The 144,179-nt window shown below is 38.9% G+C and overlaps 1 protein-coding gene across 2 annotated transcripts; it reads right to left on the reverse strand.

Moving 5' to 3' along the window:
* Positions 1–1,913: 1,913 nt before the first annotated feature.
* Positions 1,914–61,477, reverse strand: LOC138094355 (cadherin-6). Of its 2 annotated transcripts, XM_068990396.1 has the most exons (11): positions 61,250–61,477; positions 32,062–32,356; positions 28,491–28,610; positions 25,383–25,550; positions 22,156–22,343; positions 19,630–19,883; positions 12,942–13,078; positions 9,501–9,622; positions 8,327–8,444; positions 7,944–8,195; positions 1,914–2,404 (listed from the first exon to the last, which is right to left on the reverse strand). In XM_068990396.1, exons 1-11 carry the CDS (start codon positions 61,475–61,477, stop codon positions 1,914–1,916), a joined length of 2,373 nt encoding a protein of 790 aa, XP_068846497.1. The 2 variants fall into 2 exon arrangements, with proteins under 2 accessions (XP_068846497.1, XP_068846498.1); XM_068990397.1 differs by lacking the exon at positions 28,491–28,610 and having other exon boundaries at positions 61,250–61,383.
* Between the last annotated feature and the right edge of the window lie 82,702 nt (positions 61,478–144,179).

Genomic DNA, 144,179 nt, shown 5'->3' on the forward strand with positions numbered 1-144,179 from the left:
TCATTCTAATTGGGTAGCCCCAAATACTATATTTCTCTTATTTTAAAGGTGCTGTCTTTACTTCCTGGGTAATACATCTATTTAAAACGTAACAAAACAACAGTGTGTTTCCAAACAGAAAATATGTGTTGATATGACATTATCCCCAAATGGAAATGACACTAAGATTACCTGCAGAAAATTAACATTAATTGAAAATAAATCCCTAAGACTACTAATTGAAGTCAGCATATTCTTAAGTACATATTATATACATACAGAACCTGTTTTTGTTTTTTTTTTAAGTTTTCAAAATGATGTTTTCATTACAGTACTTTGGAAATTTCTGATGACTGCACAATGTAAGATTCTAATGACAAAAATCATTAGAACAGCGTATGAAATAAATGATTTGAACCTGCCAAAAGGATTAGTTCAGTTCAGTTGGGTCCTCTGGATAATAACTATGACACTAATTGCATAATTAGAGAAATAATGGATTCGATGGATTGTACATTACTTTTCTGTTTGTAGTTTGAGACCATTACTTTATCATTAGTTCAAAGACAACGATGGCAGTGTTGCCATGGAAACAAAGCTAAAAACAATGAAAAAATCTTAATGCTTTTGAAAGTCAACTATCATTTTAATTACAATCTTAAACACCCTTGTTGTAGGGAATCCAAGTTTTCCCTTTGAGAGCGTCTTCCAAACATATAATATGTAGGTTTTCACCATGATTTCAGTATTCATCTATATCACATTATATAAATATACGGATATTTTTGAATGTGACAGACAGGGTGTCAAGTTCAAGTGTGACTGGCTCTTACCTCCCCATTTAACTCTGAGAGAGGGATCTGAGTTTTATTTAATCTAATTTTACTAATGCAACTTAATTGTGTAAGAAGTATCTGAAGCATATGAGTTCTTGTACTTCGCACTGCTACTTTCAAGTACATTAGAATAATACTGACAACTACAGACAAGGAGTTAAACTTTGTCTCAGAAAAGTTCCTTCAAGAAATTTTTAAATGATTAGACTTATTTGTAATTAGCCTACTGATGGCTGAAATAATTCCAAGTGATCCATGATACATTTGGTAAACCAAACTTTAAAATATGCTAAATATTTCCTTTGTTAACATCTATTAGCTATTTTTCCTTTCCCTTTATATGATGCGACAGCAAACTTTTGCATGTCTTACGAACCAGTGGCAAGGAAATAAGGTCGTATTAAGATTTTTTCTTTTTTGGTTGTTCTTTTTGAACATTACCATTTAATTGGCATCATTTCCTAAAGAGGAAGGAGACCCTCAAAACACTGGTGGATCTGAAGTTTTGAGTAGTCATTGGTGCCGGAAAAAGATCATGAAGGACAAACAGGATGGGCAAATATCATTTTAAATTCTTTGTGACAGAAATACACACCCATATATAGTTCATCATCTCCTTGTGAGCTGATACACCAGGAACAGTGGTTCCTCCCTCTTTTCTTCTACTAAAACTGTATTTTTATCATTAAAGCACAATCCCTCATCCCATTAGCATGTGAAATGTACAGAGCAGTCAGCTGACCTTGAGTCAGTGCAATGTAGTAAGAGACCAGGCCAGGGAAATTGAGCTGTGTTTCAGACTTGCCCTAAGAGTACAGGGGAAAAGATGACGGCCCATCCTCTCCTGCAGCCCAGCGCCTGTTGGGCAGACATGGTTAACAGGATGCACTAAAAAATAAACATTTGCCTCTCAGAAGCTCATAAAAGTGTACTAGAAAAAAGTCTCTAACGTTGGATCCACACGGACTGCAGCCATTTACTTTTGGAACGGATAGAACAGAGGACCCTTCACGAAGCAGGGGATAAATAGAAAGAAATAGCCACTTCACATCTTTCAGTGTCGTATTGAAAAATGAAAAAAAAAGGCAACATATCATATTAGGAGTCCTTGTCACTGTCCACCCCTCCATACATATCCGCGAGCTTTTTGAACCGAGGCCCCCAGTCACTAAGGTAGTCGTAGTCTTGGTCTCCATCCGTGGTCACCGACTCGAGCGAGCTGAGCGAATCGGCCACCGAGCCGGCGCCCTCGTAGGCGTAGGTGGCCAGGGAGTCGTAGGGCGGGGCGGTGGGGTCCGTGTCATTCTCCTTTAACCTTTGGTTAATGAAATCTCGGACGTCGGTGTTATCACGGGCTGCTGGAGTCCGTCGGGGTAGGAAAAGGGCTTCGGGCACAATGTCCCTGCGCGATTTGCTGTCCTCTATGGCTTCGGGATTTCTCAGGGTGCCGATATCAAAGGCCTGGGTGTCCTCCTCTCCGCCTCCTTCGTCGTTGTAACTGACAATGTTGTCTCTGATGTCCTCTTTAGAAATGATCAAAGGTTCTTTTTTCCGCTGCCGCCTGAGAGCTGCGAACAACACCACTGTCACTGGAAGCAGGAACAAAACAGCAAGGGAAGGGAAAGTTAATTTGCCGCCCAATTAACATCAGGAAGAAACACAAAGTGAAGTTTTCAAACTTCTCCACGAAACTACTCTCTCGTTTAAGGTTGTACTTGCCTCAGCACCTGATCAAATCAGGGCTCTCCCCCACCCCCGCAATGGAGTAACTATATATTTGAAAGAAAGTTTTTAAGAATTTAACTAGAAGATAAAACACCTTCATGTTTTGTCAGTAGTTCCTTTTTGCTTTGAAATGGCGGACTAGTTTCAAGATAAGGGGGGAAAATAATAAAAGAGCTCAACCACAGTGATATTACTGCAAAAAGAGTGGAAATTATGCTGAACACCTGAAATGCTCTGAAACTGCTTGTAAGCACAAGGCTGGCACCTTCGGGGATGTGTTGAAGGGTTTGCATAACTCCACTTCTAAAATAACTTTTGCGCACTGATGCCTTCTTTTTTTTACCCCCTCCAAGAAAAGTGTAAAGTTAGTTTAAAGCCCAAAGTAGAGATGTGAATGTTTGCATACCTTTCTTACATATAAGTACAGATAACACCTGGAGAGACCCAGATACAATTCAGAAAGCCATTTTGGACTTCAAGATCAGTCAGTTTGAAGGGAACAGGTAATAGTACACGTGCCAGATTATTTGTGCTTAGGCTAAACAAAACAAACATATTTCTGTGGGAACTTAAAACAGAGAATCTTTCAGAGTTTCATATTCTGTAAGTCTGTTGACCGGAATGTTTGTTCTTTTGATTTTTCCTAATTCAAATTAGAGGCAAAGCAAGAACTGTATTTAAATAGCTCCTGATGTTTCTTCACAGCTGGCTACCTGTAAAGAGACACATCTACAAATGAGCATATGGATGAGAAAGTGAAAACATAGTGACAGCTTAGAGAGAAAACAGTCATCTGGGGCAGAAAATGCATTGTTAACCTGGGTTTGTCCAGGGGAGATTAGTACCAGTAATATCTCTTTACTCTTTCATCCGTAACATGGTCCAGTTTTTATGAGCCATGAAAATTGAATTATCACAATAACAATTATAGAATAATGGCCTTTGGTAGAGGTGCATATCTACCTATATAAGAATGGATATATGCACACCCAGGTGTCTATATATTTAACATTTCAGATGTTAATGGTATTAATAATTGGTTACCTGTTGAGACGGTTCTTTGTGCCAAGCACTGTGCTAAGTGCTTTACATACAGAATCTAGTTGAATTATCATAATAGGCTTGACAAAGTAGGTACCACCATTATAACTCCATTTTACATAAGGAAATTGTGGTTTAGAGATGTGATGTGTGCAAATAATTGAAATCCAGGTCAGGCAGACTAAAAAGCTTGTACACTTAATTACCATGCTTTGAAGCATGTTTGGATTATAGACTATTTCACAAGGATATGCAGTTCTGCTGTTTTCAAGCATGTGGTTGTATAAATATAAACATTCTCTTTTGCTGCCGGAGAGTATCTGGGTGCCTCATGTATCCCTTTCATATTTTTTGTTTATTCAACAAGTATTTATTTATTGCCAACTCTGTGCCAGGTAGAGTTCTAGGCAGTATTAATGAAAAAAATAGATCAAGAGTCTTGTCTGAATAAGGTAGGCAGAGGTGGTGGTGGTGGTGGTGGTGGTGGTGGATGGATGGATGGAAAGAGAAAAAAACAATGTGTATAATAAATAAAGAAATTATTAGAAGATGTTAAGTGCAATATAAATAAGAAAAAGTAAGGCAGAGTAAGGAGGATGGGAAGGACTTCTGTATATGTTTGAGGGGCTGCATATATTTTTGTGTGTGTATGGGGGTTGAGTGCATCATTAAGGAACTAACATTTGAACAGATAGATGAAGAGTTATCCAGGGTGCTATCTGGAGGAGAGGACAGAGCTAGGAGCAAGGCCATGGAGTGAGGTGTGTTTGGAGTGTGTGAGGTGTGGGGTCGGTGGGGAGAAAGGAGTAGAAAGGGCCATGTCAAGTGGGGCTGTGGATGCTCCATATGACTTCGCTTTGCCCTGGGGGTCCAAGTGGTTGGAAAATTGCAGGGTTTTGGGTGGAAAGATGCTCTTAATCTTTAGTGGCGGTGTCTTTACTTGTGGCTTGCAAACTCTTAGTTGCGGCATGTGGGGTCTAGTTCCCTGACCAGGGATTGAACCTGGGTCCCCTGTATTGGGAGCGTGGAGTCTTAGCCACTGGACCACCAAAGAAGTCCCTTGTGTCAAAGGAGGTCTGTAAAAGTCGCTCAGTCGTGTCCAACTCTTTGCAACCCCATGGACGATACAGTCCATGGAATTCTCCAGGCCAGAATACTGGAGTGGGTAGCCTTTTCCTTCTCCAGAGGATCTTCCCAACCCAGGGACTGAACCCAGGTCTCCTGCATTGCAGGTGGATTCTTTACCAGCTGAGCTACAAGGGAAGCCCAAGAATACTGGAGTGAGTAGCCTATCCCTTCTCCAGCGATCTTCCCAACGCAGGAATTGAATCAGGATTTCCTGCATTGCAGGTGGATTCTTTACCAACTGAGCTAAGGGGAAGTCCCTTAATCTACCTTTTATGCTAGTTTTCAGTGTGACACAGATTTGCAAAACAGAGGGCTGTAAGTAAGGCCAGTCTTTAGAACAGAGAATAGAATCAAGCTAACTGTCTCTCAGAGAAATACATTCTGACAGACAGAGGTTCATTCCACCATTTAAGGCAAGATAGCAGGCATTTATCACTTCCTAATTCTTCCCTAGCTTAAGTTGCCTGTATCTTGTCTTTTAGTCTTATGCACACCTGAAAGTGCAGTTATCTAGAAGACAGAGGGCATGTTCAGTAATTTAAAGGCATTTGTGCACTGCCTAATTCTCCTACTGCTACAATTGCCTGTCTTTTCTTACTGGCCCGATGCACATCTAACAAATTCTTGAGAGCATAATCATCTAAAAGGAAGGTCTTTTTTTCAAAGCTAACTTTTATAAAGTGAAGGTATGACTTCTAAGCACTTGGCATAAAAACACTCTGAGAAAGTAATATGCTGTCTTCCCAGTAACTGACTCTTTCCTTTTCTCTACCCCCTTGAGGCCAGAGGACCGCAGTGAAATTTTGGGGCTGGAGTACTTGGACCAATTTGTGTTCAAATCCCGTCATAAAACTAGAAGGTAGCAAGGTATCTGAGATGAGCAGATCTAGATTCAATTAAACAATCTGACCTTTCTAAGTCAGGTTCCTTCTCTGTAAAAGAGAGGCAATAACATGGTGCCCAATGCGAAAGTTATGCCAACTCGAAAGCACCAAAGAGGCACAAGATGTAGCTGTTTTTACTGTTGCTTTATTGACAAAAACAACAGATGCCACATGATCCACTTTCTTGACAGCAGATTTCCTCCTATGTCAACGCTGCTTTCTTCCTGTTATAGGCGCCCAGATTTGTTCAATCATCTCATTTTTAGTTCAAGCTCTCTTTCAGTGTGGAAGTTGCACTGTATTCTATAAGCTTGTAAAGAAAGTAGGGTACAATGTGGAAGCACCAGGGCCTGGGGGGCAAAAACCTGGGTTTGGAACTTGGTTCTATCACCTGTTAGCTGTGTGACTTAGCTTCACATCCTGGAACCTCAGCTTTCATATGTAAGATGCAGATAAATATAGACCAGATGGTTCTGAGGATTAAGTGAGAAAAAACATTTGTAAAGCCTCCTGTCCAGTGTCTAGCCCATGATGTGAGTCTAATAAAGGTTAGATCCCATTTTCTCCTTTTTAATTAGGTACAGAATTACAAAGAGACTAGACAAGATGTGGGAAACACGGAGGCAAATTAGGAGTAATGAGGAGATGGCAAATTCATAGGAGGAAAGAGATGAAAAAAGAGGTCATAGGGAGCTGGTTAGAAGGAAAATAAGAGGGTGGAGAAAGTGGGTAGATGATGAGAGAAGGGAAGTATGACCTCTATGAGATGAAGACCAGCTCTTTCTCCATAGACCAGGGATCCATGGAATTCTATTTGATGCAGCCTCCAGACTTAGCCCTTCTAAAAATACCCTCTTTTACCAGGGGGCATAGTAGGGGGAAGGGATAGTTAGGGAGTTTGAGATCAACATGGACACACTGGTACATTTAAAATGGATAACCAGCAAGGACCTGTATAACACAGGGAACTGTGCTCAAGTTATGTGGCAGCCTGAACGGGAGGGGATTTTGAGGGAGAATGGGTATGTGTATAGCTGAGTGCCTTTGCTATTCCCCTGAAACTGTCACAACATTGTTAATCAGTTATACCCCAATACAAAATAAAAAGTTAAAATAAATTTTAAAAACCTCTTTTTTTTAAACCAAAAAAGAATATTCGTATCTTTCTCTCGGAAAACAACATTTACAGACTCACACCACTGGAACACTGTTTTGTCTTTGCAAACTGTCAGTTTTTATTTATCCTCATATCTTAAAATACTTCCTCCAACTCTTAGTTGACAAAGAGAATCACAGTTCTGTAGCCAGGTTTCAAGGCTCTGTGATAATTAGCGGAGTCAACCTGGGATATGAAACTCTTGAGCAGGGATCCCTAGGCTTTCTCCTCTTGGAAAAATGGAAGTCTTCCTTCCCTCTTCTCAAAGTCACTACATTGCCTTTAAAAAAAAAATGACTTCCTGGTCTGCCTCTATCAAATCCAGGTTAACTCTGACTTTCTTTCCCCCAATGGCATAGTCAAGTTTTACAAATTTTAACTTTTATTTTTTGAAGGGGTGTGTTAGCTAATATTTGATCTCTTTTTTCATAACAATCAAGGGACTTTTGAGCATTCTGAGCTCAACTTGTGTGCTTAATTAGTTGGTTGGGGATAAAAATTTTTCCTTCAAATCACTGTTAGACGTTTGATTACATTCATTTCTTTTAGATCCCAGATTTATTTCCTTAGTCACAGAAGTTATTTATTGAGAGTCTGAGAAATAATAGACATCGTGTATGTGGTAATCAGAGACCAATGCTAAGAAGGTAGTTATTTAAGTGGGTGGATCCAAGCAAGTTTGCTGAGTTCAAGAAAATTCACCACTATTTATTTTCCTGTATGAGAGAAAAAAAGTCATTGCATTTCTCCTTCCAGTTTCTCATTGATCTTTAAACTTTACCTTGATGGAAATGGCCTTCATCATATATACTCCACACCCAACAACTTTTGTTCTTTGAAACTGAATGTTCTCCAGGTTAAATATTAAACAACAAATGAAATGGAAAGGGTGTATTTATATTGCCCTCAAATCCCCCTGCAACTCATTCCCAGCCTGATAGACAAGAGATTCTTTTGATGGAACGACTCCCTCAGTGGGGAAAGACATGGGCAAGTTTCACAACTGTTCATTCTCCAAACCCACTTTTCAAGCAAAAACTAGTTCACGGGTGAACACGCATAAGATTCCCAGCACATTACTCACCTAGATCAGGCTGTATGCCTTAATGGGGGAGGCGGATAAATCTAGAGAGCCACAGTAACAGTGTGTGCCCCTCAGCATGGGGAGATAGGATGCAGGGAGAAGCAGTTTACCTAGTAGGGTCACGATGCACAGAAGGATGGCAATCAGAGCCCCCGTGCTCAGTCCCGTGGGGTGGACGAGGGCCTCCGCATGGCAGGACTGCATGTTCCCTTGGTGGTCACATGCACAGACCCGGACAGTCACTGTCCCAGTGCTGCTTTGGACTGGGTAGTCGTTGTCTGATATGACCACAGGCAGGAGATAGGTGCTCATCTCGTGTCTGTTATAGCCATTTTTCCGAGTAAAGATTCCCGCTGTGTTGTCTGGAACCGGAAAGCAAAGTGGTGAATGGAAGTGGAAATCATGTTATGTATGGGATCAGTTCTGATGAGACTAGATAGATATAGATACAGACATAAGTATATAGACAGACAGGCAGCTTGGGCTCATTTACCTTTGTTGTCTTGAATGGTAAAGTTTGAGCCGCTGGCTGCTTCGGGGGCCAAAGAGAACGAGAATTGGTGCCCGCTGTAAGGGTCATCCTTGTCAATGGCGCGTAGGGTCTGAATCAACTAAAATCAAAACCAGAAAGCTGTCATCAAGTTTTACTAACTCAGAAGAGTTTCTTACAGCTTTGCAGTAAATTGCTTAACTCAATGATATCTAATTTTAATTTTACAATGATGGCCTCTAGAAAACTTACAATGAATCTACCCTAGGCAGAGAACTGATTGGCTGGAAATAGAGCAAAGGACAGCCCTACAACAATATTTATTGCAGCGAATCTAAATTCATCTGTTGAAACCGGTAGTACCCTCTTCCTTGTGATAACCAGAATTGTCCCCAGATATTACCAAATGTCCCTCGCGGGGGTGGGAGGGAGGAGGGGTGCGGGGCAAAATCACCTGGGTTGAGAAACATAGTCTTGGAGTGATAACAAGCTTAAAATATCTCAAGGATTTATGACAACATTGCAACTTAAGTAAAATGAGGCACTCTTTGGAGAGCTTGCTTAGAAATGCAAGCTTGGCATATACATAAGCAATTGACTTGCTAAAGAGCTAGTTTGAATATAAAACCTACAACTTCAGAGTCCCATTTTAACATGTATTTTAACAGTACACTTCTATTTTGACAAACTAACATAATTTTTATATCACTGGCAGAAAAGACTGATTTCAGGTGGGGACAAATGTGTAAAACAGTAAAACATTCATGAATTTGTATTAGTTGTACAGATGGGCAATGTAAATAAATGAAACTATGAATTATAGGCAATTGTAAAATATGTTCTAGCTAGTACTTTTCAGTATATATGTTAATTAAAAGTATCTGCTCACCAATAAAGATTTTTCCAATAAAGCAGTGACTGATATATTTTCATGGAAACTTAAGACTAATTTGGGATCAGCATCAGTCTGTGAGACTAACGAACTTTCTCTTTTTAAAAACTGTTTGTTCTCTTATGCAAGTTAAACATTCATCATGGTTCTTATTTATAGTATTAATTTTGTTGGCATTTATTTCATAGATAATTCAAGACTTGCCCTCAGCTCTGTGTATCATCTGAATTATTAGAAGATCTAAGTTTGTCTGAGTTAATTAATTTGCTTTCTTATGAAACTCACCTGATCTGCTTTTGCTTTTTCACAGACAAAGGTTTCATAGAATTCAGCAAATTCTGGGGGGTTGTCATTGACATCTAGGACTTTAATATATAGAGGTACTCGGCTGCTCTGCTTTGGATTATCTGCAAAATGCCCAAAAGAAAGGAACAGGCATTTATATGTTGATGGGTGATCCCATTTAGATGATGGTTACTCACTCCTTTCTCATTCATACATAGTTTCGCCAAGGCTCTTGTGAGTACCACAGGGCATTATGTATCATCATAGTCACAAAAAAGTAGAATTCGATTCTTTGGTACTTCTGGACGAGGATACACCTGAAGGAAATATATAGGGGACAAAGCTACCTTTATGTACAGTCAGTGCTGTGCTGTGCTTAGTCACTTAGTTGTATATGACTCTCTGTGACCCCATGGACTGGAGCCCACCAGGCTTCTCTGTCCATTGGGATTCTCCAGGCAAGAGTATTGGAGCAGGTTACCATGCCTTCCTCCAGGGGATCTTCCCAAGCCAGGGACTGAACCCAGATCTCCCACATTGCAGGTGGATTCTTTATCATCTGAGCCCTCAGGGAAGCCCCAAAATACTGGAGTGGGTAGCCTATCCCTTCTTCAGGGCATCTTCCTGACCCAGGAATCAAACCGGATTCTCCTACATTGCAGGCAGATTCTTTATCATTTGGGCTATCAGGGAAGCCCATACAGTGCAACCATATAATAAATCCCAGATTAACACAAAATAAAGAAGAGCTATCCAGAAAAGGAATTTTAGAGGCAGATTTTTTTTTTTTTTAGAGGCAGATTTTAAAGGAAGCCAGGGAAGTAGGCTTTTCTGTAGACAGAAGGAAAAAAGAATGGGACAATAATGATTGTGAATGGTCTTAGTTTTTCAGTTTGAGAGCTAGATATCGTGTCAAGCACTTTGTTATATTATTTTATTTAATCCTTATAAACTTCTGAGATAGGTATAATTATTGCTCCCATATTATAGATGAGGAAACTCATTATATTATAGATGAGGCATGGAGGAGTTAGGTAATTTGTCCACATTCACAGAGAAATTAATAATAAAGAGTGGATCCTAGATTCAAACTTGGATCTGTCTGACCACAAAACTGAGGCTGTTCATCTCATATAATGAAAGAGCCCAATCAGTGTTTGCAGACCTGCAGTAAATGGAGTGTTTTTGCTGTCATCTCTGATAATCTCCTGCGAAGTATGGAAGAGAGATTCCTGTTCTAAGAATCAGGGGCTGGAGTCTCTCACCTCAGCTCTTTTCATTCACTCACTCATACATCTGTTTGTTTGTTCTCATCATAAATATTTTGTGAGCACCTAGTACTAACTTGTGCCAGCCACTATTTGGGGTGCTGGGACACATTGGGACTATAACAAAGATCCTGCTTCCTGGAGCTTTGTTCTAAAGGAGGAAGGCAAACTGTAAACACATAAATATATAATGTGCCAGATGGCAAATGCTATGGAGAAATTAAACAGGTAAAAGGGACCGGAGAGAGACGGAGACGCAGCTTTCTATGATGAGATGCCATTTGTATAGAGACATGAATGAAGAGATGGATTAAGCCATGTGAGTGTTTCTGGCTCTTGAGGTCAAGGAAATGGCAAGTACAGTGGCCTGGAGTGAGAGAGAGCTGGTTTAATACAAGCTCTTGGCTCTTGGCATAAAAGGTACTGAAAAAGTTTGGACAATAAGATTCTTAGGTTCCTTTGCATCTAGAATACTGCTCACATTATTCTTCCAAAGTCAGAGCTTCAAAGGCGAGTTTTAAAAGGTCTTTATCGCTAGTATTTTCAAATAGATCATAGAAACAGTAAACATTAAAAACAAATTTTTAGGTGCAAAGCTTAAAACACACTTAAGGTGACTACCTCAGTAAAAAATAAAATTTCATGATGTTATAAAAATGATCCTTTTCAAGTGGGAAATAGTTTTGTAATTTTAACGCTCTAAGTATGCTCTGTCCTTGGTATGCACAGTAGTCCCTCCACATAAATTCTGAAGATAAATTCTCACCTAACAAATGTATAATGAACAATTCTTACCCTACACAAAAGCAGTGTTTCATTTTGTCCACATTGGTTACTTATCATTCTACTCAATATCTTTCAGCCACTTCAAATCTCATGAGTTATACTGACAAAGAATATTACTGTATTAAACCATTTGATATGGACCATTTTACACTAGATACCTGAGCTAAAATAATTTGAACTTCTAAAAACAAAAGCTAAAACATGAGCTATAACTTAGATGTCCATTTTTAAACATTTCAATGCTATTTTAAAAATCCTCTTTCTTTCATTTACTTAAGTCTACACATTGTGTATATATTACACAGGTTTCACTGTGTATAATTATTTGAAGTTTCCCTTTGGCAGTATTTTTCTTTGCCTTACATTTAATGGAGACTGTGATAAAATTCATTCTAAATACTCTATAGATTACTTGGTGGTTAGGATTGCTCACTTTGGTGTTCCATGGAAAAGTCAAAATTTATATCTCTTAATTCTGTAACAGGGCTTCCCTGATAGCTCAGCTGGTAAAGAATCCACCTGCTATTCAGGAGATCCTGGTTCGATTCCTGGGTTGGGAAGATCCCCTGGAGAAGGGAAAGGTTACCCACTCCAGTATTCTGGCCTGGAGAATGCCATGGACTATATAGTCCATGGGGTCACGAAGAGTCGGACGTGACTGAGCGACTCAAAAAAAAAATTCTGTAACAATTTTGAAACAGACATTCTACAGAAAGCTAAAAGGTGCATAGCCAAAAGATTTCTGTACTAAATCCTCCTTGATAAACAAATATTAATAAATAAATATTGTATTGGATATATATTAATTGATAAAGTGCAATGAAAGCTTATATATAGCAATTCTTTTTAAAAACGCACATAGTGAGAGCTAACTGACAGAAGGTTGACAAATATTTGTTGTCTAAATTCATCATTTTCTTTCTTCTCATATAATTATGTTGCTAAAACAATACTGGTTATGTTGCTGAAATTAAAAGAACTATTTCTAAGCAATGCCTACATTTTAGGTTATACTTGATCCCCACTCCCCCACTACAGACACACATATACAAAGTCTAACTGGGAGCCCATTTTTTTCAGCAGCTTGTGTGACACTCTGATTTACAAGCATTTTGGAATCAAATCCAACATGTACCTAGACTGAGAGATGCATTCCCATTTTATTGTTCCCAAACTACAGAACTTCCACAGTTGCTTCTGCTTGTATGATTGAACCAACACGTGTTTAGAAGAAACATTTAGTACCAATCATTACAGAGCTCTCTCCTTCAGTATGTTTTGAGCAGGATCATCAATACACAGTGACGAGTTTCAGCCATGCTTCACTAGCCCTTGCTGAGATGCTCTCTGTCAACTGGGGATGGTAGTGGGAAAAGGGTGGACTTACTGATCTCTGTTGCTATCACTGTTATGTTGTGCCACAGCAGTGTTTCTCGATCAAGAAGTTTCGATGTAAAGATTGAACCATTTCCAGAATCGATGTTGAATATTCTGTCCATATCTGTGTGTCGATCGACAGAATACCTGAAAATGCAGAGTACAATTTAGGAAGGTTTTCTTTGTATTTGTTATTTTTACATCCTAAAACGATTCCAGAATATCGGTTACATGAAATTTTTTCTACCTTTAGCGCATATTTGTAAATCTGTAACTTAACACTGATGCTTGAACTATGGTGTTGGAGAAGGCTCTTGAGAGTCCCTTGGAATGCAAAGACATCAAACCAGTCCATCCTAAAGGAAATCAATCCTGAATATTCACTGGAAGGACTGATGCTGAAGCTGAAACTCCAATACTTTGGCCACCTGATGCGAAGAACTGACTGATTGGAAAAGACCCTGATGCTGGGAAAGATTGAAGGTAGGAGGAGAAGGGGATGACAGAGGATGAGATGCTTGGATAGCATCACCAACTCAATGGACATGAATTTAAGCAAGCTCCGGGAGTTGGTGATGGACAGGGAAGCCTGGTGTGCTGCAGTCCATGGGATCGCAAGGAGTCGGACACAACTGAGTGACTGAACTGAAGTGAACTGAACATTAAGGAAGATATTCTGAGAAATTATTGCTTTACAGTTGAGGTCTTAATAGAACCACTAGACAAGTTGTATGATTTTTGAGTATCATCACCAAATTTTTTTTAATGTAATTTGGATCAAGTTTATAAACTAATTGTTATGTTTTACTTTTTTAGATCTTTAGAACTTTAACATGTGTGTGTGCATAAGTAGGATTATTGGCTATTTTTCTATTACTCATTTTTATTTTAAAAATCATTTTGTTGAAAAAGCAAAAGATGGTAAATGTGGCTGAGGTTAGTGAGGCTGGAGAGGGATTTAGGAGATAGGCTTGGAAAAAGATTCACAGTTGGGACTGTAGAGGGATGGGCTGGCCATGGGGGGGAGTTGGAGTTTATTTGAACTTGATGTAGATCTTCCAATGGGTTTTATGCAGAGGAGTGTCACTATCCAGCTCATGTTTACTAAAGATCACTGGCTGAATTAGGAGAACGGTTGGATGGTGATATTACAAATGATAAGTGTGAAGAACAGGATTTGGGGAAGATCAGTTTTGATATGTTGAGGCTGAGGTGCCTTAGGAAAGTCCAGGAAGCTCAAGATGAACATTTGGACTGACAGTCTGGATTTTCTAGTCAATTGTCTAAGAAGAGAAGAGGGAAAAATGCGAGGAACTGAGTTGCTTAAAGGACGAACAGGAACAGAGACCCACAGGGACTAGAACAGAGCCTAGAGCAGAGTAAGAATTTGATACATATTTTAAAAGGAGGGTTTGGAGAATTCAAGGGAAACCAAGAGGTGTTTTAGAAACCAAGAAAGGACAAAGTCTTCAACACTGAAATTCATGGAAGATGAGTAGACTTTGAGAAATGCTATCTTCTTTATAAACGTATCTCTAGTTTCTGGAATAGCCATAAGTAAGAGGGAAATATGTAATACACCCTGTCTTACAGAGGATTCCGAAAGAGAAAATTCAGAAGAAAGTTGATATGTGAAGGCTATTAGGAACAAAAAGGTTGTCCATTTCAGCTGCATTCTCAAAATGTACATCATGATAGGAGATTTTAAGATGTCAGCTCAGTAGAAATATATTTTAGGTAAATACTAGGTAAATGTCTTACCTAGTCATACATGTGTGGAATTATTATGCATTAAAAAAAAATTTGTTCAGTTCAGTTCAGTTCAGTCGCTCAGTCGTGTCCGACTCTTTGCGACCCCATGAATTGCAGCATGCCAGGCCTCCCTGTCCATCACCAACTCCCGGAGTTCACTCAGACTCACGTCCATTGAGTCCGTGATGCCATCCAGCCATCTCATCCTCTGTCGTCCCCTTCTCCTCGTGCCCCCAATCCCTCCCAGCATCAGAGTCTTTTCCAATGAGTCATCTCTTCCCATGAGGTGGCCAAAGTTGTTACTAACTTGCAAATAGTGTACTATATTCTAAGATTCTATTTCAATTATTTTGTGTTAAAGTACTACTAGTGAATTATAATAAACAATATATGTTATCCTAATAAAATCTCTTTTCATCATCTAGCAGATGTCTAAAAAATAGATATTCAATTATTGTAGGGTATTTAAACCTGATTTTAAAGAGAATTAATGAAGTTCATAATGGATGCATATATATCAAGCTGGAATTTTAGTTTCAGTTTATAAAAATCTAGATTTATAAGATTATATAAACCATTATCAAAAGTATTGAAACAGATGAAAGAGCTATTGTTTTGTCATTTATGTCATGAATCAACGTTTATTAAGAATTTAACCAATTGCAATGAACTTGTTTGATCACCTTTCATCATTTTTAATTTGAGGATGATAAATATTTATAGGACATGATTACCAAAAAGGAAATCTCAGTATTCATAGCCTTTGTAAGGAATTTAATAATTTTCTACAAATATATATTTTTCTTTCATGAAAAATGTCAAGCTTAAGACATGCTGCTTATTGCTTTTATAAGCTATAATAATTATACATAGCAGAAATCTTTTCTTGTTTTCTCTTTCCTTCCTGCTATGGTTTTAAGTTTTACAAGTAATCATATTTTCCAATCAAGCTTTGAAATAAAGGGTGAGGAAGTTTTAGTTGAAGGTGGCTTTTCATTTTATTTATTTACTTGTTTAATTTTTTTGGCCATGCATGTGGCATGTAAGATCTTAGTTCCCCAACCAGGGATCCAACCCATGACCCCTGCAGTAGAAGTATAGAGTCTTAACCATTGAACTGCCAGGGAAGTCCTAAAGGTGGCTTTTGATTTTAAAGAGAGAGGACTATTTAGGAAATATAGTAATTCTGTATTATTTTCTTTCCTTAATTGGGGGATTTAAAAATCATTAGAAGACCTAAAATGTCTACATTGTTTAGGAAAGCTGTCTCACTTGAGTCACACAAAGCCTCATTTGTTTGTTGTTTTTCTTTTCAAAGTAATTTCCACTTATATTTAGAAATTTACTGTCAATCATATTAATTATAATAATAACTGATAAGGAAAAAGGTAATCAATTCATAATGATTAAAGTGGATCATTGTGCTAGGTACCTCCTTTTTTCCCCTCGAACTTTATTGTATTCTGTGATTTAGTGATTTGTCTTATGTATCCTGAAGGGAGCTTTGTGGGTCAGGAAAAGATGATGTATTTGCGTGTAAAATTTTCATAATAAGTATTCAGAGTGACATTTTATAAGACTTCCGTGTAAGTCAAAAGACACGTGATATAAAGTTGTTGAAAGAAAATTATTTTATGTGACTAAAAAAGTAAAGATTTGTGCTAAAATAATGATAAATTAACATTTGGGGAAGAATTCTCTAGTGTTAATTATACACTTAAGATGGAATCTAACACTTAATTGTTCCATATTTATGTCTTGAATAACCAAAAACTATATATGGTTGTACTTTCTGAATATAAGAATTGGTTATAATTCTCCTATAAAAGAAACCACTGGAACATACATCTATGTACCAATGTATCTATATATATTTTTATCTTTAAATCTATGTCCATACATGAAATCCATATGTACCAAAGAAAGACTGGCAGAAAGAATTTTAAAATTAGTTGACAGCCAACGTAGCTTCTGGCAAGCTAACTACTTCCTATAATGAAACAAAATAAAAACAATGGGTAAAAGTGGTATGTGGTATAAAAGTAAAACAGATATAAAAATGCAGCCTAAATTCCCAGAAGACATTATCTCTTTCATTAAAAACATTTTGACTGATCAAAGAGGTAATCAAAGTTTGTATTTATAAACTTCCAGCATTAGCACATTTAAATTGGTCTTGATACTGACTTGCTGAGATTGTTTTCTTATGCAGTATACAAACTTTGAGTAAAAGCACGTTGTGAAAGTACTTAAGGTTATTCATGTTGTATAAGCAAAAGCCATCGTTTAAATTCCTTGTTGCGTGTGTGCTACGTGCTGCATACTAGGCTGCTTCACTTGTGTCCCATTCTTTGAGGCCCCATGGACTGTAGCCCTCCAGGCTCCTCTGTTCATGGGATTCTCAAGGCAAAAATACTGGAGTGGATTGCCATGCCCTCCTCCAGGAGATCTTCTGGACCCAGAGATCGAACCCATGGCTGGTATGTCTCCTGCGTTGGCAGATGGGTTCTTTACCACTAGCACCCCCCAAGAAGCCCATTTTCCTTATTAATAATTTTAAATGTATATGGAGGAGCCCTTGACCCTTGGAGCTCTCATGTGACTACTCTGGGTTGCCAATCATGCAATTCAAGGAGATATTCCAGTAGAATGATAAAACAACAAAGTCTCTTTTCCCAAAGATTTAAAATTATTCTCTGAAAATAAGCCAGGCATTTCTGTGTTTTAGTTGTGGGACTTGCCATGAGATTTCATTTGAACAAAGGGCTCAGTGGCTGAAAAGTTAGGAAACAAGTGCCTTAGAATCTCAAAGTCTTTCATCTGAAAAAAAAAAAAATTCTTCATGCAACAACCAATGTGATCCTTTTAGAGAGTAGTTTTGGATTAGTTAAGTCTAACTTTCTTCACGGGGAATAATTGACACAATAATATTCTGGTTTAGCTCTTTTCTCAGCGAGTCAACTAAGCTATGGGTAAAGGCTTGAAGCTGTGGACTCCAGTGCTCTCGTGATAAGATTCTAGCATACTTAAGCAATGATGGTCTCAAAGAGCCATGAGGCTTTCTTACAATGTAATTTACAGTGAAGGTATACAGGGAAAATAGAGCTTGCTTACTTGGTATATATTTGGACTCAACTCAAAGCTTGCCAGTGGCTTCTTACCTCAATCAGAATAAAATACAGTGGTTACTAGGGCCCACAAATCCCAGTAGGACCTGCCTCACTCACCACCTACCGAACCTCTGTTGCCTGATACCTGATACCGTAATTTCTCTTCATCTGCAACTGCTCTCAGCTTGGCCGGCCTCTCCTCCCATATGCCAGGCAAACTCTGATATCAGATCCTCTCCTTGTTTTTCCCTCTTCTTGGCACCTTCTTCCCCCAGATATTAGTGTGGCTCATCCCTTCATTTCATTCAAAGCTTTACTCAAATGATTTCCAACAAGGCCAGGCCTGACTGCACTATCTAAGATAGTAGCCAGATACCCTTTATGTCCTTTCTTTCTTTTGGCCATTTCACACAGCATGGGGGATCTTAGTTCCCTGAGCAAGGACTGAACCCAAGCCCACTGCACTGGAAGCGTGGAGTCTTAACCAGTGGACTGCCAGGGAAGTCCCACCCTTTGCTTTCTCTGTCTTATCTTGCTGCTTACACTTTAGTGTCACCTGACATATCACAGGGCTTACCTGTCGGCTCAAACAGTAAAAAAATCTGCCTGCAATTCAGGAGACTCAGGTTCAGTCCCTGGGTTGGGAACATACCCTGGAGAAGGGGATGGCAACCCACTCCAGTATTCTTGCCTGGAGAGTTCCATAGACAGAGGAGCCTGACGGGCTACAGTCAGACATGACTGAGCAACTAACACTCCCACGTATTTGTTGTTTGCTTGTTTCTGTCATCCCCAGTTAGAATGCAAGCTCCCTGCAATCAGGACTCGGCACTATTCTCGCTCATATCCCTAGTGTCTGGAACAGGCCTGGCACAGGCCTGGCACATGGCAAGTGCCCTGAGCAGAAATTTTTGGACTCACTGGCACAACTTCTCAGTCTGCTTACTTTCTTCACAGGGAATAATTGACACAATAATATTCTGGTTTAGCTCTTTTCTCAGCGAGTCAGCTAAGCTACGGGTAAAGGCTTGAAGCTGTGGACTCCAGTGCTTTCCTGATAAGATTCTAGCATACTTAAGCAATGATGGTCTCAAAGAGCCATGAGGCTTTCTTACAATGTAATTTACAGTGAAGGTGTACAGGGAAAATAGAGCTTGCTTACTTGGTATATATTTGGACTCAACTCTATTAATTTCCCCATGATTTCCCAGACATATATCATGAAACTGTGCTTGTTTTTATCCATGTCTGCAAAAGAAAAAAAATTACGCATCCAAATGGAGCATAATTCTGCCTGTAAGTGTTATATGGTAGGTTCTTCCATACTTGAAAAACAGAGTTTCAAGCCTAGTGCCTTGTTTGGTAAAAGTGCTTCCTCCACCAACTTCGACAAATCTAAGACCTGAGAAGAAATCCCAGCCCATTCAACTGCATTACCTTGTACCACTGCCATATAAGCAATAAACTCCTTATAGCTCATTTTATGCCTTCCTCCCAAATTAAAAATATAATTTTGGGGGCTGACTGAAGGCATACGGGATCTTAGTTCCCCAATCAGAGATCGAACCCACTCCCTCTGCAGTGGGAGGGCAGAATCTTAGCCACTGGACCACCAGGGCAATCCCCAAATGTTGAGTTTTTAAGGTTTATTTAGTTGCTAAGATAATATTTTATATTATGCAAGAAGTGTAAAGGTAATAAAAGTACTTTAAAGTATTTTTTTAAGGAAGATACAGCTAATTGGAAAAAAAGATTCATCTTTTCCAATTTGCAAGTGAATATTTGAATTTAAATCAACAAACTTATGGAAGAGACATGTCACAGAAGTGTGCTTACTTGACAGGGTTCCTGGCAGCGTCTGGGTCTTGGGCTGTGACCGAGCCTATTGTCGTATTTATCTGAGCGTCTTCTCTTATTTGCAGGATGTAGGCCAGTTTGCTGAAGACAGGGGGCTCATCTACATCTTCCACCAGAATTCTCACTGTGGCTGAATCTTTGAATGGACCCAGGTAGAGAAAGCGAGGTTCAACGTGAGGATTGGAGGCTTCCACTTTGAGGGTGTACACTTTCTTCTTTTCAAAGTCCAAGAGCTTGTGGGAAGCGAGGGGAGGAAGAAACGACATATTTAAAGCAGTCAAGACACAGAAAGTCAAGACATGAGCCATTTTTAATGCAAACCACTGATAAATGAATGTGATCATATTGCTTTGAGACATTACTACACAGCATAATGTTGGGAAAAGACATGGGAGTTCAGATGCCACCAATCCTGATGAAATTGTGGGCAGAAATCACGCACCAGGACTGAAAGTTTATGATGGGCAGGAGAGGGCACCTAGAAGCAGAGAGAACCTAAAGAGGCCCCTTTTATAAAAGTCCTTATATCTGACTATCAGAAGCCACACCAGGGGCAGGTTGGCAAATATGTAGAAGAGCATTCTGTGTCAGATGTTGTCACATTTGGCTTTAATTGAACAGTCACTGAGTGTTTAAAATTTGTCAAAGAACTTCGCTGGTGGTCCAGTGGTTAAGACTGTGCTTCCAATGTAAGGGGCATGTGTTCGATCCCTGGTGAAGGAACTAAGATCGTAGCTAGGATGGAGAGCTGCTGGTCTGCAGCCTAATTTCCTAGTCCTTGTTCAGATAAAATAGATTAAAATTTGTTTTTCTTTTTTTTTGTTTTGGACATGAGGTGTTAAAATATTCCAAGTGATATCCAGATAAGGGCATCTGGCTAATTACTTGCCAAAGAAAGCAATGATCACTGTTGTCAGAGGTCTGTAGGAGAAGTATCTCTGCTTCTGGAGACAGAGTGAACCCAAATGCTTATTGCTGACTTTTATTTTTAGATGATAATATGACAAGGCTCACTAGAAACACAATTAATCAAGATGTTAGTGAATGTGATTTAGTCGGCTAGGCAAAATTTCAGCATGAATCTGATAAGGTACCAAGAAAATTAAAAAGGTTAATGCACACTAATGGGCTTCCTAATTATATTATAGCTTAAAACATTGATCTGAATGTCACTGAAACATGTTTTATTGTCTTTCCAGATATTAAGACATACAATCCGAAGCTTAAGAGGAAATTTTTTCTTCTTGTTTACATCCACCTATGCTTATATTTACCAGCAAATAACACATTACACCAAAGGAGAGAGAAAATATGACACAACACAGGCAAACGTGAACTCATTAAACACAGTAACCAAAATTAATATTATTTGTAGCTTTGAAGCACACAGTTTATTTGATTTTTAATTTTTGCCACATTTTAGTATTCTGCTCCACGACAATTTTGGGGGTAAATAAGTACATAGGGGACAAATAAGAATTCAGAACATAAAGTTTTCGTGTGCATGTTCCAAAGTAGTGATTACATAGGAGAAAAATAGGAATTCAGAATATGAAATCTTAATTATTGCATTTCAAAAAGTAGCTAAAGAGTTTGCAGGAAATTTTGTTACTTTATTTTTGTGGTCTTTATATATCTTCTCTCTTTAATTCAAACCATCTTTGTCACTGCTTGTATTACTTCTTTCCTTCAAAGCATGTAGTGGAATTTGTAGTTATATATGTTTCTTTGTTCATTTGCTTTCTTCCCCATAAAAGCGGTTCCATGAGAGCAGAGACCATCTTGTTGAATGTACTATTGCATCTCCAACATTCAAATGGTGTCTGGCACTGTTTTAAAATTTATTCTTCAGTTATACTATTTATTCATGTATTTTTATGAGTTTCATTTGTTTATGCTATTTACTTAGGAACTTTTTAATATAAATTTATTAAAAAGTATAGAATTAATGAATGCATAAGATTATTGAGAACCCCTGAAAGCCAACCAAAGAACTCTCACTGTAAATAGACTACTGAGATGTTATGGGGAGGGAGGTGGGAGGGGGGTTCATGTTTGGGAACATATGTAAAAATTAAAGATTTTAAAATTAAAAAAAAATAAAATAAAAAAAAAAATAAAATAAAAAAATAAAAAAATTGGGCAGCCCAGTGATGCTAGTGGTAAAGAACCCGTCAGTCAATGCAGGTGATGTAAGAGACACGGGTTCAGTCACTGGGTTGGGAGGATTCCTTGGAGATGGGAATGGCAACCTACTCCAGTATTCTTGCCTGGAAAATCCCATGGACAGAGGAGCCTGGTGGGCTACGTCCATGGGGTCACAGAGTAGGACATGACTGAAGCATCTTAGCATGTGTGCAATGCATGAAACACTCTTACTCTTGAAAGAATTAATAGACAAGACTTGAGAGGAATATTCATGTGAGATGTAATTGCCCCCAGTTACTTGGTGACCAGAAAAAGAGAAATGCTTTCATTTGCATAGTATTTTAAAAAATGCTTTACCTTTTTGACAGTTATAATCCCTTCCTGAGTTTCCTGATCGGTGATGACATCAAACATGTCCAGCCCCTCTCCTTCTGTAATGCTGTACTCGATTTCAGCATTTTCTCCCATGTCGGCATCGCTGGCTTTGATCCTGCCAATTGGTGTGCCCGGTGGAGAAGACTCAGGGGTTTTAAACTGATATGTACCTATTAATTATCAGACAGATATAAGTCAAACACGGACTAATTACACCCCATCATAATAAAAACAAAACCCATTTTCTAGCAGTTTGTTCAGATAGTACCATGGATGCAGGCAGATTTGGGCTTTCCTTAAAATAATTAATGGTGCCCTTGTCTCTTTAAAGTTTTCACTTTCATGGTTGTTAAGAATATTTCTTCTATTTCATGACTTGTCTCTTGGCAAAGGGAAAACACATTTCTTGTCCTGTAAGTAGGCTTCCAAGTTTACATGTGATTGTGAGAAAGCCTGAACTGTTAGAGGAGGGTGCTGTAATCTAGCAGAAAGAATAGAAAAGAATTTAACCTGAGCTGTGACTTTAAGCCAGTTGCTAGGAACTCTTTAAGAGTTCTTTCTGTCATTGCTAATAGTAACTGAAGGTGAAAACAAATTACAGCACTTCAGAGAATGTATCCAAATAGAGATGAGATGCCTTCACTCATATGTGGAGCTGGTTTAGTTGCAGTTAAGGATATAGATAAATACATTGAGGAATAAAGCTCTGAAATTTTTCTAGGTTTGACTGATTTTTTTTCCTTTAAATATTAGCGTCTTTTTTATACATGGATCTCTCCCATTCTTATATTTATACTACTAATTAAAAACTCTGTTATATAGATATACATTTTTCTTACATCTTCACATTGGAAAATTAGTCAAAGGAGACTACTTGTGAGTTTCAATTTAGGTATGCCAGGCTAGCCTGTCCTTGAGCACCCCTTCTCCGCCCCAAAATAGCAAAAACAAAAGTTATTCTACTCTCACACATTACATTTTACCCACGATTTACACAAATTGCCTTGGAAAGAAAATTTACACTCTGATACTACTGAAGTGTGAAAGTCGCTCAGTCGTTTCGACTCTCTGTGACCCCATGGACTATGCAGACCATGGAATTCTCCAGGCCAGAATACTGGAGTGGGTAGCCTTTCCCTTCTCCAGAGGATCTTCCCAAGCCAGGGATCAAACCCAGGTCTCCCACATTGCAAGCAAATTCTTTACCAACTGAGCTATCAGGGAAGCCCACAAAAGTATAATACTTTAATAATATTTAATTCACTAAGTATTGAGCTCATTCTTGATAAGATGATAAAAGAGGCCAGTTTTATCATGAGGGAAGTGGAAGTATACTTGGGTGCCTCCAATCCCTTCCTGTATTCTCCTATCCCTCGCCTTGGGACATTATACAGAAACGAGCACAGTTTATTCTCGGAGAGAGTGGAGAGGGGCAAGTCCCCTGGTAACAAGGTATGGGTAAATCTTCCTGCTAGCCTTCCACAAGCCATCCCCACATAGAAAAGAGGTTTTGGGAGAAAGTGTTGGTGATCCTGATTTTTCATGTCAGCTCCTGAATGGATGTTTTAGGGTTCATAAAAACTTTCTTCTGCCCGTTAAATCAGAAATCAGTTAGCTATTCTGTTTTTACATTTAGTAACTACGATTAAATACTTGAAAAAAGTAGATGGTATGGAGATTCCTTAAAAAACTAGGAATAAAACCACCATATGACCTAGCAATCCCATTTGTAGGCATATACCCTGGGGAAACCAAAATTGAAAAAGACACATGTATCCCATTGTTCATTGAAGCACTATTTACAATAGCTAGAACATGGAAGCAACCTAGATGTCCATCCACAGCTGAATGGATAAAGAAGCTGTGATACATAACACAATGGAATATTACTCAGCCATAAAAAGGAACACATTTGAGTCAGTTCTAATGAAGTGGATACATGGAAACTTACATTACCATATGTAAAATAGATAGCCAATAGGAATTTGCTGTATGACTCAGGAAACTCAAACAGGGGTTCTGTATCAACCTAGAGGGGTGGGATGGGGAGGAAGATGGGAGGGAGGTTCAAAAGGGAGGGGATATATGTATATCTATGACTGGTTCATGTTGAGGTTTGATAGAAAACAAAATTCTGTAAAGCAATTATCCTTCAATAAAAAATAAATTAATTTGTTTTTAATGTAAAGAAAATACAAGTATTTCTTGCTGATCCGTGTGTATCACCATTATAAAAGAAGCTCTTAATCAGTTGACTGGCTTTAAAAAAACAGCCACATTTGAGTAAGTGGGTTTTGTACTTAATGATGGGCAATCATTTTCTCCTAGAAGAAGGGATTCAGGTATTAAATAGTTTTCTCCAGTGGCTCAGACAGTAAAGAATCTGCCTGCAATGCAGGAGACCTGGATTCAATCCCTGGGTTGGGAAGATCCCCTGGAGAAGAGGAAAGTACCCACTCCAGTGTTCTGGCCTGGAGAATTCCATGGACTGTGTAGTCCATGGGGTTGCAAAGAGTTGGACACGACTGAGTGACTTTCACTTATGGTCAGAAAGGAATTTTGATGTTGGAGGAAAAATGACATGAAAACCAGTATCTACTGAGGTCTATAAGTGAAAAGGTCAAGTGATTGCTTTAAGAGTGGGCACTTATCGTCCTTCATCTTCCTTCTTATCTAATCATGATTGTTAAAGATTTTAGAGATGACTTTTGGTATCTCAGTTAACCATAATGTGGAAAACTATTTATGAGTACAAATGGTTTAAGTACATAGTTATTTCTACAGTTTTATTTTTAGAAACAGTAAAATGATAAATCCTCCCCTTGCAAAGACTTAAAGGAGATTATATGCCTGATTAAATTCACAAAATATACAGTTGATTTTTTCCTAACAAATAGCAGCATGCTTGTAAACATATGTTCTGCACAAGCATATTTATGCCTGTGGTAGTCTTATTAATAAAGAAAAATAAAACAATGATATTGCTTTTATAATAGCAGACATATCAGACAACTCTTTAGCTAATTACTGATAAACATTTACATCTACTGAGCATCAGTACTGTCAGCTCATTTTTAATAAATGTGCCAGTTCTTACTAAGTTCACTAACTCTGGCAATTAATAACAATAAGAAAAAATAAATATCATTCTTAAAGTCACAGTTGTACAAAAGGTCCCTGGAGAAAGTCATTCAATCAAATGTTCCTACTCTGGGGAAACCGAGGAGGGTTGTCATTGACGTCAGTCAGCGTGATGTTCACTGTGGTAGTTCCAGATAATCCTCCCATCTGGCCGCCCATATCCTTGGCTTGAATCACCACTTGGTACTGCTCCCTGTTTTCTCGATCCATGTTGAGCAAGGCTGTCTTGATGATACCTGTGGGTATGAAATTCAGAAATGGAAAAGGATGTAGTAAAAATACTTTCCAAAATTATTTATTTATGCAAACAAACACAGATTGCCACCCACAATGTGCCTAACACAGTGCAGATGTCATGGGTGACCATAAAGATGACTGATTATAGATGACCTTTGTACTGAAGGAAACTAAAACCACATAGGGGAGGCAGATACATTAAAACATACGCACACACGCACACTCATTCACCTGTAATGCAAGAAGAATGAAAACGAATGTAAATTACATCCGTCAGTAATGCAGACGGTAAGTTGTATAACTGTTAAGTGTGATAAGATGACACAGCAAAACGTAACTTGGCATGTGGCACAGTAGTATACTACTATGCCACAGTAGAATAAAAGACAATTAGGTGTATTATGAGGAAATTGTTAAGAAAGTCAGGTATACTTGAAAAGACTTCCCTAATGGGCTAGCGGGGTAAAGAATCTGCCTGCTGATGCATAAGACGTGGGTTCGATCCCTGGATGGGTAGACCCACTGGAGGAGGAAGCAGCAACTCACTCTAGTATTCTTGCCTGGGAAATTCCAAGGATGGGGAGTCTGACGGGCTGCAGTCCATGGGGTCAAGAAGAGCTGGACATGACTGAGCATACATATGTATGTGCGTATACTTGCACTGACTCTTGAGTTTCACTTTACTGAATTGGCTGATTCCTCATTAAATATACCCACCATAATAAATGTTCTGAGGATCTTCTAAACCACAGAACTATAGTCTTGTGAAAACAGTATTGGTTCTGTCATAATAATCATCTTGTATGATCCTAGAGAATCTTTTCCCTAAAGCTGAGGTAAGCTTTAGTTCAACAGGTCCTAGCAGTGACCAACACTCTTCAGCTAGATAAAAATTATCTCTATTGTTAGGTAGTTATAAAATAATTAGCTTAAAGAACTTCTAAAATTTCGTTTACTTTCTGCGTAAGGCTTAGGCTTAAATTAACCACATTCTTTCAAAAATCACTGATGAAGTCTTTATAACCTTTTCTGGTGGCACATCCCAGTGCTTAATGACTAATGAAACTGAAAATATCTTTCTTTATTTTTAACAGAATGCCTCGGACAACAGGTCAATTTTATTCCTATAGTGCTGGCTCCGGTAAAAGTGAAACTGCTTTCTATTCTCCAAATAATAGTACTTCTCTATTTAAATACAGGAGATCACCTTAGCCTTTTGTCCTTTAAGTTGAATAATTCTAATTTGTCATCCTCATTGTCTCTAAACTCAACATTTTCCTTCTCCTTGGGATTCTTTCCAAGTTCATTGTACCTCTTACATTGATTTCAAACTAGATTTAGTAACTTAGAAAGGTTTTGACATCCAAACAATAATGGAAGCTTGAAAACTGTGTAAAAGGAACTTGACTCAACACGATAGCAAAAATACTTGTGGAATTTACTATACAGTACAAGTTCAGTTCAGTTCAGTTGCTTGGTCGTGACTGACTCTTTGTGACCCCATGGACTGCAGCACGCCAGGCCACCTGTGTCCATCACCAACTCCTGGAGCTTACTCAAACTCATGTCCATTGAGTCAGTGATGCCATCCAACCATCTCATCCTCTGTCATCCCCTTCTCCTCCCACCTTCAATCTTCCCCAGCATCAGGGTCTTTTCCAATGAGTCAGTTCTTCACATCAAGTGGCCAAAGTATTGGAGTTTCAGCTTCAGCATCAGTCTTTCCAATGAATATTCAGGGCTGATTTCCTTTAGGATTGACTGGTTGGATCTCCTTGCAGACCAAGAGACTCTCAAGAGTCTTCTCCAACACCACAGTTCAAAAGCATCAATTCTTCAGCACTCAGCTTTTGTTATAGTCCAGCTCTCACATCCATATATGACTACTGGAAAAACCATAGCTTTGAATATATGGACCTTTGTTGGTAAAGTAATGTCTCTGCTTTTTAATATGCTGTCTAAGCTGGTCATAGCTTTTCTTCCAAGGAGCAAGCATCTTTTAATTTCATGGCTGCAGTCACCATCTGCAGTGATTCTGGAGCCCAAGAAAATAAAGTCTGTCACTGTTTCTATTATTTTCCCATCTATTTGCCATGAAGTGACAGGACTGGATGCCATGATCTTAGTTTTCTGAATGTTGAGTTCTAAGCCAATGTTACCATACAGTACAAGTGGTATATATTAAAACACAATTCATCATAGATAGTATGCTACTTTGTGGAGAAAGTGCAGAAAACTGAGATGTGGAAAAAAAAGTTAAGGCAATCCATTTTTTTAAAGGGTAGTATCAGTTAAGATAAGCTAGACAATGTGTCAACCAACAAAGTAAAATCTCAGTGGCTTAACAAAACTAAAGTGCTCTGGGTAGGCCAGAAAGAAAATCTGCTCATGATAACCTTTAGACATTCAGGCTGAAGACTCACTTGATACTGGTTTCCATCTATGATCACTGTGGCAAGTGGGAGGGAAAATGGTGGTTTATGTACCAGGTCTAAAAGTTTTGCTTGGAAATGACTCATGACTACCACATTTTATTGCCCCAAATAAATCACATGGCTACATCTAGCTTTCCAGTAAGGTAGAGAGATGCAATCCTACTAAGTAACTAGAAAAAGAAGAATCAGAATATGTGCAAACAACCATCTTGGCTATCAAAAGGGGTTGGCCTTTTAGTTTTATCTCAAACTGGAGGAAATAATAAGGTAATGTGTAATTTTTCCAAATCTCCCTTGTATAAACACAGTATATGAAAGATCCATTGTCAGATTTCTTGACTAAAATGATCTGGATGTCATGTTTACAAATATGTCACTGGTGCTTGGAGATGAATCTAAGAAAATTCAATCACACTGATTATTTTTATTAAAAATTGCTAGCTCAGCTGAGCATGTCGATTAAAATTACATATCTTAAAAAGAAGATGTAAGAGGAATTCTAACCTGTTTCTGATTCAACTGAAAAATAAGGCTGCCCCTGTAGGATGCTATAGACAACTTTAGCACTGTTCCCGTAGGTTGGATCATCAGCATCAGTTGCAGTGACTTGGACAACAAATGTGCCTGTAATGAAAGAAACATGAATTGAAAATAAATTAAGGGTTCATTATGGATCCTCGATACCCACACATTAGGAAAAAGCACAATCGTATGTCTATACAAAACTATCATGGCAAGGGAGTGGAGAACCACAGTAGGATGCTAGGCTAAAAAACCTTGGATTTCTTATTCTGAAGGAATGAGAGCAACATTCATAAATATTGAAAGGATTAAATTGGGCTTCCCAGGTGACTCAGTGGTAAAGAATCCGCCTGCAATTCAGGGGACATAGGTTCGATATCTGGGTTGGGATCATTCCTCAGAGAAGGAAATGGCAACCCGCTCCAGTATTCTTGCCTAGGAAATCCCATGGACAGAGAAGACTGGCAGGCTACTGTTCATGGGGCTGCAAAAGAATTGGATATGATCGCTCAGCTGGTAAAGAATCTGCTTGCAATGCAGGAGACCTGGGTTTGATCCCTGGGTTGAGACGATCCCCTGGAGAAGGGAACGGCTACCCATCTGCTGTATTCTTGCCTGGAGAATTCCTATGAACAGAAGAGCCTGGTGGGCTACAGTCCATGAGGTCGCAAAGAGTCAGAAATGACTGAGCGACATTCACTTCCCATTAGTGACTAAAAACAACAAGGATTAAATTAAAGGGGAGCATGAGAATGATCATGACTTTGGGTAGAACTGATTCCAATCCATCTCCAAGGGTGAAATTTGATTGGGTTTTTGCTACAGTGATTCCTTCAAGTTGTCTAGGCCTAAATCTATTGGCATCTTGTACTACTTTCTCTACAAGGATTAATTTAGGTATTTGTTCAGTTGGAGGGCCATTTGTGATTTTGCTGAAAATTTGTTGCATCGTAGGTGCTTTTGCTCCCTGAATGTAACGTGCTGATGTGGAGCCTGAAAATGCAGCAGCTATTTTGTGATCTTGGCAATGCCAGTCCGAGGACAAAGCTGAATAGGACAAAATTACAGAGAAAAAGCTAGAATCCAAATCAAACTATGTTCAAAGTCCACTTTGCTTTTAGACTTAATGTGACCAATAAATACTTTCATTGTTTAAAGTAATTTGAACTAAGTTTTCTGTTACTTATAAATAAAAGCATCCTAGGTGATAAATCTATCTGATAGAATCTAAGAGGTTGAAAGACCTTCTCTTGAACATTAAGAGAAGTATTTTTGGATTAAGTAAAGAATTAATTGGAATAGTGGAGAATACACATCTGGAATTTATAATCCCCAAAGATGATTATAATTAAATGTATAAAGAAAGCTATGTTGTTTCAGATTGGCATTCTTATTTTAGAGACCAACCTTCAAAATACCCCTGCTGCTGCTGCTAAGTCGCTTCAGTCATGTCCGACTCTGTGAGACCCCATAGACAGCAGCCCTAATCCCCATGAAATTCCATGCAAATTTTTATGTGTATGCCTAAATGGATATAACACAGTGGAGAAATGCCATAGATTTTATCTGATTCTGAAAGGGGTCTGTGACTTCCTAAAAAAGTAAGACCCTCTGAGTAACATCATTTTGTGGATGATTTTTGGTATTCATATTAGACAGAGTAAACATACTGATAGAATTCTCCTGTCCATGAACAGGGTAGGGAAGTCACAGTTAGGGAATACTGGAATTTTCACCCTACTTTTATAATATCTAACCAATTCTATTTATTGAACTAATACACTATACTGTCTTAGGGTGGCATACTCTTGGATGTTGATGCATGAGATAGAGCATCCATCCTTATAATTTAGCAAGGAAAGAGGGGAGAATGAAAGCATAAGATTTTAGAGTGAGAATTAATAGTAGAAGTCAATAAACACCTATGTTCTTACTTGACATCAATGCACAAATTGATTGCTTTTAGAATATGATTATCTGGATATTTTGACTGCCTATTAGTTGCTGATGTGGTACTTGGGGCTGTGCACTTGTTTTTCCCTTTCATTCTTATGGTAAGGATTTAGGAGTTGATGTTTATTATTTCTTTTTTATAAATATGAAACTGGAGGGTCAGAGACATCAAGTCGTTTATTTACCTAAGGCTACATGGTTGCTTATTAGTAGTGATAGTTTCAAACTCCGGTCCGTTTGATACCAAAGTCCATTTATACCACCTTGTTGCTGTCCCACTACCTTTATGTGATTCCTTTAGGATGCCTTTATTATCATAATAATGCCATGTTAATTTATGATAATGATGAATATCAACATAACTGTGCCTCTGTGCAAATTGGAAAAAGCCTTCTTTTCCTCAAGACCTGTTATTGCCAGCTACCACCCAAATATTTATAAAACATATTTAACTCTATAATGGCTTCAGAAGCAAACGGTGCCCCTTATATTGTACAGCCACACTTTTCACATCTGGCTATAGCTGCTCTGCATGGTGCTGATGACCGGACAGTCTTTCATTAATTCTTTTTGCCTTTTACCACCCGGAGGAAAAACATTTTTTTCCTAACAAATCTTCTGTTTAAAAGAATTCTAATCCTCCACTTTGGTGATGATTTGTGATTTTTCTAACAAAACAAAGTGACTTCAAGTATTGAGATGAGCCACTTCTTCATGAGAAACATTTGGATGTTTTATAATCATTTCTGTAGATTAGCTATTGTTCAAGTCTTAGAACTGTGAACTGAAATATCCTTGATATCTGACTCACAGAATGATGGAAATGTTTTTATTATGTAATCTAGCCCTTTTGAACTTGACACCGAGTGAAACTTAAAATAACCCTTTACACAAGTAATTGAAAATTTGTCACTGTCTCTCCTGAAGTGTTTTAATGTGGTTAACAATGATGTCAGTAGGATTTTTTTCTTAATTTAAGAAAAATTCACATTTTTCCCAATCTAAGCAAACTAAATGCACACATTAAAATTGATAGTAGAATTTTGCACAGAGTATTAACTTACCATATTATTGTCATGAAAGTCTCAATTTTCACCACTTAATAAAGAATATATCCCATAGACACCATCTGTGTATTATTGATGGATTTTTTAAAAAAGTTTTCTTTGAGTCTCTTTCTCAAATATAATTACTCTTCAGTCTGAACTGTAAACTCAGGGCTTTTGTTTTCCACTGGGGAGATCCTTACCTAATGCCCAATTCTACTATGGGCTAAGAGAAATAGAGAGGATATCAAGCAATAAAGTGGGCATTTAGAGTGAGAGAGGAAACAGATGAAATGATCTCTCCTTCTCCCTGCCCTTCTCACTCTGCCACTTTTCGTTCCCTAATCACTAGAGGAAATGTTGTTTTCTTAAAAATAATAAGACTAATCTTAGGAGACACTAGTCCACTTATAAAAAGGACCTAAATGGATTGTTTGAAACACAGTGCATCTAGAATGTAGCATCCAAGTTCATTCAGTTCAGCAAATTTCACTCATAGGATTCCTGATTCAGTTGATGTACTAGAGGAAACAATTGAATCACATCTCACTTACCGACATCAGACATTTCGGGAACAGTGGCCGTGTAAACCTCCTTGGTGAATATTGGTTCATTGTCATTGATGTCATGGATCTTGATGATGAATTCAGACTCGGGCTCCACGGGTCTCCCTGTTTTTCTGTTTATAGCCTGAGCTCGAAGTATGTAAACAGGTTTTTCTTCCCTGTCCAGCCTCTTTGTGGCCTGTATGTCCCCTGTGTTTTCATTGATAATGAAGAGATCTCCTGCTCCATCTCCTGAAAGGATATATTTAAGTGATCCATCTCCTCTATCCTGGTCTGAATGTAACTAGTGTAGAAAAAAAAAATTAAAGAAAGTAAAAGTCAAGCATGTGATCCTAAACCGTTTGTCTTTATGATGCAATGCTATGTTAATTTTCATTCAAGTCTTTCTACGGGTTGCAGATTTTTTTTCTTTTGCTGTTTACTGAAATCCTCAATAGTAAATGCCATTTGTTAATGAGCATGTTTCCTTATAATCACAGAAATTTCCAGAACTGGAACTCATGTAAAACTTAGTAATGTTCATTTTGAAGAATCAAAAACTATAGGCCAGAACAATAGAAAAATGCCCAAGGACACATCGTAGCCTGGCTGGAACAGAACAATTTTCACTATTTCTCTATTTTCACTACAGCTTTCAGATTCTATTAATACAGCCACCCCCTCACTTTTATGTACACATACTCACTATAGAAGCAATACACTGTTAAGAAAAAGATTTTGGATTTTTTAATCAGAGAGTACATTCTGCATCTACACTTTGCTATCTTGGTGAATTTAGGGAAGCTAGTCAATTTTTTCTATTTTAATATGATGGAGATTATAGTCAATTTTCTAGGAATTGTGAAATTTATTTATTTATGAAATTCAACTCAGAGTGTTTGGGAAAAAAAAAAAAAATCTTAAGTGCTGCCAGGGACAATGCCTTGAATCCCCACCAGCTAGGTAATTTATACGGTCACTTGGAATAATAATATTTAACACATATTTTAATTTAATATGGGAAAGGACCTTCTAAAACTTAGCCTAAAATTGAATAATCTGCCTTATGAAGTAGTTGGTTCTCTGCCCGTGAAGGCAATCAAGCAGAGGCTCTGATAAGATAAACAGACAGTGAAATGGGTCTGGGTAAAGGGTTGAGCTAATGAACATAAAGACACAACTGAAGTGAAGAGGATGATCTTAACTTGAAAATGTAGCCCATGTTACTTATTCTGAATTTCATTTCCACTGTGTTGACTTCCCTGCTGTTTCTTTAGTTCCCTTTTTCCACCTCAGCAAGACTTTGGGTACTGTCTCACAGGTCTTCTGATAATCTAAGGCTCTTCACAAATTTTTTCAAAAAGTGCTTTTCAGACTTCAGTTGTAAGTATACATACAGAAAGGTTAGCGTTCATAGGAAGGCTGCTAATCTTGAAACCTGTGAGGACCCTGTGAGGTCCTCTTGGGTATAAAAGCCCTTCTGTGTTTCTTCTTTCTTGTTTGTAGAAAAAGGCTTTAGTCTCCTGGGCCTTGCCTGAGTTCCAAAGAGCAGACTCAAGCAGTTACTAATTAGGGAAGTGAGGGAATGCACAAACAAAGGAAAAGCAAATCATTCAGTGATAAGACATAGTCCTAGTTATACACAGTCCTAAGAGATATACATAACAATTTGACAAATATTTTGAGTTCTGCAGGAACTAAGCCCCCCACACAAGGTGGAGGATGGTGATTTACATGCTACCACAAGCATGTAGACCCCAGATTGTTTGAAACCAGAAGGTAGATAATTATGATTCTTGAAACATTACCCTGTTACCTTACCATCAACCAGTCAGAAGAAGGTCTGTAAGCAGCAATTTTCATGCCAAATGTTGCCTTTAAAAACCCTTTCCTGAAAGCTCTCAGGGAATCTGGGTCTTCTGAGCATGAGCTGCCCATTCTCCTTGCTTGGTGCCTACAATATATGCTGTTCTTTCCTTTGTTACAGCCTGGCGTCAGTAGATTGGCTTTGCTGTTTAGCAGTTGAGCAGACCCAAATTCTGTTTGGTAACTATCTCTACCTTATTTCAACTCTGTGTAAGTGGAGCATCAGCTATGTTACAATAGTAATGGCAACACCAGCAACAGGCAAACCAACTCTGTGTTCTCTTTAACACTGCATGGAATATTCAGAGCAACTTCTACAAACATATTTGAAAATAGAATCTTTGGGCCAAAGGGGGACTTAAAAACATGTAATCCAGACTTTATATAACTATGTCCCATGGAATATAATTTATACAAAATGCTGAGAAAAAAATGTTCCGTGGCCCAATAATTTTGGGAAATACTTCATATTCTGCCTCTTTCTTGGAGTCTCCCACTGCCCATTAACTTAAGAAAGGCTATGAGTACCTACAGTTTTTGACCTGGTTTTCCTGAACTTTCTTTGCTTATGAATCCTTTTTGGGTGTGATCCATGCTGATGTTCCCCAAAACAGTTTTCCAAGAAACTCATTTTGGGAAATATGAGCTAACTGAATGCATCATTGCAGAGTCAAGAAACTGAGGCTCTAGAGTACATGCTGCTGCTGCTGCTGCTAAGTTGCTTCAGTCGTGTCCAACTCCGTGTGACCCCATAGATGGCAGCCCACCAGGCTCCCCCGTCCCTGGGATTCTCCAGGCAAGAACACTAGAGTGGGTTGCCATTTCCTTCTCCAATGCATGAAAGTGAAAAATGAAAGTGAAGTCGCTCAGTTGTGTCCAACTCTTAGCGACCCCATGGACTGTAGCCCACCAGGCTCCTCTGTGCATGGGATTTTTCAGGCAAGAGTACTGGAGTGGGGTGCCATTGCCTTCTCCATCTAGAGTACATAGAGTTTCCCAAATCACACAGATCGCGTGAGAGTCAGATTAGACTTTGAGTGCAAGAAGAGACTTATAGATTATTCTGTGCAACCACCTCATTTTGAGAGATAAACTGTGCCCAACACCACACAGCTACTGCTAGTTAACAGCAGAGTTTGAGGAAGAGAATATTATTCATGCAATTAGTAGCCTTGAAAGCAATTTGACAGAAATAATGCAAGATAAATGGGAACGGGGAGGAAATTGCTTAGAAGTGAGACAAACGCAATAAGAAATGTAAAACAAGTGCATACCATGATTTGAGTAATGTGATATGCTAAGAAAATGTTGAAACCCTGATTACACAGAAAGAGCCACTGGGGAAAGTTTTAACTCTCCATTGTCAAATTCTAATGACTGAAGAGAGCTCTTAAAAAGCTATTTCATTAACTCACGAGTAACGAAAGCAATGTCACTGCCCGTTGGATCTGGCTCCGGGGCAGCCATGGTCAGCAGCCTGGCACAGTGCAGGGAGCACATCAGGAGAACCACGTGTGGCTCTTGCTCATCCTCTCACTCACCAAGTGTGAGATCATAGGAGAGTCAATTTACCTCCCAGCACCAGGATCCTTACCAGAAAATGAAGATAATGGGGCTACAGGACAAGGCTGTCATGAAACACTCTTTAGAGACTATATACAAAGACTATGTTTATTCCTACATAAACATGGGCTAAAAGCATGTGTTTTATAAAGTGTCTTCCAAATTTAAGACACTGTTACTATGATTAGCTCTTAGTTCATAATAAACAGGTTTTTGCTTTTATTTTGACTTTGAGAACTTTTTTTGAGGACTTTGAAAACCCCATTTAACAAACACACAGTATCGCTGAGGTAAAATCTGTTATCAAAAGCCAGTATTCTTCTACCAGGTGGCAACTGTTATCTTTCCATGTGATTTATTATATTCTGCATTCCGCTAGATTTTAGACTCCCCTCGACTGGTTCTTTCATCACTTTCAATATGTAATCGTTGCACACTTAGTAGGTGAATACCATATCTGGTCACAAGATTTATTCAGGTAAAAGTAACCAGAAACTTATTTTTAGCTGTCAGGAGACACCATGTTGATGACTTATAGAACAAACACCGGACAATATGAAAGGGCAGTGGAGATGCCAACTAAGAGTGTGAACAGGGATTGCTCAGCAGATTGCACTTCTGATTTATCAATATTTGAAAACTAGTCGGAAAATGCATCTCTTCACAAAGACATTCTATGATAATAAAACAATTTAACCTCACCCCCCTTCCAGCACAGTGTCTGCATCGAATGAAGTGCACAGAATAGAAACTTCTGGAAGCCTTAGTGTGCTCTTTCTCTACTCAGGTCCCCCTCTGCTGAACCCCTCCTGGGGCCAGTTCTTTTTTTCTCTTCTTGGGGAGAAGAGAAAACATAAGACATCAGTGCAAGTGAAAGTGGTGGTGACAAGCAGACATTAGGGGTTTATTGAGCTCTTAGAATTTAATTGGATTTTTTTCTTTTGTGATGTCATTCATCATGGCCACTGTAAAACGCAGAAGTTAAACAACAACAAATAAAAGGTTGTAGGCTGCCTGAGGCATGTTTTTTACTAATTTCAGTTTAATGTGGCTGTTCCATTAAGTTTAATCATCTGGTTCACTTTTAACGATTCACCATCAAGTAAAAATTATCCACTTTCCTCAGAAAGTCACATTTCGTCTGGGGCTCTCTGGACTTTTCACTATTGTACCTGGAGGATTTTGTTTCAGGAGGAGCTCTTGGTCTTTGCTTGTTTTTCTGTTGACTTATCATCATCATTATTTTTAAAATAATAAAGTTAAAAAATTATTTATTTATTTAACTTTCTGTTTGCCCTGGGTCTTCACTGCTAGTTTTCTAGTTGCAGTGAGTGGGGGCTACCTTCGAGTTGCGGTGCACAGGCTTCTCATTGCAGAGGCTGCTCTTGTGGAGCACGGGCCCTGGGTGTTCAGACTTCAGTAGTTGTGGCAACAGGGCTTCGTTGCCTCGCAACATGCCCCCAACATTGGCAGGTGGATTCTTAACCACCAGACCACCAGGGAAGCTCTGTCACTATTTTTTTAAGTGTAGTACCTTAACAAGTAAATGCAGGAATTTGGTGTTACAGATATGACCCCATGACAGGCATCACCAAAGCAGTGCCAATATCTTTTCACCTGTTATATGCACCACCTCCCAGCTTGATTTTGACTCCAATTCAAAGGGTGACACTAATTGTACAGATTTTTAGTGGTTTATGGAGCTAGTTAATGCTGCTCCCTTCCCCTCATTACCTATGTGTCTCTGAGTCACTTGTCTAAGTCAATAACTAAACTGAATTTTCTAAGCATCATTGAGACAAGAAAGCAGAGTTTAAACAGAAGCATACCTACATGACACATCTGAAAGTACCTTAACAGGGGAAGGAATTATGTGATTTTTTTTTTCTAAAATAAAAAACTGGGTTACGACTAATACACTCATAGAAAGTAATGCGGCCCTTTAAGAGATGGAATGAGTGCTAAGCTGAGATGTACAAGAATCAGAGAACAGCCATGGTTAAAAGATGTTTGATTGGGACTGAAGTGTAGAAACTGGGTTTGCAGCAGAGAGACCACCTTTGTGCCAAACAGACTGAATAATATTTTAAATTGGGCGAATAAATTTACAAAATCAAGTTAGGACAAATTGAAGCTTAACTGAATTCAATATATATATGTATACACATACATATCTTGACATAATGCACATATACATAATGCTAATAATTACACTTAATGTTGTAAAAAGCTTGTGTGAAGAGCTTGTTAGACAGAGTTTACATCTGGAAGTAATTTCTCAAAGTCCATGATAGGGATTAGAAGTGGATTCTGTTTTAGAGATCATAGGATTAGATAGGTAAAAAATCTTTTAATAAAATTTTATATTATCAACATATTTTAATAATGCTATATTTGGATGTTAGTGGTTAGTATGAGTTAACTAATTTATATCTGATGATTTTTTTTACAAGTTAAAATGCTGATGGCAGAATATTGGGTGGCCAAAATTTCATTTGTGTTTTTCTATAAGATGTTAAGAATGAACTTTTTGGCCACCCAATATTATTGTGGTGGGCTGTTGGAACTAGTTAGCCATGCGAAATCTCAGACCTCATCTACCACCAGAATCAGAAACTCAAAGGGTGTTGCTCAGCAGTCTGTGTTTCAAGAAGCCCTCCAGTAATTCTGATGAGTGCTCAAGTTTGAGCACTAGTACTAATGTTCAAAGCACGCATGATCTTGGGCAAAGGAAAGCAATGGGTATATGTCATGCTATGTGGTAGTTGTATAACTTTGGGGAACTTAGTTAATTTCTCCAGGTCTTTTTCTCATCTACATAAGAATAATACTGATACTTAGTTTACAGGTAGGTTGCTCTGAAAATTAATAAAACAATATATGTAAAATGGTTAACAGAAGACCTAGCTCAGGGATAAGCTTCAATAAATTATTCTTACATCATTTAGTTGTTCAGGCTAAGTCATGTCCGACCCTTTTGTGACCCCATGAACTGCAGCATGCCAGGTTTCCCTGTCCTTCACTATTTCCCGGAGTTTGCTCAGATTCATGTCCATTGAGTCACTGATGCTATTCGACCATCTTATCCTCTGTTGTCCCCTTTTCCTTCTGTCCTCTTACATCATAAACATGAAGTATTCAACAGGTGGATTTTGAAGGTGGAAAGGCTTGTGTCTGAATTCTGACTTTCCTACTGATGAACTAAATTAATTAGATTACTGTAGTAGTCATGCTGTTCATCTTTAAGACAAAACTCAAAAATAAATAAATAAAAGAAGAATGGTTTGGAGAGGTGATTAAGTCAGTTGGGAAGTACTGAGTGTAAGTTGTCCAAGATACTTGCCTGGGAATTAGCTGTATCCATAACTCTGGATCTCAAGAAAATGTCTGCTCTGGGGTTTTACAGAGATTTGGACATTAATGGCATATAGATAATAGTTGAATCTATGAAAATAGATGGATAATCTCATTTAGAGGGCTTCCCTGGTGGCTCAGACGGTAAAATGTCTGCAATGCAAGAGACCCAGGTTTGATCCCTGGGTTGGGAAGATCCCCTGGAGAAAGAAATGGCAGCCCACTCCAGTATTCTTGCCTGGAAAATCCCATGGATGGTGGAGCCTGGTAGGGCTGCAGTCCATGGGACTGCAAAGAGTCAGACACGACTGAGCGACTTCACTTCACTTCATGTGAAATGACGGAAGACAAGGACCTAAGGAATATCCACATTTAAGGGACAAGGAGAGGAGGACTACCTGGCAAAGTTAATTATTTTGAGTTTTGTCTTAAAGATGAACTGTATGACTACTACAATAATCTAATTAATTTAGTTGATCAGTAGGAAAGTCAGAATTCAGACACAAGCCTTTTCACCTTCAAAATCCGCCTGTTGAATACTTCACGTTTACATCAAAACCATAAGGACCACCAGAGAGTCTCCCTAAATCCCCCTTCTGTCTCTGTCTCCACATTCATTAGACCCCTAACTCCTGCCAATGCTACCTCTTACCTATATCTTGACTCACCACCTTGTGGTGGTGGTGGTTTAGTAGCTAAGTTGTCTGACTTTTGTGACCTGTCGGAGAAGGCAATGGCACTCCACTCCAGTACTCTTGCCTGGAAAATCCCGTGGACGGAGGAGCCTGGTAGGCTGCAGTCCATGGGGTCGCTAAGAGTCAGACACGACTGAGCGACTTCACTTTCACTTTTCACTTTCACGCATTGGAGAAGGAAATGGCAACCCACTCTAGTGTTCTTGCCTGGAGAATCCCAGGGACGGGGGAGCCTGGTGGGCTGCCGTCTATGGGGTCGCACGGAGTCGGACACGGCTGAAGCGACTTAGCAGCAGCGGCAGCAGCAGCATGGACCGTAACTTGCCAGGCTCCTCTGTCCATGGGATTTCCCAGGCAGGAATACTGGAGTGGGAGCCATTTCCTCCTCCGGGGCACTCACCACCTACTTTGTCTCCATTCCTCCTTGCGCTACCCTGGTCCAAGTCACCAGCACAGCTCCTTGGTCTATTGCAATGAGGCTCTCCCACATAGCTTGTCTTGTTTCCTTTCCATCTGTTTTCCTTTCTGCAATTAGATGAACTTAAACAATTCATACATCAGGTCTTTGTAATCTTGATCTCCACAGGGAAGTCTTCCCTAAGTGGCTAGTCTAAGTTGTATTCTTCTGCTAGAGTCTCCCAATTTCTTCCCTAGTTAGCCGTCAGCACATTCTTGATTTCTTTTTCTTTTTTTTTTTTTTGAGAATTTCACAGCTATTTTCATGTTTCAGTCAGCAAACAACTAGATTGCAAACTTCATGAAAAAGACACCAAACCTGTCTGGTTCACTTCTGTATTCTCAGCACTTGACATATTGGCACATTATAGATCTTCAACAATGAATGATTACAAAGAAAGAAAGAATGAAATTTATAAAGATAAAATTGGATGAAATATCAATAATCAATGACAGTTTCTGAAACATAGAAGATAATCAATAAATCTTAGTGTCTTCCACCTGCTTTCTCACTTGATTTTAGGATAATTCTACGTATCGGGAATATATGTTCCTGAAGTTGCCAGATAAATTAGCAACTAGTGTTTCCCAGATGGCTCAGTGGTAAAGAATCTGCCCGCCAATGCAGGAGATCCCTGGGTCAGGATGACCCCTTAGAGAAGGAAATGGCAAGCTACTTCAGGATTCTTGCCTAGAGAATCCCATGGACAGAGGAGCCTGGTGGGCTATAGTCCATGGGGTCACAAGAAGAGTTGAACATAATTAGTGATAAACAACAACAACAACCAAACAGTAAACACATTATCTAATCTGAGCAATCTGAGAGAGGATTCAAGTTATCACCTTAGATATAAAATATTTTATTTAATAACCAATTAAACTTCAATAATAAAATAAATCTGTACTGGATTTGTTGAAAAGAGAGTCCCTTGAGTACCTCAAACATTCTAAGGGCTGAGACAGAAGTCATCTGTTAAAGGTGAAGAAGCTTCAAGATTTTATGCAGTCATATTTCGAGTATTATCCTGCTGCTGAAGCTGATGGAAAATGAATGGAAAATGCTCCATTTCACGGAAACACTGTTCTACTAAAATATAATTTAACTGTCAGCCACGACCATTTTAAAACACTTACGGGCCTGAAGAGCTACATAAGGCAATGGATAAAAAAGCATCTATTATCTACCTTTGATATATACATTTTCAAATTAGGCTTGGAAATACTGACTGCTATATAAAAGAAAGGGAATAAAAGCAGAAATTAGACACTTTAGTACTGTTAATAAGTATTAGTTAGAAATAATCACTGCCTCAGTGGATATGAGTTTGAGCAAACTCCGGGACATAGTGAAGGACAGAGAAGCCTGGCATGCTGCAGTCTATTCGGCGGCAAAGAGTCGAACATGACTTAGCAACTGAACAACAACTACAAGGTAAGGGAAACATACAGAGCAACACAGAGGGAACTTGTGAGCTGAACAGGGTGATGTCAGGGCATATGTTAACTCTTTGATGGTTTAGGAAGACTTCTTAGAGAAGGCTGAATCACCGAGGGGAGAAAAATGACTTGGCAACCAGCGTGAGCACGTGGCATGGTTTCAAGCCTCCATGCGGGAGAAAATCAGAGGAGGCCTTGAGTATGTGCCTGGAGTAATAAAAACAGTAGAGTCAACTGAAATAGAAGTGCCCTTGCCTTGAGGTGCAGGGTCACATATTTTCTCACATGGCCCTCAGATGTGCATGGAAGATGTAACTTTCTTATTCTTTCGTTTTTTAAATAGCTTATTCCTCGAGCTCTAATCCCATTGAGTACTAGGAACTCGATATTGGATTGAATATTCAGTCAATAATTTAGTGCAATCCAATAAAGTCTCCTGATTCAATAATACAGTTTCTTTAGATAACTCTTTTAAATAAATCCTAGTCTTTCTGGCTTCTGCTTTCTCCCTTTGCTCCTGATTCAGTTCAAGAGGCTGTCTGAGTGTATGAAGGGGAGAGATCCACATGGCCCAAATCAGTGGGAAATTTGGGGGTTTTGGAGCCAAGGGCAGTCCTGTACTGCCTCTGATCCATTGGTTTCTAGACAATAGCTCCCATCCATCATTTTCCTCAGGGGCATCTATGGTTCTCCCCAGTGAAATCACAGATCTGCTCTCCAGGGTCTGAGGTGATTACACCCACCCTGCCTGCCTCATTGGCATCACATACCTCCTAATGTCTGACAGTCACTTCTCCATTGCCTTTGGCAAATGTGACCTTAGGTATAGGATTGCTTTGTCCTTGGTTCAGTTCAGTTCAGTTCAGTTCAGTTGCTCAGTCGTGTCCGACTCTTTGCGACCCCATGAATCACAGCACGCCAGGCCTCCCTGTCCATCACCAACGCTCGGAGTTCACTCAGACTCGCATCCATCGAGTCAATGATGCCATCCAGCCATCTCATCTTCGGTCATCCCCTTCTTCTCCTGCCCACAATCCCTCCCAGCATCAAAGTCTTTTCCAATGAGTCAACTCTTCGCATGAGGTGGCCAAAGTACTGGAGTTTCAGCTTTAGCATCATTCCTTCCAAAGAAATCCCAGGGTTGATCTCCTTCAGAATGGACTGGTTGGATCTCCTTGCAGTCCAAGGGACTCTCAACAGTCTTCTCCAACACCACAGTTCAAAAGCATCAATTCTTCGTCGCTCAGCCTTCTTCACAGTCCAACTCTCACATCCATACATGACTACTAGGTACCATCAATGAGATCATCTACTTCCTGCCCTGGAGAAGCCCAGGAGCTAAAAGGAGCTTCTCCCCCACCATGATTGCCTCAAAGGGAAAAAGGCAAAAACCTGCTCTGTTTCCACCTCTCCCCACAAACTTGCCACTCCTCCCCACTGCCTCCTTTTCTGGACTTGAGCTACACTGTCTCAGCGAAGCAGAAATGGCCTTTGATACACACAGGGGTGAGTTTTCATGTGTTTAGTAGCCAGGAATATGAAATCCCTCCCTCAGTTTCAAGAATTTATTGTTCAGTTGCTAAGTTTTGTCCAACTCTTTGTGACCCCATGGACTGCAGCACACCAGCCTCCCCTGTCTTTCACTTTCTCCTGGAGTTTGCTCAAACTATTGTTCATTAAGTGGGTTATGCTATCCAACCATCTCATCCTCTGTCACCCCCTTCTCCTCCTGCCCTCAATCTTTCCCATATTCAGGGTCTTTTCCAATGAGTCAGCTCTTTATATCAGGTGGTCAAAGTATTGAAGCTTCGACTTCAGCATCAGTCCTTTCAATGAATATTCAGGATTGAGGTCCTTTAGGATTGACTGTTTGGATTTCAAGAATACCCCACAACTCAAGTTTTGGTGGGAGGAAGTGTCAATTTCCACAATAAAAACTGAGATGATAACCGAGGAGGAAGAATGACAAATGGCCATTAGCTCAGAGCCTGGCACTGACAATTTTTGGTAATTATGTTTATTAATGGGATTCACAAGTTCTATTAAATTGGCCTGGCTACTCTCACTTTTTCAAACAATATTTATTTATTTGGCTGTATCAGGTCTTAGTTGCATCACATGGGATCTTTCTTTGCAGTGCAGGGACACTCTATGGGCTTAGTTGCTTGGAGGCATGTGGGATCTTAGTTCTTCAACCAGGGGTTGAACCCATGTCCCCTGCATTGCAAGGCAGATTCTTAATCACTGGACCACCAAGGAAGTCCCCAGGCTTATCTCTTGATCTGTTAAGTGGGTTCTAAAAGAATCTAGAAAATCTCTCTTCCTCTGACAAAACCTAGGATCAGGTTGCCTCCACGTCCCATATTCTTTTTCTATTATACCATGTTACCTCTTTTCATGACCAGAAAAAATCTTATTCTTCTATATAAGTAATTTGATTGACTTTTATAACAGTGGAAAATATTTAATCTTTAAGTTTTCTCTTATCTGATTAATCATTTGGCAAGGGTCTATCTAGGATTTGGGAAAAAAATAATAGCAAACATTTATGAAGCCCATACTATGGGCCAAGTAATGTGCTGTAACTCGTTACATAGATTACATAATTTATTACTCATTATGACCATCTTCCTATCACTTCAACTGATGAGGAAACTGAGGCAAGGTAAGAGTTCAGTGACTCCTCAGCATCATACAACCAACAGGAGAAGGATTTGAGTCCAGGCAGTCTGATACCATAATCTAGTCTGTTAACTACAACATATATATTTTCTCTGGATATTTGCATTCAATTCTATGAATGGAATTCCAGTTGAGCTATTTAAAATACTAAAAGATGATGCTGTGGAAGTGCTGAACTCAGTATGCCAGGAAACTTGGAGAACTCAGCAGTGGCCACAGGACTGGAAAAGGTCAGTTTTCATTCCAATCTCAAAGAAAGGCAATGCCAAAGAATGCTCAAACTACTGCACAATTACACTCATCTCACACGCTAGTAAAGTAATGCTCAAAAATCTCCAAACCAGGCTTCAACAGTACATGAACCATGAACTTTCAGATGTTCAACCTGGATTTAGACAAGGCAGAGGAACCAGAGATGAAATTTCCAACATCCACTGGATCATCAAAAAAGCAAGAGAGTTCTAGAAAAACATCTATTTCTGCTTTATTGACTATGCCAAACCTTTGACTGTGTAGATCACAACAAACTGTGGAAAATTCTCAAAGAGATGGGAATACCAGACCACCTGACCTGCCTCTTGAGAAACCTATATGGAGGTCAGGAAGCAACAGTTAGAACTGGACATGGAACAACAGACTGGTTCCAAATCAGGTAAGGAGTATGTCAAGGCTGTATATTGTCACCCTGCTTATTTAACTTACATGCAGAGTACATCATGAGAAATGCTGGGCTGGATGAAACACAAACTGGAATCAAGATTGCCAGGAAAAATATCAATAACTTCAGATATTCAGATGACACCACAGTTATGGCAGAAAGTGAAGAAGAACTAAAGAGCCTCTTGATGAAAGTGAAAGAGGAGAGTGAAAAAGTTGGCTTAAAGCTCAACATTCAGAAAACTAAGATCATGGCATCTGGTCCCATCACTTCATGGCAAATAGATGGGGAAACAATGGAAACAGTGACAGACTTTACTTTTTTGGGCTCCAAAATCACTGCAGATGGTGAGTGCAGCCATGAAATTAAAAGATGCTTGGTCCTTGGAAGAAAAAAAGTTATGACCAACCTAGACAGCATATTAAAATGCAGAGATATTACTTTGCTAACAAAGGTCTGTCTAGTAAAAGCTATGGTTTTTCCAGTAGTCATGTATGGATGTGAAAGTTGGACTATACAGAAAGCTGAACACTGAAGAATTGATGCTCTTGAACTGTGGCTTTGGAGAAGACTCTTGAGAGTCCCTTGGACTGCAAGGAGATCCAACCAGTCAGTCCTAAAGGAAATCAGCCCTGAGTATTCACTGGAAGGCCTGATGCTGAAGCTGAAACTCCAATACTTTGGCCACCTGATGCGAAGAACTGACTCACTGGAAAAGACCCTGATGGTGGGAAAGATTGAAGGCGGGAGGAGGAGGGGACGACAGAGGATGAGATGGTTGGATTGCATCACCAACTCAATGGACATGAGTTTGGGTAAACTCCAGGAGTTGGTGATGGACAGGGTGGCCTGGCACGCCGCAGTCCTTAGGGTCTCAAAGAGTCGGACATGACTGAGCAACTGAACTGAACTATGACATTCATTAAAGATTTATTCTGTACCAAACAATATTTTAAGTGCTGAGTAACAAAGATCTATCTAATTCAGGATTTTTGACCTCTGTACTATTCACATTTGGGGCTGGGTAACTCCATTCTGGGCATTATAAGATTTTAGCAGCATCCTTGGCCCCTCCCCATTGGATACCTGTGGCACCTTTCAAGTTGTGACTATCAAAAATGTCTTCAGACATTGCCAAATGTCCCCTAGGGACAAAATTACTTCCTTTGAGAACCACTGATTGAATCCTATATCTATCTATGTATCTGTCTATCTATGCGTCTATCTATCTATTTATCCTTCCATATTTTTTCTCGTTTTGTATGCTGTAACTTTAAAAATATGTTCATATAATACCACAAAGTGTTCTGCATTTGCAGAGTTTCCATATGACCCCATTCAATTCAATCTTTTATCTTTTGTAAGATTTAATAACCACGGAAACAGACCTTGTGTTATGTGAAGGAGAATTTTTGACAAAAGTGCTAAAAGCAAAAGAATTTTAAATCTAAACTCAGGAGAAATGTATTAACTCCCTTGACATTTATCTTTTACACTCAATATCTTGAATTTAATGTCAAAAGTACCAGAGTAACTATTAAATGAACAAAACTTTAGTGCTATAATAGTTGAGGTAAGCAGAATAATAGCTCTCCCAAAGATGTTCATGTCCCAATTCCCAGTGACTGTCACGTCACCTTACATGGCAAAAAATATTTTACAGGGGTGATCAAGAGGATTTTCAAGTAGGAAGATTAGGCTGGATTATCCAGGTGAGCTCAATGTAATTGCCAGGGCCCTTATAAGGGTAAGAAGCAGGGGAGAGTTGGGATCAGAGAAGGAACTGTGATGATGAAGAGGAGGAGAGAGAGAGAGAGAGATGAAGATGCTATGCTGCTGTCTTTGAAGATGGAGGAAAGGAGGTCTCCATGAACCAAGTAGACCAGACAGCGTCTAGAAGCTCTAAAAGGCAAGGAGATAACAGATCTCCCCTCCAGCCTCCAGAAAGACATCTTGCAGGCATCTTGATTGTGGCCTAGTAAAACCTGTTTCAGACTTTTGACCTCCAAAGCTATAAGATAGTAAACTTGTACTGTTTTAAGCTATTAAGTTTGTGATCATTCATTACAGTGGTGATAGCAAACTAAGGTAGTTCTTTATCTTTGAAATTCGAGGTGAGCTGGAACTGCAGGTGGTCCTTCAAGAATTTTAGTAAAGAAGGAAGAAAACTAACCCTGGGTGAACACTTACTATGTGTTAGGTATTGCAGGAGAATTGATGCTTTTGAACTATGGTGTTGGAGAAGACTCTTGAAAATCCCTTGAATGCAAGGAGATACAACCAGTCCATCCTAAAGGAAATCAGTCCTAGGTGTTCATTGGAAGGAGTGATGTTGAAGCTGAAACTCCAATACTTTGACCACCTGAGGCGAAGAGGTGACTCATTGGAAAAGACCCTGATGCTGGGAAAGATTGAGGGCAGGAGTAGAAGGGGACAACAGAGGATGAGATGGTTGGATGGCATCACTGACTCAATGGACATGGGTTTGGGTGGACTCCAGGAGTTGGTGATGGATAGGGAGGCCTGGCTGCTGTGATTCATGGGGTCACAAAGAGTCGGACACAACTGAGTGACTGAACTGAAACTGAACTGCAGGAGTGCTTCATTTGTTAATCAATTAATACTCTTAATCACTCCAGGAGATAAGCTTTATTTTCTCTATGTTTTACAGAGAAACTTCGTTCAGGGAGGTTAAGTAATTTATTCAAAGTTAACAGCAGACCCAGGGAGTTTATCAAGATCTGCCTGTTCATTCACATCAGAGCACTCCAGTCAACACTCCCTACCATAATTATAAACACTATTGGATTCATTATATTTACTATAAGAGATCCCAGGCTAAGTTATTTGTAAATTCTATTGGCACAAATGATATAAACTGTGATAGATGTTGTTGTTCATTTGGGATTTATCAATTAAACAAATGCAGTTTGGTTTCTTCATCGCATGCAGTTATTTACCCAAAAAGGCATTGTTTACTGCCTTTTGCTTGGCTCTGGACGTCCAAGGTCTTTGTCAGACTGAGACATTAGTCTCAGCTCCTGTTTAGTCTAACATTTTCATTTTCAAAAAGCCAGTGGTAAATCAAGCTGGGAGCCAGATACCCAGTCGAAAATTGATTTAGTAAGGCATTGTAACTCACTAGTTACAATCCAACTTTTTGCCTTTCAGTGTATTCTCTTCATTAATTGTCAAATCTAAGGACACACATACACACACACACTCCACTTTCCCCCTCTCACCTTCTCTCCCTGACAAATAGACTTTGGAAGAAAATATTAATAGATAAATGTAGACATTTGAGACATGATGATTCAAGCAGCAGAAATTAAAAAAAAAATTATATTCCTCACTAACGGATTTTTCCCTAAATGTGTTTTTCCTCTAAGGTAAAAAAACATATTGGATATAATATAGTTATGTTGACTCTTACTTAGGATCTAAAAAGTTAAAGCCATCTCTTTATAAAACAAGTAGTTTGCTTTAGGGAGAGATTATTTCTCATTCAAATTCATAACTCCTAAGCATCCTGTACATGTCCAATAAATGATGATTAAATTGAATTCTGTAACCCACTCATAAAGTCAAGAAATAATAGTGAGCAATTCTAGGAGAAAAAATTATGAGTTCATTTATTAGCTTTGGTTTTTCTTGCAGGGGAACAGCTTACAAATTCTTAAATAATTTGAATAGCTTTGTTTTCTGTTTCTGTTTTTTGCTTTAAGGGAATAACTGGGAAACAATCAGTGAAAAAGAAATGTGTCCAATCTGGATGGCCATATCAGGATCATCCAGAAGTAAGGAGGGCTAGAGGCCAAGGAACATTTGCAGGGGAAATAGACAGAGACCTCCAACTGCTTCCTTAAGACCTAAATTCTAAAATGGGTTCCAATTTCACTCCTTTCCTTAATAGCTTTGCATGAATCCAGTGTGCATTTACTGAATTTGGAGATTAACTTATGATATACTAAATAGAAATTCTGTACTGGTATAACTCACAAACAGATGCATAAATGTAGGCCAGTCAGTTCAGAAAGATAATTCCCACAATCTAACAAAACAAACTATCATAGGAACTGTGTTGTCCTTTTCTAGAAACAGTGTTCTCACAGTGATGTTTGTGCCCTAAACTCAGTACAGCGACATGACTTTGCCGACAAAGGTCTGTATAGTCAAAGCTATGGGTTTTCCAGTAGTCAAGTAGGGATGTGAGAGTTAGACCATAAAGAAGGCTGAAGGCCAAAGGATTGATGCTTTTGAATTGTGGTGCTGGAGAAGACTCTTTAAGTTCCTTGGACTGCAAGGAGATCAAACCAGTCAATCCTAAAGGAAATCAATCCTGAATATTCATTGTAAGGACTGATGCTGAAGCCGAAGCTCCAATACTTTGGCTACCTGATGTGAAGAGCTGACTTATTGCAAAAGACCATGATCCTAAGAAAGACTGAGGGCAGGAGATGAAGGAGGCGACAGAGAATGAGATGGTTGGATAGCATCACTGACTCAATGGACATAAATTTGAGCAAACTCTGGGAGATAGTGAAAGACGGGGAGCCTGAAGTGCTGCAGTCCACGGGGTCCCAAAGAGTTGGACATGACTTAGTAACAGAATAACAAAACGCAGTGCTCTAACTCCTAAGCCCTTATACTACTGTTCTATTTGCCCACCATGCCTGAAATACCGTTTGCTACTTTAACAAGGTAATAATATCTTTTAAGGGAAGAGTATTAGACTAAATCACATCAAAGATCTGAACTCCATCCCCACCTTTGGCACTCTGCTGGCAGTGGCGCTGTGTTGGTCTCTTAACCGCTCTGGGACTTTGTGTCCTCACACCCAAAAGGATTAAATCATGCTCAACTGGAACAGTGCTCAGATCACGAGGAATGCTGTATATATGAGAGCAGTTCGTAAACAGTAGTGCTTGACAAAATGTGGAAAAGTATTATCATTGCTCTTGTCTCATTACAAATTTCCTGCAATAAAATTCTGCTGAAAAACCATCTAAGATGCCTCTTCACCTGCCAGGGGATGACCTTGTGTTTCGTTTTCTGTTATGTCCCTCCCTATCCAGCACCCTCCCTGCCTTTTTGGCAGTTACTTGATGGTTTGAATTGTGGTAAAGATTGTGCCTACCTCATTGTCTCTTTAAAACTTAAGTAACATGATGTCCAGTCTGTTGAAAAGGAGATAAAATTAAAGTACTGCCACTCAAGTCTGCCCAAGTCATCTAATTTTCTTGATTCGATTTTGAAATCTTATTTCCTTCTAAGAGGCAGGTAGACTGGTAATTGTCATAGCTTTTGTACAAGGTAAACGGTTCCTCTCTTTTCTTCTTTTTACAGAATATATAGAGTTGGGAGAGTAGATAGAACACTCAAGATACAAATGGATGATAAAGTAACTTCTTATAATCTACTCTACTTTATTGATTTCTTAAAAAAATTTTAAAACACTTTTATTTGGCAGTAATCTCAAACTTAGAGAATAAGCAGGTATAAAAACGGCTTAATTTGATTTCTGAAGGGAAACTTTGTTTCCTGGAGGTATTTATCTTCACTTGGAACACAAAAAAGAAACAATGCTAGGATGTAGATTAAGTAAATGAGCCAGATTCTTAAGCTTCACAACTTATGAAAAGAAAACAATAAAGCATGCTAAAGCTTTATATAACTGTTTTAAAGTAGAACTTTCTTGGCATCTTCTCTTTCATGTTTTGCTTCTGAATTGTACTCATAAATAGTAGAAAGAGTTAAGATGAGATTATGTTTCAGAAATGATTATTTTTCCTGTGAGAACTCAAAATATGTTGATTAGAAGAATATATAGTTGGTAAAAAAAAAAGAATTAGTCATTATACAGAATTTTTCTCTCCCTCTGTTATTCCATTTTTCTCTATAGCTGATTTTTTTTGTGAATCACTGTAATCAACATTCTTAGGTCTTAAATGATTTTTCTTTCACTGAGCACTTGAGTCATCTGTACAGTGTAGCTTCTTAGGAGTTTCAGGAAAAAATTTGTTTTCTATTGGTGAGCTCCAGCTTTTTCTCAATTTGTTCCAAACTTTCTTCTGTGAGGTCTTAATGTCTGACTTTTCATTTGCAAAAGTCTTAAAGAAACCAACTTTTATGATACAGTATTATTTGCTATGTATTTTCATTTCTATCTTTCTTTTTAGATGTACATACACTGTGTTATCTTTAATGTCTCTGGTTTCTACTAAGGAAGCTCGAGTTTTCTCCTCCTATAAATACCTGTGTCATTTTGATGTGAAATTTTTAGAAATAGTTTCTATGGAAAGACTTTCATAATGAATTTAGTTTAAATATTTCAATTCAGTTCAGTTCAGTCGCTCAGTCGTGTCCAACTCTTTGCAACGCCATGAATTGCAGCACGCCAGGCCTCCCTGTCCATCACCAACTCTCAGAGTTCACTCAGACTCACATCTATCGAGTCAGTGATGCCATCCAGCCATCTCATCCTCTGTCGTCCCCTTCTCCTCCGGCCCTCAATCCCTCCCAGCATCAGAGTCTTTTCCAGTGAGTCAACTCTTCTCATGAGGTGGCCAAAGTACTGGAGTTTCAGCTTTAGCATCATTCCTTCCAGAGAAATCCCAGGGCTGATCTCCTTCAGAATGGACTAGTTGGTCCATTAAATATTTACTATCTAACATATCCTTGAACTTTAAAGACTAGATTTTCAGTTGTCAACAACACAAAACACTATCAATGATATCTATATCAAATCATCCACACCAATAAGTTGGTAGGTAGTTTTTAGAAAATATGGCAGGTTTTTATCTTTTATGGTCATTGCTACTTAATTGAAGTAATATTTGTTTCCAATGTGCAAAATCTGTGCTAGGTATCTTTAAGGGTATAAAGATGGGTGAGATGTATAGTCTAGGGCCTTGCAGAGTTTATAAAGATATAGATATTCAAAGATTTAAATACAATATCTAAAGTACTAACTGAAAGACCAGACCTAGAACCCAATATAAATCAGTATTCAATATACTAAAGGTCAAAGTTTAAAAAGTTTTGTTGATCTTAAAAAGGGTAATTAAATAATTAAATCAAAAGTAATTTTCCCACAATAATAAATTCTCTAAGCCAAAGCGGGTAGCTGGAGTGGCTAGCTGTTCCCTTCTCCAGGAATTGATCTTCCCAACCCAGGAATTGAGCCAGGGTCTCCTGCATCGCAGGCAGATTCTTTATCAGCTGAGCTACTCAGGGAAGCCAATGAAAATGAGAAAAATCAGTGGTTTAAGAATCCATTGACTGTTGACTACCAATATGTCAGGGATTTTTATCTGATTTTTCAATGAGTCAGTCAAAATGATAATTAGCAATTCCGACTCTAAAAGACATGTAAACTGAGATGTTGACATTCTCTATATTTATGTTACCATTCTGCTATGTGTCTGGAGTGGACCCATAACATGACAAAAAATGAAGAACTCTGGTGCAAATCAAATATTTACATGGTTCCATAATAGTACAAACAAGTTAAGGTGATGCATAAAGAAATACTTAACAATGTCTATAGGCTAGATTCAGGGGGATTTGTTATAATGAGCATGCAGAATCTCTGTAACCTTCTGACAACCTCTAGTTCTGTTTGGTTTGTAAAGCATATAGGGGAAAATAGCTCAGTGGGAACAAAAAGGATTTGAACCTTTAACTCTCTTTTATTCAGCTTGATCCCTCCATTTTCTTTAACAAATTGAATTATAAGCAGAAGGATATAGGATTCCACAGGCATAATAGCATGAAGTTGCAGGATTAGGGATTGGGCCCTTGTTTGGCTTTCCATACTTCCCTCTGCTGGTGTGACCCAGACAGCCAAACACTGCCTTTAGCTTTATGACCAAGGTCAGACATTCTAACTGTTCTGTTCTCCATGTGAGTGACTGCAGACAGGGAAGGTCAGGACTCAGTGAATTGCTGTTACTCAGGACAGTTTCATAAGTATAAAATAAGAAATTAAGGCTTTTGTCATAAAGAAAGTGAAATCAGCTCAATGAGAGTGGAAACAAAATGAGGATTACTGCCAGTTATGGGCAGTGGGGTAGTTACTTTTTGAAATATTTTTTAAAAAGTATGTCCAAGGAGCAAGTGAAGGCAAGTTTTCTGAAACACACTAACCAGCTGAAACGTGAAAATGTTAAAATTTCTGAACATTAAATTTAAATGATGAAGAATAAAGATGTGCCCAAGGCACTTGTTCTGACATGGGGAGAAAAGATTATTGCAGGTGACTGAACCAGAACAGAAGTTTAGAGAAGGTTATCAAGGGAAATAAAAAGAAAAGTCACGTTTTCATCATGATGACTAGAAACACCACTAATAGCATATCTAATTTTAAAATGCTCACATATAACTATTTGGAATAACACTGATATGTTCTGGAAATTAAAATCAAGAAAAGTTTAAAAAATGTAAGTAATAATAATGCAAACACATCTGTGTAACACTTTAAAAGTAGTCTTTAATTTTTTTTTCCCTTTTCTCTCTACCCTTGGGTTTCACCCCTCAGGTCCTCAGTATGTATTCGTGGTATTGAATTGAAAGCAATCATTGAATGCTAAAGCACGTTCTAGCATGTTCTAGGACTGTTTCTTCATTTGAGCCTCAAAACGGCTCTCTGATGTAGTGGATGTACAAGGTAGGGGATATAACACGAAACTGTGAGGTCAGACAGAGGCCAACTGCTAAGTTCTAGCAGTAGGAGACCTCGGGCTAAAGCAGCAGACCTATCTGAGCCTTAGTTTATTCCTTGGTAAAACAGAGATATAAATATTATCTAGGTATTAAGTTGAACCTCATTGGTGAGGAGTATACTTGAGACGTTAGCAGTGTGTCTGAGATGAAGCAAAACTCAGTAATTGTTAGCTATGATGATGATTTAATCTGATGCTGATGTTCAAGCAACAGTGGTTAAATGAGTCTCCAAGTTCAGTTCAGTTCAGTTCAGTCGCTCAGTTGCGTCTGACTCTTTGCGACCCCATGAACTGCAGCACGCCAGGCCTCCCTGTCCATCACCAACTCCCAGAGTTCACTCAAACTCACGTTCATCGAGTTGGTGATGCCATCGAGCCATCTCATCCTCTGTCGTCTCCTTCTCCTCCTGCCCCCAATCCCTCCCAGCATCAGAGTCTTTTCCAATGAGTCAACTCTTCGCATGAGGTGGCCAAAGTACTGGAGTTTCAGCTTTAGCATCAGTCCTTCCAATGAACACCCAGGACTGATCTCCTTCAGAATGGACTGGTTGGATCTCCTTGCAGTCCAAGGGACTCTCAAGAGTCTTCTCCAACACCACAGTTCAAAAGCATCAATTCAACCATCCATCAAATTAGTACCAGGAGGTCTCTACTCCTAAGCTTATGATCTTTTAAAAAAAATAATATAAGAAAGCAATCTCTTAATAATGGCATCTTTTAAATAGTCTTCCTGAATGACTAAAATGTTGCTTCATGTTTATTGAATTTGGACAATGTAATTATAGGAACAAATGATGATTCATTCCTAATTGTAAAGGTGTATATGTCTGACAACTTTTATTTCTATGGGCTGTTAAAACATTACTGTCTAATTATCTTAAGACTAGTGGCTTTGTTGAATTGGGTAGACATTAACTTTAAAGACTCAAGAAAAAGGCATATTAGGAGGACCTGTACATCAGAGCCTCAAAGAGAACTCACATTTTCATGGTATTTAAAAAAGCACAGCATATCAATTTTTGGATAAACTCCCCAAAGGAAACCATTATCAACTTCCAAAAAGCTAACATCAGAAAATATCAATGAAATATACAGTTTATCAAATTCCACAGAAATGCATCTGATATGCTGCTAAAAATAGAAGCACCTTGAGAGCTTTTAATGGAAACTAGTTTTACCAATACATTGTGTGGAAGGAGAGGATTAAGAACATTGTGAAGGGTAAAATGGAGGAGACAAGGGAGTTAATCATTGCTGTGTGTTGTTTAATGATAATATGTGAATTTTTTGCCTATAAATGTGGATAGTTCTGAGATTTTAAATATAGTCATCTTTGTATTAATGAATAACAATGTCTTCAAAGTCTATATCTACCTATGTTCTTACTGAATTTAATTTAATTTATTTTTTCTGAATTTAATTTTAGACCATATACCACTTATCAAGGAATTGCTATATTATGTAAAGCTGAAAGGAAAGACATGGAATTTTCTGAAAATGGAAAATTATAATGCTTCTCTCTGATTTTTCTATTCAGTTTACATATAGCCGAAGATCACTTCATGGCAAACAGATGGGGAAACAGTGACAGCTTTTGGGGCTCCAAAATCACTGCAGATGGTGATTGTAGCCATGAAATTAATAGATGTTTGCTCCTTGGAAGCAAAGCTATGACCAATCTAGACAGCATATTAAAAAGCAGAGACATTACTTTGCCAACAAAGGTCCATATATTCAAAGCTATGGTTTTTCCAGTAGTCATGTATGGATGTGAGAGTTGAACTAAAAATAAAGCTGAGCACCGATGAATTGATACTTTTGAACTGTGGTGTTGGAGAAGACTCTTTAGAGTCCCTTGGACTGCAAGGAGATCCAATCAGTCTATCCTAAAGGAAATCAGTCCTGAATGTTCATTGGAAGGACTGATGCTGAAGCTGAAACTCCAATACTGTGGCCACCTGATGCGAAGAGCTGACTCATTGGAAAAGACCCTGATGCTGGAAAAGATTGAAGGTGGGAGGAGAAGTGGTCAACAGAGGATGAGATGGTTGGATGGCATCACCGATTCAGTGGACATGACTCTGAGTAGGCTCTGGGAATTGGTGATGCACAGGGCAGCCTGCCATGCTGCAGTCCATGGGGTCGCAGAGTCGGACACGATTGAGCAGCTGAACTGAACTGAAAGATAATCTAAGTGATTTTGTATAAAACCCAATACTCTTTCCTTTAACCATTGACAAGAAAATATGGACCTCTTTCTGTTTGCTGTCCTGGCATCGGTGACATTTTCACATCCTGATAGTTCTGTCCTGAAATCTCTGGCTTTTGGAACCTCCTGCTCTCTCTCTCTTGGCTTCCGCATTCAGTTGATTGGGAAGTCTGGGTAACTCCCCCTCTACTGCATGGGCTAATGCATGCTCTTCCCTAAGACATGATCCCAGTCCCATCACCTCCTCTAGGAAGCTCTGCTGAACCTCTAAGCCCAGTTGGCCCCTGTCTTTTGTATTTCCACCGTCCTTTGGGGATGCCCATTTTATCACTGAGCTTGCCACAGCTTGCTATAATTATTGCCAATAATATTCTCCTAGGGCAGTGGTTCTCAAATTTCACCACATATTAGAATCACAAATACTTAATTAAAAAGCAAGTAAATTGGAATCTCTGGGGAAGGGAGACTCAGGCCAACATACATATTTTTAAAAGCAGCACATCTCAAATTTTAACGTGTATGGTGGTGGTGGTAGTTTAGGCCTTAAGTCGTGTCTGACTCTTGTGACCCCGTGGACTGTAACCTGCCAGGCTCCTCAGACAATGGGATTCCCCAGGAAAGAATACTGAAGTGGGTAGTCATTTCCTTCTTCAGGACATCTTCCCAAACCACAGATTGAACCCCAGGCCCTTGTTTCCTGTGCTGCAGACAGATTTCTTACCACATATCCACCAGGGAAGCCCCTTAATATGCATAAAATTCACCTAAAATTCTGCTTTTGTTGAAAAGCAGGTTCTGATTCAATAGATCTCAGGTGAGGGCCTAAGAATTTACATTTCTGACAAGCTCCCAGGTGACACAGAGGCTGCTTATGCTAAATCAGCTAAAAGTTCTCCCAATTGGTTATGTATTTTAGAAAACAATATACTCCTTATCTGTATCGATACCTATATCTTAAGCTCACAAACTTTTACCCAATATAAGACCACTTCTTTCTACCCCTACCTGCCACTACCTTTTCAGGTGAGTAGAAGTGTTGAGAATTGTCTCATAAATCAGAGTTTGGGCTGTCAGTCTTTCAGCTGTAACTGGCCTTCCTCACTTCTATACACAATAAATGCATCCCTTGCTAGCTGTGCCATGCACGTGTTCTTGTGTAAATCTTTCTGTCCACAGAGAAATGCTGAGGGGCATTAATTAAGACAGCGGGGCTTCCCAGGTGGTGCTAGTGGTAAAGAACACGCCTGCCAATGCAGGAGACGTAAGAGACATGGGTTCGATCCCTGGGTCAGGAAGATCCCCTGGAGGAGACATGGCAACCCACTCTAGTATTCCTGCCTGGAGAATCCCCATGGACAGGGAAGCCTAGTGGGCTACAGTCCATGGTGTCACAAAGGGTCAGACATGACTAAAGCAACTGCGTGCATGCACACACATGCATTAAGACAGCATGAGAAGGAAGGTCTTGCTACCTTTGCTTGTGCTTCAGTTTTAAAGCTCATCTTGTATTCACTTCATGGTTTTATTTATTTTATTGAAGGATAATTGCTTTACAGAATTTTGTTGTTTTCTGTCAAACCTCGACATGAATCAGCCATAGGTATACATATATCCCTTTCCTATATATGTATAGGTATACATATATCCATCTCCTGCCCCATCTCACCCCTCTAGATTGATAGAGAGCCTCTGTTTGAGTTTCCTGAGCCATATAGCAAATTCCCGTTGGCTATCATTCTGGCCTCCAGATCCATTTTCTGCTGTTTCTTGGACTCTTCTGTGGCTTTCTTTTTTCTTCTTCTATACCTGGTAGCCTCTTGCTCCCACACCCATTCTCTCATTTTCTTCCATTGTTACTGTCATCCCTATCGACTTGCACCCAAATAACTGGAACCAAGGAATGCATATATAAATATAAACAGAACACACATATAAATATTACATTACTCACAATGTAAAAACATCTTTCTTCTACTTAAGTGCATTTGCTCAGTGGCCTTACTTTTCCTCAGTTAATGCCTCTATCTGTTGCATGAAAAGATGAATCTTTTCAGTTTTAGGTCTTAAGAATAGGCTTTGAGTAGCTATTTTTTACGGGCTTCCCAGGTGGCACAGTGGTAATGACTCCACCTGTAGTGCAAGAGATGCAGGAGATGTGGGTTCAATCCCCAGGTCAAGAAGATACCCTGGAGGAGGATTTGCAACCTGCTCCTGTACTCTTGCCTGGAGAATCCCACGAACAGAGGAGCCTGGCAGGCTATAGTCCATGGGGTTGCAGAGAGTCCGACAGGACTAAAGTGACTTATCTTAGCACAATAGCACAGTTTAAGGTTCTATTAGCTTTTGTACATCTTTATATGTCAATCTAACCACAGTCTTTTGGTTCTCAGAGTTTGCACCAAGGCACCCTGTTGTGCAGCAGGGAACTCACTGTAACACCGGGAAATATTTTTAAAAGTTGAGGGAAACACAGCGCAATGGCAGCCCACTCCAGTGCTCTCGCCTGGAAAATCCCATGGACGGAGGAGCCTGGTAGGCTGCAGTCCATGGGATCGCACAGAGTCGGACACGACTGAGCGACTTCACTTTCACTTTTCCTTTCATGCACTGGAGAAGGAAACGGCAACCCACTCCAGTGTTCTTGCCTGGAGAATCCCAGGGAAGGGGGAGCCTGGTGGGCTGCCGACTATGGGGTCGCACAGAGTTGGACACGACTGAAGCAACTTAGCAGCAGCAGCAGCAGCAAACCTTGAGGTATCAGACTTCTTGTGAATTACTGAGTAGTTCACAGTTTCAACAGTAGGTGGTGCTACCTTCCTTTTGATGATGTCATATATTAATATTTGTGATGCTGAGCTTCCCACAATGCACGTGCATGTGCTCAGTTGCTTCAGTCGCGTCGGACTCTTTGTGACGCTATGGACTGTAGCCCGCCAGGCTTCTCTGTCCATGGGATTCTCCAGGCAAGAACACTGGAATGGGTTGCCATGTCTTCTTCCAGGCGATCATTCCCATCCAGGGATCGAACCTGTGTCTCTTGCGCTGCAGGTGGATTCTTCTACTGCTGACCCACTGGGGAAGCCCATGTTAAAAAGCAAGTGCGGTGCAGAAATCAGTGTGGAAAAGTTGTGCAGTGCAAAAAAGTGGGCCAACCTGTTGCCTTATGAGAAGCAAGTCTGTTTTTCCTTTTTTAAATATTTATTTTTTTGCCCGCTTTTAATTGTGGTAAAAAAAAAATTGTAGTCTTATCTCTTTGTTGATAAAATATAAAGACAGATTCACAAAAATGCCTTATCAATAGTTCAGGAACATCTCTTACATACATTTGATAGAGCAGTGCTGGCATCTACGATAACTTTAGTTACTGCGCTTGAGTTTTTCCCCAGGGTATATTTCTTCTTTAAGGATTAGAACATCAAGGAGATGGGGGAGGGGCAGATGAGGGGAGGAAGAAGGGCAATTTTTCTTGCTGCCAATAAAGTATACAAGTCCAATGAATCAAATTGAAGCTGTGATTGTGAAGGGATTTTCCCACAAGCCTCTTCGTTTACCACCCACTGAGAAATCTGTTAATTACATCATTTTACTTTTGCAATGATATAAAAATAATCAGCTTCCATGCATTAAAGATTTAATAGAGTATATTCAATGGAGTTTTCATCCATAACACTAACTTCTTTCTGCACCTACTATGTGCCAGCTACTAGTTCTTGTCTCACTTTACACTGCAACTCTCTGAGGTAGATAGGCTTTGCTTCTGCATTTTCTAGATGAAGAAACCAAAGCCTGAAAAGGCGAACAACATTTGTGGGCCACACAACTGGTACCTGTCAGCACAGTGAAACGGCCTCAGATCTGCCTGAGTCTATAGCTCGCACCTCTGCCCCACGGCAATATTACTTCTCACCATTACAATCATAAAACGGATTCTTCTGAGGTTTTACCCATTGCTGCTTCTAGTGTTTTGAAATATCTGTATTTAAAAATACATGCTATTGTTTAATGTAAAATGGCATCACAATTTGAGAGGAAAAAAAAGAAAAAGGGGACTCAATTATTTAAATAAAGCACTTTTAAAAACTTAATCTTGGATGACAATAATGTTATTTGTATTGTAGAAAGTGCTTTTAAGATTATAAGATTTTTTTTTACAATAATTGCCCTATTAATGTAGTGCTATTCAAATTTCACAAAGGAAATGGAGTGAAGTATGAGTAAGTGGACTGTCTTTCTTCAGCAGTCACACAGCGTGTGAATTTCATAGCAAATACAAGGCTAGTCCCTCAAGGATCCATGTTGATGTTCACCCCTTCACTGAATACTTCCTCTCTTACGTTATGCCACATTAATAATTCACTTCATTGGAAAAATGCCTGGTTACCTCAGCCCAAACCATAGATGGTTTTCCTTCATTTATTTTGGTAGATACTTAAAAAGAATATTTGCATCCGGTTATTCAGGGATATTTGATAACAGATTGAAGTGTGAACGTGCAGCCCTTGGAATCTGTAAAATTTATGCTATTTGCATGATATCCAAATATAGATGTTCTAAAATTGTAGTTGAACTCATAAATGAAGACGTTTTATCATCTCTATTATGTTTGTCCCTAGATTGTTTATGGAAAGGATGTGTGACAATTATTTTCCTGATCAGTACCATGTTCTGAAACAGAATCTGCAGAGTGCAGACCTGTATCCCTGTGTTTCTCACTTCTTAGCAGGATAGAGATCTTCTGCAGTGGGAATGTGACTGATGATAAAATTTCAGTGAAATTCATGATGACAGTATAAGCAAGCTGTTTCCCTGACTCAGCTCCAGTAGTCTGTAAGGGCTATAATAAGCCATGCCTCCTCATTTTACTTTCTGGAGTCAATAAAATGGTCAGATGATATTTGGAAATGGCACTTTTACATAACCATTTTCCTCTTTTGTGAACTTTGCCACAATTAAATCATAAGGTTTTGAAATGCCTGGTTATTAGCAATTATTGGAGACAAGACAAAAAAGCAGCAGCAACGTAACTAAATCTAAGGCAATGGTGGGTTTTGAGGATAAAAATTTCCGTTTGGTCAGAGCATAGTCGGCTCTGTAGGTAGCAGGGTTAAGAAATGGTTAATTTGAACCTGGCCAAAGGACAAACGCTCAGAATGTTTTTTTTCCCTCAGAATGAGAAAAAAGGAAGCTTCCTTTCCTTACAGCTTAATCTCTCTATTCCTATTTTTAATACATCCTACTTTATAGAATAGCTGGACCACATTTTTCAAGCTAAAGTAAAAATTAAAGGATTTATGATAATCCTATGCGGATGGTTGTGGGCGTTTCATTTTCAACTGAAGCATTTCTCTTTCTTTGTTGCAGTGCTAACATTTCTCAGCTTCTTGCTACAGTCTTCTTTCTGAAACTACTCAAGTGAAAAAAAAAAGTCTTACCAGATAAGCAACAATTCTTACTGTATTGGGGGAAGAGTTCACATCCTCCCTGTTCTATTTATGAAAAGTAACTTCTTCAGGCTTTTAAAACCAGAATGTCAAAGAGCCCAACGGAATCCTACCTTGCCCACATACTGATAATCGGATCCCGTATATTCCTCCAGCAGAAAGAACTGATTCCACATCCAGCTCCTTTTCGAACGGCTCAGCTCATTTTTGCTGTTTCCAGAGAGCTCCAGGGTCCTTTTCTTTGCTGGGAAACCACTAGTCCTCTTAGATAATGGAGTTGAGAAAGTTGGGTAGGGCTGGCCAACCCAAAAGAGAAGCAAGAAGTATCGGTAAGTTCTCATTCTGATGCCACAGTCCAGTCTCTGAGATGCAGGTACCCTCTCCTTGAAATGTCTTTTCTCACTGCACTGTATCCAGCCTCATTCCTCCTTTCTTCCTTAATGTTCTTGGCTTGGCTGTCAGAGAATATCTGGAAAGAATAATAACATATCAAGCATTTTTAGAGATGCTTAAAATGCAGTGTTAGAGCAAATAGCTCTGGAGAAAAAAAGAGGACAGAAATTTGAATAGCAAAACAACAAAAAAATAAGTTGGCTATCAATTTTGAAATGAGGAAAACGGTCTTTCAGATATGCTAAACGGAAGGCGGGTGCCGAGTATGAAGCTACTGTTTTCCTCTCTCCTTTTCTATCACTTAAAAATCCTATTTTAAGTAATAGCTTGCTGTAGGTCAACATGCCAGAGTAGATTATTTCACTACTCTTTTACCTCTGAGTATGTGGGCTGAGATCTGGTTAGAAGAAATGAGTTTGTGTTTCTGATTCTATTTGCATATTTATCCTCATGAAAGAATATCACAGACAATTTTGATTCAATTGAAAGTGGATAATGTTGAAATTTCGCTAAATTGTATTGAGCACCTGTGATGGGAAGGCAGAAACCTGTTCTGCAGACTCTTGGCTTCTGAGATGTGTTGTGATGGAACAGCCGGGTCAAACAAGGTTGGGAGAGACCTTATGTCTTCTCTGCAGAATGCTCATTAGCGTATTGACTTTTCTGAAGTGAAATTTTGTAGCAATGATGATAAGCTTGTATTTAATCCAGTATTTTCCAAACTTGACAGGGAAAGTTTTTTCCTCATATGACCCAATTAACACTACAGGATGGGTTAATGAACAAGCTACAGAATTTGTGTTTAATAGTATAGAGAATAAAATGAACAATTCTCTTCAATTTTCTTTAGGAAATCCTGGTTGGCTTTTATCTCTAAATTTTAGTTGTATCATAGGCAACTAAGTATGTATATTAAAACTGGTCCAACAGTTTTTTTGTAATACTCACAGGTACATCAAATGTACCTCAATACCACAGTGAGGGCAATAGATGACAAGATCTTCAGAAAAGTCAGCTATTATAATAGCGGATAATAATTTTCCATGACAAATATTAATTTTTAATATTAATTAATATAAATTGATTAAAATTAATTAATTTTTACAAACATAGTCTACCATTAAAAAAAATCCTCATGCCAGAATGCTTGGCAAAGATGCAAAGATATCACAATTTGGTTTACCGTTTTACCTAATTAAACTAATGCATGCCTATATCTCCCTCCTAAATATTCCCACATTTCTTGGGAAAAAATAAAACCAATAAATTACTCCTTTATCTTACTATTTGAATAGAAAAAATATGTTCTTAAATAATACTAACACAAAAATGAAGGGCTTTGTAAGGTGGAATATATGGTACAGTTAAATAGGTAAATACAGGTAAATAAATGCAGATAAAGGAACAGGTTTTAGGCAATCTGATCAGTATTTTTTTTTTTTCTCTATGTCTGAAAGATTTGTCCCTTTGTCTCCTGATTTTCTACCAGGTAAATGTATATATGACCAGTTTTTTTTTTTTTTTTTTTTTTAACCTCAGCAATGAATAATTGTAGCCACCCAACACATGTTTAAGAGGAAGTTTTCTGGTGGAATATAAGTGAAATATTTCATAGTGCTCAGCATTTTTAAACCTTTGTTCCATTACTATGCATCTTCTTGACAGCAGGCTGGGGAAGTTGAAAATTCCACAGGTGAGTGAGTTAGTACTGTGACAATTAGTCATGCTGGAAGAATGCCAGGTACCAGTATATTTGTCATTATGTAGCCTTGGTACAGGTGTGGGATGACTGATGACCAATTAGGTAATGACAGTTCTCTCTTCTCATGGATAGGATATAAGGGGACTGAGCGACCATATGGAGAAAAGCCCTCTAAAGACATCTATGCATTTCTAGTAGTCGAGATGGCACTGAGGTTGATTCAGTGGAAATTGCATTTTTCTTCATTTCCCACATTCTCTGTTATTTGCATAGACAAATCCTGCAGTGAAGAGTTACACGTCTGCGGCTGTACTCAGTGTGTGCCCCACGGTACTGGCAGGGAAGAGGGATGCAGAGAATGGAGGTGTCAGCTGTTTAAAAACTCCTAAAGGCCATTTTAAAGAAAAATCGATCCCTATGGATGTTGTGTGCAAACTCTACAAGCTGTTGCCACTTGAATATTAAATATTAGTTCTTTTTAATATCACAGATACCAAAATGTCAAGTATTTTACTTTTTTTTCTGCTTAGCTGGTAATAAGCTTTTAAAGTGGTACAAATTTAAGCACTCTCTCCAAGTATGGTAGAACATCAGTTTAGTTATCAGCCAGCTCTTTTTGTATCAACGTGGGGAAGCAAAAGAGAATTGTGGACAGCTTGTCTGTGAGCCCCCTCAGGGACAGTAACCCTGAGGGACATACTGTTCATCCATGAAGAATTCCCCGAATTCCCCCTGGAAGAGATTCTACTCTAGCAAAAGGGATTATAGCAGGAGCAGAGAACTGGGGCCTAATCCAGTGCTTTGGCCACTGCCCACCATAACCAACCTCCACCACGCTCACTGCCCTCACTGCACTCCAGCCACAGAAATGGGACCAGACATGCGTGAACGTCTTGCCACAAGACACATGCCACGGCTCCTGGGTTCAGCACATCCAAAGGTGAGAAGGAGAGGATAGAAGAAAGGGTGTGTCCTTGTTAAAACTCAGTATGCAAAGTTACTCAAATTACTATGATCCACTCATATTTGGTGTTTAGAGGGATAGCTTTCTCTACGAAATTCTATAGTTAAAAAAACGCCAACAAACTCTACGCTGATGAATATATAACTTAGCAATCCTCATGTAATAATATTACTTCTGTGATCCTACTTAATACTTCTTAAGTCAGGATTGCATGGTTGTCAAGATTATCAATGTTGGAGCCAGACTGCCTGGGTTTAAATTGCTATGAATTTGTGAAAATGCTTAATCTCACTGCACCTTAGTTTCTTGTTCTATAAATGGGAGTTATTATGGTAACTACCTCAGAGGGCGTTATAAGGATTAAATGTCATTACATGCACTTGAAACAGTGACTGGGACTTAGTAAGGTATTAATACATATTAGCCATTGTTATCATTATTACTACCACTATTGTTATTGTTACTATTTGCATTGCAAATTTAGAATCCATCTACAGTAGCCTGCAAAAGTGTCTGAAAGATAGTATAGTTCCCTCTTAGGCTTAAATACTTTTTATTTTTCAAGAGGCATTTCCAAGCAAGTCAAGTTCCCTTAAAATTAAAGAATAGAAGCATTTAAAAATCAGAATTAGTCCATTTGTTAATTATTTTCCTTTGTGAAGACTTCAATTCAGTGTTTCACAGTAACAGTGTAGAAACAGAGAAGACGGACGGTTTATGCCCACAGCCTGCCTCCAGAAGAATATGGGCAAAAACGAAAGTTCACCAGAGGACAGACTCATTCATAGATTCTATGTGTCTTTTCCCCCTTTCCATTTTGTCAATGTTCTGAAAATCATCTTTACTTTATTCAAGCGGAAACAATCAGAACTAACTTCAATGTTGTAATTTTACCTTGCAAAAATGGTACTGGATACACATTCTTTTATGATATAACATGCTGATGATATTATATCAGATGAAAATTTGGTATAGTCAAAATGAATGATATACCTATTTTAGATTTTAATCTAAAAATATGAAATGAAAAAAACCCATATTTCAAAAATGATCTTGTGCTAAGTCGCTTTAGTTGTGTCTGATTCTTTGTGACCCTATGGACCGTAGCCCACCAGCTCCTATGTTCATGGGATTCTGCAGGCAATAATACTGGAGTGGGTTGCCATGCCTTTCTCCAGGTGATCTTCCCTACACAGGGATCAAACCCGTGTTTCTTAAGTCTCCTGCATTGGCAGGTGTGTCCTTTACCACCTGGGAAGCCCAAACATGACCTTAGATGAAAAAGCCGCTGACTTCTGAACAGTTAAAATATAGGAAAACCACATGGCAAGTAGTAATCAGATGTGCTCGTTCATTCTGTAGGTGTCAGGCAGTAAAGTAAAACAACAAAAAGTAAGAGCATACATAGACACCAAATTTTAAAATAGTAGGGATGGTTATTCCATTAGGAAAGAACCAAAGATTAGACGGGCAGCGCTACAGGTGAAGAACCCGCCTGCCAGTGCGGGAGACATAAGAAACTTGGGCTGGATCCTTGGGTTGGGAAAATTCCCTGGAAGAGGGCATGGCAACCCACTTCAGTATTCTTGCCTGGAGAATCCCATGGACAGAGGAGCCTGGTGGGCTACAGTCCATAGGGTCACAAAGAGTTGGACATGACTGTAGCGATTTAGCATGCACACAAAAATTAGACAGTAGGGCAGGAAAGTATATAAAGCAAAATGGATATTGTACCATTTTGCTCTCATCCCCTCATGGTATCAAGAGCAAACTAGGTAGAAATATAAAAAAAAACTTGTAAAAATGAACCTTGAACTTCCTAATTATAGCCCAATGACAGTTTAGCAATGAACTTAAAAGATTTCTTAATAGATCATGTCTCTACTTTTTATTTTCATTTTTGCTGAAATCTGTTTTTTAGGAGGGGGAGATTTCTATTTCTTATAGGCAATTGTTTGCTCTGAAATATGATATGCAAAAGGGGTTACTCTAGAAAAATAGTTTGAATCTTTGCAGAAGCCTTTTTTCAGTGATGTGTAGAAGGTAATTAAGATGTTTATGGATGGCGGGGCAAAGTCCACATAGCATTCATAATTGCATATTTTGAAAATTTATTTGCCTGGCAGCCAGTATGGATGTATACTTCAGCCTTCACAAGAGCATATAGTCAAGTCCAGCTTTTATTTAATGCATGCCAGTTAGAAGAAGCCTGGGCCTCATTAATTCAGGTTCTACCAATTTAGAATATGTGATAATTAATGCAGAAGCTTGGTTGAAGTTTTCCTTTGATTAGCAAAATCTTTCCCCCTAGATTATTGCAAACTAATAATGTAAAATATTTCATAGGATATATAGAATGGGAAGACAAACTACAATGTCTTCAAGTTCCCTGGAATACTTTGGAATCACCTTTTATTTGCAAATAATATGCTAATTAGAAAACATCTCTGTTGATTGAATTGCTTCTCCAGCGATTCATGTTTGATAACAGTTTGAACTATCTGGTTTTGAGATATTGATTTTATTATACTATTTACAGACAAACAAATAAGTAAATACTAGACAGATTTAAAGGCAATATAATTACTTTGAAGTTTTAGAATTCAGACTTAGCATACATTTATTCTGGTGTTCCTGATTAATTCTAATCAGTGCAATATTACTATAATGCCATCTAGGCTTACAAATTAAACCAAGTGCATTCATTTTTTTTTTGGTATGCAGAGGCTTAACTTTGGCACTGAAAGCCCAGTCAGCATTCAATAAAGCAACATTATTAATATACTTGAACCATTTACCCTAGCAAGAGAATATTTTTTAAAATCTGTTATGAAATGATTTTTTCAAATAAATGGTGTTGCACAGAAATACTGTAGCATAGCACTTTGCATGATTCTGCTCACAGAAAATATTTCTGAAATATTATCTACCCATAAATCATCCTAACGCATTGGCATAACCCATTAGTAATGCTTTTAACATATGTACCATGAATCCCTGAGGCTTCCCTGGTGGCTTAGTGATAAAGAAGCTGCCTGCAATGCAGGAGATGTGGGTCCGTGGCTTCGATCCCTCAGTCAGGAAGATCTCCTGGAGAAGGAAATGGGAACCTACTCCAGTTTTCTTGCCTGAAAATCCCATGGACAGAGGAGCCCTGAGGGCTGCAGTCCATGGGATCGAAAGTGTAGCATGGCTTAGTGACTAAACCACCACCGGCAGCGTAAATTCCTACTGAATTTTTGGTACATCTCACATTCTACTGTTCATGAAGTAGAAAGTGAAAGTGAAAGTTTCTCAGTTGTGTCCGACTCTTTGTGACTTCATGGACTATACAGTCCATCAGATAAATTCTCCAGGCTATAATACTGGAGTGGGTAGATGTTCCCTTTTCCAGGGGATCTTCCCAACCCAGGGATTGAACCCAGGTTTCCCGCATTGCAGGTGGAGTCTTCACCTGCTGAGTCATCAGGGAAGCCCATATAAAGTAGGAAACAGCTGGTTATTTAGCATATTAACTATTTAGCATTTCTTTTGACCCTATTGTATCCTAACTCAGCCTGAAATCTCTCCATTCCCACACCATCTTTGAGTGCACTGGGGACGAGGATGATCTTTACTCCATTAAAACCTAGAAAATCAAAGAAACAGGACTGTGCTATCGGGATGAATTAAACAGAGTGAAGCCAAAGGGGCACATCTTCCTACAGGTAAATCTTTAAAAATATATATATACACGTTCTTTATTCTGAGAGGAGTTTTACAGCCAATTAAGTTGGTTCACAATCAATTTTCGGATAACCCAAGGAACTTTGTTTTGAATAGGTTGCCACCTGCTGTGAATAAAAATAAGTCTATAGTACATGGCTGATCTTCTAGAAGTGGTGACATAAGGATAGAACCAATTTAAAATTTTTGGTAGAGATTTTACATGAAGTCTTCATTTCTAAACCTCCATTTCATTTTTCTGTAAATGTCAAAGTCACTGTTGAGTAAAATTGGTTCCGTTTCGTGTGTGTAATGAACTCCACTGAAATGTGTCAAACAGCCTAGGCATCTTCCATCACATAGCATTCCTCTTGTGCCAATGAATCATTATGGCAACAGTCATCGAATGCTGCCTGAACTTTTTGTAAATGTTTATATTTGTGGATAATATGCCAATCTGTTTGCAAACTGATGTGTTTCCAGATGAAGCTATTTCAACAGTATTACCCTTGTTCTAAAATCATATTCTAGACATTGCATTAATGAAGATAAAATCAAATGTGTTACAGCACAGAAAATGGTGTTTTATATGTAGTTGAGGCTTAAGGAGTATTTGTTGAGTTGAAATACTCAGTTGGGACCAGAAACCCCCAAAACTTGAATCGAAAAGACAGAATTCTTTTTCCATGGGGGTTGGGGTGATCCAAACTATTTTATCATGAGGGGAAGTATCAGAATACGGTTAAGAACAGATTCTGGCAGGCCATGTCTCAGTTAGCTCAGCCTCACCCCACACTGGCTGGGCAAGTAGAGGATGGATGTGTGTCTACATTTTTTTTAAATCTATAAAACACAATGATATTAATAGTATCTACCTTGTAGGATGGCTGTGAGAATAAAATGAATGAGTCCCTATGAGGTCTTAGCTATTAAGATGCTCACAAATACCTAAACGGTATCTTAGCAGAGGACATACTTTGCCTCTTGCACATCTCTTGTTTTACCTTTTACAATTGAGAAACTGTGGCCAGTGGCTCATCTTTAAAGATCAGCACATGCCTATTTCTGGATTAATTTGGAGCCACAGAAGCTCTAGTGACATGTTCATTTCTGGAATGGAGGGAGCTGCCTCCTGAATCAGGTTGGCACTTGCTTACGACCCTTATGGATGCCTGCATAATGTGTGTTCAACTGTCTTTCAATTGCCTTTTGCCATCTCGTGTTCTCTGCAGTTTCCTTAAACCTGCTTGCTTTATGTGTATTGCCTGGCTCCTTGTGCATGCTGTCTTTTCCCAAAAGATTTACTTGTGTGAACAAATGAGAAGAGAAAGCATTTTATGCATGGCATGAATTTTGAACATTTCTGTAGGAAATTATATATTCAAGTTGCAGAACTGTATGAAAGACTTGCTTTCCTGTCACTCCCTGCTTGTCCATGAGGCTCTTCTGCAGCTTTGTTAATTCTTTTGGACGCGTGGCCATTTAAGACAATGAGCTTGAACAAGACTGCAAGATGTCAAAAACCACTTGCACATTCTTGTGAATGATTTCAGTGAGTTTGGTCTTCTTTCAATAGCTCAATGAAAGGGCAGCCAGAGGGTACTGGCTGGGAGCTTCAAGGCTACCTTGGTGGGATGAGGAGTTCAAAACAAATTTAACTTTATTAAGCTACAAAAGGAGTCACCTAGTTGGGTTTACCATAAAGTCGCTGTGAAACCTGGCACATCACAGATGATTTTTAAAGGCTCCTACTCATGAAAAGTGCTATGAAGAGTGGAGATGTTGTACTTATTCTTGCTGATAGAATGTCTAAGCCTTTATCACTTATATGAAGTCTAGCACATAGTAATAAATTTGCTGTGTTCTGTCCCTGAACTATGTGCTGGGCACTGTGCTTAGCACATCACAAATATTATGTCTTCATTTAATTCTCATGAGAATCTGTGGCATAGGAAATATGCTTATAACTTCTGCAGATGAGAAACTGAAGTTTAGAGAAGCTGAGTGAGTTGTCCAGGGTCATGTAATGGGGATGTGATGAAGCCACACTCTAACCCTGGCATATGACTCTGGAGTCCTTTTCTGAATTCACTCTGACGAGTTACAGGCCGCCAGGCTGCTGCCAAGGAGAAGCACTCAGTATAGCTGTGACCTTACAGCAGAATCTTCACAACTCCCCTAAAAATATAACAACAATATAGGTCTCTGAGAGGTAAAAATAGTTGTCACAAATGTCTAACCAAATAAGGATGGCAAACAATGTTTGCTTTGTCCCATGCAATGAGATAAATGCTTTTGAAACATGTAGTCTTAAACGACAGTTCTTTGAAATGGAGACTTGTCACTCTTATCCTTCACTCTAGAGATAAGAGAGACAGACTTGGAGGGACCGGATGCTTTGCCCAAGGGGGCGTAGCTAGTGGCTGGTAGATCAAACCCAGCTCATCTAGAGGCTCCTTCTTAACCATAGCATTCACTATCTCATTTGTATTTTGCTCATGGAAACAGCATCTAGCTTTTATTTACTCTCATTTCAGACAAGATTTGAACAAATTTATCATCAGGTTTCTAAATCCCCAGCAAATTAAAGAGACCGTGTAACGAGTACTGGAAACTGAAGTCCCATTAGTAGGAGAAAGGCAGAGAAAGGCTTCAAAAGGCAGGCAGAAAACTAAAGAGAAAATGGATGGAGTCAGGGACCGGCCCTGGCAGTCAGGCGACACTCTGTATTTCTATGCTGAGGACAATGTCTGAACACACCCCAGGTGTACACCTGTAAAATAAAGTGGATGTATGGATGAACGCATGAGCGGCTGAATATAAGCATGACTAAACACATGACTTGATGACTATATGACTAATGACTGTAAGATGGACATACCTCACAGCGCTTGAGCGAAATCCAGCACATGAATAGTCACGATGATGACCTTGAATCATTAAGAAGAGTTTCTAGTTTTCTTGAACTTTTGGCTTGAGAAGTCATGGATATGTAGAATGAACACAAGCAATATGATTGTCCAAAGTTACAAAAATGATATTCATTTGTCCATACCACATGGCATGTAGGGTCTTAGTCCTCTGACCAGGGACTGAACCCAGGCCCTTGGCAGTGAGAGTGCAGAGTCGTAACCTCTGGATTGTGCTGCTGCTGCTAAGCCGCTTCAGTCGTGTCCGACTCCGTGCGACCCCATAGACGGCCTCCCACCAGGCTCCCCTGTCCCTGGGATTCTCCAGGCAAGAACACTGGAGTGGGGTGCCATTTCCTTCTCCAATGCATGCATGCATGCTAAGTCGCTTCAGTCATGTCCGTGAGGGAATTCCAACAGTGGTATTTGGAAACACTGGGTGTTAGGCCTCACTGTCTTTCTCTCTCTTACTCCCTGTGTTATTTATCTCAGGCAAGCTCTTCCCCACTCTGAGCTTTTGTTTCTCATGTGTAAAATTAAGGCTGGTGAGCTGATAACCAGTGATAAAAGATCACTGTGGTTAGAAGCACACTGTGAGCCAGTTTACCCACATGTATCCCAGCATCAGTACTTATTAGTCCTGAGAAGTGAGCAAGTGGCTTGATAGTCTGTGCTTCAATTTCCTGATTTTCAAATTGAGAATGGTACAGTTTTAGGGTTTCAGTGGAGGCCCTTCCCAGGTGGCACCAATGGTAAAGAACCTACCCACCAATGCAGGAAATGTAAGAGACGTGGGTTCGATCCCTGGGTGGAGAAGATCCCCTGGAGAAGGGAATGGCAACTCATTCCTGTATTCTTGGCTGGAGAATCCCACGGACAGAGGAGCCTGGTGGGCTACAGTCATAGGGCCGCACAGTCGGACACGACTGAAGCCACTTAGCATGCATGCAAGGAGGCACCTGATAGATAGCTCTTCTCTTTCTCTTCCAAATTTCAAAGATATTAAGACAACAACAACCATAATAAAGCAGTGTTGGATAGACACCAAAATATCACCTTTGTTAGTAAAAAAAGAAGCCAGTTGGAAAGGTAGATTAGTTTGAAAGTCTAGTGGGCTTGTTAAGGAAACCCAGCACTAGGCAGACTCCCCACTAGAGTCGGGGTTACATATTTTGCTTTTCTTTTACAAAAGCAGAAGTGGCTGCTACCCACTGACAGCAGGCTCCAAATCTACAGTTCGAAGCCAGAGGGAATCACTTTCTGCTTTCAGCTCTGGCTGGCTCAGGTTCAAAACCCAGAGGTCTGGAGGAAGTGATCAGGCAGAATCTGTTTTAATCCCCATGAATTAAAAAAAGATCATTAGAGACACCAGTGATCCTGAGAGCTGTAAATCACTTATCAATTAACAACAGTTCTTGTACTTAAAGCTTTCCTTTTTTGGAGTTGTTTACAGCATCACGAAAAGGGGAAAAAAAGTATGAATAATTTAAGACTAGGAGTTTAAAACTTCCCTTAAAATATCTCTCACTTCAGGTCAATCAATGCATTACAAGAAAAATGAATTCCTTTCCATCTCTCTTTACCTTTCCCACCATCCCTATTCCCCCTACACACATTGAGAAATATGGCAAAAAGTGATGATGTGCTTTGTACATTTACCTGTTAACACTGAAAAGCTACACTGGCTATTCTCACCCCAAAGGACAGCGCTATTTACGGAGGTGTAACCTTTTATAGCAAGTTGTAATGGGAAAAAATAATTGAAGCCCCACTTGCTATTTGGATAGCTTCATTCATTCAGCATGTTTCATGCAACACTTTATTTGCAGAGGATCCGTAACCTAAATTAGATCCTTCTCATAATATCCTGGTGTAATAACTCTGAAGAAATTTAATTGAATAAATATTGTATAACAACTTCAAGAGGTACTGCAACATTTAAAGGTTTATTCCCTGAGACTAACTTAAGTAGAAAAGGGCCTGTGAAATTGGGGACATCTTAACTGATTCAGGCTAATGTTAACTGACCATCAGATATGACTTGAACTAGACAGGAAGACAATGTGCTTCAATGGGTTGCTGGATGTTTTTTCAATTTTGATTGCCTCCATTTAAAAACTTTAATTAGAACCTCTGTTTACCCGAGTCAAATTGTGCATAAAATTTCATGCAAAACATTTTAAAAGGGAATTTTAATTATACCACTAAAGAAATGCCCTTGCTCAATGTTTACTAAACACTTGCCAGAACAAGTTAATTAATACATGTTTAAATAAGTGAAAGAAGAAGAAGGGAAACAGGAAAAAAAAAATCACATTCATCTTTTGTCAAGTTTCACTGCAGTTGTCAAAGAAGTTCAATTTCCAATTTAACAACTGCACTATCACAGTGTACATGTGTAATTACAAACAATGGGGCACCGGAACACAGTGAAGGCCAGCGGAAAGCTAATTCTCGGTGGAAGTTGTTGTTCAAAATAATTGTGCATTGCTACTTGATGTTCTGCAGTCATCAAATCGAGCACTTTTCAATTTCTTTCATCTATTAATTATTCCAAGGTAGAAAATTAGAATGTTCGCCTGGTCATTTTTTAATAGGTCAGTAATATGCTTTTTATTTATTTAAAGCTACAGAAAAAAACTCTTTAATGTAAACAGCATAATATGTAGAAAAAGAAAATTTTTGATGATACTGAGTTTGTAGTTCTAATTTTAACACGCCACCAACTTTTCAGCTTTATCTTTTCAAAATCCCTGTTTTCCTCATCTATTAATGTAAGCCATACTGCTTATATGCAAAATAGATGTTGAAAAACAGCTGATAATCTATAAAAAAAACCAGATGAAACCAATCTTTCTAGGATATGCCCTGTTATCTCAGTAGCTTTATGACAAATGGGAAGAAAAAATATCCAAAATAATTTTGAAGTCTTATGGAGAAGGAAAATGCACATATTCCATTAATGCAACTGCCACTGCTAAGGATGTTATTCTCTTAATCAGCATGTCTTGCATCAGTCCTGTTATAGTTTGTTCCTGTATTGCTGAAGCTGATCATCAAATTTCTCAAAATGTGTAAGAAGCCACAGCTTGTGCAAGTCCGGGAAATAATATTGACTTAGGAGCAGGCCTTCCTTAAGTGTTTTGTTTGAAATTCCAAGACGGGTGGGATGGGAGTGGGGGAGGGAGGCTCAAGAAGGAGGGGATATATGTATAATTATGATTTATTTGCATTGTTGTATGGCAGAAACCAATACAACATTGTAAAGCAATTAAAAATTAAAAAAATAAAACCTTGCTCAGAACAAACATTTAACTAAAAAAAAAAAAAAAAAGAAAGAAATTCCACTGATGGGTTAGGCCAAGCCAGTTCAGACAGTTGAGTTAAGCCTCACTGATTTGTTATGAAAATTGAATATGATACAGTATGTAAAACACTTACCACATTGCCAAGTAAGCAGGCAATAAATAGCAGCCAATATTGCTTTTGAGACTATTGCTTACCAAGAGCTGATCTTATGCAGTGTAACAATAGTACATAAAACTATGTACTATTTACATAGTAAATAGTCTTTGGGCCACTTACTATTAATAAAAAACATGAAGTCAAAATATCATAAAATGCAGCCTACTTAAAAAACAAAACCAAACACTTTTTTCCCCACATATTATTTTTCTTTATACCTAGAAAAAGACATGTTTGGTGCTTAAGTATGCTGACTTGCTCTATAATTTCGGTTGGTAGGGGAAATACAATTTCTCAATATATTTTTCCTAATAAAATAAAGAACCTGAAGTGCCAGCACATTTACACACCTACCAATTATGAAATGAGTTTCCTTGGATATTAAAACTAAGCCAAAATATAATTTAGTCCTATAAAATACTGTCCAACTCTGCTATAGTTCCACTTGGAGTGTCAGGAATTGTTATTTAATTAGCAATTGATTAGTGGACTTTAATGTAACTTTATTTTTTTCCCCGCAACACAGTAAAAAGTTTTGTAAAATGAGCATTTTTCTCCATATGAAGGAAAAAAGTACATATCATACATATGCTTTTTGAAATGTCTTAAAAGCATCTGAGAGTCAAGTGTTTATGACATCCTGAACTTTAGAAGATGCTGCAGCTCTGTCACTGATGTGGAATTTCTTTCAGATGACTGTAAATAAAAATCAGGTACCCATGGTTATAAATACTCCATTTCACATTTTCTCCAGCAACAGCAAAAAATTTCAATTAATTGAATCTCAGCCAACTACAAATAATGCCAGAAGTGCAATATTTGGTGCTCCAGGTCATAGACATTAATTAAGATGCAAAGGATCAGCATTAGAGGCCCCAAATACAGATTTTTGTTCCAGAATTTTTTTTTTTTGATAGATATGGGCTGAAATAGCTATAAATAACCACTTCAACTATATGGGAAAAGAGGGTTTTGGGTACAATTTTTATTTTGCTTGCTCTGGAACTTTTGATAAAATTTTGAAGTGTCATTTTTGAAAATGAAAATAAGATTATTTTCACTTTAGGATTTGTTCAGTTCAGTCACTCAGTTGTGTCCGACTCTTTGTGACCCCATGGACTGCAGCACGCCAGGCTTCCCTGTTCATCACCAACTCCTGGAATTTACTCAAACTCATGTCTATCGAGTCAGTGATGCCATCCAGCCATTTCATCCTCTGTCAGCCCCTTCTCCTCCTGCCTTCAATCTTTCCCAGCATCAGGGTCTTTTCTAGTGAGTCAGTTCTTCACATCAGGTGACTAAAGTATTGGAGTTTCAGCTTCAGCATCAGTCCTTCCAATGAATATTCAGGATTGATCTCCTTTAGGATGGACTGGTTGGATCTCTTTGCAGTCCAAGAGACTCTCAAGATGAGTCTTCTCCAACACCACAGTTCAAAGGCATCTATTCTTTAGTGCTCAGCTTTCTTTATAGTCCAACTCTCACATCCATACATGACTACTGGAAAAACCATAGCTTTGACTAGATGGACCTTTGTTAGCAAAGTGATGTCTCTGCTTTTTAATATGCTGACTAGGTTGATCATAGCTTTCCTTCCAAGGAGAAAACATCTTTTAATTTCATGCCTGCAGTCACCATCTGGATTTGTATTTATAGAAAAAAAAAAAAAAAAACCTTTGCATTCCATGTCAGTTCTGTTTTAAAGGAACACAAATTCAGTGATTTCCCATTGGAGAGATGGCGAGGTAAGACTAAGATCCTTTAAGATGGCTACAGTTACCAAATGCAAAATTTATAAACCATGACATACCTTTTTTTAGATGTTTTCCCCAAATCACTTGCTAAGAGGCTTATAGAAATGAATCATTTTCAAGATACTATCCGTCTTTCAAAATATCTAGATTTTCTGGCAGTAAAAATTTGTGTGTGTGTGTGTGTGTGTGTGTGTGTGTGTGTATGTACATTTTGCTTTCTGAAATGTAGATATTTCTTTACATTGCTTTATGGCGGTTGAGCTCAAACAAGAAGAATTCTGAAAAAAAGATCAGTACAACTTGTTAGCTTCCCAATTTATCATCCACCTATACAAGATTTAATGGCTGTGTTAACCCAGAGTCTCAAGAATAATTATAGTCTAAAACAAGTCCTTAAAGTGAAGAGATGAAAAGAAATATAGAAAGGGAGGGCTGTCATGAAACAGAAATTGCACAAGCAAGGGAACTTTCATCATGTTGAGTAAGTACTTTGCTATGGGATTCCTTTTAAAATTAAGGTGCCTAGCAAGTTGGATGGAAATAAAATATGTATGATTAGCAGGGAATACCTTGGCTCAGAGTAGTTGGAAATGAATGAAGAAAGGACAGAGAGGTATTTTTTTCCCCCAAGTCATTACCAGCTTTAGTTCACAGAAAAGTTATTTCAACTTCTCTCTTTGAAAAACTGCTTTGAGGTCTGCTTTTAATTTTAACAGTTAAATATCATATTCATGCCAATGAATCTTTTTCTTCTTTAATATCATTAGGAAGAAAGCCTCCCAGGTCAGAGTGAATAGTATAATTGCTTAAAAGAAGAAATATATAGCATACATATTTAATAAAAACCTTTAAAACAATTTCCTTGTGTTGGCTAGGCATTTTTGTTTATATATGATAAACTTTTAGCTTTTAACACACTAAACTACACTGAACCATATGAGAAAATCTCTAGAATAAGATTTTAGTGAATAACCTCACAGATCTTTTACTGATTAAATCTGTTTAGGCTGCAGGTCAGTTTTACAGGATCCTTGATTCAGCTCACGCAATTAGAGTAAACCACACTATAAATCTGCAAAGCTCCTAAGAACAATATAGAAGTCATCATGCAACTTTGGTCATAAATTCCATGAGATAAGTGCTTTGATATTTTCCATGTCTTGAAATACTCCCAACAACTGAAAAATATTTGTTTTCATGAAAAGTTAAGAAAAAACTGAGCGCAACACTACTTTTCAGAGCTCAACAGATTGCTGTCTGCATGACATTTCTTGCTGTTCATAACTAAAGAGAAATGACTTTGGCACTTATATCTGTTTGATGAGAAATTGTTACTGCAATTGCCCTATGAGACATCAAGCCACCTGTCACAGCATCCTTGCTGTTTTGTTTTTTTGTCCAAGGCAATCCTCTCCCTGATAGCTCAGCTGGTAAAGAGTCTGCCTGCAATGCTGGTTTGAGTGTTGGGTCAGGAAGATCCTCTGGAGAAGGAATAGGCTACTCACTCCAGTATTCTTGGGCTTCCCTGGTGGCTCAGATGGTAAAAACTCTGCCTGCAATGCAGGAGACCTGGGTTTGATCCCTGGGTTGAGAAAATCCCCTGGAGAAGGGAACAGCTACCCATTTCAGTATTCTGGCCTGGAGAATTCCATGGACAGAGGAGCCTGGCAGGCTACAATCCATGGGATTGCAAAGAGTCGGACACAACTGAGCAACTTTCACTTTAATCCTCTCCAGTCAGCAGGAGGATAGAAAAACAGTATGCCACTAGACAGAAGTAGCTGGAACATTCTGGCAAACAGAATGGACTTCAGGGTCAGTCGGATTATAGGGTGAAAATTTTATTTACTTGTGTGACTTTGGACATGTTACATAACCTTTTAAAGTTTTAGCCTTTTCACCTTAAACTGGGGATGATTATGTTCAGGTCCCAGGTTATTAACATGGAGACTGACAGACGGGGTGCGCAGAAGGAGCAGATACATGGTAGTTATTATTAGGTCATTTGGGGGGTGAAGGTTTGATGCATTGATGACTTTGAGGTGTTTTTCTTTGTCATAATGGCTTTTCAGAAATAGTAGCTAGTCAACCTTCTGTCTTTGCTGCAGAGATTTCGTGCGTTAGGATCTCTGAGAGGTCTAAAGGCAGGACCCAAAGTGTGAAATTTATTGAAATCTTCAGTTTTATCTTAAACACATATGTATACTTTGTGTTCTACTGAGTAACAGATGTAAATTGTTTTATTTGCCAAATCATTTTTGCTCCTTAAATCTTCTTGTACATCTGATGCTCTGGTGTTACCTTCATTCTCTGGCATCACCTGACCTCTGGCACCACGCTGGGAATAAGGACAGCCAGTCTGGGCCGCATTGGAGAAAGACCAGGAAACTTAGACTTTCCTAAACTCTGCTTTCTAGTGCCTCTGTACAGGTGGTGGGGCTTGGGGGCCTCCCTCTCTCTGACCAGCCCTCTTATTCCAAAATGAGACATAGGTTCTCTTGTATGGATCATTCTCACCATTTTAATTTAATTGTTTCGCTTATTGGCCTAAGAAATGGGGTACAACTGGGGTGGAGGAAGATGATGTTGAAAATAAATTTCTATCACTTAGTGAAAAAAGATAATAAATGGTAGAACATATGCCATTCTAGGTTCCCCCTCACCTGTCCCTATTTTGGAGTCCACCAAGAAAACACCAAGATAGACCTTTGACGGCTGCTCTAGAAATTATGGCGTGTGCTCGTGTGTGCGTGTGTGCTCAGCTGCTCAGTCGTGTCCAACTTGTGCGACCCCGTGGACTGTAGCCCGCCAGGCTCCTCTGTCCACAGAATTTTTCAGGCAAGAATACTGGAATTGGTTTCCATTTCCTACTCCAGTGGCATGTGCTCAGTAGAGGTTAAATCTCATTCTATGAATCATGGGAAACTTGTAGGTAACTTCTCAGATTAAGTGAGAAGGAAGATGAAAAAGCATGCTTTGGGTGACTTGCTATACAGACAATTGGGTTCTTAGGCGCAACAACATTTTTTGTGAGTAAAAGTCCATGAGATAGTAAATCATTGCTAAATAAATAAAGCATGGTATAAATAATAAAAGCATTGTTTTCTGTCTGTCCTCAAAGTTCTATTACTCCGAGTAAGTTAAATAACTATTCAACCTAAAAGTAAAACCTCATTATATCCCCTGGTCACCAACAGCCCTCTAACCCATGAGCTGGGACACACAGGTGGAGAACATTACAGGGGTAGGATGGTACTTGGCACCATTTCATCCTGGATAAAGGCCAATAATGTAGATGGGAGAGAGGGAGGAAGAGAGGAAGAATAAGGGCAAAAATGTGCATTTATCTCCCACTGTTTGTTTACAGTTCATTCAGTGTAAGTAATACTTCCTTGTTCCTGGGGCCTATGACATGTGACACCTTTCTTCCTTCGTAGATGGACTATTGTGTCAATCTGGTGATTAGACTGTGTCATACACAGGTAATGGCCAAATGAAACTCAGCGTGAGTCTTCCCTCTTCAGCTCAGGTTTGCTTCCTGCTAGAAAGGGACATGGTTCTTCTGCTCCCTCTCAGCCCTAGGCCTCAGTTTATTACCCTCAGTTTTTGTTCCCTGTCAACACTGAAGTTGTTAGTAGGGAGGGAGGGAGGGACAGGTAGTGGGACAGTTCTTTCTACTTTCTGCGCCAGTCAAATTGTGCAAGTTGCCATTTCTGGATGGCTCAGTTATATGATTAGGGCTTCCCTGGTGGCTCAGCGCTAAAGAATCAGCCTGAAGTGCAGGAGATGCAGGTTCGAGCCTGGGTTAGGAAGAACTCCTGGAGGAGGGCAGGCAAACCACTCCAGGATTCTTGCCTGGAGAATCCCATGGACAGAGAAGCCTGGTGGCTACAGTCCATGGGGTCACAAACAGGTGGACATGACTAAGGCAACTGAGCACAGTTATATGATTAAAATGAACATTCCCCTCTTGTGGCACTTTGGTGGACGCTTCACATCTTTCCTATCTGGGCCCCTCTTCTACAATTCCCTACCTCCAAGCATATGTGATTCTATTCAAGAAGGCCTAAGAAGACACCTACCTGGACACTTTCACCAGACTCCCTGCTGAAGTCACCGTGCTCCTCCAGGCCTCCCAACTGGACAGAGCCCAAGATAGCCCCCTCTAGTTCTTTCCGATTTGGGCCACTTGCATTCTCAGGAAACACACATCTATGTCGTGACAAACTCCAGCCCATCCCAGTGAGGCAGACTGCCCCTGGCTCCACTGCCTAGTGAGTCAGCCCCTCTCTCACACCCCAGTTCACAGCCTGTTTTCCCTTCCTCCAGTGTGAGTCAGAACTCGTTCCCCTCTGTGTCTCCCAATTGCTGGGAAAAACATCTCTCAGCTGTTCAGGTGACCCCACTGATGTCTCCCTTAACACTGACACCTCCCTTGATGAGCTTTAGGATTGGAAGGCAGCAGCCCTTCTTACGAAAGAGAGTGGGGACTGGGCAATGACAGAGCCCTTCAGTAATCTCCTCTCAAGATCCTCACTCTGCTTCCCTTTCATCTTCTGCATCTGGTGAGGTTGTCCTTCACGCCATTCACAAGTTCTGCATATGGCAGGAGTTGAATCCACAGCCTTGTTGCCCGTAGTATTTTAGTAACTCAGTTTGAACAGTGTTAAGAAGAGTCTCCATCCTTGTTTGACACAAATCTGGTTTAATTCACTTGGGAAGAATAAGCAAACTCTCATGGTAACTAAAATTAAAAATAAATATGAACATGGTGCCAAAATTAAGTCACTGAAATGCATTTTAACTTTTCTGGCAGGTAATCCAGCACTTAGAGTTTGATTTGACTATAAAAACAAGTCTGCACAAAATCAGTCTGAAACCATCACAAAAAGAAGCAAACTTTAAAACTCTATCAAATTTACATCACGAACTCTTCCTTTAAAAGTGATATTTATAGATTTGGTGCCAACCTTGTAAGTAAAATCTGAAGCAAACATTTTCTTTGCACATTTTCATGTCATGCCGTTGAATATGTTGACCAGAGAGGGGATAAGATACTCTGTTGCTTTAAAGCTAGGTTCCAGGTTTGGGCATGAGCTGTGTCTACTCTGGGATTCCAGTGGGTCTCGATGTGCCTGGCAGACCCCTGGGGTCAGCCTGCCCAGAGTCTGTGAACATGAGACACCACGATGCCTCCCAGGAGAGAAATCATCTTCAGGGAGGAGAGTGTCAAGCAGACAAGCTTCAACCCGTAATGAAGCCTGAGCCATCACATGGGAAGGACAATTCTGAGCACAGTATGATGCTGCCATTTGGATATGTCCCTTTAGGGACTCAGGTCTGAGTCTTAGGGAGGAGAGGGCTGCAAGTAGAAACAGAAAGAGCTATTTTCACTAAAGCCTTCTGGGATGCAGAAGATTCAGATGACCTAAATATTCCCAAACCTCAACTGCTCCCTGTGCCTTTCTGGTTGAAAGCAGCAGCTCCTTTTCTGTCTGTTGAGACTGATATGGTCTTGCATATTAAACAGCTGATACATTACTTTGCCAACAAAGGTCCGTCTAGTCAAGGCTATGGTTTTTCCAGTAGTCATGTGTACATGTGAGAATTGGACTATAAAGAAATCTGAGTGCTGAAGAATTGATGCCATTGAACTGTGGTGTTGGAGAAGACTCTTGAGAGTCCTTTGGACTGCAAGGAGATCCAATCAGTACATCCTAAAGGAGATCAGTCCTGAGTGTTCATTGGAAGGACTGATGTTGAAGCTGAAACTCCAATACTTTGGCCACCTGATGCGAAGAGCTGACTCATTTGAAAAGACCCTGATGCTGGGAAAGATTGAGGGCAGGAGAAGGGGACAACAGAGGATGAGACGGTTGGATGGCATCACCGACTCAATGGACATGAGTTTGGGTAGGTCCAGGAGTTGGTGATGGACAGGGAGGCCATGGGTGCTGCAGTTCATGGGGTTGCAAAGAGTCAGACACAACTGAGTGACTGAACTGAAATGAACTGAAGAGGGCCTAGTAACCCCAAATTAGGACAGTTACCTTGCAGGATGATGCCAGTTCTACTCATGTCCTCAAATTACTAACTCCTTCACTTCCTCTACACTTGTATCCAGCAGCAGGCCCCAGCAGACCCCAGGGCCAAATACAAAATCAGATCCAGCAGAAGAAAGGCTCTGACATGAAAAACACTGCATGATTCTAAGGAATATGTGTTCAAATGGATTCTAAGGGCGTTATACCAGGTAGGGATTGAACATGTATGTATTTATCAGATACTCTTGGTTTTGTTTACTTGGTTGCTCAACTCAAAACTTGCCTCAGCAGTGGTGCATGTTGAATGAAGCTGAGAGGCCAGAGATTCACTGGTATAATATAGTAGAAGGAATCCAAAGGTTGAGGCGGGTAGGACGTTAAAGTGGACTTATCTTTTGTTACTGACCATCCACCTTAACTAGAGAGTATTCTGGGCACCTCCAAGTGCATCCAGAGAACACTCCTTTCATTAATATACTAAGAAAATATACCAGCAGCCTTGCAAAGTGCCAAAGAGTTGTTTTCTGCCGGCTGGTGATGAATATGGTGATGTTACCATTGAAATAGGCTCCTTAGTTGCCATAATGACTACAGGTTGCCAGGACGGCAGAGGCAATGCTCACCATGAGACCTTAAGAGGAAAGACGGGCACTATGTTAGAACATATACTTCAGCTACAATGGTCATCACAGAGGGATGATCTGAAGAAATCTTTGGTTGTGGCTAATGGATGATCACTAATGACTGTCTTTGATGGTGGCTAATGGATTAGTACTGAAATAGTCTACTAAGCTTTTCTTCGATCTGTAGATCTGAAAGGCTTCAGATTTGGCAAGCAGAGTCACCCCATATAAAGATCAAGACACTAACCAAATTCTAAGACTTGAGGCAATTCCTAGACCTAGTAGGAATGTGAATGAAGAGAAGGGATGGAATCTTTGACAGCAGACCCTTTAGAGACCCCAACCTTTCCCAAGGGACTTGGAGCCATTTAGCAGAGTTATTATGTACAAGGAAAGAGAAACTGCACATTCTTTACAGTTTTGATGGTGGCCTACCTCTGAAACTACTGGTATGGTATTGCTTTTGGTTTACTTTGTTAGAAGAATCTTCGTTAACTGTTTCTATTACAAGGCTCACAGTTCAGGAATCAGGGAGCTCATGTAGAAATAAATTTCCTACTACAAACTTGGTAACTGAGTTGGAGTGAGCCCAGAGACAGTGGCTCTGAGCTGAGGATAATCCTGGGTTCAGACACCACAATGGGAGATATTGGAAGTCAAGGGGAAAACGGATTTTTGGTCAAGCCCACCTCTCAACGGCCCCAGTGGAAACACACATTATGGTTATTTTTTCAGTGGGAGTGGTAAAATTGAATTGTCCTGCAAGCTTATTAGGATTGGGGGACTTTACTTGCCTGGAACTTCTTCAAAGCCTTACAGCCTAAGCAGAGAATTGGAGCATCATGTCCAAATATGGTATAGATTGTCTACAAAATCCAAAGAAATTCTTCGTATTCTTTTGGGAGGACCAGGCAGCAGCTTATTGCAGATCAGTTGTATCAGATCTCTTCGCTCCTGGAAGACACTTACTCTTGATATAGATTTGCTTTCCTTAAATCCCATGATTCTCTCACTACTACCTTCCACAGACTTACATCGCCATATTCACTGTCACAACAAGACACCCAACTCTGAACAAGAAACTTTTCCAAAAAAATAAAAGCACTGCAGTGGGTGAATGCCCATGGGATTCTCTGATTTTTTTTGTTTTACCATGTACCTTATTACCCTGAAGGATCTGGCCTTAAAGAAGAGTGGACTGGCCTTTTGAAAACTCAGTTACAGCAACAGTTGGAAGATAACATTCTGAGACTAGGTTACTATCCCATATGATGCTCTGATCTAGTGAATAACATATGGTGCAGTTTCTCCATAAACAGAATTCCCAGGGTAGAATGGCAGCTCTCATTATTACACCTAAATTTTACTTGTAAATATTTTATTTCTCAGTCCCATGGATTTGGGCTTTCTTGGTTTAAAGATCTCATGATGCAAAGGAAAACTACCTCCACTAGGGGACATAACAATTGAGTGTTGAGACTGCCACCTGGTTACTGAGCTCTGTGTACCATTGGGCCGATAGGGAAAAAAAGTCACTTTTAGGATTCATCCTGTTTATCAAGGGGGAAATAAGGTTGGTGCTTTATAATAGGAGTTAAGAGGAGTCCGGTGACCCTCTTGAATGACACCTAGTACTGCTATATAGGGTGGTAAAAGTTAAGGCAAGAGTGGAACAATTCTATGGTAGACTGAGATATAGTCACCAAAATACATTTCCATTTTCCTTGTTGGCACATGGATCGAATATAATTCCCGGCCTACTTTGCAGCTAGATGTGAGCATGACACTGTGGTCTGTCAATAGACTGTGAGGGAAGCATTATATGCTACTTGCAGGCCTAGCGTATAGTATAGAAGGAGCTAGTGTATCAGAAGGTCACCGTCATCAGACTGGAGACAACCTCTTTGGGTTTTATTGAAAAAGGAATAAACATCTCCTGGATTAGACCACTGAAAATTCCAAGTTCATCTCTTATAGCAATTGGCATTACCAAACTACTTACTACTACTGCTAAATCGCTTCAGTCGTGTTCGACTCTATGTGACCCCATAGACAGCAGCCCACCAGGCTCCGCCGTCCCTGCGATTCTCCAGGCAAGAATACTGGAATGGGTTGCCATTTCCTTCTCCAATGCATGAAAGATAAAAGTGAAAGTGAAGTCGTTCAGTCGTGTCCGACTCTTAGCGACCCCATGGACTGCAGCCCACCAGGCTCCTCCGTCCATGGATTTTCCCAGGCAAGAGTACTGGAGTGGGGTGCCATTGCCTTCTTCGACCAAACTACTTACAAGCCGCTTAAAAGCTTAATTTTCCCTTGAGTCAATGGCATACTCCAGAAGAGAGCCTGCCCATGGGCCTTTATGTCTGTATTCTATCCAAGAGGGGTGCTTTCTGGATGAGGGGAACCAAACAGCAAGAGACCACAAGGAAATCCAAGCACAAACGCTGGAAGAGGTTGGGCTGAAGTGGATCTCTCATCTTAGGAAACTGCACTTGAGGGACCCTTGCTGGATGTCAGAAAAACTCATCTTTGGTTCATGCATGAGAACTTTCTTTTGAGTGCCTGCCATACAATGTTGATGTTCAAGGGACACCATGACCACTAAGGCAAGGGACACTTGCTTTGTGCATCTTTCTCTGATCTGCACCCTGTGGTGAGTATCGATGACTGAAAGGTTGGTGGGAAGGAGCTGGAGGCAAACAACCTGTCTCCAAAGGAGTTTATGGAGCTGCAGGCTGACTGAGGTCGAGGAAGTGATACAGGTTTAGCTCAGATCTGGCACTGGAACTTCCAATTGGACAGGACTAGAGTGGACTATGGGCTTCCTAGGTGGAGCTAGTGGTAGAGAATCCATCTGTCAGTGCAGGTAGATGTAAGAGACATGGGTTCAATCCCTGGGTTGGGAAGAGCCCCTGGAGGTAGGCATGGCAACCCATTCCAGTATTCTTCCTGGAGAATTCCATGGACAGAGGAGCCTGGTGGGCTGTGGGTTCATAGGGTTGCTAAGAGTCAGACACGGCTGAAATGACTTAGCAAACACGCATGCAGAGTGGACTATAAAAATAACAAAGCAACCAGAAAGGTATGGAATTTGCCCAAGATAAATAGAAGGGGAAGGGTGATTGGAAAGAGCATGAAAGAATGTGGCAATTGAAGAAAAAGGAGACTCTGTTAAACACAACTTAGACTAAGTTTCACTATAATCACACGCTCTCTACTCTTCACTGTGTTGCCAGATGAACATGGAGAAAAGTCTGAATGAATCCTACCACTATGCTTTCTAATTGTGGGAGAAACCAACTCATATTAATAAAAATTGCTGTATTTCTTCTTGGCTGTATTTCTTCTTCTTGGTAGGCTATCTGAGAAGATGGAGATTTTTGTAAGAGAGGATGGAGTTCTTAACGGAGCTGCTGCTGTTGAGATAGAAGGTGATGAAGTCATTTATTCAGCATCATATTTTCTGCTTCAAGAATGACCTAAGTAATCTGGCTAAGTGTCCCACAACGCTTTGTCTCTAAGTGATGGTCAACCTCTGGTGTTGATGGTAGTGGAAATATTCCCTCACTGCCCTCTGTGAACCACTGCATCTGGTCTGGCACACTGTGATTGCTTCTACTTCTTTCCCACAAATTGAAGAAAAAAGTGCACAAAATCAGCATTTCCTAAAGCGTGTTCCACAGGAATGTAGTTCAGTGGGATATTTACAGATGCTAAAAGAGGAGAAAAAACTCTTCAATCAAATAACATGGGTAAATTTGGATAAACAAAGGGGACAAGTTTTTCTTTACCACAGAAGATCTCACAGCCTTTATCATGTTAATGTGTGTGGTGGAGTTCATGATAGAGACACAGAGAGCAGAATTTCACAGACTCTTCAGTGCATGGACCCTCTTTTCCCCCAGACTGTCTTTGAGGACTGAGTGTTCATCAGCCCATACTTTGAGACCTGCTGGTTCAATACATTTCCCCTTGTGCAGAAAATTTCATAAGTAATGAATGGATGTGAATAAAAAGGGAAACAGTGAAATCCTGTTCATTTATCTAAAGATCATTTGAAGAATTGTCTGTGTTAACATTAAGTGCTTTTTTCCCCTGGACTAGAGAGAGGGAAGACTATTCCTTGATGAAGTGGAGGCCAGTGAAACACAAATGCATGTTTCATCCCAACACCAGAGAACAATGCATTCCTCTGGGAACTTTCTAATATATAATTGTCGTGCAAGTGAGTTTTAAAATGAATACTATGCTTTCGCCTTGTCAGATTTTTCACTTTTATCACATGCATCACCTTTAAACTGCCCAGGTGGATAAGAGAAGCAGTCCTTGCAAGTCACACATTTTGGTTCTAATCAAGGCAGACTCTAAATTCACCTTGTTTCTAAAGTTGGGTTTATTAACCGTTCATTTATAAATGTTTGTTTCCACGTACTTCCAGGAATTCTCCTTTTTACCATTTCACCTCTTTATGTCAATGATTTCTAATGGGCTAAATTTTATTTTTTTTAATTCATAACATAAATTGAGAAATACTCTCCCACTGAAACAGTATGGATTAGAAAGATGGATTTGGTAATCAGCTAAAGAATGTGAGCAATAAGTAAATCAATTCTCATTATTCATCAAATAAAAAGGTCTGAACTTGGAGGCAGAAAACTAAGTTTCTGTTTCCTCTGTGTTTCTAATAAGTTCTGTGGCCGTTGGCAAGTTTCTCTACTTCTTTTAGGCCTCAGTTTCTTGAACTGTAAAATGAAAGGGCTGGAGATGATATCCTCTAGGGACCTCTGAAGCTATAAAATTCTCTGATTCTCATACTGTTATTTTTCCTAAATTTCCACATTTAGTAGATTTCAATATGTATCTGTCATTGGGATGCCCTGCAGGGGAATAGTTATGATTTCTAGAACCACACGTCCATGATACACTGAAATAGATGACTTAACTGGCAATATCATACCCGTTATAAAGGATGAATGAATCATCATTGTTCTTTTAGTCATCAGCCAAATTTGTGCTTGGATGTTTGGCTACGTAAGCATGTATTCTTTCCCTTAAATGTATATGGAGAAATAAATGTATGACTCCAAATTCAGATTAACATTTAACTGCTAAATATCCTAAAACATGATGAAGTACAAAATTAGGAAAAAGTTAATATAGCATAGAGAAGAGGCAAATATTTCTAGAGTTGCGCTATCCAATAATGAGCCACCAGCTCTCTGTGTCTACTCAGCATTTGAGATGTTGCTAGTCTGAAATTAAATTTTGGTAAAGCTTTTGAAAACTTGGTTCCAAAAAAAAAAGAGTAAAATATATTATCAGCAATTTTAATATATTGATTTCTTGTTAAAAATAATAATATGTTCCAGCTGAGCTATTTCAAATCCTAAAAGATGATGCTGTTAAAGTGCTGCACTCAACATGTCAGCAAAATTGGAAAACTCAGCAATGGCCACAGGACTGGAAAAGGTTAGCTTTCATTCCAATCCCAAAGAAGGGCAATGCCAAATAATGTTCAAACTACCATACAATGACACTCATTTCACATGCTAGTAACGTTATGCTTAAAATCATTCAGCAGTGTGTGAACTGAGAAATTCCATATGTACAAGCTGTGTGTCGAAAAGGCAGAGGAACCAGAGATTAAACTGCTAACATTCACTGGATCATAGAGAAAGGAAGGGAATGCCAGAAAAACTTCTGCTTCATCGACTATGCTAAAACCTCTGCCTGTGTGGATCACAACAAACTGTGGAAAATTCTTAAAGAGATGGGAATACCAGACCACCTTACTTGTCTCCTGAGAAACTTGTATATGCATCAAAAAGCAACATTTAGAGCTGGACTGGCTCCAAATTGGGAAAGGAGTACGTCAAGGCTGTGTATAGTCACCTTGCTTGTTTAACTTATATGCAGGGTACATTACATGAAATGCCAGGCTGAATGAATCATAAGACAGAATTAAGATTTCTGGGAGAAATATCAACAGCCTCAGATATGCAGATGATACCATCTAATGGCAGAAAGTGAATAGGAATTAAAGAGCTTCTGGATGACAGTGAAGGAGGAGGGTGAAAAAGCTGGCTTAAAACTCAACATTCAAAAAAACGAAGATCATGGCTTCTGGGTCCATCAATTTATGGCAAATAAAAAGGGAAAAAATGGAAGCAGTGACAGATTTTATTTTCTTGGGCTCCCAAATTACTGAGGACGATGACTGCAGCCATGAAATTAAAAGATGCTTGCTCCTTGGAAGGAAAGCTATGACAAACCTAGACAGCATATTAAAAAGCAGAGACATCATTTTGCCAACGAAGGTGCATATATTCAAAGTTATGATTTTTTCAGTAGTTATGTACTGATGTGAGAGTTGGACCATAAACAAGGCTGAGCACTGAAGAACTGATGCTTTCAAACTGGTGCTGGAGAAATCTCTTGAGAGTCCTTTGGACAGCAAGGAGATCAAACCAGTTAATCCTAAAGGAAATCACCCCTGAATATTTACTGGAAGGACTTACGCTGAAGGTGAAGCTGCAATACTTTGGCCACCTGATGCAAAGAGCTGACTCATTGGAAAAAATCCTGATGCGGGGAACAATTGAAGGCAAAAGGAGAAGGGTGTGGCAGAGAATGAGATGTTTATATAGTATCACAGAGTCGATGGACATGAATCTGTGCAAACTCTGGGGGACAGTGAAGGAAGGGGGGGCTAGTGTGCTGCAGCCCACGGGGTTGCAAAGAGTCAGACGTGACTTAGTGACTGAACAACAGCAACGATACTTTTTTTTAGGTGTGTCTCTTTTAAAAATCCCTATCTTTATTTTTTAATTGAAATATAATTTCTTTACAATATTGTCTTAGCTTCTGTTGTACAATGAAGTGAATCAACTACATGTATACATACCTCCCCTCCCTCTAGGAATTTCCCTCCCTCCCCACACCTACCCCACCCATCTAGATCATTTTGGATATATTAGGTTACATAAAATGTATTGTTAAAATTAATTTTGTTTCTCTTTACTTTTTACATATAGCTATTAGAAAATCTAAAAATTACATGTTTGGCTCTTTTTATATTCCTAGTGGACAGCACTACTGTTCTAATGGATTCTGTCATGTTAATGAACACTTTAGATATCAACACTGAATTCTATTTTATCCCCATAGGAAGATTAATCAATGTAAGTAGCTTCAACCTTTTAAGAAGGCTCTGTTCTAAATTTTTATGTTGCTTCTCTGTCCATTTTCTTGACATCAAAACAATATAATGGTTTATTTTCCTTTAAAGCTTAAATATTATGATAAAGCAATGAAAATAGAATAAAATACTATTGAAATAATGTTAATTAAACAAAATAAAAGAATAAATCTTCTTGATTGTTTGTTCCAATTATTCATACTTGAGTTTATTTTGCTCAGTGTTAGTTGCTCAGTTGTGCTCAACTCTTTGCAACCTCATGGACTGTGTAGCTCACCAGGGTTCTCTGTCCATGGCAGTCTCCAAGCAAGAATACCAGAGTAGGTTACCATTCCTTTCTCCAACGATCTTCTTTTTTAAGAAAATATAAATTTATTTATTTTAATTGGAGGTTAATTACTTTACAATATTGTATTGGTTTTTCCATAAGTCAACATAAATCTGCTACAGGGATACACATGTTCCCTATCCTGAACCCCCCTCCCTCCTCCCTCCCTGTACCATCCCTATGGGTCATCCCAGTGCACCAGCCCTGAGCATCCAGTATCATGTATCGAACCTGGATTGGCCATTTGTTTCATATATGATATTATACATGTTTCAATGCCATTCTCCCAAATCATCCACCCTCTCCCTCTCCCACAGAGTCCAAAAGACTGTTCTATACATCTGTGTCTCTTTTGCTGTCTCACATACAGGGTTATTGTTACCATCTTTCTAAATTCCATATATATGTGTTAGTAAACTGTATTTGTGTTTTTCTTTTTGGCTTACTTCACTCTGTGTAATAGGCTAGTTTCATCTACCTCATTAGAACTGATTCAAATGTATTCTTTTTAATGGCTGAGTAATACTCCATTGTGTATATGTACCACAGCTTTCTTATCCATTCATCTGCTGATGGACATCTAGGTTGCTTCCATGTCCTGGCTATTATAAACAGTGCTGCAATGAACATTGGGGTACACATGTCTCTTTCAATTCTGGTTTCCTTGGTGTGTATGCCCAGCAGTGGGATTGTTGGGTCATAAGGGAGTTCCATTTCCAGTTTTTTAAGGAATTTCCACACTGTTCTCCATAGTGGCTGTACTAGTTTGCATTCCCACCAACAGCGTAAGAGGGTTCCCTTTTCTCCACACCCTTTCCAGCATTTATTGCTTGTAGACTTTTGGATCACAACCATTCTGGCTGGCGTGAAATGGTACCTCATTGTGGTTTTGATTTGCATTTCTCTGATAATGAGTGATGTTGAGCATCTTTTCATGTGTTTGTTAGCCATCTGTATGTCTTCTTTGGAGAAATGTCTATTTAGTTCTTTGGCCCATTTTTTGATTGGGTCATTTATTTTTCTGGAATTGAGCTGCAGGAGTTGCTTGTATATTTTTGAGATTAGTTGTTTGTCAGTTGCTTCATTTGCTATTATTTTCTTCCATTCTGAAGGCTGTCTTTTCACCTTGCTTAGAGTTTCCTTTGTTATGCAGAAGCTTTTAAGTTTAATTAGGTCTCATTTGTTTATTTTTGCCTTTTTCCCCGATATTCTGGGAGGTGGGTCATAGAGGATCCTGCTGTGATTTTTGTTGGAGAGTGTTTTGCCTATGTTCTCTTCTAGGAGTTTTATAGAAAACCCTAAAGACTCCACCAGAAAACTACTAGAGCTAATCAATGAATATAGTAAAGTTGCAGCATATAAAATCAACACACAGAAATCCCTTGCATTCCTATACACTAATAATGAGAAAATAGAGAAATTAAGGAAGCAATTCCATTCACCATTGCAACGAAAAGAATAAAATACTTAGGAATATATCTACCTAAAGAAACTAAAGACCTATATATAGAAAACTATAAAACACTGGTGAAAGAAATCAAAGAGGACACTAATAGATGGAGAAATATGCCATGTTCATGGATTGGAAGACTCAATATAGTCAAAATGAGTATACTACCCAAAGCATTCTACAGATTCAATGCAATCCCTATCAAGGTATTTTTCAGAGCTAGAACAAATAATTTCACAATTTGTATGGAAATACAAAAAACCTCGAATAGCGAAAGCAATCTTGAGAAAGAAGAATGGAACTGGAGGAATCAACCTGCCTGACTTCAGGCTCTACTACAAAGCCACAGTCATCAAGACAGTATGGTACTGGCACAAAGACAGAAAATATAGATCAATGGAACAAAATAGAAAGCCCAGAGATAAATTCACACACCTTTGGATACCTTATCTTTGACAAAGGAGGCAAGAATATACAATGGATTAAAGACAATCTCTTTAGCAAGTGGTGCTGGGAAAACTGGTCAACTACTTGTAAAAGAATGAAACTAGAATACTTTCTAACACCGCACACAAAAATAAACTCAAAATGGATTAAAGATCTAAACGTAAGACCAGAAACTATAAAACTCCTAGAGGAGAACATAGGCAAAACACTCTCTGACATAAATCCAAGGATCTTCTTAACCCAGGGATCAAACTTGGGTCTCCTGCAGTGCAGGCAGGTTAGTTACCATCTGAGCCACCATGGAAGCCTGACCAAAGGAGAAAAATAAGGAGATGGAAACCTTCAAGTGGCCCTTCAGAAGACTTTGGCACATTTAGATTTGAATCTTTCCTGTCTATTAACACTTCAAACTTAGGGTTTTCCTTCTGTTTAAGACATGTGATTCTTTCACACTTTCTTACTTATTGCCAGGATTACAGTAATTGTTTTTCCAGCAACAGTGAAAACAAAAGGGAAAGAGAGGAAGAATCAAGAACTTCTTCCTATCTACTTTCTTTCTCTCTTTTTTTTTTTTACCTTTCTCCTTTCAAGGGGACAAGTGAACCAAGAGAGATTGCTTTGGAGTTGGAGGAAATTAGAATAGCTTTGGGGTGTGAGGGTGTGGGGATAGAAAGGGAGTGAAGGCCATTTCTATGCATGGTCTTTCTTTCTTTGAAGTACTTGGCAATGGTGCCTTTCTGTTTTCAGCCTGAGATATTTCTCCAATAGAAATATAATTTTCCTATATGATTGTCTTTTACAATATTTAAAATGTACAATAGAACGTAACTACCATAAAGCCAGTGGTCACTATCTGACAGCTATATCCTAGACTGAGAAGCCCTTAAATGTTAAGTTTGCTGCTGCTGCTGCTAAGTCATTTCAGTTGTGTCCATAGACGGCAGCCCACCAGGTTCCCCCATCCCTGGGATTCTCCAGGCAAGAATAATGGAGTGGGTTGCCATTTCCTTCTCCAATGCATGCATGGATGCTAAGGTGCTTTAGTCATGTCCGACTCTGTGTAGCTCCATGGACAGCAGCCCACCAGGCTCCTCTGTCCATGGAATTCTCCAGGCAAGAATACTGGAATGGGTTGCCATTTCCTTCTCAAAAATGTTAAGTTTTGGATAATTTAAAATATCTCCAATGATGAACAATGGAATCAATCCTGCCTCCATTAAAAAAAAATCTCTTACTTATTAAAAAAAAATCATATACAGGAATATTTGAATAAAGATTATGTGGTCCTAATTTCAGAGTATACATTGGTTTCAAGTTTTCACTGAAGGGAAGAGCCAGAAAGAAAGGAATATTAATGGAATTTTAACTCTTGCAACAATCCTGTGGGGCAGACTTATCATCTCCATTGACTGATGAGGAAACTGATATGTGGGTTTCCAAGAAGTTGCATCAGCTGCTCACATTTGCATGGTGAGCAATACAAGGTTAGAAATGGATTCAGTATCTTGTGACTTAAAAGCCCATTTAACCTTGCTGCTCCTCCTGCTTTGTTTCCCAGAGAAAATGTGAGAGGAAGAACACTGTGTGGAAAGAAGAATTGCGGGCCTGAAACATATTTCACACCCAAAGAAATAGCAGGGAAAAAAAGGTCAAATCCATTCTTTTACCTCTGTCTCAGGAATGAAAAAGTCAATTTTTAATTATATGGGTAAGGTTGACCGGGGGCTAACCTATCAAAAATGCTGAGTTCAGGGTTGGAGATTAAATATGGAGAGAGGCTCAATTTATTACTATTTGGGAGGAATAAACATCTGTACATAAAAAAGAGACTGGAATCTCTTTGCCTCTGGCCTGCCCTTGACCTTGAGGTGAACAGTGTAAAGTATGATCTTTTGGGGGCAATAAATGAGCAGCTAGTGGACAGCATTGCCTGTAGTGTATGCTATATATTCTGGGATGCTGATCAAGTGTGGAGATCATGTGGGTATCACCATCTGCTGACACCTCTATCCTTCTGAGGCACAGATTTGCTCAGGTCATATAACATCCTTAGATGTCTACAAAGGGCTAGTTTTCTTTGTCTTATGATAACACAGACCCTAAATCCCAAGTCTGACTTATTCTTTTCCAAATGATGGTCTGTGATTGCTAACCATTTATTAAACACATCCCTCTGCTTACCCACCTTGTTCGGCTGCATAAAATCTGCTCTGGAACAGGCAAGCTTTAAATAAACAAACTGGGTTCATTCATTCTTAAACGTACTATCTTGCCAAACAGCTATTTTTCTGCATGTTTAAAAATATAAGATGGCTAAGTGGCAATGTAGTCTTAAATATACAAATCTATGTGGATTTCTTTGCAAAATGAGATAAATTTTGCTCTTTACTATCTTATCAGCATGATTCCACAGTACTCCCCAAGCATCAGAAATCACATTGAATAAGGCACTAACTGTGATGAGACACAGCTAGGGGAAAGAAGGCTGCATTGGGACCCTCCTCTCCATTCAGATGTTGGGCGAAAATATTGATATGAAATCCCAGCATGAGGGGCCAGACTTTCGAGTTCTGCTGATCAAAACAGGTTCACAGCTAGTACACTCAAGTTCAGATAGAGGACAACATGACATTAGGAGATTGGGGTGGGGAGGGGAAGAGGGAAGGGAATCCCTTCCAAAAGAACCTTCTGCTTTATTTGCCAAAGTGTTTCAGTAAACTAAATGCAGCAAAGCTAGCCAGAGAAGCTGGAGGGGATTTAATGGTTTGTGGTGGGGCATACCATGTGGCCACGAACCCTGTCAGAGTTATCATGTGGCCAAGCTGGGGAAGAATTGTGTATCCCTGATAACCAAGTAGATCAGATAGAAATTTGCCTCTTTCCCCCCATGCGTCCTGTCACCTTCATTCATATTGTGTTCACATCACTTCTTAATTAGGGGAGTATATTATGATACTTCAGTGGGTCATTACAAACTATAACCGAAATAAAGTTGAGTGATTTGTTTCCACAAAAGACACCTTGATTGAGGTGGTTATTAGTAAACTATAAAGTACAATGAGGATAATTGGTATGAGTGCTATCATTATTTAGTGATGTCTTCAAATTTTCCCACTAATTTTCCTGTGATTAAAGAAAATTACTTACGTTTAGCCAGTTGAGTATAGAAAAGAAAAATGGTTTGTCAAAGTATAAAATTGCTATTTATACTTAAACTATTACTAAAATTTACACTTTATAATAAACTGTTACATATTTTTAGATATCTGATTCTTATTAAAACAGCTGAAAAATGTTTTCCATAGTTCAAAACATAAATGTCAAAAAGAATACATTTTTAGCAATTGAAAACAAGAAGCAGTGGAAATATCAATTCTGTTAGTACAAGAGGCACAAAGTAATACAAAGTTCCCAATGTCCACAGTTTCTTTTTCCTGATCAAAGAATAACAAAAACAGTAAAACAAGTATTTTATAATAAATTGAAATTGCATAATTTTCTTAGTTAATATCCTAAAATGTGATTGAAGTATAGTTTCTTACATGTGTTACAGTATATTCAGTTCTTGGCCCTTAATTTTGGGTTAAAAAAGAAAATGTTTGGAAATGAGATTGTCTTTCATTTGTTCCTTGAATACAAGACATTATCTATTTGGTTTTCATTGCTATAAATAAATTACTCATTTAAGGCTTGTTTCTCTGAAATGAAGGGTTTATGCAATCAATCATGCATAAAATTTGTTATTTTCCCCCACTTAGTCCAGTAGCTGCTCACAGAGAAATTGCATGAGTTGTTAGTTTTCACTGTCATTACTGCAAACTGGAGACAGAAGAGTAAGGGAGAAACATAGAAATCAGATAAGAGGAAAACCCTAAATGTACCAGAACTGGAGATAGCAATAAAACTGTCGACTTCAAAATGAAATCACAGGACAATATTTCCTTACGAATAAATGTGCATAGAGGAGCCACTCAAATCACAGAATTCTCCTCTTGTTGTTGTTGTTGGCTCTGATATATTGTTTTGATTGAAAAAGTGGGAATTTTCTAACTTTGGGCTTGAAACAATGGCATACACAGTTAAAAAAAATATGAGGGAATAGAGTATTATAAAAAACATCTTTAAATCTTATGAAAGAGATTAACAAGGAGCAACCTTTTGGACTGACTAGGTGGTTGGAACATTTTCTTCCACTCTGATCTCCTCAACTGGCTTCTGATACTTAGTGGCTCCCTCAAGTATTTCAAAGTCTAAACCTATGGAAGCGAGCAAGCAATCAATCAATAGGTCATTGACTTCAGTGTGGCAAGTTCCCTCATCCCCCAGTGATACTGAGAATGGGCCTTGGTATTACACACCTGTGGATAATAGAGTGCTTGGGTACAGGATGCTTCGGCTGACTTAGAACAAGATGATTTTTATGTAGCTGCAAAACCACAAGGAGCATATATAACTGTATGTATAGTTATAAATTACATAAAGAGTATATATAATGACTCAGACGATAAAGAATCTGCCTGCATTGCAGGAGATCCGAGTTCCATCCCTGGGTTGGGAAGATCCCTTGGAGAAGGGAACAGCAACCCACTCCAGTATTCTTGCCTGGAGAATTCCATGGACAGAGGAGCCTAGTGAGCTATAGTCTGTGGAGTTGCAAAGAGTTGGACACAATTGAGCAACTTTTACTTTCACTTTTCATATACATGTACAAATCTATATACACATGTATGTATATTTGTGTGCATGTATGTATATATATATACACACACATATATACATATAGACTTGTTTACAAATGTAATTTGGGTTAAATGTAATGTGTATATAATTTGGGTTGATTATCATTATAATATTAGAAGCCTAAGTAAAAAGGTTTGGGCTTAGAAAATAAGACACTTTTATAAACTATAAAGAAATACATGGACAAGGGCAGGGGAGGGTGTCACAGAATAAATGAAACAAGGAACACAGTGGTGGACTGGAGATATTATTTCCCCTTCTACCTTCTTTCTCTTCTAGCTGTATTGTATTCTGAATGGCAGATATTAGGAAAATAGCATCTTAGCTGTCAGTAAAAAGAAATCACCATGAATATTCACTGGAATGACTGATGCTAAAATTGAAGTTCCAATACTTTGGGCACCTGATGTGAAGAGCTGACTCACTGGAAAAGACCCTGTTGCTGGAAAACACTGAAGGCAAAAGAAGAAGCGGGTGGCAGAGGATGAGTTGGTTACATGGCATCATTGAGTTAATGGACAAGAATTTGAATCAACTTTGGGAGACAGTAGAGGCCCAGGAGCTGCAGACCATGGGGTGGCAAAGAGTCGGACATGACTAATGGACTGAAAAACAACAACAATGACAAGTTTCTCAATCTGAGATAGTTTAGCTAAATTTAAAGATATGACTTAATTATCACACATGCACACACTCAATATATGTGACAAGACTCTGAAGTCACAACATAATCCATTAAAAATACAGGAAGCTTTTTTAAAAGTTTTATCTCTGTATGGAAATGTACAAATTTACCTATTTTCTTTTCTGGTATTATTTTAGCATAATCTTTGTACATTTTTAAAACCCTAATGCATTGTAAGATTTTGTTACAACTAGGACAAGAGTAACATATTAATAAAGAATAAAAATATACCCTTAAATACAATTGTTATTAGGCTGGAGGTTTATAAATTTACAGATCTTAAAATATGATATTATATCAAATATTAAGATACACTATAAACAGAGCAATAACATTATGAAAAGAGAAACTTTGAGATATGGATTATCATTATATAGTTCTATTCACTTAAAAGCCATCAGAATGGAAATTAATAATTCAGTCATTCATTGAAAATGACTTTTGTGTTCCTAATACGTCCCAGACATAAAGTCCTGCCTCCTGGAGCTTGCATTCTGGTGGAGTAGATGGACTGTGAATGGATAGATAAGTAATATATTTTTGGATCACTGATGAGGACTATGTAGACAAATGGACAGTGTAAAGGGATACTGAGTCATGGAATGAGGGGCATCTATTTTATGAAGTCAAGGAAGACTTCTCTGTGAAGAAACTGGAACCATGAAGAGCCAGTCATGGGAAGAAATGCTGAAATTTCTAGCAAAGGAAATAGCGAGTGCTGTGGCCATTGAGGAAGCAAATTTTCAAAGGTCTTAACAGAGCAAGGCCAAAGTAACTGAAGTAGGAGGTGAGAGAACAGGAGACTGATATTAGTTACATTAAGGGATAATAAAGAAATAGAATAAGCAAAGTTTGGTAATTGACCCAGAGAGATGATATGGGGAGGGTGGTGGGAGGGGGGTTCAGGATTGGGAACTCATGTACACCTGTGGTGGATTCATGTCAATGTATGGTAAAACCAATACAGTGTTGTAAAGTAAAAAAATTTAAAAAAAATTAAAAAAAAAGTTTATAACATATTTCTCTCCTCATAGCTTTTATACTTTAAAAGATTATTTTTTGGTATGAAATATGCTCCTTATACACTCTCTCCACATATGTGTGGATCTCTGTGTTTGTATGTGTATATCTGTGCACATGTGTTTGTATGTGTATATATATGTGTGGATATATATGGATGTATAAATGCATATGCATATATGTGTATATAGTGTATACATGTGAATGTATGTGTGTATTCACACTGCATGTTAAAACCATGACATAGTGGAGTTTGGATTGGAACTTAGTATGAATACTGACTCATGTCCCAGCTCTGACTTTTGAAAGGTTATTTAAGCTCTGCATGCCTCAGTTTCCTCATCTGTTCAATGGGAATTAGTACAGAACCTACTTTGCAAGGATGGTATGAGGACTAAATGAATTTGTATATATGTGTGCACATATATATATATATCTTAGAACAGTGGCTGGCATATAGTATATGTAGCAAAAAGTCTAAATGTTATGCAACTGTTTTATTTTTATAATTTTCTTAACAAGTAGCATTTTATCCAAGTGATTAGAATATGTTATAATTTTAAATTTCAATTTACACTGCCATAAGCAAAACCAATAATCAAAAAGCTTGACAATATTTTTTCACTGGCTACTCATATTCATTTACTTGGAAAACCAATTTGAACTCTCATTTGTTTTTGGAATATTTCAAGCTTAAAGATGATCCTTCTGCTTCTCATTGGGAAGATTAAATGGTTCTGTCCTGGAGAGAGTGTTAGTGAAAGTGTTGGTTCCTCAGTTGTGTCTGACTATTTGCGACCCCATGGACTATAGCCCACCTGGAGAGAAGGTGCAGCCAGAAATGTTTTCTAGGGGTAAAGGGTGTATTAAACATGTGTCCACTTGAGGGAGCTCCAAGATTTCTCCAAAACCCTGGTCTTCTAAGCCTTGTCAACCCTGGGACTGGGTGCCACAACACTGGGCTTGGGTTTCATACTTTGTAGAAGGAAAAATTTAAAGGTCCAGAGTTAAAGTCTGGAAAAGAAAAGTATTGGGTAGTAAAACTGATAATTATTTTACTGTTTTCCAGTTATGTATTTAATTGAGGGGAAAAGAAACACTTTTTGGAGAACTTCAAACAGCTCAGCTGGAAGCACAGGAATTAGCATAAAGTGAAATATTTATGGGGGCTTAATACTGTTTAAGACTCATTTTTTCCTTGCCTTAAGACAAGAAGTCAAATTAACCATTTCTAATTAAAGAGTTGGATACAAAGTAGTGTGAGACCAGAAGCAGGAGCTAAATGGGAATGTCCTGAAGTGTGAAAAAGTCATTTGACATAAGGGTCAAGAATGAAAGATACAAAAGAATCTCCATAGAACAAGAGAAACAAATCAGGGTGATTTAAAAATGAATATAATTATGATAGGCTTACTATCATTCCTTCCTAAATAAGTATCTTTCCTCTTAGGGTAGAGTTTTAAAACTGGACGTGATAAAGCCTCTCTGTCTCTGTCTGTTAGTGGTTCAGCTACAAAGGAAGTACAAATGCAATATCCCAAGCGAACTGGGATCACTTCATATGTTCACTAAATATGATTCATGGGAATTCTGGCTCAGAGAACAGCCATCCATTAAGGATATCAAAACAAGTGCCAAATCCTAGGGGCGCCAGGCCACGCTTATGTCCAAACCACTACGTAGAGACACAATGATTTGCTTACGATATCAATTTTATACACATATTTTAATTCTTACTGCATCATGAGTGAACTGTTGAAAAGAGTTTGAAGAGCCTATAAATCACTATTGGCTGAGTCATCTAAATATGAAAATCAGGCAATACATTTGCAGCCCAGAATAGGAAAATATTGCATTAGAATATGATTCCAACAAAAGAAAACCATAATTAAAATATAATCATATGATTAAAAGTAAATTAAAAAGAGCACATAAGATTTCCAGCATATTTTTTATATACTTAGATCTTAATTTTAAAGAGTTTGTTTTAACCCAGCTTTAAGGGTTTTGCACAAAGATTCATGTCAATCTTTTCATTCACACTTCACGAAATCTCCTACCATTGTTTCTTTATACAATATTCAACATACAATATTTTTACTTGGGTCATAGACAGTATTGCTGAGCTACTATTGTATGCATCTCAAATTTCCCTTAAGCCTTATCTTGATTTTGACGAAATTGAATGGATTTATTGTGCTACTTGAGAACAGAATCAGGATTATTCCGCAGGTGGTTTTTAAAATCATTTTTGTTTTGTTTTGGTCATTTCTATTTTTCATGTAGCATTTGTTTCTTTTTGTTTTGGCCAAAAGTTTCTTCTTTCATTTTTCATTAGTACATCACCTCATGGTCTGAAATACCTTCTGTTGCTTTCTTAAATGCTAAACAAGATGATATGCCTGTTGAAGAAGCCTAATGCATCTGTATTTTCTCTTAAAAAATAAATTGGAAGCATATTTTAAGGGTGCTTAAAAATCACTGCAGATGGTGATTGCAGCCATGAAATTAAAACACTTACTCCTTGGAAGGAAAGTTATGACTGACCTAGACAGCATATTAAAAAGCAGAGACATCACTTTGGCAACAAAGGTCCATCTAGTCAAGGCTATGGTGGTCATATATGGATGTGAGAGTTGGACTATAAAGAAAGCTGAGCGCCGAAGAATTGATGCTTTCGAACTGTGGTGTTGGAGAAGACTCTTGAGAGTCCCATGGACTGCAAGGAGATCCAACCAGTCCATCCTAAAGGAGATCAGTCCTGGGTGTTCATTGGAAGGACTGGTGTTGAAGCTGAAACTCCAATACTTTGGCCACCTGATGCGAAGAGCTGACTCATTGGAAAAGACCCTGATGCTAGGAAAGAATGAGGGCAGGAGGAGAAGGGAACGACAGAGGACAAGATGGTTGGATGGCATCACCAACTCAATGGACATGAGTTTGAGCAAACTCTGGGAGTTGGTGATGGACAGGGCGGCCTGGCTTGCTACAGTTCATGGGTTCACAAAGAGTCGGACACGACTGAGCAAATGAACTGAACTGAACTGAACATAAGCAGTTTAATATATAATCAGAGAGGCTGTTTCTCTAGAAAATGGAAATAAGCCAGGCTTTTTGGAGATTGTCTCTATCTGTGATGGCTACATAGACAGGCCTGTGCACAGAGTGTTAACACAGCATCCATCATCCCTCAGTGATTCTCTGTCTTTTAGGAGAAGTTATCAACTGGACACAGAGGGCTTTCTTCATGTGCATATTGAGGTGAGCTTTTGATTTGCCATGGTAGACCCTGAATATTACCCTGCATGAGTACTCGGGGGAATACACAGGCCCTATGCTTCTTAAGTACAGCTTCTAAGTTGGGACTTTAGGGCTTTCCGTGCAAAAGAGAAAGTGAATTCTCTCCAACTGGGATATTCTGCAATGTGTGGGATCATTGTTATCTTGACTCTGCTGTGGAGACCAGCCACAGTAGCAGCAGAGATAGCATCAGTCAATTAAACTCCAATATGGTGTTCAAAGGATATGGAAGACAGATTTAATTATGGAACAGAAGACACTACTCAATCCTAACTGTCATACCAGGATCAAGTTTAGGGGCTGTTAATCACCAGCCAGGAGACTGGAGAGCAAAGCACCTGACGTCACCAAAGACAAGAAGCGCCAGACCATAATTACATCGCACCTTAATAATCCCAACTAGGAACAACAACAACAGAAGCAAACAGAAACGTCTTTTTATGGTGTGTAATAATACGAACTGGGAAATTTTTGTTTAGTTACCATGATTGTAGGCAATTAGATTTCTCTTTCTCATAGTTAATACTTTCACTAAGAAACCCTTAGGTGGAACTCTGGAGTTTCTTTAGTTCTTACAAGTATTTTCAGAGTTACAATTCTTTTTACACAAAAATTAACCATATTTATTGGTTTAGCCAACAATATCAGGGGAACCAGAGCCCTATAAAATCTTTCAAATTGGCACCAGCCATACAGTCCTAAGAGCCAAGCTGCCTTAACAACTTGTTTCAAATGCCTAACAGCTCCAAGAGAAAATATTTTCCTGATCCCACAGTTCCTCATCTGTTTTGCTTTTCTGCAAACTTCACGAAGACGATGGGCAGTATGCCTCATCTCCTATATACCAATCTATTTTGGCCAAACATTTAATTTCTGATCAGTATGATGACCAGAAGTGGAGAACAAGAGGTTTGTAATATAGAATAAAAAAACACAGGAGTTGGAGTCGAAACACTTTGTTTGCAGTCTTTGTTCTGTCCCTTCTTTCTTTATCACTAAGTTCCTTAACCTTCTTCTTTAGACTCAAAATTTGGCAATTGGATGGCAAAGTAGATTAAAAAATATAACATGGTTAGGACAGTCAGTCACTTTGGAAATGCCATACAACTCTATTCAGCATTACATGAGCTTGGACTAAACAATAGAATGGGAAAAGAATGAACTTTAATCAAATACCTACTAAGGGTCTGTTGTAATGCTAGTTACTTTTGCATTTTTATGTTCTATATGAAGTTTGATTTTCTCCACGTTTCAGGCGAGGAAACACTCACGGAGAGGTTCAATGATATGTCTAAGATCATATTGTTATTGGTAAAGTTGGGGTAGGAATCTAGGTATGTCTAGTCCTGGAATCACACTTTTTTCCATTTCTCCAATTTTGGAATCAAGGTGAATACAGTTTCCTTCTTCAGCTGATTCAACTCCCAAGTCCTGCACAGATTTGTGGTTAGCAGAATACTGGGCCCATAAATATGCCCATGTTCCAATCCCCAGAACCAGGGAATATGTTCCCTTAAGGCACTCTGCATATGTGATTAAGTTAAAAATCTTGAGATAGGCAGATTAGCCTGGATTATCCAGTCCAGTGTAATTATAGGGGATTATAAAAGGGAGGCAGGAGAATTAAAAAAAGAGATGTGATTATAGGGCACAAGTCAGAGAGAAAGAGGTCTGAAGATGCTACACTGCTGGGTTGGAAAACAGAGGATGGGGCCAGGAGCTAATGCCATGCTGGTGACATCTAGAAGTTGAAAAAGGCAAAGAAACAGATCCTCCCTAGAGTCTCCAAAGGGAACACGCCCTACTGATAATTTTAGGCCAGTGTGACTTTTGATCTATGAAACTATAAGAAAATAAATTTCTGTTGTGTTAAGCCACTAAGTTGTTATAATTTGTTATAGCAGCAATAGGCAACTGATACAGGATCCCTGCCATTTCCAGGGCTCTCAAGCTTTGCTTGTGCAGATATAGTTGGTTCAGGTAGAGGAGGTGGATGGATCTTGGAAGCTGGGTAGTTGATAGGCAGGGAGTGTCTGAGACGCACAACCACATATTGTGGCTAGGATGGGATTTACACTTGTTTTTTAAGAGAGATGTTTATTACTGGGGTTGGAGGCCATTGAGGTGTAAATTCTGGAGGAAGCCTAGGCCTGTGATGCTTAGAAGGAGGTGAAGGGATTAGCATATCACCTCTGATACACTGCCAGGGAGGGGAGGAGGTCTGTACTTTAGGATTCTAGGAAAGTCAGAAAATGTTTCTGTTCCAGAACATAAGGAACAGTGGCCTCCCCAAATTCCAGAGCTTGTAATCTCCAAATATATAATCTGTTTTTAGTTATATCCATGTACTTCTGTACTAACATACAGTACATGGGATTGAGCAACCAAAAAAAAATTGAAAGTATATGTGACAAAACCAATTAATTTAGGTTCGAACTTTTCATCCCAAACTCCAACAGATTGACTTCCACATTCACCGCGGAGTAGTGCAGAGCATAGAGGCGGCATGGGAAAACATGATCCGACGGGTAGAGGGTGCCTCCCTTCATATTTTACTTTCCTTGTCTCTTACCCAATGTAGTTTAAGAAAGGGGTGAAGTGGGAAAGGGTAAGATGAAATCTGCACTCTTCTGAGTTAGCACATGACCTTGGTTAAGAGAGCATGACCTTGGATGGTTGATGAGCCCTGCTTAAAGGAAGCATAATGTAACATACTGAGCTAGAAGAAGGGGCAAATTTCCAGGGAGGAATACTTTTCAGGTTTCGAGATTATGAGCAGACTCATCATTTTCTTATGAAAGTCATGAGATCCTGTTTCATCACGTTTGATTCCGAGGAGCATAAAATACTGCAAAATCCTTAATTAGTTTTACAGAGTGATTTGACTGCATAATAATGAGAATTGTGAGATTTTTACCACTCTCATCTTTCTTCTTCAAAGGACTAATTTTCCACAACATGTTTGTGGTCCTAAACAATTTTTGAGAATAATGAGTATAATGAGTTTGTGTCCCTAGTTTGTAAAAGCATTCCACCAGTTCAGCAGGGGGAATGAACTTACAGCTTTCCTACCATCAGCTCCCTGAAGGGAGAAGCGGGTCAAAAAGGTGGCTGCACTGTGGGCAGAAGCAAAAGGGAGTCTAAGTAAGGGAACTGGCCCACGGTCACAGACCACCGGCCCCCGCCCCATCCTGCAACTTGCTGTGTAAACACAGTCAGGCCACACAATGTTTCCATGCTTCATTTTCTTTCTTTAAGAAGGGAACCTCTCACAGGAAGAGATGGTTCTCATATCTCATCCTTAAGAAATAATCTATTTTTATAACCTGTTTATGAGATACTAGAGTGTATTTTTCTGTGAAATGAGAATATTTCTTATCAAATTCTAATATGCAAGGAGCTATTCAATTATATCTAAGCTAAAAAGTGTTAGACTTTGAGGAAAAACCCTACTTTAGTACAATGAAAAATGAGAGCAGAACCCAGGACTGTAAATTGCTCTAATTAATTATATCTGGGGTAAGGTGAACAGAGCCCGTATCTGGGATGTGAATGTTGGTCCATCTACTTGTGAGCTACTCAACTTTAGGAACGGAGAAGGCAATGGCACTCCACTCCAGTACTCTTGCCTGGAAAATCCCATGGACGGAGGAGCCTGGTAGGCTGCAGTCCATGGGGTCGCTAAGAGTCGGACACGACTGAACGACTTCACTTTCACTTTTCACCTTCATGCATTGGAGAAGGAAATGGCAACCCACTCCAGTGCTCTTGCCTGGAGAATCCCAGGGACGGTGGAGCCTGGTGGGCTGCCATCTATTGGGTCGCACAGAATAGGACACGACTGATGCAACTTAGCAGCAGCAGCAACTTTAGGAAAGCTATTTAATCTCTGTATTCTTCAGAGTCTTATGCACAATATGGAGAAAATCATGCCTACTAAGCATTATCACTGTGAGCATCTTCTGAATATGTAACATAGTTGGCATAGTGCTGTCTAGAGTGGGCTCTCGTGTTGTGTCTATAGCAGTAACAATATCATCAAGCCCAAAGGATACATCATTATACCCTCTGCAAACCTAAGGGATGATGTAAGCCCCTTGCATTTCTTTTATGCAGTCTCTCCTATAAACACAAGGCTCAGAGTCATTTATTCATCAAGATAGAGCAGTTAGAACAGAAATTAAGCCATATAAGGACATGATTACCAGAAAACCAATCACTGGACAGAGAGCTCCTTAAAACAGGGTTTCATAGCCTCAGCACTATTGAGTTTGGGCCAGATAATCTCTGTTGTGGGGGCTGTTCTGTGAACTGTAGGATGTTTAGGAGCATCCCTGGCTTCTCCCCAACTAGATGCCAGTAACACTTGCATCACAGTTGTGACAGCTAAAAATGCTTCCAGACATCACCAAATGTTCCCCAGGGCAAGGATCACTGCAGGCTGAGAACCACTGCCTTAAAATGATGAGCTAAACAATACGAAGAACTAGTATGTGTCCCACTCTTTGCAACTCCATGGGCTGTAGACCGCTAGGCTCCTTTTGCCCATGGAATTTCCCAGGCAAGAATACTGGGGCGAGTTGCCACTTCCTACTCCAGAGGATCTTCCAACCTAGAGATGGAACCTGAGTCTCCTTCATTGATTGGCAGGCGGATTCTTTGTCACTGAGCCACCTAGGAAGCCCATAGAGAAGTAGACTAAAATATAAACATTGTGAGATTACTTGCTATGTTTATAAAGACTAAAAATGCTAGTAGAATAGTTAAAAGCTTGTCTCTACTGCTAAGTCACTTCAGTCGTGTCCGACTCTGTGCAACCCCATAGACAGCAGCTCATCAGGCTCCCCTGTCCCTGGGATTCTCCAGGCAAGAACACTGGAGTGGGTTGCCATTTCCTTCTCCAATGCATGAAAGTGAAAGGTGTCTCTGGAACCTTGGAATTTCACTCTACCTCTAGCCCTCTATGTGACTTTAGATAATTTATTTACTTCTCAAAGTTCAAGTTCTCTCACTTACAAAATGGGGATAATAAGAGTTCATTGTGAGGATTAAATGAGATAATGTCAAGATGTTGGGGCCACTGAAGCACTTAGTAAATATTGGTAATTGTTCTTCCATTATTATTTATCACCACTCCTGCCACCGCCATCATTACCATCATTGTTGATAGATCTTTCTCTCTGCAGCACTGCAGTGTTTCTCAACAGCTGAGTATAGCTTTAAAAAAGAATTATTTGAGAAAATACATTTTAACTTTATAGAATTTCAAACTTCAGCCTTCTAAATGAAAGGCTCATCAAAACATCCACTATTTTTTCCGTTGGACTCATTCATTCATTAGTAATCATTATATTGGACACAGTTAAATACGCATTTCATCCAGAGATGCCCACAGGGAACCCAATGCAACATATACCACCAAAACCAAAATGTAATGTTAATGGAAATTAACAAAAGACAAATCATTCCATAGCACACTAATTAGTTTTTTAAGAATTAAATCACCGAGAGCTGCACATTCTACAAATAATTACAAAAAAGAATAAAATAAGAATCTCATTAAACTATTTAAACAAAGTACTGGATTTATAGAACTCCTAAGTTCCACATTAGAGAGCACAAGTATGTTTCCCAAAAGGAGGGATAATGTTACAAAGCTTCCATTTTCCCCAAATCCTAATTTTATTAGCAGCAAAGTAATTAATTTTTGTGACAACAAATTCTTCAAGGAGAAATAAATACTAAGCCAGCTTCATGTGAGCAAAGCAGTTAAAGAAAAGGAGATGAAAATACATCAAGAAAGCTCTAAGAGTCATTTTTTATCTCCTACTATGAAACTATGTCCTTAAAATCTGGTTCATTTTCAAAAGGGCTTCTAAACAAATCTCTACTACTCAAAAGATAAAGATGGTCTCACTGAGCTTGCAGAAAGTCAACTGGGAAAGAAAATGGGAGGGATATTTTTTCAGGTGCTGAATGTACTGTATAGGTTAAGGGAGTGAATGGACTACAGAAAGAAAGCTTGTGTGTGTGTATGTGTGTGAGTGTGTGTGTGTGTGCGCACATGTGAGAAAGAGAGAGAGGGAGAAAGAGAGTGGAAAGTGCTGCAGAAGGACAAAGGACTTCACCATCTCAAAAAATCAGGATTTTGCAAGAGAATATAGTCTCTCAAAAGTGATAAAAAAATGACCTAAAATTTATATTAGATTGGATTAATTTTAATTTTTGCTAGGTACAGTTAATGAATAGAGGCTATGTGGAATTATTCTGATTTCGGTTATAAAACCATCATCAATTAATTGTCCTACCTTGAGTTTCTTAACTTCTTTGTATCTCAATTTTATGTAATTGTATAATGAATCTAAATATTTATATATTTATATCTTATAAATATTGAGAAGATTAAGTGAGATAAAGTGCACTAAAGCCTTAGCATTGAACTTGGCACCCAGGAGGTGATTCTTACTATATTATTATCTGAGTCATCAAAAGAAAACACTTTCCTGTTAAGCCCAATTTAACGTACTCTTCTGCAATTTTTTTAATTAAAAAACTTTCTGTAGCATTATCCCAGGCAAAGTAAGAATGCATCAAGTTTGACATGAATAACAATGGAAAAAATAAGGGACATATCTAATTGTTGCTCTCTGATTTATGTGCAGGGCTGTTTTATATCTATTAATATATGGATCACTTTTATAAGATTGCAGGATTACCTTCTTAGAGTAAGGAAAAATTGGTTTTAAAGAAAGTTCGCTTGATGTCAGAGTCTGGTCGCTGTATATATCAAAAGCTATATATTTCAAACATTAAAACATCCTTAGAAGTAGTGAATATTCCTATCCAAAAAAGTCATTTTAAGATTTATTTCTCTTGTAAGGAGTTTTATAAAAAATCTGGTCTGGAAAGACTTTTCTATTCTTAAAAATACAACAGGAAAAGGTATGGGTTGACTAGAAAGTCCTCATTTGGGTTTTTCCATAACACTTATGGAACAACCTGAACAAACTTTTTGGCCAACCCAAGAACTCTTAGTTTTTTTGAAAATGCAAATAGGTAAAAGAAAGGCAAATTACATATACTGAAAGTTTACTGAGAGAAAGCATCCTTGATGGTTTTGCATATGGTTTCACATATAATTCACACAAAAATCTAGCAGTTGTGATCTCTATTTTTATAGATGAACAAACTGAAGTTTAAAGAATTTGAGGAGCCACCTGTCTCAAAGACTCATAACTAGTACTGGCCAAGTTGGAAGCTTAACGGTTAGTTTTATAAATCTCTATAATGCAAGCGTTCCCTATCACATCAACCTGTCTTTCCTTAATAACTCTCTTCCAATATATCAAACAACAAACATTCACAATGATCAGGTGATTAACGTTCCTGAATCTGTTAACTCAAGGTTTTCATCAGAGAAATGGAATTTATTCTATTTTATAGATGAACAAATGAGGAATAAAACAAAGTGCAAGATGGCACATAGTCATCAAATCCTATCATGACTCACTCGAACTTTCTGATTCCTTCCAGTTCCTTTCACAGGTCATCAGTCTTTGACAATCGTCTTCTCTCAAGTGTGTCTATTGCAAGTCAATAATAATTCAAGAAGGTAAAGTCTTCATCAATGAGCTAAATTTTTCTAAAAATCTAGAGGACCGTTTCCACTTAATTCCCAGATTCTATGCCTTGGAGATGTTTTGGGTTCATTTTTTTCAGAATAGGATTGTTAGGGGAACTTCCCACCCTGGTTAGGCACTATAGTAACCACTTGCATAAGTTATAACAGGAGGTCCTGTTAAGGAACTGATAACTAACATGCTATCACCAACCGGAAGGATTTGGGAAAAGTCACAAGGAAAGAGGAGATGCCTGTCCACATGTCCTACTAACCTTCTAGAATCCTCACTGGAATCCATCTTGGCTGAGTAATGTGAGTGTCACCAGGAAGGACCCCAAGTCAAGTGATTGGCCAGTAAAAACCGGAAACTAACCCCCTTGCCATAAAACCCAAAACTTCGAGCCATGAGACAGAGCAGTTCTCCCGTGTTCCTGTAGCCCCCTGCTCTCCCCATGGGGGCCCCTTCCTGTTAAAGTCTCTTGCCTTGTCAGTACGTGTGTCTCCTTGGACAATTCATTTCTGAGTGCTAGACAAGGGCCCCCTTCCTGCATTGGAATTAAAGTTACATGACCTAAATGTATGCGGGCTGAGTGTAAGACCAACAGTAGGTTTCTGACTTTGGCTTACATAATCAACGCTATAGGTATGTAAGGGAAAAACTGTTGCTTCAGTTCATCCAGTCAGAAGTGTTTCCTTTCTAAAGAGTTCCGGCTGTGAGCTAAAGAGCTTGTCTAGGGAGGAGGGAGTGACTGGGGACAGAGTCGCTGAAGTTGACAAAGGACTTCGTCAAAGTGCAGCCAGGCTGTGCTTGCATAATGATCAACCAGGACATCTATTAAATCGAATTCTGTTCAAGAGATTCAATTTGCATGACAAACTACATGGTTTCCATTTAAATGTTTCCCCCTGCACACTGCCTGCCCAGGATTGGGTGAGAATTCAGGCTAGGAGGCATATCTTAGCCTGAGGCTAACGCAAAGAAAGAGAAAAAATCCAGATGATTTTAAGGATGATGTTTCCCGGAAAAAGATCCCTTCAGTTCTTAAACTTGATCAGGCACAGTACTCCCTTCAGATCTTCAGATTACCTTCTTCCTGGTACCCTCATTGATCTCCATCTCCCCACACTATTCTCTCTGGGCTTCCTTCTTTTCATCCTTCAGGTTAGGGAATGAAGCATCACTACTTCCAGAGGCCTTTCATGACTTCACTATCAGAGTGTATGTCCCCTCAGTTATTCTCTGTCCTTTAACCTGGGCCTATTTTCTTCATAGCACATATTATAGTTTTTAAATAACATATCTATATATTGAATTATGTATTTTACCCCTTTTTGCTTCCTCTATATTGTAAAGTTGTCAGGGACAGGGACTCTCTTTTATTCACTGATATATACTTTCCAGTTCAGTACATGGTGCTTAGCAATGCTTCACAGTAAAATGAACAGATGAGCAAATAAATGAATAGGGAATTTGGTCATCCTCATGTTAATTAACTACATTAACTCTTCGTGATAGGGTGAGATCCAAAGACTGTGCTGGAAGGTATTTATGAAGTTAAAATATCCGGAACAATTTAAAATGGCATATCTGTTGGAGGTGGCCCTACTTTCTGAGTTTTCATGTTAAAAAAATCAGCACTGACTTAAAGTCTGGCAATATGGACAATATTGTCTCATTAATTCAAAAAAGAAAAAAGAAACTAGTCAGTAGGTAGAACCTTTGATACTAGGTCTACACCCTGACAAGTCCCTCTGGTGTTCTCCAATAGGAATGATTTGTCATAGGAAGTATAAAGAACTCCTTTTAATCAGGGAAGTTTACAAAGGAATAATAATGGTCTCACTCTGATTTAATTAGATTTATTAGACTCCACTATGAAAAAAAGAAAGATAGATCTAGGGCAATTTTAGCATATGTCTGAGGTTTCCTATTTAAGGCTTAAGTACCACAATTATGTGTGGAAACTAACAGGGGAGCTGCTACTTTTTCATGAGATATTTAACCAGCTTTCTATTTCATTATTTCATTATACGGATTCTGGGTGGAGAATGACCTGAGCTAAACAGATTCTGAGGCTTGACGGAGAGTGCTTAGGAAGTAATTTGAACTTTAACAAAAATGTTTTCTTTATTAATTTGTTCATTCATTTACTCAGTAAATACTTACAGAATGCTTACTATTTCCCAGGCATTGCTTCCCTGGTAGCTCAGCTGGTAAAGAATCTGCCTGCAATGAAGGAGACCCAGGTTCGATTCCTGGGTGGGAAAGATCCCCAGGAGAGGGATAGGATACCCACTCCAGTATTCTTGGGCTCCCCAGTGGCTCAGCTGGTAAAGAATCTGCCTGCAATGTGGGAGGCCTGGGTTCAATACCTGGGTTTGGAAGATCCCCTGGAAGAAGGCATGGCAACCCACCCCAGTGTTCTTGCCTGGAGAATCTCCAAGGACAGAGGGGCCTGGCGGGCTAAAGTCCATGGGGTCACAAAGGGTCAGACATGGCTGAGCGACTAAGCACAGCACAGCACTATATCATTATATGAATTCTAGGTGGAGAATGACCTCCTGGGCTAAACAGATTCTGAGGCTGGACAGAGTGTTTAGGAAGTAATTTGAACTTTAACAAAAATGTTTTCTTTATTAATTTGTTCATTCATTTACTCAATAAATGCTTATTGAATGCTTACTATTTCCCAGGCATTGTTCTAATGCTGGAGACTTAACAGGGAACAAGATAGGCATCTTCCCTCACAGAATCAGTCAGAGAGAAACAAAATATAACCTAAAGGGGGAAAGAACTTGAGAAAGAATAGATATATGTATCTATATAACTGAATCTCTTTGTTGCACACCTGAAACTAATACAATATTGGTAATGAACTATGTAAGTGAAAGGGTTAGTTGCTCAGTTGTGTCTGGTTCTTTGCAACCCCATGGACTATAGCTTTCCAGACTCCTCTGTCCATGGAATTCTCCAGGCAAGAATACTAGGGTAGCCATTCCCTTCTCCATGGGATCTTCCCCACCCAGGGATCAAATCCAGGAATCTTGCATTGCAGGCAGATTCTTTACCTTCTGAGCCACCAGGGAAGCCTCAACTAATCAACTATACTCCAATATAAAATAAAAAGTTAGAAAAAGAAAAAAAAACACTTTGTTGATGTATACCACATACATCAGAAACATGACAATTTAAGTATACAGGGAAATTAACCTAATTTCAGGACACATAATCATTCTTAAAACATCAACCAATATTAAAAGTATATAAAACAAGTAAAAAAAAAAGAAAATATAAGCAAACAAATGAATACAGATCATTTTAACATGAGAATTTCCATGAAGGAAATGAAATGAGATGATATGATGGAGTATCTGGGTAAGCTACTCCAAGGTAAAACATGAACACTATAAAGGAAGCAGTTATATGGTGAGCCTGGGGAGGTAGTTTCAGAGATGGAGAACACTAAGAGCAAAGGTGTTTCAGTGCTTAGGTATTGATGTTACAGTGAGAAAAGGCTTGGTATATTTGGTAGATGAGTCAGGCTTCTCAAAGAAACAGATCCAGCAGGATATGTACCTACCTATCCATCTGGATTTCTTTCAAGGAATTGGTTTATGCAGTTATGAAGATTTGGTGAATCTAAAATCTCATGGAGTAGGCTAGGAGACTCAGGGAAATACTGCCATTCCAGTCCAAAGGCTGTGTGTTGGCAGAATTCCTTTTGGCTAGGGGGTCAATCTTTGTTCTCTTAAGACCTTCAGCTGCTTGGATGAGGCCCACCCACCTTACAAAGAGTAATCAGCTTTATTCAACATCCACCAACTTAAAAGTTAGTCTCATCCAAAAAAATCACCTTCACAGAAACATCTAGAGTAATGTTTGACTTACTATCTGGGCATGGTAGCCCAGCCAAGTTGACACCTAAAATTGAGTATCACAGTTGGGAGAGAAAAAGAAGTTAAATGTGCCCGAAACACAGTGTACAAGGAATGGGGTGGTAGACAATGAGGGTAGCAAAGTGCACTGGGATGCACTGAAGCTTTCAAAGCAGTGCAAGTCACAGGTTCTGGGTTATATTTTACAGATGACTCTTTCTGTGTGTAAAGCCTGGATTTCACAGGAGCTGGAGAAAGAAATTAGGGAGACAAATTTTGTGGCTCCTCTGATAGTTTAGGCAAAAAGGACATGATGGTTCGGACTTAGGTTCTGCAGGTGGAAAGAGAGGAAAGGAGGAGGATTCTGAGCACATCTGGGAAGCAGATGTGACTGGACGCTGATGGACTGAGTGTGGGGCTAACTCTAAGGAGCCCACAAAGATAGGAAAGAATGGGAGCCACATATTTTGGAATTTTCCCTCAAAATAAATCAGAGTGGGTATAAAATCTTTAAAATGCAAAATACCCTGTGTTTTCTCATATCTGTAATTTATACCAGTGAAAAAGGTTCTTTGTTAAATGGATGAAATTGCAGTACATTTGAAATTACCAACCCATGTTTTACTTTAATTAACTATAAATCTTTAAGGCATGTGAGATAAACCTCTTTCAGGTACAGTTTTCTTTTAGCTATAATTTTAAATACAACAATTGGGTATTGTGTACTTTTTTTGTTTTTGTGAATTTTCCTGCTTATAAAATTGCATCATTGGATAATATATTATAATTAAGTTTAAAATAGTAATGGTCTCAAAAAGATATTGCAAGTATATTTCAAGTTAGTATTTCTACAATTATAAATGCTCTGCAATTTCAAATGTATTATAATAACAACATTATTTAGCAATTTGGTTATAAAAATGAACTCAAAAACTTTAATGACAATGGAAGATACAAATGACTCTCCACTTAAGCAAAAAAACTTCTAAATGCCTAATTCCAGTATTATCTGTACTTACACTCAATTTGTATCCATATTTAAGTTACATATATCTTAAAGTTTTTCTACTCTCAAAAACTGGTTTAAATTTTTGGGGAATAATTACCTCTATCTAAATAGCAGAACAGGAAGCCATGTCCTAAACCCAAAGTTAATTAAAATATTAACTTAATAGAGGCAAAGCTGTGCCTTGGACTGGGAATTCTTTAATTGCTGCTGGGAACTTGATGCTATAACCTGTGTGTACCTCCGGCTGAGTTGAGTGGTGTACAGCCTCCGTATCTTTTACTCTGGTTACCTTTCCACCTAGAAATCCAGGCCTTCAGGTGAGGGGGAGTGACATATTGATCAGATCTCTGTGTCTGGGAGGGTGTTTGGTGCGTGTGTGCTCAGTTGCTAAGTCACGTCTGACTCTTTGTAATCCTACAGACTGCAGCCTGTTAGGCTCCTCTGTCCCTGGGATTTCCCAGGCAAGAACACTGGAGTGGGTTGCCATTTTATTTTCCAGTGGATCTTCCCCACCCAGAGGTCAAATCCATGTCTCCTGCATTGGCAGGTAGGTTGTTTCCTGAGCTACCAGGGAAGCCCTATGGTGTCTGGACCAGGCCCTTAGTAAGGTGCTCAACTAATGGTCCTGAAAGAACTCAATTCATTTGTGAGTATTCAGAAATTTATCCTGAATACCACAGACCCAGCATTTCAAACTGTGGATTGTGACCCCACTAGTTGTTCATGAAACCAATTTAGTAATTTTGATGAGAATTGAAAAATAATTAAATGAACAGAATATAATAGAAAAGACAGTTTTGCATTTATTTCAAAAAGTTCTCTTTTTTGATGAAATTTTAGGTTATAAGTATATGTGAATATGTGCATTTGGTTGGGCTGTAAAATGTATTTCTCATTATATGTGGTTTTGCACTGGAAAACGTTCAAAAGTTGGTCTAGATTTTAAAATCAGAACGACTAATGTTTTTTCATAAGAATCCAAATTTATGAAAATTATGACTATTAGTAAGAGACAGAGAAGTAGGGGAAATTGAGGCCATATTGACTACTCAGCACATATAACATTGAAATAAACGGATACCATTTCACTTAACAAGTATATATTGTGCACTTATAAATGTCCTCGCTTAAGTACCATGAGGAATATAAAAATATGTAATATAAAGTCCTTCTGCTCAAAGAACATGACAGTACCCGGAAAGAACTATGTGTATCCAGCTATGGCCTTGCAATCAGTAAAAGGTTCAGTTCAGTCGTTCAGTCGTGTCCGACTCTTTGCGACCCCATGAATCACAGCACGTCAGGCCTCCCTGACCATCACCAACTCCCGGAGTTCACTCAGACTCACGTCCATCGAGTCCATGATGCCATCCAGCCATCTCATCCTCGGTCGTCCCCTGCTCCTCCTGCCCTCAATCCCTCCCAGCATCAGAGTCTTTTCCAATGAGTCAACTCTTCGCATGAGGTGGCCAAAGTACTGGAGTTTCAGCTTTAGCATCATTCCTTCCAAAGAAATCCCAGGGCTGATCTCCTTCAGAATGGACTGGTTGGATCTCCTTGCAGTCCAAGGGACTCTCAAGAGTCTTCTCCAACACCACACTTCAAAAGCATCAATTCTTCGGTGATCAGCCTTCTTCACAGTCCAACGCTCACATCCATACATAACCACAGGAAAAACCACAGCCTTGACTAGACGGACCTTAGTCGGCAAAGTAATGTCTCTGCTTTTGAATATACTATCTAAGTTGGTCATAACTTTTCTTCCAAGGAGTAAGTGTCTTTTAATTTCATGGCTGCAGTCACCATCTGCAGTGATTTTGGAGCTCCAAAAAATAAAGTCTGACACTGTTTCCACTGTTTCCCCATCTGTTTCCCATATGGACATTTTTTCCTCTCTTTCTTGCAACTTCGTTGTTTAGTGGCTAAGTTGTGTCAGACTCTTTTGCTACCCCATGGACTCTAACCCACCAGGCTCCTTCTGTCCATGGAATTTCCCAGGCAAGAATACTGGAAGGGTTGCATTTCCTTCTTCAGGGGATCGTGCCGGCTTATGGCCACCTATTTCTAAACTTCATAACTCAGGCTGCTAGTAGTGATAGTGAAGTTGCTCAGTCGTGTCCGACTCTTTGCGACCCCATGGACTGTAGCTTACCTGGCTCCTCTGTCCATGGGATTTTCCAGGCAATAGTACTGGAGTGGATTTCCATTTACAGTTAAAATAATTATAGGTTAATCAGCACTTGTGGGCCAGCTTGGTACCAAACTCATTTATCATTTGGTTCTCAAGGACAACTGACTTCCAAATGAATTTTTTGTATAGAACCTGTTCCTAAGTCAGAGGATGCTTATACAAATTTTTTTTTTTTTTTTTTTTTGGTAGCAGGGTTTGCTATATTACAGCAGAAATTGGTAGACTTTTTCTCTAGGGAGTCAGATAGTAAAGATTTTAGGCTTTGTAAGCTGCACACAGTCTCTGCTGCAGCTACTCAACTTGTTATTGTGGTGTGAAAGCTGCCATAGATAATATGCTAATGATTTGTTGCAATAAAATTTTATTTTAGGGGCACTGAAATTTGAATTTTATGTAATTATTATGAAATATTATTTTGATTTTTTTAACCATTTAAAAACATGAAAACTATTCTTAGCTTGCAGGTCATATGGAAACAGGCAGTGGCTGGATTTGGCCCGAGAGCCTTAGACTGCTGACTCCTGCATTAAAAGCAACAATATATTTTTTTTCCCAAGAGATTTACTGTAATGGTTTTGTGCAACTGAATCAACAAAATAAACATTAGATTGCAAATAAACTTCTTAAACCCAGGAATTGCCTCATTTCTTTTTTTTTTAAACCTTAAGTTTTCAGAAAAATGTCAGCTATAAGTTTTAAAAATATATTGAAATTTTCCATAAATGAATTATTTAAATAATATGGTAGGCTATCTGGTAGAATTTGCAAACATGTAGAATCTTTTTATACTTCTGGTGCAGGAGGGCAAAGATTTTGAAGAAATCAAAAAGCCTACCCCTCGCTTTACAATGGTAACTGTGTTTTACAGTATACTCACTGTCAGGAAAAACAGGTTTTAGGTCATTTGTCTCCTGGTTCCCATGTGGAGTTTCTTTGTCAAATGTAATGATTTGATTTTTATGAAAAGAACTGGCTGGTTTCTCTCTCTGTGTGTATATGTGTGTGTGTGTGTGTGACTGGGAGGATTCAGGAGTCATGCTTTTACTTGCATAGAATGATAATAAAATATCATCATAATTGGGCTTCCCTGATGGCTCAGTGGTAAAGCTGCTGCTAAGTCGCTTCAGTCGTGTCCGACTCTGTGCGACCCCATAGACGGCAGCCCACCAGGCTCCCCCGTCCCTGGGATTCTCCAGGCAAGAACACTGGAGTGGGTTGCCATTTCCTTCTCCAATGCATGAAAGTGAAAAGTGAAAGTGAAGTCGTTCAGTCGTGTCCGACTCTTCGTGACCCCATGGACTGCAGCCTTGCAAGCTCCTCTGTCCATGGGATTTTCCAGGCAAGAGTACTGGAGTGGGTTGCCATTTCCTTCTCCACAGTGGTAAAGCACCTGCCTGCAATGCAGGAGATGCAGGAGACGTGGGTTCAATCCCTGGGTGGGGAAGATCCCCTGGGAGGAGGGCATGGCAAACCAGTCCAGTATTCTTGCCTGGAGAATCCCATGGACAGAAGAGCCTGGCAGGCTACAGTTCATGGGATCTCAAAGAATCGGACACGACTAAACAGACTGAGCATCATCATCACTATCATAAAATAACACTACTAATCAAAATGACCAAGGCTTATTTAGTACCTATTGTGAGCCAAGAACTGTGTGACCACCTTATAATACATCTCATTTAATCCTCACAATAATTTAAAGAAGTAGGACATTGAGGGAAAAGGATAGTGATTGAACGATTTACACAAGGTCACATGGATAAGAACCCACATGAGACTGATTCCTAACCTTAATCACTCCCTGAATCTGCTTATTTGCGGCAGCGCTCTTTTATTTAGACCTGGAGACATTAAAATCCTTGTTTTGTAATGAGTAATGAGTTTTCTGCATACCATATGTGGAACTCTCAATTTACCTAACTTTATTAGAGTTATGTTTGATTAGGCTACATCTTCAAAACATTGATTTGCTCTAACCAGAATTATTTTACATGGAACTGAATTGGCTCCAAGCTATTTGGTTTTACATTTTCTATTGCCTGAATATTGATGGTTCCTCCAAACCTATCACTTTCACTGCATTCTTTTTTTAAAAAAATTTTACTTTACAATACTGTATTGGTTTTGTCATACATCAACATGAATCCGCCACGGGTGTACACGTGTTCCCAATCCTGACCCCCCTCCCACCTTCCTCCCTATACCATCCCTCTGGGTCAACCCAGTGCACCAGCCCCAAGCATCCTGTATCCTGGATCGAACCTAGACCGGTGATTCGTTTCTTATATGATATTATACATGTTTCAATGCCATTCTCCCAAATCATCCCACCCTCACCCTCTCCCTCTCCCACAGAGTTCAAAAGACTTCTATACATCTGTGTCTCTTTTGCTATCTCGCATACAGGGTTATCGTTACCATCTTTCTAAATTCCATATATATGTGTTAGTATACTGTAGGAATGCAAACTAGTACAGCCACTATGGAGAACAGTGTGGAGATTCCTTAAAAAACTGGAAATAGAACTGCCTTATGACCCAGCAATCCCACTGCTGGGCATACACACCGAGGAAACCAGAATTGAAAGAGACACGTGTACCCCAGTGTTCACTGCAGCACTGTTTATAATAGCCAGGATATGGAAGCAACCTAGATGTCCATCAGCAGAAGAATGGATAAGAAAGCTGTGGTACATATACACAATGGAGTATTACTCAGTCATTAAAAAGAATACATTTGAATCCATTCTAATGAGGTGGATGAAACTGGAGCCGATTATACAGAGTGAAGTAAGCCAGAAAGAAAAACACCAATACAAATCACTGCATTCTTAATGGCATGTTTTTACTAATAAAGTTAAAATGTTTTAAATTATTACAGGGATCCAGTGTAAGAACTATATTGAAGAATGGGTTGAATAATATTCATACCCAGAGCAGTTTAATAGCTCAGTAAATGTAATATCTAATTTTATGTGATATTTTATTTAAAGGATTTAAAAAATTATTGAATATTTTCAGTAAAAACTAAAGTATCATGTAAACCATCACTAGCTGATTGGTGCTTAACAAAGTATTTTTCTTGTAATTATAATTAAAATACATTAAAGTTGACAACAAACATTATTCTAAAGAATATTTGAGATATACAGTAGAAAGGAGTTTATCAATTTCATTTTTGCCAATCCATCCAATATTGGGTAAAATGTCTCCTCAGCAGCAGGATTATAATTTCAATTGTCACAACTAGATAAAAAACAATTAAATCTAATCAATCATATGTGTGACTTGATCCCTTTCTGGATTTCATGAATGAGCTAATATGAACTGTAAGGCTTTTTACATCAAAGCTTCAAACTTTTTGATGCCAGATATTTTGAAATTAGAAAGAGGAAAGTCATAGTATAAAATCATTTGAAGTTGTCAGTTCATCCCAAACTTTACTAGGACACGCTCACAGTTTTCATTAATTTCAGGTCAGGATTTATCTGCAATCAGTAAATAAAGACTTACAGAAATGCAGTTCCATTGCCAAACGCCTTAGCTCCAAATGTGATTTTCTCCCAAAGTGATTTCTTTTAGATACAACACAATTTCTTTCTGATCCTGAGCATATGGTCCTATGCTAATATGAATTGGTGTCTTAGAAAGGTTATTTTTGTTTTTTTTGCAGGGAGCAGTCATCCTTTGACCTATATTCAATATGTGACACCAATCTGATTGTGCAACAACCATTAACCTCATCCGGAATCCCTTCTTGGAGGTCAGGGCTCAGGTCAGGAACCACTACTCTTGGGTGTCAGAGCTAAACTTAATTAATGCTTTAGAATATATATATATACATATATATGGATGATATTTTAATCCCCTTAAGATGTCTGAAAATAGCCTGCAGGATTTAATTCTGGAAAACTGTTAAAATCAAAAGTGGCTTAGTTGTTTGGCAGGCCCTAAGATTTGTTTCTGAAATCACTAGCATTGCCCAGTGTATTGGGCTTTTTCCCAGCCTGCTGTGGTGTCCAGTTATTGTGATTTTTCGTAAAGGCACAGCTTCCTTCTCTGCACCTTTCTGGCTCTCAAAGCATCCTCTGGTAAGCCACTGCCTTTTGAAGATGGGCTCTCCCCTTGTCATGGTTGTTGCAGAACCCAGGAAGGCCGCAGAGGTAGAGAGTTACAAGGAAAAGGGCTGGGATTCATAAGGATGAGGAATAATGGCGGTTTCTATGGTGCCAATGAGCAGAGGAGGGAGCTCTTCTTGTGCTGAAATGTTTAGCAATCATTTTCCAATGAGAATTGGCAGCTGCCTGCCAGGACGGGATGTTCTGTCAGCACAGGTGTCAAGAGAACGAGAGAGGTTTCTGAAGAAGGTAATTGGCAAATCAGATAGGGTTCAGGAAAGAGAAAGTCACTGGGGAGGGTGAGAGGAAGAGGGCAAGGTGCTATCTGGCAGATAGCTTTTAAAGTAATTTTTAACCAACATTATTTAAGAGCCTTTTAGAATGCAGAGCCCCCTTTCCCAGAGGCATCTGCCAACTGACAGTACAACACGAAAAGAGGAAACTACTTCCGAAAAGGCTTTAAAAAAAGACTTTTAGAGGCTGTTAAAAAGACATACAATCACATTCCGCATAAACCTGTTTAAGCAGCAGTTTACTGCTCAAGCTGGGCTTCTTCCACTTAATAGTTTGCTGTTTTCCAATATCCACCACCCACTCTCTGAGGCCCTTCACCCGGCAGCTAAGCAACACCTCTGTTTTCCGGTTGAGCTCCACACAGGATGGAGACACCAACATTTACTTCTCTGTGTGGTCTGGAGATGTAGTTTTCATTTAGGCCTTTCATCCCTGCAGTAAACTATACGCTGCTTTATCTCTGAATGTCTGACACTCTATTGCTTGAGACACTTTCCAGTGTCTTCTTCTTTCTTTGCTCTCATTGAGTTCTAATATTCTTTCTCATCATCCATTATCCAGCCAGTGAAATAGCTTTTTCCTGTGATTTCAGACTTCAGAAAAATGTGTTCAGAGTCCCCTACCAGTCTTTTTTGAGAATCTGGAGACAAAGTCCTCAGTGAAGGAAACAAGTGTTATGTTCATCATTGTATCGCTGTCATTAGCATATAGTAGGCAAGCCATCAATCCTTGCAGAAAATAAGAATGTATGAATGAATAATGACTATCAGCAAAACAGAAGATGGGAATGGCAAAAGGAGGTGTTTGAGGGGCACATAGTTGAGCTAGAAAAACAAGCTGGTAGCCTTGATTTTTAGAATTGTAACTCATTTTACCTGTGTTTTATATGCAAATATTTTGGAGGAGGAGTGTTTTTCCTGAGTGCAGAATTTGGGGGCAGCAAGGAGAGAAAGAATGAGGATTAATTATCAAAAAGCATTATCAAGTTGGCCACCAGTTCATGAGATCATCCTAGAAACCCTATGAAATGTATCTCAGGATCTTCTCTCCTGGGGAAGAAAGGGAGGAACACTTAGCCATAGGCTCCAATCATGGATTTGTCAAAGATGCAACTCCTGGAACAAATCACCTGCACTTCTGGATTGAATAGGGTTTAGCATGGAACAGATTCCTTTAGTGTCTCAGTTTTTGGTGTCAACAGAGAAGTCCCAGGGCAGAAAGCAAGGTGTGCACTTGCAAAAAGTGGGTCAGAATATGTGTAGAAAGTGGTTGTCATGGCAGTGGCTGGAATGAGAGACAGGGGAAGTAAGGAGATATGAAATGGTGCATGAGTGGGATTAGCTGTAGTCCCCAATACTAATATACCACTCATTGTTTTTAGGAAAAATGTAAACCCGCTTAAATCTACATTAATAATTTGAATACTAGCATAACTACTATGCTTCAGTTCAGTTCAGTTCAGTCGCTCCATCGTGTCTGACTCTTTGCGACACCATGGACTGCAGCATACCAAGCCTCCCTGTCCATCACAACTCCCGGAGTTTACTCAAACTTGTGTCATTGAGTAAGTGATGCCATCCAACCATCTCCTCCTCTGTCATCCCCTTCTTCTCCAGCCTTCAATTTTTCCCAGCATCAGGGTCTTTTCCACTGAGTTAGTTCTTCACATGAGGTGGCCAAAGTATTGGAGTTTCAGCTGCAGCATCAGTCCTTCCAATGAATATTTAGGACTGATTTCTTTTAGGATGGACTGGTTGGATCTCTTTGTGGTCCAAGGGACTCTCAAGAGTCTTCTCCAACACCACAGTTCAGAAGCATCAATTCTTCAGTATTCAGCTTTCCTTACAGTCCAACTCTCACATCCATATATGACTACTGGAAAAACCATAGCTTTGACTAGATAGACTTTGTTGGCAAAGTAATGTCTCTGCTTTTTAATATGGTGTCTAGGTTGGTCATAACTTTTCTTCTAAGGAGTAAGCATCTTTTAATTTCATGGCTGCAATCACCATCTGCAGTGATTTTGGAGCTCAAAAAAATGAAGTCTGTCACTGTCTCTTTTGTTTCCCCATCTATTTCCCAGGAAGTGATGGGACCAGAGGCCATGATCTTAGTTTTCTGAATGTTGAATTTAAGCCAACATTTTCCCTCTCCTCTTTCACTTTCATCAAGAGGCTCTTTAGTTCTTCTTCGCTTTCTGGTGTCATCTGCATATCTGAGGTTATTGATATTTCTCCTGGCAATTTTAATTCCAACTTGTGCTTCATACAGCCCAGCGTTTCTCATGATGTATTCTGCATAGAAGTTAAATAAGCAGGGTGACAATATACAGCCTTGATGTACTCCTTTTCCTATTTGGAACCAGTCTGTTGTTCCATGTCCAGTTCTAACTGTTGCTTCTTGACCTGCATACAGATTTCTCAAGAGGGAGATCCGGTGGTCTGGTCAACTGAGTGTATCATTAGTAAAACCATATTATGTGTGCGGGTGACCTAAGTTGCTTCAGTAGTGTCCGACTCTTTGCAACCGTGTGGACTGTGGCCCACCAGGCTCCTCTGTCTGTGGGAATCAGGCAAGAATACTGGAGTGGGTTGCCATGCCCTTCTCCAGAGGATCTTCCTGACCCAGGATGGAACTGGCCTCTTTTGTGTCTCCTGCATTGGCAAGCAAATTCTTTACCACTAGTGCCACCCGGGAAAGCCCAAAACCATATTATAGAGTTAGACAAATAAGAGAATTAGACTCAGCTGGGTCTGTGTGCTTTAGTTTTGATGAATATATTGTTTTCAGGAGACACTGAAACTGGAAACCTGCCAATCTGACATTTTCTTCATTCACATTAGAGGAATGACTGTGCAATGAAAACAACCTGGGCTTGGTACAGAGCTACCTGCACTAGATTTCTTGGAAATCTAATGCCAGCTGCAAAAGTGCCCTAACTGAGGAATTTAGGGATGAACCGGAGCCTCAGAGCATAACATGTTAGTTAAAGTTCTACAGTATGAGTGGTATATGTACACATTAGTCTTCCAGGCACCTCAAATTTTTGCCTGCACGTTAATCAAAATGATACTAAAAAAATTCTGTGAATTGTTAGTTGTTAAAAGTACCGCACTGCTATATTTAAAATGGACAACCAATAAAGTCCTACTGTATAAGACAGGAAACTCTGCTTAATGTTCTGTGGCAGCCTGGATGGGAGGGAGTTAGCGGGGAGAACAGATACATGCATATAAGTATGGCTGAATCCCTTCACTGTTCACCTGAAGCTATCACAACATTGTTCACTGGCTATACTCCAATATTAAGTAAAAAGTTTAAAAAAATATTTTACTATAAGTTTGAGTTATTGAAAATAATGTAACTTCTGGCCAACTGTAAATATTAACAGTAAAACAAACTATCAAATCACTCTAAATTTTTTCTAGTAGAATTCTAATACAGTAGCAGTTCAATAGCCACAATACCTCATCTAAAAATACATGAACGAGATCATTTTAACAGCCAGAAATTTTATACCAGTCCTTTGTCAGGAACTCAATTCCATTCAACTTCCCCCACATATTTTAATCTAAAAGTAATTTTTTATGCTTGAATGTCTTATATTGATCATATGTACTTTGCAAAAGTTATGTATATGAACTGAAATTTGAAATAACATTTTTCCTATAAGTCTCTAAGTAATACTAATTTTATTCTGAATAGACTTTACTATTATTATGACACAAAGCAGCATATGCAGCAAATTTTATAGTTATATAATTATATTTATAAAGGTAAGAGTACACCTTATATAAAAAAGGCTCATACACACAGATGCAGCCCTATGTGACTACAAGCATAAGCCCCGGCTGTGGAGATCCAGAAGTGTTCCGTGGGTTGGACATCTGGGCTCCAGAGGAGGGTATAAACTCCTGTCTGGGAGATACTGCCAGTTGTAAAAAGGCAGAGGTCAAGTGCAAAGATGATGGCATGCATTGGCCTTTGTTCCCTGAGAGCAGGGCTTTGGGCCCCTAGTTCTTGGCCAAATCTGACATCTGCCCCTCAGCCCAAGTTCCAAGCCAAGCAAACGGGCCTCTTTCTTAGAAGGGGTTGAGCAGGGCAGGGTGTCTCCTTGCAATGCCCACCCGGTGCCCGTGGTGGTAGCCTAAGAACTGTCTCCTTGGGCTACACGGCGAGGCACCAATCTCACGTGTGAATGCAGAGGGGGCGGGGCCAGGGGAGAGGGGAAGGTGCAAAGGCGGGAAGATGGCGCCAGCGCCGGGGTAGGGCAGAGACGGCTCCGTGGTGGCGCCTGCCAGCCTCCCTCTTGCAGAGTCGGGGAGTACCCTAGCTGTCCCCAGTGTATGTGTCAAGTCAGATGCCTCCCCCTCAGGCCGAAGCTAAGCAGCACATCAAGCAAGTGAGGACTCCCACAGCGGAGGCCTGCGTCTCTCATTGACATTGACGCCTGCGCCCTGCCTGCGACAAGTGAGTGCTGCCGCTGGGAGCCCCGTGAGGGCTGTGTCTCTGACCCTTCAGCCCTGTGGGTCTGGTGGGCAGGAGCTCGGTCAGTTTTTAAAGACCTTTTGAGGGCTCTCAGATGCCGGTGTGAGAGTGGGGTTCAAACCCTTCGCTCCCCAGGGAGAACCTCCGGTTTTGAGTTCCGTCCTGACTGGCGGGGGGCTTGGTATGGGGGGGGGGTGGTGTCCCCTCTGTCCTACCTGCTGAGCTGTGGGCTTTCTCTGGCGGGAGCTGCTCAGCCAGCTTTTAGGTGTTTTCAGAGGAAGTCGTTAGTTCCATGTGTAGTGGTGGGTACCCTGTGTTCATGGGAGGAATTGAGGACGTGACCCTTTGACGTCTCCATCTTGAACCAAAACCTCATTTCCCGCTTTGTCTTTGGTGTTTTTGGTGGTGGAGCTGGTGTGTGTGTATACGTGCGTGTGTGTACATGTCCATGTGTGCTGTCTCTTGGCAGCGCCATGTGTTTCAGATGCCATAGTTGCGGTCTCCTGTCCCCCACCCCCCGCCATTACCACATGGACACAGGCAGCTGGCCGTCGGATTAGAATAAGATGCTCAGGACAACAGTGTGCTATAAGGGAATTTATATCCACCATTTTTACTTCGTTTTGGCTGCAGTTAGTTCACACCTTTGCAAACCCAAATGAGGAACCCATTTCGGGTTGCAGATTTTCTGGGAACGGTGCTGAAGAGGCTTTGAGGAAATTCTGAATTTAAGCCACGTTTGGCACATTCACTGTGTCAGCCATAACACGTTTCAGTGAGTAGAATATGGGCATGTTGCCCCCCACCCCCTCGCCCCGTGGCACATTACATTGGTGACATAAAAAATGCTGTGCATCATTCCAATTAGTGAAATTAAAAAAACAAAAAAAAACACCTTGCAGCATGTTAAAAATAACCAAGACCCTCAAATGGATTGAATACCTGGAAGACTTCTTGATAACAATGAGGACAGCAACATTTTGGGAGTGCTTCCTACATGCTTATCTTAGTTACTCCTCAAACACCTTTCTGAAGTTGAAATTACCATTATCGTCATTTATAGGAAAAAAAAATGCACCAAGAGAAACATCCAAAAGGTCATCTGCCCAACTGGAAAGTATTTGTATCTACACAGTCAACCTGGGACTCCCTTTGTCACACAAACTAGGACAGTTTAAGAGCTCAGTGCCCCCTTTTCTCAAAACTTCACACATAACTCAACTCCTAATTAAATTCAAAGCTTTCTATGGTCATGGCTCCTTAATTCTACCCCTAACTTGCTTGGCAAAAAAAGACATTTTTGTCATAGTTAAAGATTTGCAGAGGTCAGTGAACTCACACAGTGGCAAAGTCAGTTCTAAGGGAACACAAGATGGGGAAAAAATTGTAAGATTTAGACTTTAGATTTTATTACAGGATGTTTCAGGAACATCCTGTTGTGTGGCGTACATCACATCCACATAAATGCATTTGTTTAAAAAGCAACCTTAGAACCTCACTTTTGCCTAAAATTAGCCTGATAGCAGAGGCAGCACTCTGTTGAGTTTTCATTTTATATTTTGCAATTATTTCTCAAACCGTTTTGACTTGGATTTAGATAAACATCTGCATTTCAGCTTAGTTGCCTTTCAAATAAAACCTAAGAGAAAAAAAAAAAAAACATTCTTAAGGATTTGGGATATTTTTAGCAAGGCAGAGAAAAGAAAATTGTTTTGTGAGGCTATTTTTAAACAACACTTTTTAAGATTTCTTAAAGCTCCAGTGGTTAGGACAGTGCTAAAGGCAAAAATGTTGCTTAAGAAAACACTTCAGAAAAAGCTAGAAAAGTTAAAGCCCAGGCCAAGCCCCTAGAGAGCAAGGAGAGTGCTCACATGGCTTGATGTCCTTTGAATCTCTTAAGGTTATTTTCTAAATGAGACTATGAGAACAAAATGAAATTATACTTCCCTTCCAGCTAGTTAAGCCTCAACTCCCTAGATGAAAAAAAAAATGTTTTCTTTTTGGACAGTGATGTATTTCTAGTCAGTATATTCCCAAAACAAATAACACCAAAACCCACTTCATGCACAGAGTAAAATACAAGATAGGAACAGAGGTCATTAAAATGGTTTAGTATCACTCTAATTGCCGCTTTGCTGATAACCCTCACTTGATGGAACAGGTGGGTTTTGGTCTTATTATCTATTACCTGTAAAGCTATGGTTTATGAAACTGAATTCCATTGAATCCCTTACCCACTTAACACTTAAGATTTTTTACTTAGAGTAATACTGATTCTCAGGCTAAATTGTAGTAGACAGGGTTTGTTAACTAGCCAACGTTCATTTCCCAGCTTCTTTCTTCCTGATAGAATCCTCGTTTTGTCCAGATATATTTCCTCCCTCTGACCCCACGCATGGAATTAAAATCAAGAGAAGCTAATCCCAAGAATAGATCTTTAGTCTAAAAAGCCAATTGGCACATGGAATTTCCTAGCAGTTAATAATAGACTAAGTGGTCATATGTCCTGTACTGGCTCAGCCTGACTGAAGGACATTACGCTTAATTCTTGATAGTGAGAGAGGTTTTTCTCTCTCTTTTGCTAGACAAGAATAAGGAAGGATGTAGCTCCAGTAGCCACTGGCAATCATCTTAAAGTTTGAGGGGAATCATTGAATGCTGCTGCTGCTGCTAAGTCACTTCAGTTGTGTCTGACTCTGTGTGACCCCACAGATGGCAGCCCACCAGGCTCTCCCGTCCCTGGGATTCTCTAGGCAAGAACACTGGAGTGGGTTGCCATTTCCTTCTCCAATGCATGAAGGTGAAAAGTGAAAGTGAAGTCACTCAGTCGTGTCTGACCCTCAGCAATCCCATGGACTGCAGCCTTCCAGGCTCCTCCGTCCATGGGATTTTCCAGGCAAGAGTACTGGAGTGGGGTGCCATTGCCTTCTCCGATCATTGAATGCAGTTGATGCTAAAGATGACAGGAAGGATAAACAGAAAGATCCAGAGTGTGTGATCATGCTGCTACTCATCTATGGATCACTTGGAACCTGCATTTCTGTGGAATGTCTCTTTTGTAAACTATAATTTTATTTATTTCTTTCGAGTTTGAAATAGGACTTTTTTCTCACTCATAGCCCAAAGCATCCTATTACATAAGCTGGAAATACTTGGTAATAAAGAGTAAGAAGTAATCAGATCTTTAGGGTGCTGAACATGAATTACTATAGCTTACTTTTCTGATCTCCTTTCCACTGTTAATAGGCTTTCTTATTGGCTTCTCCTCTACCCCCAGTAGCTTAATCACTCCTGAAAATCCTTTAATTCTCTACTTATTATTCTAAAGTTGGGATGTGAAGTATGGGAGAGGCTGCCTCTACAGAGTTTAGATTACTTGTGTTAATGTGAGATGTTACTGATTGAAAGTGTTAGTTAACCAAAGGAAGTGTTAGCCAGAGGAATGGGAATCACTTTCCTAACTTTTCTGAACCCATAGTTCTATTCTTTTCCCTTGAAAGTTACAGTTTCCTATAGTGGTGAGATAGGAGACAAACTTTCCAGAATGTACCATGGTACCTATTCTACTCTAGGAAATCCACTTAGGTAAAACAAACTAACTTCTATTGATTAGTAACTTTAAAATTCTCCATGTACCTTTGAGTTCAGGCTGATGAATATCACATTAAATGGAGGAAGTATAAAGAACATCATCCAAACCTCTCCCACTCTTCATCTCAAACCTTACAAAATATTTGGCATGCTCAGAGAGAGCTGGGCTGAACTGCACATTTCATTGCCAAATAATATTCATGAAGATCCCATTTCACGTATTGACTGCCACTTAAGGAATGAAACAGGACTACCTAATCAGTTGAATTTAATTCAATCAATTTTGTGTAGTTGTGTTCAAGGTTATAACAAGGTATGTAGACTGTGGTATTAGACTTCTGTAGGACCTCAAGAAACATGTCCAGGGTAGGAATTTAGGGGAAAATGATTTTGCTCATAAAACATGTACATAAGATTGTTTTGTAGATTCCATTTGATGTACTACTATGGGTGGATAATAAACCAAAAGATAACCAAGGTTTATCATGCTAGTCTATTCCAAAGAGAAAACATTTATGCAGCTGTAATTTTTAACCTGAACACATTAATAAAACCTCTAAATAATTCTACACCTTGGTGAGAGTGACTGAAGAAATTGCAACTTTTAGATAAGAAAACATCCCCAATAAAAAATTCAAGTATTGTATTGGAAGAGCCATCAGTTATATGGTCTGTAACCAGGGCTGGCGGCCGGGAGGAGCAACCCGAGAAGCGGTGGCTGTGCAGGCACAGGAGGGCCTAGAGGAGCTAGCCCACGTTGAAGGTCAGGAACGGCGGTGGTAAGGAGATACCCCCCCATCCAAGGTAAGGAGCAGCGGCTGTGCTTTGCTGGAGCAGCTGTGAAGAGATACCCCACGCCCAAGGTAAGAGAAACCCAAGTAAGATGGTAGGTGTTGCAAGAGGGCATCAGAGGGCAGACACACTGAAACCATACTCACAGAAAACTAGTCAATCTAATCACACTAGGACCACAGCCTTGTCTAACTCAATGAAACCAAGCCATGCCTGTGGGGCAACCCAGGATGGGCAGGTCATGGTGGAGGGGTCTGACAGAGCGTGATCCACTGGAGAAGGGAATGGCAAGCCACTTCAGTATTCTTGCCTTGAGAACCCCATAAACAGTATGAAAAGGCAAAATGATAGCATACCGAAAGAGGAACTACCCAGGTCATTAGGTGCCCAATATGCTACTGGAAATCAGTGGAGAAATAACTCCAGAGAGAATGAAGGGATGGAGCCAAGGAAAAACAATACCAGTTGTGGATGTGACTGGTGATAGAAGCAAGATCCGATGCTGTAAAGAGCAATATTGCATAGGAACCTGGAATGTCAGGTCCATGAATCAAGGCAAATTGGAAGTGGTCAAACAAGAGATGGCAAGGGTGAACATCGACATTCTAGGAATCACCGAACTAAAATGGACTGGAATGGGTGAATTTAACTCAGATGACCATAATATCTACTACTGCAGGCAGGAATCCCTCAGAAGAAATGGAGTAGCCATCATGGTCAACAAAAGAGTCCAAAATGCAGTACTTGGATGCAATCTCAAAAACGACAGAATGATCTCTGTTCATCTGCAAGGCAAACCATTCAATATCACAGTTATCCAAGTCTAGGCCCCAACCAGTAACGATGAAGAAACTGAAGTTGAACGGTTTTATGAAGACCTACAAGACCTTTTAGAACTAACAACCAAAAAAGATGTCCTTTTCATTATAGGGAACTGGAAAGCAAAAGTAGGAAGTCAAGAAACACCTGGAGTAACAGGCAAATTTGGCCTTGGAATGTGGAATGAAGCAGGGCAAAGACTAGAGCTTTGCCAAGAAAATGCACTGGTCATAGCAAACATCCTCTTCCAACAACACGAGAGAAGACTATACACGTGGACATCACCAGATGGTCAACACCGAAATCAGACTGATTATATTCTTTGCAGCCAAAGATGGAGAAGCTCTATACAGTCAACAAAAACAAGATCAGGAGCTGACTGTGGCTCAGATCATGAACTCCTTATTACCAAATACAGACTCAAGTTGAAGAAAGTAGGAAAAACCACTAGACCATTCAGGTATGACCTAAATCAAATCCCTTATGATTACACAGTGGAAGTGAGAAATAGATTTAAGGGCCTAGATCTGATAGATAGAGTGCCTGATGAACTATGGAATGAGGTTCGTGACATTGTACAGGAGACAGGGATCAAGACCATCCCCATAGAAAAGAAATGCAAAAAAGCAAAATGGCTGTCTGGGCAGGCCTTACAAATAGCTGTGAAAAGAAGAGAGGTGAAAAACAAAGGAGAAAAGGAAAGATATAAGCATCTGAATGCAGAGTTCCAAAGAATAGCAAGAAGAGATCAGAAAGCCTTCTTCAGCAATCAATGCAAAGAAATAGAGGAAAAGAACAGAATGGGAAAGACTAGAGATCTCTTCAAGAAAATTAGAGATATCAAGGGAACATTTCATGCAAAGATGGGCTCGATAAAGGACAGAAATGGTATGGACTTAACAGAAGCAGAAGATATTAAGAAGAGGGAGCAAGAATACACAGATGAACTGTACAAAAAACATCTTCACGACCCAGATAATCATGATGATGTGATCACTAATCTAGAGCCAGACATCCTGGAATGTGAAGTCAAGTGGGCCTTAGAAAGCATCACTATGAACAAAGCTAGTGGAGGTGATGGAATTCCAGTTGAGCTCTTTCAAATTCTGAAAGATGATGCTGTGAAAGTGCTGCACTCAATATGCCAGCAAATTTGGAAAACTCAGCAGTGGCCACAGGACTGGAAAAGGTCAGTTTTCATTCCAATCTCAAAGAAAGGAAATGCCAAAGAATGCTCAAACTCCCGCACAATTGCACTGATCTCACATGCTAGTAAAGTAATGCTCAAAATTCTCCTAGCCAGGCTTCAGCAATACGTGAACCATGAATTCCCTGATGTTCAAGCTGGTTTTAGAAAAGGCAGAGGAACCAGAGATCAAATTGCCAACATCTGCTGGATCATGGAAAAAGCAAGAGAGTTCGAGAAAAACATCTATTTCTGCTTTATTGACTATGCCAAAGCCTTTGACTGTGTGGATCACAATAAACTGTGGAAAATTCTGAAAGAGATGGGAATACCAGACCACCTAACCTGCCTCTTGAGAAATCTGTATGCAGGTCAGGAAGCAACAGTTAGAACTGGACATGGAACAATACCAAGGTTGTCCTGGGAACAGCACCTTCTGTTGGGTATACTCCTTTGGTCTGGGCTGTCTAGAAGGCTGGAGCTGACCTTTCTTTCTTCTTAAGTGTATTCTTACGCTATGTTCAGAGGAAATCAGATTACAAGAAACAAAAACTAACCAACATGAATAATGTAAAAGTATATAAGTGTAGTCCAGTTTTATAATGAATACTGTTGATTTCTTCTTTCAACAAACATCTAAGATGTTCTTGCCATTTGTCAAAAATAGTGCTAGGCCTTGGTTAGAGATGTAAGTTTAATACCCAGAGGCCTTGTTCTCTAGAGGCTTACAGTGTGATAGGTTAAGACCTGGACTATCTTGTAGAGATGTTTGAAACAACGGGTTTACTTAGAGGCTAAGTAGAGGCTATTATAGGACCATGCAGTGAAAAATCTTAAACTGACGGTGGGACAGGTGAGTGGAAGTCAGCGAGAGTTTGCTGGACAAACAGATTCTTGACCATTTCCCTGAATATCCAGTGAGATTTTGCCAGTGAAGATGAGTGGGGTCACTGGGGGTAAGCAACTTGGACAGCTGTTCTGGTGTACATGAGCTGAATATTAATATCAGTACTGGGCTTGGATGTCAATACATTAAAGTCTAGATTTAATAATGGTAGACCTTAGTCTGTTTCATGACTGAAAGGCTCAATTCTGACAGAATATCTATCTATTCATTGAATACATTTCTAAAATGGCAGTTTCTAACAGTCATATTTAATATAGGTATACCTCCCTGTATTTTTCTGACAAATTAAAGGTTTGTGGTAATCGTGCATTGGCAGGTCTATTAGTGCTATTTTTCCAACATCATTTGTTCACTGTGTGTCTCTGTCACATTTTGGTAATTCTCGCAATATTTCAAACCTTTTGCCAGCAAAAAGATTGCAACTTGTTGAAGGTTTGGGTGATGGTATGTGTTTTTTAGCAATAAAGTATTTTTAAATTAAGATTTGTGCATTTTTAAAGACATAATACTGTTACACACTTAATGCAGTATATATTTTACGTGCACTGCTGCTGCTGCTGTTAAGTCGCTTCAGTCATGTCCGACTGTGCGACCCCAAAGACGGCAGCCCACCAGGCTCCTCTGTCCTTGGGATTCTCCAGGCAAGAACACTGGAGTGGGTTGCCATTTCCTTCTCCAGTGCGTGAAAGTGAAAAGTGAAAGGGAAGTCACTGAGTCGTGTCCAACTCTCAGTGACCCCATGGACTGCAGCCTACCAGGCTCCTCCGTCCATGGGATTTTCCAGGCAAGATTTGTACATTTTTAAAGACATAATACTGTTACACACTTAATGCAGTATATATTTTATGTGCACTAGTAAACGATAAAATTCATGTGGTTTCCTTTATTGCAGTGGTCTGGAACCAAACCTACAATATCCGAGGTAGGCCTGTATTTAATGCATATTGTAACCAACTGGATGCCATGGTATTATCCATGGCACAACACAATGCTTTGCACCTAAGTGTTGGTTAAACAGTTAGTGAATTAAACTGAGCATCCATCACTTAAATCTTAATTTCTTGTGATTTCTTCATGAAAAGTATTTTTACTTAATGTTGTCCCATAAACTCACCAGAGGAATTGTAGGGATCAGTGAAAGAAATAACATGAAAATATTCCATGTACAGCATGCTACATTGCTTCAGTCATGTCTGACTCTGTGTGACCCTATGGACTGTACCTACCTGGCTCCTCTGTCCATGGGATTCTCCCAGCAAGAATACTAGAGTGGGTTGCCATGCCCTCCTCCAGGGGATCTTCCCGATCCAGGGATTGGACCCACATCTCTTAGGTCTCCTGCATTGGCAGGGAGGTTCTTTACCACTAGCACCACCTGGGACGTCTCAAGTACTTTGAGGCATACTATTAAAAATAAAACTGTAATAAGCCTTTGGCAATGAAGAGGGATGTGTTGGTTCTTTCTCAGCTGGGGCAGGAGGTCAAATACCAAATCTGAAAATGAATAGAGACCCTATAAATTGATCATAATGTAACCTGAAATGAAAGACTAATTTCCATGTTCATGTAAGATCTAAGTATGGGGAGAATACGAATAAAATGAACTGTGAATGTCCTATTCATTTTTATACAAAGCTGGCACTATTGGCCTGTTATTACTAAAGCATGCATTACTTCACTTTGCTGACTTCCTTCACTGTGTTTTCAAGTTCTGGCTTCATGCTTAGGAAGTCAATTGGTACCCCAAGATTATAAATATATATTTATCTAATTTCAGTAAAGCTACAGTTTTGTTTTATACTCTTACTCTTTAATTCTTATCGGATTTATTTTGTGTAAAATATGAAGAAAGAATCTGTTTCCCCCAAAGTGCTATGTATGTTGTCTTATCATCCCAGTATCTCTCCAGCATTGGGCACAGGAGGGTCTCAGTAAATATTATAGAATGAATAAATTAATGACTGATGAGTCTAAACCTTCCAGAAACTTGCCAGGCTTCCCTTGGGACCAACAGTAAGTGATTGTAAAACTGACTTAAATTAAAGTGAAAAGCTAGGCCTAAAGCTAAACGGCTTTTGTGAGGCTGATATCTGCTGCTTTGGGCTATAATTAATTGATCTAACTTGTTGTGGGAATATACTGATAAATTCACCGAGACTTGAAAGGGAAAGATGTTTCTCATTTTCTTTAAAATTATGTTTTTTGATTCCTGAGAAATATGTATATGTTACATATATTGCATATATATAAATGCATGTATAAATATCCTTACAATTTGACATTATTTTTGAATTTGAGATACAAACATTTGAATCTATTCATCTATCTACCATCTGTTTGGGTATATATGCATACATATTAAGCACAAAAGGCACAAAATTTAATATTTAAAAGTATGGGCTATCAAGACTGCCAGGATTTAATCTTAGCTCTGACATATAGTAGCTGTGTGACCTTGGGCAAGTTGCTTAACTGCTCTATCTCCCAGGTTCTGTAAAATTGGAAGATTAATAGTGTTTTCTTCATAACATTGTTGTGAACATTAAATTCATGTAACTATTTAGAATAGTGCCTGAAATATTGTAAGTGCTGTCTAAGTGTTAGCTTTTATTATTATCCTACTCACTTCCAATAATCTTCTTGTGTTCTCGAAAGTAACAGATTTAAAATATCTTTAAGATATTTTTTAAAAGAGCATGTAGGGTTGATTGAATGAGAGAAAAAAAATCACTTAGCAAAAAAGCAATTGCTTTATTTAGCATAGAAAATATATAGTAACACACATGAATATTAAAACTGTAAAAGAAAAAAATTCAGAAAAGAACAGTGTTTAAGTTTGAATTCTGAAAATAAAATACATAAATTGAAAGTGTAAACTCAGAGGTGCATCCTGTTTCCAAACACAGGAATTAAAAAATCAAAATGACAGACTTCTGTTAATCTGCTTAGGAAGGCATACATTGTTAATCAGGCTCCAGGCAACATTGTTTAATACCAAGTTTAATAAAAATCTGCCTGGAGGAAGAAGAGGTCTGGTGGCCAATTTTGAAAGCTGGGCAGCTCTGTTTACATGCTTAGTCTCTCTAGCTCTGAGGACACCATTGATAGGGTTTCCTTTGAAATTGGCTTCTTTTAACGGAGTCAAAGTTATTAAACACCATAGCATGGGATAGAAAACTTGAATTTTTTCATTGGTGTGAATAAACTTGAAAAGGAAATAAATTGGAGAAGTATTTATTTAAGAGAATCTTTTGCAGTTTGTATGAGAAGAATTTCACAGTAAGCATTTATTGAGCCTTCACTATATGCTTACATTTGCTAGTGATGCCTTCATCTTAAAACTGTGATCTTGAGATGAAAGAAGTGACATTTTAAAACCATTTTCTCCTTTCTCCCCAGCCTGTATTTGTTCATTCCACAAGGCATCTTGTATTTGTATCATGTGGGCTTTCTCTGTGCAGGGACTCAAGAAAATTTCCAAAGTCTTGGCATTGTTTTTAGGAGAACTTGTCAATCAGGTGAAAACTAAATTGGAAAGTATTTGACAAGTGCAGTATCTCCTGAGCAGTTGGAGCCTTGTAGCTACTTCTTTGGATTACTGAGTTTAAAACGCAGCCCAAATTTTACTTGCTTTAAAGTCCTTCTTGATAACATCATGGATATCATTGCCTATTTCTTAATTACAAATCAGGGCAGGTTTGGCTCTTGTTTTTGTGATTGGTTTTTCTAAACAGCTGTGATTTTCATATGGAGAAAAAAAATAAGCCATTTAAAAAAATATTTTAATGTAGTGAGAAATTGGGAAGCAAACATATGTTCTATTAAAGTTCAGAATATCCACAGTGCAAAGCAAACTTCTTGTTCTTTGGTGCACAGTTAACCCAGCATAGGTTTCAACAGTTTCTCCCCTCTCTGTCTGCTGTATAAAAATCTTTCATTACATCAGACTAAACTAAATCACTTGGGAGCATTTTACTCTTTTGTAGCTTTCAGCTTCATATTTTAAATAAAGTAACTGTCCTATTTAGCATTCTAGTTGGTGAGAAAGTCATTTCACATGATCACTCGACATCTAGTAGTGTCCTTCCTTCTGTTGGGTCATCTCTTAAACTTAAGGTCATCTCTTAAACTTAATTTCATTCCTTTTAGAATACAAAATAAACACACATTTAAACTCAAGGCGGGGGGAAGTTGAAAAATAAAACCATGGTGCTATTTGTAAAGATATCTTGGAATCTGGCATCTGAGAATAAAAGGCATACTGAAGAAGGGAAGTATCATGAGACAAAGTTTTAAAATATGAGACCTGTATATGGTGTGCCTGCATTTATATCAAAGGCACTTTACCTGCAGGCAAATATACTTTCCTTGAATTCAAAAATTATTGCAGAGCTGGATCTAGAGGTTTGGAACCGCCTCCTCTTGATGACACTAACTAGTAAGTGACCCCTTCATTCTGTTGTCTTAATAATGATCTGCCCCAAACATCTTTTTCTTAATAAAAAGGGATATGAGTCAGAAAGAGAGTAAAATGGTGGCACTGATATTTATCACAAAGCCTCCCTCACATAATTTATTTCTTTATGAAACACTGACAAAATCTCAACTACATACTTTTATATAAGTAATTAACTAGCAAATAGTTACTGGGAGATAGAGTAGCTCTACTTGATACAAATTAGGATCAGCAGTACTATACCAATCTTGGTGAATTTTATCATTTTTCATCATGATTACTCAGTCCAACCACACAGTTTTTATCAGTGTTAAATCATAACCTGTTGCTACGAAGAGCTTAAAATATTTTAGTTGAGTGTGAAATCGAGCAGTTCCAAACATTTTATAAAATGGATGATAGTTGATTAATAAAATTCCCCTTTTTTAATCCTGCAAAGGAGGTGTAAGCATTGTAGTTAAAAATGTGATAAGCTCATTTTCATGACTGAAATGTAGAAAGCAACTGCTTTTTGACCTAACAATGCATACCTTAAACTACAACTCAATCAACACCTTAGGAAATTTGTGTTTATCCATAGTTATATAAAGTTTATCTTTAGGAAAGAAAATACCCCTTTAATAATGGGTATGGTTAAATTGAGCTGGATGGGTTTTTAGAAAAACTAGATATAAATTTAAAACTTCTTATTTTCCACTGAATAATCCACTATGTAATCAAATAGGTGAATTCATTGCCAATGACACATTTTGGCCATGACCTTGGCAAAGTACAATTTTGGAGGACCTATTAATATAGTCAAAGATTGTATTGTTATTCCAAATGTTATTATTAATCTCTATGAAGTTTAAATAAGGGATCCAAAAATACCTTTTGATAGAATGAGTTTTATCTTTCGGGCTGTCTATTTGGCTTATCATTCCAAAAGTAATTCTGCTTTACTTTCTATTCATCCAAACAAGGAAGAAAACTAAGTCAGTCATTTTTCAATATTATGTTATTCATTATCTAACCCAGTGGTCCTTGGACTTTTGGATTTCATGGAACATTAACAGTTATTTTTTTAAATAGGGGAGGGTTGACATTGGGTTGCTTGCAGATTTTAATTTTGTCAAGGGAAAAAACAACATAATTTATCCTTACACTTTCATGCAAAAATTGACATTTTAACTCCAAAGAAGTGGGAAGGTCACCGTCTCAGTCCTTAAATTGAGTAAATGGAAAGTTGTAAAAAACACAATAAATAGGTTGTTATCATGTTTCATATCTGATCACTGACCAGTAAACTTTTTTTTTTTTTGCAATGATGCACACATGGCTGGTTAACCTGCCAAATTACTGATACCCAAGAGTACCATCGACTCATTAAAAATAAAATAAAAACCTACATTTTATCAGTCTCCCAAGTAATCATCAAAATTTTGAAGGAAAATTTTAATTCTTCTTTGCAATAGGAGCTTTACAAAAGTGTACAAACACATAAAATTCCTAAAGAGTTATAAATCCTTATTTTCTCCATAAGTTTCCATGCCTGCTCCTTTATAGCATATTTATAAATAATGATATTATAGATTTAAATTTCTCTTAATTTTTAATGGCAAAATTGAGTGGAGATGATAAAAACTTACACTATTCCACAACTAGAGCTCAGGTTACAGAAGAGATAGATAGAAACAATGAACAACATGAATTCAGTGGATCCATGGACAAGTCACTTCATCTCTCTGGTCATCAGGGATCTCAAATGTAAATGACTGGCATTGGGTTTTAGTCACTCACTCCTGTCCGACTCTTTGTGACCCCATGAACTGTAGCCCACCAGGCTCCTCTGTCCATGGGATTCTCCAGACAATACTGGAGTGGGTTGCCACTTCCTTCTCCAGGGGATCTTCCCAACCCAGGGATTTAACCCAGCTCTTCCGCATTGCAGGTAGACTCTTTACCAGTGAAGCCCTTGGCATTGGGTAAAGTAATGTCTAAACTCCTTTGCAAAGTCAATAAAGTTTGACTTTATTGTCAAACTGTCAATAAAGGCTGGGTTAACTACCTGACATTTTGAATGGTGGTGATAGAAAGAATAGAGTTTAATGGAAATGGCTTATTACCATCAACCATTTATAATATTACTGTATTGTTAAGAGGATGTCTTTCTTCCTTTCTCCTTCCTGCTTTCCTCCACCCCTACCCTCTACCCCTTTTCTTATAAAATTTTGCTTGGTAAAGAAATCATTCAGAACAAATACTGAACTGTGATGGGAATGAAACAGCAAAACTGTGGTCATAAAAGAAGAAAATTATTTTTACCATCAAATAAGAAAGGAAATAATTATTTTTAGTCATCAAACAAAGAAGGAAATGAACACAATCTTATTTAGCTTTACCTACAGTCCCCAAAGCTATGCATGTAGTGAGTTTGTCAGTGCACTAAGAAAGGACTGAGGCCCTTGGGGTGCCGTGAGTTTGTGATGCCCCCATCACTGAAATAAATAGCTGTTATTTTTAGCTACCTTCCTGAAATACCTCCTCCAACTTAAGGCTCTCTCTCAACATAAGAGAAGACAATTTATTCTCTTATAAGAAGTATCATTATTATGCTCAGAAAAATGCCCCACACAATTCTTTTTACTACAACTGTAAACCCGAATGCATACTTTCAAGTGGTTTTTAAGAAATGAATAAGCTACAGACATTTTCCTCAGCCTGAAAACCTGCATTGCTCTGGTCAAAATAATCAAATCATTCCCATGCCCTCTGCTGCTCTGTATTTCTCAGAGAGTCACACTTTTGCTTTTAAGATACCACAAGTGTTTGTTAACAGCACATTCATTAAACGCTTGGCTCAAACAAATTTCCTAGAAATTCAAACCAAAAAGGGGCTAAATAAAGAGGATACCACATATAGAATCCAAATGAATGACTTATATTAGGTCTTTATCACTTTTGTATACTTTAGGTTGTCAGAAGGACACGTAGTATATCTATTTACTTTGAAGAATAATAAAGATAATAGAAAAGAGTCAATATTCTTCAAAGAATTAAGAAAACCTTCATTTGATTTTGCTGCAATTTCAGACCACTTTTTAAAAATGTACTCCTCTGCTTATTTTATGATCCATGCAGAATCATTTCCTTTAGATGATTTTTTAAAGGATAACTTTCAAATTTACATTCCATGTTAGAGAAACATAGTGATTATAAACATGTTAATAATGTAATCATGTTTATAAAGTTATATCTAATAATAGCAGTATTTATAAAGTGGAAAGTGCACTCTGTATAAAAATGGTGACTTTAATTCTATTTCTATTCTTACATTTTCCTCTTATGTAAAAATTCACCTCCCATCTCTTTTCATTGTAGTCACTTGGGACACCACCTCAACTTAATTTTTTGTTGCTGTTTTCCATTCCTATAACTTATTAGGTCTCCTGAACATCTTTTGGGCAGATCTACCAAATTAGGGAATTACAGAAAGAGAAAAAACACAATGCTCTTTCAGGTGATGGAATATGAAGATAAATTATACCCTGTGTTGGCTAGCTTTGTATTCTTCAACTTTTTCCTAAGTTGTTCTCTTTCACAAGATAGCACTAAATATGGTGGGAAAAGCTTTAGACCTATGCTGCCCATTTATACTGCACATCAAATTTAATAGTAACATTATGGCTTTAATTAAACTTTTCCTCTTATAAATCTAAGCCAAGGTGATCTGATTTATAGAGGAAATGAGCACCCAACAGTGTTAGTGTAATGATATTATATAGATGAAACAAGGTAAAATAATCTCTAATAATCTGTGGGGATGGGGGACACAGAATCTTCTGCATATGTGTCCAGTCTGCCTTTATGCATCTGTGCTCACAGCATTCATTCTTCAGTTAGTTTTCATTGTTGGAAGAGTTAAAAATTTCCTGGATAGTTCAGTCTTGACCAGCTAGAATACTGGCTGTATCTTGACCCCTCTGACCCAGTCACTTTGGCTTAAAAGAACCTTACTCCATTTACATCTGTATGTAGTAAACCAAGGTGTACCACCTTTTTCAAGGGTTACGTATACTTTTCTTGCCTTATCTCCCTACTTGTGAGTGATGGGATTACTAAGACTGTACACTTTTGGCTGTAAACCTTAATTAGAGAAAACCTGAATTTTCTCATCTGATTACTTTGAAAAAGTGAGCGTTTCTTAGGAATAGGAACTTTAAAAATGTAGGCCAGTTTAATCTTCATAAGAGGAAAACTCAAAACAAAAATATTGTTTAGATCTAGGAAAGTGGCTTAAACTCTTCATTTGTGTTCAAAGTAAAACAAAAATCCTAATGGAGAGAAAAAATGAAAGACAAAAAAAGGAACAAAGAAAAAAAATCAACCCAATCTGTACATTTCTTTATTTCTTCTCTAATATCATTGGAACACTGTCACAACTGGATGCTCTGTGTGTGTGAATTTTGATTTTCTTCTTTCAGCAATTTCCCCTATTAACATGAAGTTCTTGAGTCTTTGTATTTAGAATCATTATTCAGAAAAAAATTTAAACCAGAGAAGTTTTGATTATCTACATTTTCACCTTTTTGTGAAGCAAATAAGGTAAGCTCAGTAGACACTAGCTAGGCTGAAACACTATTAAAAAATGCAATTCAGACTGAATCACTGCTTGTTATTTTTATAAGCGAGACCCTAATTCTGATCGACCCCAAAGAATGGGCTGCTGTGACTAAGCTAGCAGCAGAAGCAACTGGCTTCTGCTGGATGTTATCTCATTTGGAACACATTTCAAACTTTAGAACAGATTTTTAAATTGAAAGTTGAAACCTGCAGACCGTCAGCAGAAGAGGCTGATTCACCCCTATAGAACTTATCTTACTATGTAAGTTCCAGGCAGTAAGTTTTTTTTTAAGGACTAGGTTACCTAAAATATGTTGTGATACATCAGAGAGAGAGAGAGAGAGAGGACAAACACCTCCTAGAATAAGAGTGATATGCATCTAAACATCTTTTGGACTTTTAGTACATGCTTATTTGAATGGGGGCTTCTTTAAAGTAGAAACCTCTAGTTCATCATAACTTGTCAATGTTCATGGATCTTTGAAAGGTTAGTTAATTTTTTTCTGCCTCATTTTTTCTACTTTTTTTCAATTGCTTCATATATTTGCTTGAATCCCTAGGGTAGGGCTTCTTCATGTGGAATTTTTTGAGTCATAACTATAATGCCATTATTACTATTGGGTAAATTTGAGTGAAGGAAATACAATCTTGGCAAGATGAGAAATAAGGAAAAATTTTATATTAGTAGTGGTGAATTCTTTATTAATTGGCCATTGCTTTCATTTGGAAGCATAGAGAAGTTATCAAAAGTCTAGATATCCAGAAACTGTACAAATACTCTTGGGTTCCTGAAATTAGAGGAACTACACAAATGACAGTAATGGTTTTGACCTGGAATAAATGTCATGAAAGGAGTTGGGGAATATGGTCTTGTCTGTGAAGGGAAAGCTGTTATATGCTTATTATCTTAGATAACAAAATCCATGATGCAGCTGAACTGCAGGGAGAAGTGCATGGTGTGACCCACTAGAGGTCCTTTCCAACTAAAAAAAGTTTCCATAGTTCAAAGGATTCAGCCTCAGTAAGCTGGCATTCCAGGCTGCAAAGCGAGTAAGGGCCAGAAGGGGGGACTGCACATTTTAATTCCCTAGGAAGAAACATGGTTTCATTCAGATTATTTGTCATATTTATCTCTCTTTTTTTTTAATCCTTATGTGGTACAATCACTCAATTAGCTCTGGTTAGATATTCAGAACCTGTTGTTCCAAGTTATTGATACACTTGGAAAAAGGAAGTATCATTTGATGTCCTGGAGCTACAGTTATGCTTTCTATTGATATTAGCTGTTTTCAGGTATCTCAGAACAATATTTTCAAGAGAGATTTCTGCTTTAAAATGAAGAGTGCCTCAGTAAGTTTTTACTTGCAAAGCTGATGGAAGTGGTGGGTGGAGGAGGTAATATACACATTTTCTGATAGTAGGCAACTTAGTAGAAAATGATTGTTTCTATATATTATCTTTGCAGAGTTAGCATTAAGAAATGTAATTGCAAAAAATTGATGTAAAAGCCAGATAGTAAAGGGACTAAAAGTCCCTGCAGAGATACCAGTCTGTCACTTACAAAGGTAGCAAAAGAGAATTGCAGACAAGTACAGAACTAAACCATTGCTGTTTTCCTTTAGAGATATACTGCTGTTTCTCATGTTTTTCTGAAAAAATTGGTTACTTCCTCTGCTTCTGAAGTATGCCATGAACCATCAAAACAGGTAGAAAAAGATCTGCCTTTTATTTCTCCCCAATACCTTTTTAATTAGAACACACCAAAGAGCAAAACGGGCAAGATACAATCCTGCGTGACTGCATTTTCCAGTAAATTGTTGGATTTCTTTTAAGTTTCTGAGCTCTGCATTGAAAATCTGGCCTCTGGCATAAACTTTGCCCTCCTCCTATGACATAATGAAGACATCTGCTTGATCATATCCTCTTTCTTCACACAACTTGTTCTCTGGATCTAAAAAATTAGCCAGCACAAAGCTATGCAAGTACTGAAACACAAAGGGTGATGCTGAAGCCAAACTGGAAGAGATTTTTTTTTTCTCCTAAAGTAGAATACTAAAGCTTTTCCTTTTCAGGTACAGGCATCAGCAAGAAAAGAAAAGAAATAAGTAATCCCTGCTCACCATTTGTATAAGCTGATTTGTTCTTCATTCTTAGAAGAGTTGTGCATTAACAAGGTATATCCCTGTGTTCTTTTTCCCACACACGGAGGATTTTGCACCCCCTGGATTATAACCAGTCAGAGAACCCATATTTTGCATGTGTGCCCCTCCAGAGCAGCCAGACATGTACACATCACCCACTCCAGCAGCAACATTTTTTGTTTTTGTTTTTGCAGGAAAAATCCTCTTCTTTCCTACATTATGTGCT

Source organism: Capricornis sumatraensis, chromosome 18, assembly GCF_032405125.1.
Source record: "Capricornis sumatraensis isolate serow.1 chromosome 18, serow.2, whole genome shotgun sequence".
Lineage (NCBI taxonomy): Eukaryota > Metazoa > Chordata > Mammalia > Artiodactyla > Bovidae > Capricornis > Capricornis sumatraensis.

Excerpts from the sequence above, each read along its gene's own strand:
- LOC138094355 (XM_068990396.1), bottom strand. The coding sequence starts at position 61,477 with ATGAGAACTTACCGATACTTCTTGCTTCTCTTTTGGGTTGGCCAGCCC. Across the intron at positions 28,611-32,061 it reads TCCCGAAATGTCTGATGTCG|GCACATTTGTTGTCCAAGTC; the intron begins GTAAGTGAGATG and ends CTTTCATTACAG. Across the intron at positions 22,344-25,382 it reads CCCTCCTCGGTTTCCCCAGA|GTACATATCAGTTTAAAACC; the intron begins GTAGGAACATTT and ends GATAATTAATAG.